The sequence below is a fragment of the Erythrolamprus reginae genome, chromosome 5 (genome assembly GCF_031021105.1).
Source record: "Erythrolamprus reginae isolate rEryReg1 chromosome 5, rEryReg1.hap1, whole genome shotgun sequence".
Taxonomy (NCBI): Eukaryota; Metazoa; Chordata; class Lepidosauria; order Squamata; family Dipsadidae; genus Erythrolamprus; species Erythrolamprus reginae.
Window position 1 is genome coordinate 33260764 of NC_091954.1, and position 121896 is coordinate 33382659.

A 121896-nucleotide genomic window follows, 5' to 3' on the forward strand; every position below is an offset into this window, starting at 1 on the left:
GATTTGTCTTGTATTGCTGTTGCTGTGAGCCGCCCCGAGTCTGCGGAGAGGGGCGGCATACAAATCTGATTAAACTTAAACTTAAACTTAAGACAGTTAGAGGACAAATTCCGGAAGAGTGACATGAGTGACATGATGAATATGGACAATAGGGGTGGAAAGGGTTTTTTGATATATGCTTGTATCATGCCATTTTCTCAGACTTTTCTTTTCTTTAGATGCCTCTAGTTCTGATTTTGATAAATTCACTTTTGAACTTTTATAAAAAGGACTGAGTTTTATTTGTCTGAATTCTGACTGGCCGATCACAGTCGGTGTTAGTGGGGGGTGGGCCAGAGGTCGACCTTGAGGTTTCTCCCTTGTGGGGTACTTTAGGGGTCGGTCCTCTCCCCCCTACTATTTAATATCTACATGAAACTGCTGGGTGAGATCATCCAAGGGCATGGGGTGAGGTGCTATCAGTACGCTGATGACACCTAGTTGTACATCTCCACCCCATGTCCAGTTGGCAAAGCAGTGGAAGTGATGAGCCAGTGCCTGGAGGCTGATAGGGTCTGGATGGGTGTCAACAGGTTCAAACTCAATCCTGACAAGATGGAGTGTCTGTAGGTTTTGCCTCCCAAGGACAATCCCATCTGTCCATCCATTACCCTAGGGGGGGATTATTGACGCCCTCCTCAACCCACAGCTAACATTAGAACATCATCTTTCCGCTGTGGCAAGGAAGGCGTTTGCCCAGGTTCACCTGGATCACCAGTTGCGGCCCTATTTGGACTTGGAATCTCTACTCACAGTTATCATGCGCTCATCACCTCAACGTTTGACTACTGCAACACTCTCTACATGGGGCTACCTCTGAAGAGTGTTTGGAAATTTTAAATCATGCAGAATGCGGCCGCACGAGCAATCATGGACCTTCCTAGATACGCCCATGTCTCATCAATATTCTGCGACTTGCACTTGCTGCCAATCAGTTTCCGGAGACAATTCAAAGTGTTGGTAATGACCTATTAAAGCCCTACATGGCATCGGACAAGAATACCTATGGAACCATCTTCTGCTGCATGAATTCTAGTGGCCGATTAGGTCCCACAGAGGTGGCCTTCTCCCGGTCCCGTCAACTAAAAAATGTCATCTGGCAGGACCCAGGGGAAGAGCCATCTCTGTGGTGGCCCTGGCCCTCTAAAATCAATTCCCCCCCAGAGATTCAAACTGACCCCACCCTCCTCACCTTCCACAAGATGTTGAAGACCCATTCATGTCGCCAGGCATGGGAGGGCTAACCTCCCCTTTTGACTTGTAGCATTTGAGTGTGGTGTGATTGTGTAGTATTGATTGTTTTTAGTAATACAGTGATCCCCCGGTTATTGCGAGGGTTCCGTTCCAGGACCCTCCGCAACGAGCGAATTTTCGCGAAGTAGCGCTGCGGAAGTAAAAACACCGTCTGCGCATGCGCGATCTTTTTTTTATTATTTTAAGGCCGCGCGTGCGCAGACGGTGGGGCGACGGCAGTTCGGAGGCTGGCAATGGTTATTTTTCATGGTTTTTTCCTGCTCTCAAGTTCCTAGCTCTCAGTGAGTAAACTTGCCACTTTTGATTTTAAAGTCCATTTTTAACATGGTTTTTTCTGGTCAAGTTCCTAGCTCTCAGTGAGTAAACTTGCCACTTTTGATTTTAAAGTCCATTTTTAACATGGTTTTTTCTGGTCAAGTTCCTAGCTCTCAGTGAGTAAACCTGCCACTTTTGATTTTAAAGTCCATTTTTAACATGGTTTTTTCTGGTCAAGTTCCTAGCTCTCAGTGAGTAAACCTGCCACTTTTGATTTTAAAGTCCATTTTTAACATGGTTTTTTCTGGTCAAGTTCCTAGCTCTCAGTGAGTAAACCTGCCACTTTTGATTTTAAAGTCCATTTTTAACATGGTTTTTTCTGGTCAAGTTCCTAGCTCTCAGTGAGTAAACCTGCCACTTTTGATTTTAAAGTCCATTTTTAACATGGTTTTTTCTGGTCAAGTTCCTAGCTCTCAGTTAGTAAACTTGCCACTTTTGATTTTAAAGTCCATTTTTAACATGGTTTTTTCTGGTCAAGTTCCTAGCTCTCAGTGAGTAAACCTGCCACTTTTGATTTTAAAGTCCATTTTTAACATGGTTTTTTCTGGTCAAGTTCCTAGCTCTCAGTGAGTAAACTTGCCACTTTTGATTTTAAAGTCCATTTTTAACATGGTTTTTTCTGGTCAAGTTCCTAGCTCTCAGTGAGTAAACCTGCCACTTTTGATTTTAAAGTCCATTTTTAACATGGTTTTTTCTGGTCAAGTTCCTAGCTCTCAGTGAGTAAACCTGCCACTTTTGATTTTAAAGTCCATTTTTAACATGGTTTTTTCTGGTCAAGTTCCTAGCTCTCAGTGAGTAAACCTGCCACTTTTGATTTTAAAGTCCATTTTTAACATGGTTTTTTCTGGTCAAGTTCCTAGCTCTCAGTGAGTAAACCTGCCACTTTTGATTTTAAAGTCCATTTTTAACATGGTTTTTTCTGGTCAAGTTCCTAGCTCTCAGTGAGTAAACTTGCCACTTTTGATTTTAAAGTCCATTTTTAACATGGTTTTTTCTGGTCAAGTTCCTAGCTCTCAGTGAGTAAACCTGCCACTTTTGATTTTAAAGTCCATTTTTAACATGGTTTTTTCTGGTCAAGTTCCTAGCTCTCAGTGAGTAAACCTGCCACTTTTGATTTTAAAGTCCATTTTTAACATGTTTTTTTCTGGTCAAGTTCCTAGCTCTCAGTGAGTAAACCTGCCACTTTTGATTTTAAAGTCCATTTTTAACATGGTTTTTGGCTCTCATGTCCTCCTTCCATCCCTCCCTCCTTCCTTTAGTAAAAAGCACTTAAACAATGACAGAATAAAAAACCCCAGCCCTCACCTGTGTTTGAATTTCATTCACTCAGTCATTCATTCATTCTTCTCTATGCCACTCAGTCCCAACACTTTCAACCCACAAATTACCATTTCCCATCCCCTTACTGTACCTCTACCTGTACCTGTAACCTGTACTGTACACATTGAATAACACTTAGTCATCCTGATAGAAACAATAAAAATATTTTTTTACATTTTTACATTTTTTTGGGGGGGGGTTAGCATAACTAGGATAAATCGGGATCTTCTTCTATCACCATGTCTACAATGGACGCTGCAGGTGATGTTGTGGCAGACCTCTTGGTTTTCGTGAGAAACATAGTTATGGGCAGTTGTTGGCGCGTTTTCTTTTGCTTGGCTAACAAGGCTCTATATGGTGCAATGGTGTTGTCAAGGGAGGCCTTAAAGTGTATAGAGCGAGTCATGTTGGGATCCCAAAGTTCCGCCATGCGTTGCAGATGTGCAGCAGTTCTGTTCATTTCTGCAAGCCGCTCTAGCGTTAGGCCAACATCTTCTTCTTCCTCAGCTTCTACAGCTCCCTCCTCTTCTTCACTCGCTGACCTGGTCAGCTCCTCCAGATCTTTGTCTGTCAGCGGTAGGCCATGCTCATCTATCAAACCATTGACTTCCGCTGGTGTCATGTCAACGAAGCCTTCTCCACCCAGTGCCTGTGCCAGCTTCACAGACTTCTGGACTGCAGCATCTTGAATTTCTTCGGGAGCAAATCCCCTGTGATCATGCACCACTTCTGGCCACAATTTCCTCCAGCAGGCATTCATTGTCTGTGACTTCATATCCACTAAGGCACTCTGAATGTTCTTCAGACAAGATGCAATTGTGTACTGATGCCAGTAGGCCTTCAATGTGAAGTTTTGATCAGCTTCCATTGCTTCCACAATGCTTCCAAGAGAATTGCGCGTGTACAGTGCCTTAAATGCGCAGATAATACCTTGATCCATCGGCTGGATAAGCGATGTGGTGTTTGGTGGCAAGAATTCGACTTGCACCCCATCATGTTCATCTGCCAGATCATCATGGCCTCCGGCATTGTCCATTAGGAGAAGCACTTTGAAATCTAGTCCTTTGGCAGCCGAATAAACCTGCACCTGTGGGATGAAGCAGTGATGAAACCAGTCCCGCGTGAGGGGTTTTGTAATCCATGCTTTAGGATTATGCATCCAGTACACTGGCAATGCATTCTTATTTCTGTTCTTGAGGGCTCTTGGATTTTGTGACTTATAAATTAGCCCTGGCTTCAGCAAAAAGCCTGCTGCATTCCCACACATGACCAAAGTCACTCTATCTTTCATGGCCTTAAAGCCAGGGGCTTTGGCTTCATCTTGCATCAAGAAAGTCCGTGAAGGCATCCTCTTCCAGAACAGGCCTGTTTCATCCATGTTGAACACCTGTTCTGGATGGTAGTCCCCTTCTGCAATTAGATCTTTAAAGGTGCGCCGGACAAAGTTTTCAGCTGCACCTGTATCTGCTGAGGCAGCTTCTCCATGCAATGACACACTCTTCAGGCCATAGCGCCGTTGAAATCTGTCAAACCACCCTTTGCTTGCTGTGAATGTGGCTGGGGCTGAAGAAGCAGAAGATGTTGATGGCTGGGGGTCTTCAGAGTCATCTACAGAGAATGACAGGAAAGGGAGAGAGAAGTGACTTGAATGAAAGCATACAGTCTTTCCATCACTCCCTCCTTCTCTCCCTCCCTCCCTCCTTCCCTTCTCTCCCTCCCTCCTAACATCCCTCCCTCCCTCCCTCCATCCATCCTTCCATCACTCCCTCCTTCTCTCCCTCCCTCCCTCCTTCCCTTCTCTCCCTCCCTCCTAACATCCCTCCCTCCCTCCATCCATCCATCCATCCTTCCATCACTCCCTCCTTCTCTCCCTCCCTCCCTCCTTCCCTTCTCTCCCTCCCTCCCTCCTTCCCTTCTCTCCCTCCCTCCTAACATCCCTCCCTCCCTCCCTCCATCCATCCTTCCATCACTCCCTCCTTCTCTCCCTCCCTCCCTCCTTCCCTTCTCTCCCTCCCTCCTAACATCCCTCACTCTCTCCATCCATCCATCCCTCCTTCCATCACTCCCTCCTTCTCTCCCTCCCTCCCTTCTCTCCCTCCCTCCTAACATCCCTCCCTCCCTCCTTCCATCCATCACTCCCTCCTTCCATCCATCCATCCTTCCACCCTTAACACTTAACACTTAAATACAGCATGTAATGACAGAATAAAAAACCTCAGCCCTTACCTGCGTTTCCCTCATCTGCATCGCCTCCTTCTGTGTCTTCAAGACGGTTGTACAATTGTTGTGCCTTGGTGCTTATGGTGTTGGTATCCAAAGCAATGCTCTTTTTGCGGCAGTCTTGTACCCACACAGACAAAGCAGCTTCCATCTTCATAAGCCGTTTGTTTCTAGGTGTCACTATTCTTTTTGCACCCTTGTTGAATGATATCAGAGAACTTTGCCTTATCTTCTTCTCCTCTTTCCTAATGTATCGCACAGTCGATTCGTTGATCCCATAATGCCGACCAACCTCTACATTAGAATGTCCCACTTTCAGCATGTCCAAAAGTTCAATCTTTTCCTTAATTGTCAGCATCTTCCGGGTCTTTTTAGCATCGCCAGCTCCACTCCGCATGGAACGTTTAGGTGCCATCTTCCACGAAGTCTTCACAAAAGAGCTCCAAGCAAGAGATCGAAGAAACAGATCCAAGAAAGAGCTCCAAGCAAGAGATCGAAGAAACAGATCCAAGAAAGAGCTCCAAGCAAGAGATCGAAGAAACAGATCCAAGACAGAGCTCCAAGCAAGAGATCGAAGAAACAGATCCAAGACAGAGCTCCAAGCAAGAGATCGAAGAAACAGATCCAAGACAGAGCTCCAATGCAAGAAACAGCTCCGACCAACAGCTCACAAAGTTCCAAGACAGAAACGGCTGCATAAGTTGCAAGTTGCAAAGGAAAGCAAAGCAAAGCACTGATTGGCCGAGATTTCTGCCCATCAGCAATGACAATGGTGATTGGCTGAAATTTTGCTGTATCACCATTGCCATTGCAATGGCAAAGCTGATTGGCCGAGATTTCGGCCAACCAGCAATGCCACACGTCAGTTTGGTCAGTTTGGGCGGGAAAAACCGGGCAAGTACTGTATTTTTAACTTTTTTTTTTTTTTTTTGAAAAATCGCGATGTAGCCTGTCAAGCGTTTCGCAACGATCGAGATGGTAGCAATTGCTCAAAAATCGCAAATTACCCTGTAAAGCGTTTCACAACGATCGAGATGGTAGCAATTGCTCAAAAATCGCGAAGTACCCTGTTCGCAATGGTCGGGGACGCAATAAGCGGGGGATCACTGTAATGGGTTTTAACTTGTTATTTTTAATATTACATTTGTATTATATTGCATTGTTATTGTTGTTTTGAGCCGCCCCGAGTTTTCGGATAGGTTTGACATACAAATCTAATAAATTATTATTATTATTATTATTATTATTATTATTATTATTATTGTTGTTGTTGTTGTTGTTGTTGTTATTGTTGTTATTATTATTGTTGTTATTATTATTATTATTATTATTATTATTATTATTATTATTATTATTATGTCAATGCAACACAGCAAACGAGATCACTATGCTGGATTTTGTATTTCATCACCAGTCGGGCGCTTCCCAAGCACCTAGGACAGCATGATGTAGCAGCAAATTATGTTTGCCGATCCCAGTAAAGCGGCCTTTTGCAATTGACAGATGGAGATTTTGTCAATTCCTATAGTTTTCAAATGTCTGCTGAGATCCTTTGGCACTGCGCCCAGCATGCCGAGTACCACTGGGACAACTTTCATTGGCTTATGCCAGAGTCGTTGCAGCTCGATTTTTACATCTTCGTATTTCACTAATTTCTCTAGCTGTTTCTCCTCAATTCTGCTGTCCCCTGGGATTGCGATGTCAATGATCCATACTTTCTTTTTCTCCACAATCAGGATGTCTGGTGTGTTATGCTTCAGAATTCGGTCAGTCTGAAGTTGGAAGTCCCACAGCAGTTTTGCTTGCTCATTTTCGACCACTTTTTCAGGCTCATGATCCCACTAGTTCTTTGCCACTGGTAAATGGTAGTTCCGGCACAAGTTCCAGTGGATCATATGTGCCACAGCATCATGTCTATGCTTGTAGTCAGTCTATGTGATCTTCTTGCAGCAGCTGAGTATGCGATCGATTGTTTCATCTGTTTCTTTACAGAGTCTGCACTTTGGATCGTCTGTTGATTTTTTAATTCTGGCTTTGACAGCATTTGTTCTAAGGGCCTGTTCTTGTGCCGCCAGTATTAGTTCTTCTGTCTCCTTTTTGAGTGTTCCACTTGTAAGCTATGACCAGGTCTTTTCTTTATCCACTTTGCCTTCAATCTTCTCCAAGAACTCGCCATGCAATGCTTTGTTCCATCAACTGTCCATATGACATTGAGTTACAGTTTTTCTGTACTGGTCCTTAGTTTGCTTCACCTTGAGAAGCTTCCTATTGTTGACAACCATCAATGCTGACTCTTTGCTCTCCTTCACATAGTCAGCTAGTGCATGCTTCTCTTCTTCCACTGTCTGCATCACTTGCAAAAGTACTCTGTTGCCTATTTTCCTTGGTAAATACAGCCTGTCAACGTCACTGCGGGGGTGTAGTGCATGATGGATTATTATTATTATTATTATTATTATTATTATTATTATTATTATTATTATTATTATTATTATTATTGTGTGCCCTAAAACAGCGCTAGAGGTAAACAAGTGCTTCCAAGCTTGTAGGAATGAGTACTTAGCCTGGGTGGAGGCCAAATTATATGTCACTGAAAGCCAAGGACTAATGCATGGGTGCATGTGCAGTGCTGAAAAATAATAAAAAATAATAATAATTTAAAAAGCTTTTTTTTTTAAAAAAAATCAAAACATTTCAAAAAAATAATTTTAAAAGATGGTGACACCATGGACTGGCATTAACAGAACTAGTTCTGTGACATCATCATGATGTCACCAGCGAGTCACCACCCATTCGGCTGATCTGGTCCAAACCAGGAGGAACTCCCTTTTGCTAACGGTCCTACAGAAAAGCCATAATTTAAAATGTCATGGAATTTTGGCTTTCTCAAAACCTTGCAGTTGGTTAAATGTCAGTTTTGGTGACCATCAATAAAGAGAGACATAGAAAGCTATAAGAACCATGGTGGTGCAGTGGTTAGAGTGCATTACTGCAGGCAACTACTGCTGACTACTAATTGCCAGCAGTTTGACAGTTTAAGTTCCACCAGCTTAAGATTGACTCAGCCTTCCATTCTTCCAAGGTCAATAAAATGAGGAGCCAGATTTTTTTTTTTCCAAATTGGTTTTATTTATTTTTTTCATCTTTCTACATCTCATATCCTGGAATAATATTTCAGGTGTTATATTAACTATCAACAGGACAATTGAGTAGACCTCCTTCCTTTCGCTGAAGTTGCTTACAATAACTCAATGCACAGTAGCATTGGATTCACTCCTTTTAAGAGCAAGAGGCCCTTAACCAAGAGGCAGGACTTTCTATCTACTCCCTAACTGCCTCAGGCTACCCTACCAACTGCCACCTTAAAAAAGATAGGTCACAAAAATGAAAAAAAAAAAGCTAATTGTCAGGATGAAAGCCATCATAGTGTTAGGGGAATTGGGAGGGGTAGTTGAGTGAGAGTGAGTTACTAGCCACAACAAATTCCTTTCTTAGAGTCCAAGGTTATATTTTGTTCTGCATCAACTGAAGAAAAGAGGAAGTCAGTGGAATCCCTGCACTCGGAGTTGATAAACTTGTGGGTGTGGGAATGTGGGATGGACCTTAACCTGGGTGGTGTATTAGAAGGAAGTTAGTATCAGAATGCCAGTAGCGTGACCAATGTGGCTCTGATAATAAATTGAATCTTATGTGAAAGAATTGGACTGGAATCTGATTTATTTCTCAGATGGTATTTAGTCACTGCTCACAGTCACTCATGCCCTCATCACCTCGAGGTTCGATTGCTGCAATGCTCTCTACATGGGGCTACCTTTGAAAAGTGTTCGGAAACTTCAGATCGTGCAGAACGCAGCCATGGGAGCCATCGTGGGGCTTCCAAGATTCGCCCATGTTTCTTCAACACTCTGTGGCTTGCATTGGCTGCCGATCAGTTTCCGGTCACAATTCAAAGTGTTGGTCATGACCTTTAAAGCCCTACATGGCATTGGACCAGATTACCTCTGGAACCACCTGCTACTGCATGAATCCCAGCGACCGATAAGGTCCCACAGAGTTGGCCTTCTCCGGGTCCCGTCGACTAAACAATGTTGTTTGGCGGGCCTTCTCTGTGGCGGCCCCGGCCCTCTGGAACCAACTCCCCCCCCCAGAGATTAGCATTGCCCTCAACCTCCCTGTCTTTCGTAAACTACTCAAGACTCATTTATACCACCAGGCATGGGGGAGTTGAGATATTCCTTCCCCCAGGCCATTACAAGTTATGCATGGTATGTTTGTTTGTATGTTTGGTTTTATAAATAAGGGTTTCTAGTTGTTATATTATTGGATTGTCACATGTTGTTTTTATCATTGTTGTTAGCCGCCCTAAGTCTATGGAGAGGGACGGCATACAATTTTAATAAATTATTATTATTATTATTATTATTATTATTATTATTATTATTATTATTTAGGGCGTTGACACAAATTCCTTTTAAAATTTAAATTAGACGAAGAAATAGTTAAGGAAACAATTATTTATTGGGCAAGAAATTTTGGATAATATTAAATTGGAGCAATGAGATAAATTAAGGGAAATTAATTACAAACTTACAATTACAATGACCTATAAGGAAAATTTAAATAAAATATTTCACCAATGATATCTGTCACCAGCGAGATTGGCCAAAATGTTTCCAAATCTATCCCCAGAATGTTGGAAATGCAGACACAAATCTGGAACATTTTACCACATTTGGTGGACTTGTTCACATGCAAGAAAATTCTGGGGAAAAAATAGGGAATGGTTGGAGGGAATGATGCAATAAAATTCAAATGAAACCAGAACTGTATTTATTGGGAATATTGGATTCAAGAATGGAAAGTACTTAACTTTTCACATACTAAATGTGGCCAGAATTATTTGCACGATACTGGAAGCAAAAACAAAAAAGAGAGAGGGGGGGGGGGGTTTCCCCTGGATTAAATAGTGATTAGCAAGATTTTAGAATGTGATGAAATGGATAGGATGACGATGGGATGGAATGAAAAGAAAAAGAGGAATCAGACTATTACAGAATTTGGAATAGATTTTACAATTGGCTAAAGTATTCTGTATTTGTTCAATTTGATTTTATTCAATTTGATTATTTTTTAATTTTATTTATTTTTCTTTGGTTTTTTTTCTGTATTTGTATTTTGGATTTTACAATTATAATACATTGTCTAGTATAAGACTTTATAGTTGGGGACGAAAATCTATCTGTCCACCAAATGCCTGAAGTCTAGAAAATTCTCAAAACAATCTGGGCCCAAAGTACATTTCTCCATAAAAAGGGTTATTATTAATGTGAGTGTTGAACTTCAATTACCAAAAACATTTAGGCAGCCCGATCTGGTATTCCAGATTTATGGAATATGCCTAGAAAAAAAACCTTTATGCCTAGAAAAAAACCCTTCCTCCCAATCCCATCATGATCAAAGGTGAGCAATACTTTGAGGTCAAGGATGTATTGGACTGTCACACACATTGAGGCAAAACCCTGTATATCCCTCCCTCTGAAATTGAGTGGGTGGATTCCAAACATATTAAAACCTCAAAACTACTTAAGAAGTTCCAAGAATAATACCCAGATAAACCTCAGTGACTGTCAAATTAATTCTGAATTTGCATCTATCCCTTCCCCATCTCTTTTGTTTCCTTTACAGGATTAACATCTCTGACAAGGTGGGCAGAATGTCAGTCCTGCCATCTTTTGCTTGGTGCTTTGTAAGACATCAAGAGCTGGGGGAGAAGGGACAAGGGGAAAAATGGGCGATGAATATGTATGGGAATGAGATGAGAAAAAGGGAGGGCAGAATAATAGCCTGAGAAAGACCAGGGCAGCACAGAATCAGTTTGTGCCAGCACTCAGACCACACGTCCTGATAATGGAATGTGGATTGCTCCAAACTTCTCAATGATTAGATTAGATTAGATTAGATTAGATTTATTGGATTTATATGCCGCCCCTCTCCGCAAACTCGGGGCGGCTCACAACAAAGTAAAAACAATACATAATAACAAATCCAATACCCACCAATCCAATTACAATGTTAAGCTAAAAAATTCATAAAAAACAACCCCAGAATATTAAAAAAAACAAGCACACAATCAATCTAACACCAAAACAACATGGGCAAGGGGGAGATGTTTCAGTTCCCCCATGCCTGACGGCAGAGGTGGATTTTAAAGAGTTTGCGAAAAGCAAGGAGGGTGGGGGCAATCCTAATCTCAGGGGGGAGCTGGTTCCAGAGGGTCGGAGCTGCCACAGAGAAGGCTCTTCCCCTGGGTCCTGCCAAATGACATTGTTTAGTCGACAGGACCCGGAGAAGGCCAACTCTGTGGGACCGAACCGGTCGCTGGGATTTGTGCGGCAGAAGGCGATCCCGGAGATATTCTGGTCCGGTGCCATGAAGGGCTTTATAGGTCATAACCAACACTTTGAATTGTGACCGGAAACTGATCGGCAACCAATGCAGACTGCGGACTCTTGGAGTGATATGGGCATACTTAGAGAAGCCCATAATTGCTCTCGCAGCTGCATTCTGCACGATCTGAAGTTTCCGAACACTTTTCAAAGGTAGCCCCATGTAGAGAGCGTTACAGTAGTCGAACCTTGAGGTGATAAGGGCATGAGTGACTGTGAGCAATGACTCCCGGTCCAAATAGGGCCGCAACTGTCGCACCAGGCGAACCTGGGCAAACGCCCCCCTCGCCACAGCTGAAAGATGTTTCTCTAATGTGAGCTGTGGATCGAGGAGGACGCCCAAGTTGCGGACCCTCTCTGAGGGGGTCAATAATTACCCCCCCGGGTAATGAATGGACAGATAGAATTGTCCTTGGGAGGCAAGACCCACAGCCACTCCGTCTTGTCTGGATTGAGTTTGAGTTTGTTGACACCCATCCAGGCCCCAACAGCCTCCAGGCACCGGCACATCGCTTCCACTGCTTCGTTGACTGGACATGGGGTGGAGATGTATAACTGGGTATCATCGGCGTATTGATGATACCTCGCCCCATGTCCATGGATGATCTCGCCCATGATTCCCAAAACACCTAGAGGACTTTCTATTGGTTGAAGATGAACTGATCAAAGAGGGAAGGGAATTTCCATTCCCACCCAACTCCAGGGGAAGGGCTGGGAAGAGGGGGAAAATTGACTTCAATAGCAGGGAAGATTTTGGAAAAGATAATCAAGCAACGAGTCAACGAACGCCTAGAAGCAAACAAAGCCAACATGGATTTGTCAAAAACAGATCATGCCAGACTAATCTTATAACATTCTTTGACAAAGTGACAAAATTATTGGACTAGGGGAATGCTGTCAATGTGGTTTATTTGGACTTCAGTAAGGCTTTTGACAAAGTAGACCATAACCTACTATTAAATAAACTAGAAAAATGTGAGGTGGACAGCAACACCTCCGGATGGATTCAACATTGGCTAACTAACCATGTATTGCTCAATGGAACTTAATCTACATGGAGGGATGTATGCAGTGGAGTACCCCAAGGCACTGTTTTAGGCCCAGTCAATGTTCCCTCTAATTTTTTTTTCGGTGTGGGTGGAAAAGTATAGTGTCTGAGCAGCAGTCCCTTTGGGACTGGGTGGCATAGAAGTATAAATAAATAAATAAATAAATAAATAAATAAATAAATAAATAAATAAATAAATAAATAAATAAATAAATAAATAAATAAATAAATAAATAAATAAATAAATAAATAAATAAATAAATAAATAAATAAATAAATAAATAAATAAATAAATAAATAAATAAATAAATAAATAAATAAATAAATAAATAAATAAATAAATAGGAAACAATTCTCTTCCTTTTTATTAAAATAAATTAATAATAAAACAAAACCAAAATCTATTACTATTATTACTATCTTCTCTTTTTCCATCCCTGTCTCCTCCCCCCTTGTGTGTGTGTGTGTGTGTGAACTCTTGAACCATTTCCAATAACAGGTGAGCTATTGGAAATGGTTCAAGAGTTCACACACACACATACACACGCACACACAAACGGCTTGGGTTTTTTCTCTCTGTTATTATTTGGGTGCTTTTTACCATATGCTTTAAATCAAGAGTCATTTCTCTTTCTCTCTCTTTCTCTCTCCCCCTCTTGCTCTCTCTCTCTTTTTCTCACTTTCTCTCTTCCTCTCTTTCTATCTCTCTCTCCCTCTTGCTCTCTCTCGTTTTCTTTCTCTATTTCTATTGCTTTCTTTCTCTCTCACTCTTTCTTTCTATCTCTCTTGCTTTCTTTCTCTTCACTGTCTTGCTATCTCTCTCCCCCCTTTCTCTCTCTCTCTCTTTCTCACTTACTTTCTCTCTCCCTCTCTCTCTGTCAGCAAGGGGGCTGCGAGAACACTTACTCCGAGCGCTTCGGGAACACCTGCCCTGCCTCTACTGCAGCCCCCTTGCTGAAAGTCCGGGACGAAAGCGCTCCCAGCGAAGGGGCTGCGAGAGGGGTGGGGCAGGCATTCCCAAGCGCTCGGAGAAAACGCTCTCGCAGCCCCCTGGCTGGGAGCGCTTTCGTCCCGAGGAGAAGCCGCAGCCACCACCACCACGGCAGAAGTCACACCTCAAGGCAGGAGGTGGCGGAGGAGGAGAGGGGTGGATCGGGTGGGTGGGGGGCAGGGCCGAGAGGCCAGGGGTGCGAGAGGGCCGGAGGCACCGTGGGGAGGCAGCGGTGGCCGTGGCTCCCTTTCCTTCTACTGCCGGCGCCTCCCTGCCCCCCCATGGGCTGGCAGGGGTATGGGGAGCACGCGCTCATGGAAAAGGGTGCGCGGGGGGTATTTTGAGGCACGCACATGCGCACGCATGCAGCTTACGGGGAATGCTGGGCCCAGTACCAGAGAAGATCTACCAAACTTTTTACTACCACACTGTGTGTGTGGCTTACGTAGGATGCCTTGCATTTTCTTTCAACATCTTTCAGTGCAAATTGGGTGCTCTGGGGTGGAGCTCCATTTTTGCTAACCCACTGTGTTCCCCCCATCCAGGCACTAACCCACCCCTGTCCAGTACCCTTCAATATCTTCATCAATGACTTGGATGAGGGAATAGATGGGAAACTTATCAAATTTGCAGATGACACCAACTGGCAGCAATAGCCAACACTCCAAAATACAGAAGGATCTTGACAAACTTGAATAATGGGCACTATCTAACAAAATGAAATTCAATGGTGAAAAAAGTAAGGTTCTACATTTAGGCAAGAAAAACAAAATGCACAAATACCGTATATGTGGTACATTGCTCAACAGTAGTAACTGTGAGAGGGATCTTGGGGTCCTAGTGGACAATCATTTAAATATGAGCCAGCAGTGTGCAGCAGCTGCCAAAAAAGCCAACACAGTTCTAGGCTGCATCAACAGAGGGATAGAATCAAGATCACGTGAAGATCCAGCGATTTTTGGAAAGATTTGGGGCTAGATAGGAAGCTTTTGGGGCACTGATTTTTGGAGGGATTTGGGGCTAGCAAGGAAGCTTTTGGGACAGTGATTTTTTGAGAGATTTGGGGCTAGATAGGAAGCTTTTGGGGCAGTGATTTTTGGAGAGATTTGGGACTAGATAGGAAGCTTTTGGGGCAGCGATTTTTGGAGAGATTTGGGGTTAGATAGGAAGCTTTTGGGGGAGTGATGTTTGGAGAGATTTGGGGCAAGATTTTTGGAGCCCTCCTTGAGCCCCCCGGCATCACACCTGGCACTCTACCAACGTGGGAGCCTCCCCAGAGCCCCCGATGACAGCGGAGGACTCTAACTCAGCCTGGACCCCTCCTTGAGCCCCCGGCATCAAACCCAGTGCCCAGCTGACACGGGAGCTTCCACGGAACCCCTGACAACAGTGGAAGACGCACCAAGCCCTCCTTGTGTCCCAGCATCACACCTGGCAACCAGCTGATGCAGGAGTTTCCCTAGAGCCTTACGCTTAATCAAAGCATAATCAACTAATAAATCAGTAAAAATAAGACCAACCAAAACACAACTAAATACAAAAAGAGCACTCATCAGCAGCACTCATCAACTACTCCACTACCAGCCTCCTACCATGAAGAACAAACCACGCACTCAGAGAGAAGACACTCCTACTACCCACATGGAAGACAAACCCACCACACACAAAGAAGATGACAAAGATGACTTCCTAGTGAGTTGCACACTGTGCTCCATGTATACACTCCTATCCTCAAATTTCCAAAACTTCACTTGCAACAAATGTAAAGTAATCCAATTACTTGAGGAAAAAATAGAAAACCTAGAGAGAAACCTCAAAACCATGCAGCACCATCAAAACAAGAAAGACCAATATACACCCAACACATCCAACACCACAGAAGAGCACATCAGAACCAACCCCCCCCCCCAGGTTGAAAAAGATTGGACACACATCACCCAAAGAAGAAAAAAACAAACCATCCCCAAACTCCCACCAACTCCAACCCACCTCCTTCCAACCCCAGTGCCTACAAGTAACAAATATGCAGTACTCCTGGCACAAGAAGATCAACAAACACCTGACAAGGAGTCACCAAGAACCAAGCACAACAATAGAACACCATCAAACACAGTCATAACAAAGGCTAGCCCCCCCTCTCCCCAACCCAACCAAAAAGAAAAGGAGAGTGGTGGTAATTGGTGACTCAATTCTCAGGGGAACTGAACCTGCCTTCTGCAGACTGGACAATCAATCCAGAGAGGTGAGCTGCCTCCCTGAAGCCAAAATCTCTGACATAGTGCTAAACCTCACAAAAATTCTAAAGTCCACTGACTACTACCCCCTACTGGTGATCCATGCAGGAACAAATGACACAAGGAAAGACATGAATCAAATTATGAAAGACTATGACCACTTGGGCAATACAGTCAAAAGGATAGGGGCACAGGTTGTCTTCTCCTCTATTCTATCCACAAGAGGACAACATCCTGTCAGAGAACGCAAAATCTCACAAATAAACCTCTGGCTAAAGAGATGGTGTCACCAAAATAACTTTGGATTCCTTGACCATGGTCTACAATGCCTTCAAGAAGGGCTCCTAGCAAGAGACGGGCTACACCTTACCAGAGCTGGAAAGAATCTCCTTGGAAATCGACTAGCCCAACTTATCAGGAGGGCTTTAAACTAGAACTGAGAGGGATGGGTGACTAAAGTAAGAGACTGAATAATGAACAAAACAAAAAGGGGTACAAGTTAAGCCCACAAATAAACCAGAGGATAAAAAATGTCCACCCAGAATCGGACACAAACACCTAAAATGCCTGTACACTAATGCACAAAGCCTGGGGAACAAACAAGACGAACTAGAATTACTAATACATGAGGGCCAATACGATCTAATTGGTATTACAGAAACATGGTGGGATGAATCAAATGACTAGAACACACAGATAAAAGGCTACAAAAGAAAAACAGGTCAAACAAGAAAGGAGGTGGAGTTGCACTATACATAAAAGACCACTACACCACCACTGAGCTATATCAATCCAAAGAATCAATCCTAGAAATCATATGGGTTAACATAAAAGAAAAAAAGGGCAATGTTACAATTGGAGTATACTACAGGCCACCAAACCAAACAGATACAATGGATAACCTCTTTACAACCCAACTATCAGCAATATGCAACAAGCACAGCACAACAATAATGGGGGACTTTAACTACCCCGACATTAACTGGAAAACAAACTCAGCACCAAGTGGAAAGTCTGACAGATTTCTCACCAGCCTCGCTGACAACTTTCTAACTCAAAAAATGGAAACAGCAACCAGAGGGACTGCAATACTAGACCTAATTCTAACAAACAGGGAAGAAATGATAGAGGGAATAGAAGGAGAAGGGATGCTAGGAGAGAGTGACCACATCATCCTAAAATTCAACATTGTGCAATCACTAACTACAACACCCAACTCCATTACAGTCCCAGACTTCAGAAAAGCGAACTTTAACAAGTTCAGAGCGAACCTGAAAAATAAACCCTGGAAGGAACTTCTAAAGAGTAAATCCACACAGGAAGCCTGGGAAGCCCTAAAAAACACTATCATTGAGGCCCAAAACAATTCAATCCCCATTAAAAAGAAAAGCAGAAAAACTAAAATGAAACCAGCATAGCTAAACAAGGACCTCATAGACAACGTAAAAGAAAAAAACCCCAAATACAATAAATGGAAAGAAGGACTCATAACCAAGGTGGAATATCAGCAAACAGCCAGAACCTGCAAACAAAAAATAAGAACAGCAAAAGCTCAACACGAACAATACCTCGCAATGAAAGTTAATGACAAAAAAAAAGTTTCTTCCATCACATAAACAACAAGAAGAAAATCAAGGAAACAGTCACTATACTAAAAAATAAAGATGGTAATGAAATCACAGACAACAGAGATAAAGCACAGCTGCTCAATGCCTACTTTACATCAGTCTTCACACATAAAGGAACCAACCAACCAAGCTACAACTTAAGTGTAATAAACAGCCCCAGAATCGAACTCAACACAGGGACTACTTGTGGGAGCTACTTGTTGAACTCAACTATTAGGGACTACTTGTGGGAGCTCAATGAGTACAAATCACCGGGACCTGACGGACTTCACCCCAGAGTCCTAAAAGAACTGGCAGACACCATAGAGGAACCTCTTTGCCTCATCTACCAAAAATCTTGGGCCACTGGAGACCTACCAGATGACTGGAAACGAGCTGATGTAGTTCCCATCCACAAAAAAGGTAAAAAGACTGATCCAGACAACTGCAGACCTATTAGTCTGACTTCAATACCTGGAAAAATACTGGAGAAAATAATAAAAAAACAGCTTTGCCACTACCTGGAAACAAACAGGTTAATATCCAACAGCCAACACAGGTTTGTCAGAAACAAATCGTGCCAAACCAATCTCATATCCTTTTTCAACACCATAACCAAATCAGTAGACCAGCGCAACATAGTGGACCTCATATACTTAGACTTCAGTCAAGCTTTCGATAAAGTTGACCACAATCTCCTAATCAACAAATTAGAAAAAAGCGGGGTAGATTACAACACATGCAGATGGATTAACAGTTGGCTGACCGACCGCACCCAACGAGTTGTCCTCAACGGTTCCAAATCCACATGGAAGAAAGTAGGCAGTGGGGTACCACAGGGTTCTTTCCTGGGCCCTGTGCTCTTCAACATTTTCATCAATGACCTGGACGAGGGAATAGAAGGGCAACTAATCAAATTCGCAGACGACACCAAGCTGGCAGGGGTAGCCAACACCCTTGAAGACAGGCTCAAATTACAGAAAGACCTGGACAGACTAACACAGTGGGCCCACACCAACAAAATGATGTTCAACATCGACAAGAGCAAAGTCCTTCACCTAGGTAAAAAAAAACCTGGACACACATACAGCCTGGGAGAAACCCCTCTCAGCAGTAGCGACAGTGAAAGAGATCTCGGAGTCTTGGTGGATAATCAACTAAACATGAGCCAACAATGTGCAGCAGCAGCCAAAAAAGCCAATACAATCCTAAGCTTCATCAACAGGGGAATACACTCCAAGACCAGGGAAGTCTTAATACCACTGGTCAGACCACACCTGGAGTACTGTGTTCAGTTCTGGTCACCACACTTCAAAAAAGACATTAAAACTCTGGAGAAGGTGCAGAAAAGAGCAACCAAAATGATCAGGGAGTCTAGAAACCAAGACTTACGAAGAGAGACTGTGGGAACTGGGCATGGATAGCCTAGAGAAAAGGAGGGCCACAGCGGACATGATAGCAGTCTACAGGTATACGAGGGGTTGCCACAAAGAGGAGGGGATCACTTTATTCTCCAGGGCACCGGAGGGCCGGACGAGGAACAATGGCTGGAAGCTCACCAAGGAGAGATTCAACCTGGAAATAAGGAAGAACTTACTGACGGTCAGAACGATCAACCAGTGGAACAACCTACCAGCGGACGTTGTGAACTCCAATACTCTGGACATTTTAAAGAGGAAATTGGACTGCCATTTGGCTGGGATGCTATAGGGTTCCTGCTTAGGCAGGGGACTTGATGACCCGGCATGGTCCCTTCCAACTCTAACAATAAGTAAGTAAGTAAGTAAGTAAGTAAGTAAGTAAGTAAGTAAGTAAGTAAGTAAGTAAGTAAATATACAAATATTCACAAAAATTAAAAACCAAAAAGCACAGATAGTAATATTACAAGAAGTTCATATTAAAAGGACAAATCGAAAATTATTATTAAATCCAAAAATTGGAAATATGTATGCTGCATTGGCAGATCAAAGAAAAAGAGGGATAGCGGTATGTGTCGAGAACTCCACAAACTCCAAACAATTATATGCAGACCAAGAAGGTAGAATATTAATTGTGCAGATTAATATAGAGCCTAAACCTCTTGTCATTGTCTCTATTTATGCCCCAAATGAAAATCAAACATTTTATGAACAATTGCATCAGAAAATCAATGAATTAAATATTGAAAATATGATTATAATTGGCAATTTCAATGCAATTTCAAATAGATTATTAGACCATTCAGGGGGGAGAAAAAATAGTAAGAAAAAGAAAAATATATTACCAACTATTTTCCAAAAGATGAAATCAGAATTATTATTAAATGATATTTGGAGAGAAAGACATCCCCAAACTAGACAGTATACTTTTTATTCAAACCCTCACAAAATTTGAACAAGAATAGATATGGTGTGGGCCTCAAAAACAACTGCAGAACATATGAAAGAGGTAGAAATAGATGTAAATAGTTGGGCAAATCATAATCCTGTAGTAGTTTATATGAAAAATAATAAGAAACACTCAAATCGGCAGATGAATACAAATATTTTAAAAGATAAAAAAATATAAGGAATGGATAGAGAATGAATTAAATATTTTTTTTGAAATAAATAAAAATTTAGATACTACCCCTCAAAACCTATGGGATACTGCCAAGGCATACATCAGAGGATTAACGATTTCTTATACAGCAAAGGTAAATAAAGAAAAAAAATACAATATGAACAGTTAATCACTGAATTAAGACAAGTAAAATCTTTATCGCAACAAAATGCCAAGAATAAGGAGCTAAAGGGAAAGATAGAAGTAATTGAACATAGAATTAAACTTATAGAGCAAAATCAAATAGCAGAAAAGATAAAAAGAGCTAAACAACATTATTTTGAATATGCCAGTAAGCCAGGAAGATGGCTTGCGTATAAACTAAGGAAACACAGACAGTCAAAAATAATTAAAAAGTTAGAGGACGAAAATGGAACAATAAAATATAATATAGATGAAAAAGCAAAAATAGTACAAAAATTTTTCAAAGAGTTGCATAAAAAAGAAGATATTAGTGAGGATGAAGTTTTTAATTATTTAGAATCTATAAAGATACCGCAATTAATGGAAGAGCAACAGGAAAGTTTAGATAGTCCAATAACAATTGAGGAACTTCTTACAACTATTAAAAAGCAAAAAAATAATAAAGCCACTGGACCTGATGCTATACCGGCAGAATGGTATAAAATAGATAGTGAAGTAATAATAAACAATATGTTGGAAATTTTTAATGAAAGTAGAATGGATGGTAATATTCCAAAATCATGGTCAGAATCTTTAATAACCTTAATTCATAAACCAGAAACCGCAAAAGAAAATATTAAAAATTATAGACCTATATCATTATTAAATGTAGATTATAAAATATTTACCACAATTTATGCTGATAGATTAAAAAAGATTTTAAATGAGAAAATTCATCATGACCAAAATGGGTTTTTACCAGGTAGGCAGATTAAAAAGAATCTTAGAATGATTATTAATACATTAGAATACTATGAACAACATTCTGAAAAATCAGTATCATTAATGTTCTTAGACGCTAAAAAAGCTTTTGACAATGTTAATTGGACCTTTATAAAAATGCAATTAAACAAAATGAGATTCGGTACTAAATTTGTAAACTTAATAGATGCAATTTATTCAAAACAAACAACAAAAATTATATTAAATAATGAGCAATTGGAAACATTTGAAATAAGTAAAGGAGTTCGACAAGGATGTCCGATATCACCTCTACTATTTATTTTATCTTTAGGAGTTTTATTGATAAAAGTAAGAGCAGATCTAAAAATAAAGGGTTTGACAATTGGAAAAGAAATATACAAAGTTCAAGCATTTGCGGATGATTTAACTTTTATAATAGAAGATCCGATAACAGCAGTTCCAATACTGATACAGACAATAGAACAATATGGAAAAGTTGCAGGGTTAAAAATAAATAAGAGTAAAACACAATTTATAGTGAAAAACATGAATAAAATTCAAGAAAGAAAACTTGAACATATCACAGATATGAAAATAGTTAAGAAAGTTAAATACTTGGGAATATGGATAACATTAAAAACAATATCATTAAAAAATGATAATTACATGAAATTAATCGCAGAAATCAAAAAAGATTTAGAAATATGGAACAATTTAAAAATATCTTTTCTGGGGAGAATTGCCACAATTAAGATGAATATTTTACCTAAGATCTTGTTTTTGTTTCAGGTCATTCCAATAAATCCTGGGGAAATTTTTTTTAGAAATCTAACAACGATAGTTAAAAAATGTTTTTGCGCATGCGTCGTTCCAGATAGACTCACCGAAAGAAAGCTCCCTCATGTGAAGGAGGAAAAGTGAAAGTTAACCTTTGACAACCCTCTCTAGCTTGGTGAAAAGTGGATCGAGAGGAAGCGAATTGAACGGAGCTGTTGAAAACTTTATAAAAAGGAGCTAAAAGAAGAAGCAAGTAACAGTTTTAAACTTGCGTAGGGAGAAAAGTGAGAACAAAGGAAAAGATGGCGACTACTTCGGAGCTGGAAGGAAAGATGGATTCGTTGTTAACGGCATTTGCCAGCATGGGACAGCTGCTCCAAGATATGAAAAAGGAAATATCGGCTATTGGTGCTGGGGTGGCAGACTTGAAAGAACAGTCTAAAACACAAGATCAAAGAATTGGGAAACTGGAGGAGGGAAAGTCTCGCCAGGAACTCCGCATTATTAACTTGGAGGACAGACAACGGAGGCCCAATCTTCGCCTGAGGGGATTTTCTAAAGACTTCGCGGAGAGTAAACATCTTATTCAAGCAATTCACCAGTGGTTCAGTGAAAACAATGTTAAATGTGACCTAGAAGAATTTGAAAGAGCGCACTGGGCTTTTGGATCTCAGAACCGAGGTGATCAAAAAGATATTATTGTAAGGTTTACCTCGGAAAAGAGAGCGGCAGAAATATTCAGAGAGTTGAAGCAGATTCCAAACTTACGTTACAAGGCTATTCCAATATGCGTTTTAAAAGATTTGTCTGCTGAAACCCTCAAGATGAGAAATCAGATGAGAGAAGTGACGAAAATGGAATCAGGTTTTCATGGCGTTATCCAGCTACAGTATTTGTTTTTAAAGACTCCAAAGTTTTCCAGGCGAGATCTCTGGAGGAGGGAAGAAATTTGTTTCATCAGCTGGGGGTAAATCCGGAGGGAACGTCCCAGGCACCGATATCGAAAAGCCAGCCAGAAGCAGGAGAGGATGAGTTGTTTATGCTCCAACCGATCCGTGCAGCAGAACAAAGCAAGGAAGAAAAGATCGCAGCTCTTCAGAAGGAACTGGATTTTCTCCAGGAGAAAGAGAAAGAGAAGGAGAAAAGAGACGAGCCAAGAGTTACGCGCCAGAAGAAGAAATAATGAACTGAACTGAGCTGACTTGCTAATATGGTACCATGGTTTTCAACTAATTAATCTCTTTCTTGTGTATTTTTTTTTGTTTTTTTCGCTAACTAACAAGGGAGAGAAGAGGGAAGGAGGGGGGAATCTTTTGATATGCTATTAAATGGGGAGAGATGGGGGAGATTTCTGGTGGAACGCAAATCCAGGGGTGCCTCTCGATAACGAAAGGTTTTTTCATTGCCTCCCCATGGGGGGAGGGTGTCAGGGAAGAGGCACTAGGGTGGGGATTCATGGTAATTAAAAAGCATTTTTCCGGTAGGCTCTGTTTTGCAGGAGGGGGAAATGTATTTAAAATTATGTAAATGGGTGATATAGGGTTATTGTCGTTGAATGTAAATGGTCTCTCATCACAGAAAAAATGTTATAGAATCATGAAGCTGGCTAGGGATAGTAAACCTGATGTTTTATTCTTATCAGAAACTCATAAAGGAAGGGAAAAAACAGATAAATTAGTTACAAATAGCGAGTGGCAACAGGTTTATGAGTCGAGAGGGACGACCAAATCAAGAGGAGTTGCCATCTTGTTTAACCGAAGAGTGTACTTTCAATTAATTAATATTAAAAGGGACAAAGACGGTAGAATGTTATTTATTAAGGGAAAAATAAAAAATAAGTTAGTAACCTTAGTGGTAATTTATGCCCCTAATGTAAATGCAAAACAATTTATAATGAATGTAAAATGGAAACTAGATAATTTTGCGGAAGGTACAGTGATTTTAGCAGGCGATTTTAACTTGGAATTAACAGCAGGGAGGGGGGGAAAGAAAAAGTTACGTTTAAATAAAATCAATATGACGGATTTACATGAAAACACAGTAAATAGGGACACCTTTTATTCTGCAAGACATAATAAATTTAGTTGTATCGACTATATGTTAATTAATAAGACAGCTGAGGCAAAGCTCAAGAAAGTGGAAGTGAAAAGTATTTGGTTATCAGACCACGCGCCTTTATTAGCAGTGATTGAGTTAGAGGCTGGCAGGAAACAAAGGATTTGGAGATATAACCCCCTGGTTTCAGCTAATGAGGAAAATAGATTTAAATTACAAAAGGAACTGAATGGATTCTTTTGTATTAATGTAACAGGTGAGATTAAGCAAACAATAGTTTGGGATACACATAAGGCTGTTATGAGGGGTAATTGTATCAGTACTGAAGCTTTTATTAGGAAATCCTGGGAAGCTGAAAGGAAAATTTATTAAGAGAAATAGATTTAATCCAAGAAACCTTAAAAATTACAAGAAATAGAGATTGGAATTCACTATTATTACTTAAGAAAAATAAATTACAATTACTTGATGAAGAAAGATGGAATAAAATGAAGATGATTATAAAACATAGAATTAGGGGATGGGGGAACAAATCAATGAAGCAAATGGTACATTATTTGAAAAAAAGAAAAGAGAAATCCCATATCTCTGCTTTAAAGGACAAGGAAGGTGTAATTAAACGTAGTAATGCAGAAATGGAAAAAATAATGAGTGATTTTTATGGGAACTTATACAAAAAAGAACACATTACTTCGCAAACCATAGAGGTCAAAGAGAAATTAACGGAAGAAGATAGACAAATGCTAAATGCAAAAATTACAAATGATGAGATATCTAGAGTTATTAAAGGGTTGAAACCTGCTAAAGCCCCAGGTCCAGACGGTTTTACTGCTGAATATTATAAGACGTATATGAATGAATTATTACCGCATATGGAAAAATTGTTTAATAATGTAATTAAGACTTTTGAAACTCCACAGATGTGGAAAATGTCAGAAATTATAACTATCCCAAAACCAGATCGTGATTTAACCGATCCAAGTTCTTATCGCCCTATCAGCTTATTAAATCAGGATTATAAAATATTTATGAAAATATTGGCAAACAGAGTGGAGAATATTTTACCAAAAGTAATTGGAGAAGACCAATATGGATTTGTTAAAGGAAGGAAGATTTATGAACCAATAAGGAACGTGGTCAATGTTATACACCATGCTACCAATACCAAAAGAAAACTAAGTATTCTAAAATTAGATGTCTACAAAGCCTTTGACAAAGTTAATCATGATTACCTATTTCAACTATGTAAAGATTTAAATATGGGAGATTCATTCTGTAGAATTATACAAACAATATATAAGGATAAAATAGCTCAAATCAGAGTAAATGGTAACAGAACAGAAACGATTAAAATTCAGAATGGAACTAAGCAGGGTTGCCCACTATCCCCAATGTTATTTGCATTAGCAATTGAGACTTTAGCAAACAAAATTAGAAACGATAAGGAATGGAGAGGTTACCAAATAGGGAAATTTGAACTGAAATTAAATTTGTTTGCAGATGACGCTATAGTGATGTCTGAAACCCCAATTGAAATGATGAAAAGAATAATGATATTGCTCCAGGAATTTAAAGATCAATCGGGACTTATGGTTAATATAGAGAAATCAGAGATAATATGTTTAAATACTGACCCTAAAGAGCAAATTGAGATACAAAAAATATCAGGATTGAAGTTAGGTTGTAAAAAAATGAAATACCTGGGAATTTGGTTGTTCAAGAATCCAATAAAAATGGTAATGGCCAACTATAATTTAATATGGAAAAAAAATCCAGAAGCAGATAAAAAACTGGAAGGGTAAAATGTTAGGAAGAATTGCCAAGATTAGGGCCCTTAAAACGATGATAATACCAAAAATGATGTATCTGTTTCAGGTTCTACCGGGTATCTTCCCTGAGGCAAAACTAAGAGAATGGGACAGCAAATTAAATTTTTGGATTGAAGGAAATAAAAAGCTTAGAATAAGAAAACATTGGCAGTTTGCACAAGAGAAAGAGGGGGGTTGGGGCAGCCCGTGCTTAGTACTATATAGAGAAGCATTTCAAATAGAAAGGTTAATGGAATTACAGTTATGGGGGGAAAAGAAATGGGTAGAGTTAGAAAAGGAAATCAATAATATAAATAATAAAGAGTTATTATTTAAAAATTGGAGTAGAACAGAAATTAGCAACTTAAGTGACCCTCTCAAAGCATGTTTAGAAATATGGTCTAAATGGCAGAGGAAAAGTGGAATTAGGATCTCCAGGCTATCATCGTTATACGTATTGAATATAGGGGATGACGTTAACTTAAGTAGAATTATCAAAGTATTAAATAGTAAAGGGATAACGAGAATTGAACAATTATATGAGAAAGATGGAAGAGTCAGTAGAACTCGATTGGAATGGTGGATTGGTAAACAGAAATGGTTGCAGATTAATGCAATAAGCACATATTTAAATAAAAGTGAGAATAAAGAAGCTCTCTTACGAGAAGAAAATTGCTTAGAAAAAATAATAAGAGAAAAGATAAATGAGAGTAAAACGCAAGCCGGTAATATATACAGAATGCTATTGCAGATGGAAGAGGAAGTAACAAAAAGTTTGACAAGATGCTGGCAAAATGATTTACAAATAGATGAAAGGGAAATGAAAGAAATAATAGAAAATATATATAAGATTAAAAACACGAGAGTTAGAGAGATGAGAAGGAAAATTTTACATAAATGGTACTATACACTAGTACAAATTGCACACTTCCAGGGGAAAGAGAAGGGTAATTGTTGGCATGGGTGCCAAGAAAAGGGAATCTTTATGCATATGCTCTGGGAGTGTGCAGAAATTCAGACATTTTGGAATGAAGTACAGAATGAAATTAATAAAATGTTAAACATTAACTGGACAATTACAAAAGAAATGGCAATTTTAATTAAATATAGGGAACTAGGAGAATTCAAGGAAATTAAAGCCGCAGCATTGGGAAGTGCTCAAGCGGTGATGGTATTAGGTTGGAAAGACTCTACAAAATGGACACTACAAAATTGGTACTGGTACATGGTGGACCACATACATTTCGAAATCATGGAAATAAGATTAAATAATTTTGATGAGAACAAACTGGAGAAGCTGATGGTGCAATGGAATAAGGTAAAAGATTATATGTTGAGTAGAATCTGTGATGTAAATATGAAAAATAAACTGCAATCACTCTTTTAGTAATATTCGATGCAAGATAGAGCCAAGGAACAATAGATAAACAAATAAAATTCTTTGAATCCTCTTGTATGGGTGGTGGGGGTGATGGGGGGGTGTTGTTGTTAGGTGATGGGCACATGCACCGTGCACCATTGTATGTTTGTTTTATGTAACTACTTTATAAAATCAATAAAAAAAATTATATGAACGATAGTTAAAAAATTCTTATGGCAAGGAAAAAAAGCAAGAATAAAGATAAATATTTTGGAAGATATTAAAGAAAGAGGAGGATTCGCTTTACCTAATTGGAAATTATATTATCAGGCAGCCACCTTAACATGGATTAGAGACTGGATAGTATTAGAAGATAAAAGAACATTAAAATTAGAAGGACATGACTTTATGCTTGACTGGCATGCCTTTATATGGTATGATAAGGATAAAATACATACATATTTTAAAAGACATACAATAAGAAAGAAGTTGTTGGAAGTCTGGAAAGACATAAAGAAGAATCATTTTTTGACTATTCCCGAATGGATCTCCCCCCTAGAAGCAATAACACACCCTAATTCAATAAGGGAAATGAAAATAATAAGATACAAGGAATTACTAGATGACCAAATGAAATTAAAGTCAAGAAATAAACTACAAGAAGAAGGGATTACAATCAACTGGTGGCAATATGCTCAGATTCAGTCTAGATTTCAAAGAGATATATGACATACATTTTTAATAAAAGTAAAAATTTCTTAGGTAACTTACTAGCTACTAACCAGACTAGATTAATAGGGAAAGCTTATAAATATATGATTGCCCACAAAAATATCGATTTGACCTTAAAGGATAACATGATAAGTTGGTGCAAAAATATTGGAAAAGAAATTGATATAGATACATGGGAAAATGTTTGGACTTTAAATTGGAAAATGACAAAATCAGTTTCCCTAAAAGAAAATCAAATTAAGATATTCTACAGGTGGCACCTCCCACCAAATAGAATAGCAAAAATGTTCCCTAAGACGTCCCCATTATGTTGGAAATGTAAGAAGGAAATAGGGTCCTACTATCACCAATGGTGGACGTGTAGTAAAGTTAAGCTTTATTGGAAAATGATAGAAAGAATAATAAAAGAAATAGTAAAACAGGAGATAGAAATAACCCCGGAATTTTATTTGCTGGGCATAACTAATCAGAAATATAAGAAAGAAATTTTACATCTAGTTATTCATATTTTGACCGTGGCCAGGATAATATACGGGGAAAATTGGAAAGGGGAAAATATCCCCAAAGAAGAGGAAGTTATTAAGAAAATATTAGACTGCGCTGAAATGGATATGATGACAAGACAGTTAAAAGATCAAGAAGAAACAGAATTTTATGAGATATGGAACAAAGTGTATATATGGATAAACAAGAAGAAATATTAAAAGTAAAAAAATAAAATAAGAGAATTGTATTAGTAGAGATATGATTTAAGAGTTATGTTAGAATTAGCAGGGATATGATTTAAGAGTTATGTTAGAATTAGCTTATGTATGAAGATTTATTACATAAGGTAAAACAAATTTCTTCTTTTCGTTTAAAGTAATAAGTTGATCTTAAGTATTTTTTTTTAATGTATTCTTTTTTCTGTATTGAAATTTTACTTCTAGAATAAGCGGGGAAGATACAACCCCATTTCTATGTTAAATGTATGTTTGTCAGTTTTGTGTATTTTAAGAAAATTAATAAAATTAAATAAATAAATAAATAAATAAATAGTGTTGATATTATAAGACCTTGATAAGACCATACTTGGAATATTTGGTCTCCATGGTGCAAAAAGGATATTGAGACAATGAAGAACAACGAAGATGATTAGGGGACTGGAGGCTAAAACATATGAAGAATGGTTACAGCAACGGGGCATGGCTAGTTTTAATAAAAAGAAGGACCAGGGGAGACATGATAGCAGTCTTCCAGTATCTCGGGGGTTGCCACAGAGAAGAAGGAGTCAACCTATTCTCCAAAGCACCTGAGGGTAGAAAAAGAAGCAATGGGTGGAAAATAAACAAGGAGAGAAGTAACTTAGAACTAAGGAGAAATTTCCTGACAGTCAGAATGGTTGGTCAGTGGAACATCTTGCCTCCAGAAGTTGTGAATGCCCCAACACTGGAAGTTTTTAAGCAGTTGTTGGATAACCATCTGTTTGAAGTAGTGTAGGGTTTCCTGCCTAAGCAGGGGGTTGGACTAGAAGACCTCCAAAGTCCCTTCCAATTCTGTTGTTGTTGTTGTTGTTGTTGTTGTTGTTGTTGTTGTAGTTAGTAGTAGTAGTAGTAGTAGTAGTAGTAGTAGTAGTAGTAGCAGCAGCAGCAGCAGCAGCAACAACCTTTTGAATGGGAATCTTTCATTCTGACTTTACTTTACTGCAACCAGAAACCTTTAGTAAAAGAGCCTATCACTTTATCTAAAAGGAGTCAAGGGTCTCTCTTTCCTAAGGGATAGGACTGTGGCAGGTCTGACAAACGAGAGTTGTCACAATGTAATTAATAATAGTGTTATAAATATTCCCATAATATTCCACCAATTAAATACTATCTAAATTGCAATATATTTTACCACTGCAATAGGGCTATCAAGCATGAATGCAATTGTTAGGTCATGGTTCTGATCTGTAAGGGGAAGGCAACCACTTCCAAAAAGGAGATATCTCAAATGGGAGGAATCTGGATAAGGAAATAGGGCAAGGCAGCTATTTAAGAAACAAATATCTATAAAAGTTTTAGTCAGTTTTACCAATCTGGTGTCTGCTAAATGAGTTGGATCAATACATCCTACAACTCCTAACTAATTGTAGGATGTATTGTTTGGCTCCTGGCTAATTGATTTTCCAATAAATTATACCTCTCCTTTGTCTAGGTTTTTAATTTATATACTTGCAACACACTTGGGTTTTACAAAAAAAGTTCTTCAACTGATCTAAAAGAAACTGATCTAATAGACAACACGATTTATTTTGCTATATCTGTCCGACTGAATACATACTCTTCCATCTATCCTCCAATAATAACCAGACTCAATGAGTAGAGAAGGGATCAAAGCACGCAACAGATTCAAACTTAATACGAACCGCTCCAAACTTGACTGTAAAAAATATGATTTCAACAACTGAGTTATCGAAGCGTGGAACTCATTATTGTGTCAACCCCTAACCCCCATCACTTCTCCCTTAGACTCTCCATGATTGACCTCTCCAGGTTCCTAAGAGGCCAGTAAGGGGCGTACATAAGTGCACTGGTGTGCCTTTCATCCCCTGTCCAATTGTCTTTCCTTTCTTTCAACTATCTTATATGTTGAGTATCTATAGAAGCAATGTAAATAGTTGAATTTTGTTAAACGCCTCTGATTGGCTAAGACGCTGACAGTTGGGTTTCGGCGGGAAGTCAAAAAGTATAAAAGGAGCGTCTGGCGCTGTGTAAAAGCCAGATGCGTTCCTTGCTGAAGTCACTTTCCGAATAGAGCTGAATAAAGGAACCGTTTAAACATGAGCTGCCTCAGACTTTTCACTGGCGACGTCGGACGGTCGAACCTGCGATCTCCACCATGGACAACCTGCCTGTCGGAAGAGCTCCTGACTTCTTTGACCCAGAAAAATCTACTTGGGACAACTACATCTCGAAATTCGACATCTTCCTAGAAGCTGCGGGCATGAAGGACGCCGACAGCGACAGGAAGAGAGCAATATTCCTGAATTATTGCAGCTCGTAAGATATACGATATTGCCCAGACTCTGACAGACCCGTTGCCGGTGAACTCCATGACTTGGGACGCCTTGAAAACCAAGCTCACCGCCCACTTCAAACCTACCAAGCCGGCCATCGTTTTCCGGCATCAATTCTCCAGAATGAGCCATCTTGACACCGAATCTATCAACCAATATGCCACCCATCTTCGCACCGTTTTGTCAAAGTGCAAATTTGACAACCCAGAAGCCCGGCTCATTGACGCCTTGATATTCGGCATGAGAACCGCAGCCGTAAGAAATAAGCTCCTAACAGAAGATGAGCCTTCCCTGCAAACCGTAATCAAGATGGCTCAAACAGCTGAAATCTCTGAAGCTGCCGCCAAAGAACTCAAGCAAAATGACAAGAAGGAAGTCATTGCAAAGATCGACACTCAACCTTCCCAATCCGAGTCATCAGACAACCAAGGTCTACCAGCCAACAGCGAAGACAACTGTTTCCTGCTCAAACATGACACTTCGAGGCCACCGAGACAACCTCGTCCCGTCTTTCCCTGCTCCGGCTGCCGAGGGAACCATCCGTGCCTGAAATGCCCTTTCCGGGATTCAATTTGCCGCCGCTGCGACTGACGAGGGCACATCGCAGAAGCCTGCAGAGCCCCCATGCCAGAGGACTCCTTCTCTGCCCAGCGTCCCCCTCGTCCTCAGGGTCAGCCTGGCCAGCCGCGCGACAACCGCAATAATCGTTTTCCTGGACACAGAAACAACGCAAACACCAACCGAGACTACTCACGAGGTAACTCTGATCATTCAATTAATAGCACGGTAACTAAAGACTGGAGGAAAATTGTGATTTCACTGCTCCTTAACAAGAAGCCGTGCCAGATGGAACTAGACACGGGGTCTAGATTTACCATCATGCCTTGGGAAAAACTAAAGTTATATATGCCTCATCTTACCCAGGCTGCCTTAAAGCCAACTGCTTTAGTAATTAAGGATTTTCAAGGGGGAATTATTCCTGTTATGGGGAAAATTGATGTACCTATACTGTTTAAAACTGTTGACTGTATGCTACCTTTGATTGTGGTGTCGGGAGCCAGGCACTCCCTTTTGGGGTTACAGTGGATGGCTCCCCTTGGGATTGTAATTACTGGTATTCACAATCTGGGTGACCAAGGGATTCCTAACTTCCTACACGAATTTCCTGATGTATTTAGCTCCACCTTGGGCTCTTACAATGGCCCACCTATATCTTTTTCCTTAGACCCCAAAGTTCCCCCTGTACGGCTTAAACCTCATAGAGTTCCCCTACCACTACTTCCAAAACTGGACCAACAACTGGATAAACTAATAGGACAGGGCATCTTGGTCCCTGTTGACCAGGCACCTTGGGAAACCCCCATAGTCACTCCTTTAAAACCTGATGGCTCATTAAGGGTTTGCGCTGACTATAAGTCCACTCTGAATAAAGCCCTACAACACCATCCTTACCCTATTCCAGTGGTCCAACAATTGCTTCATTCCCTAGGGGAAGGGAAAGTATTTGCTAAAATCGATTTGGTGCAGGCTTATCAGCAATTGCCAGTCGATGAGCCAACCGCCCTCGCACAAATAATAGTCACACACAGGGGTGCATTTAAATGCACAAGGTTGCAGTTCAGGGTGAGCGTGGCCCCTGGAATCTTCCAGAGTTTAATGGAGAGGCTACTAGCAGGAATAAAAGGCGCAATACCATATTTTGACGACATCTTAATTTCAGGGGAATGTCAACTATAATTAAACCAGAGAATTAGGGAGGTTTTAAAACGACTACAGAAAAAGGGCCTTAGAATCAGGGCAGATAAATTTGTATGGGGTACCCACAGTGTGGAGATTTTAGGTTACAGAATTGATGGAGAAGGCATCCATCCAACACCAGATAAGATAAAGGCCATTAGAGAAGCCCCAGAGCCCCAGAACAAAACTGAATTACAGGCATTTTTGGGCCTTCTAAATTTCTATTCTGTTTTCTTAAAACAGAAAGCAACAGCAGCTGAGCCTCTCCACAAATTGCTACAGAAGGGAACACCTTGGACCTGGGGGGAAACTGAGAGTGAAGCTTTTGCACAAATAAAAAACCTTTTAACATCAAGCAGTGTAGTGGTCCAATATAGCACCTTGCTACCAGTAAGATTAACATGCGATGCCTCACCGTATGGTGTGGGTGCTGTTTTGGCACATGTTTTGCCAAATGACACGGAAGCCCCGATAGCTTATTTCTCTAGAACATTGTCTAGCGCAGAGTGCAACTATAGCCAATTAGACAAGGAAGCTTTAGCCCTAGTAGCTGGGGTTAAGAAATTCCACAATTATATTTTTTGCCGCAAATTTGAGTTAATAACAGGCCATAAACCTTTATTAGGACTTTTAGCACCAAATAAACCCACACCTCCATTTATGTCACCGCGCTTAATTAGATGGGCTATATTTTTAGCAGGTTATAATTATGAACTTAAACATAAGGGAGGAAAAGAAATTAATCACGCAGGTGGGCTGAGTAGATGCCCCATGACCATAGCAGTAGAGGACCCAGCCCCAGCTGCAGATGTATTAATCCTAGAATTAGAAGAGAACCCAATAACGACCACTAGGGAAGTAGCTGATCACACAAAACAAGACCCAGTGTTACAGAAAGTAGTCAACTGTGTATTAAAGGGATGGCCTAACGAAAGCCAGGGGGATTGTTTAAAAGAGTTCAGAAACAAAAGGCTAGAACTGTCTTATCTTAAAGGGTGCCTTTTGTGGGGAGACAGGGTCATAATTCCCTCCAGCTTAAGGAACAAAGTCTTAAAATTATTGCATATGGGGCACCCTGGTATCGTGCGAATGAAAAGCTTGGGCAGAGGACATTTATGGTGGCCAGGGCTTGATGCAGATATTGAAAAATGGGTATCCACTTGTGATCCATGTCAAGAGTCTAGGCCAAACCCCACTAGAACCACACCAATGGAATGGGAACAACCAAAGGGACCATGGTCAAGGATTGATATTGATTTTGCAGGCCCAATTGGGTCACAGTACTTTTTAGTAATTGTGGATGCTTATTCTAATTGGGTAGAAATTATTGCCATGAGCAACATCACCACTAGTGCCACCATTAAGGCCCTGCGCCGTCTTTTTGCCACACATGGCTGCCCTGACATATTGGTGTCAGATAATGGTCCCCAATTAACTGCCAGACAAATGGAATTATTTTTAGATCAATTAGGCATCAGACACGCCCTCATTTCACCTTACTCCCCTTGGGCTAATGGTTTGGCAGAGAGGTACGTGCGCGTGGCCAAAGAAGCCTTACGCAGGTCAGGACCAGGTGAGGTGCAAGAACACCTTGACCAATTCTTATTAACCCAGCACATCACCCCAAATGCTACCATTCAAAAGAGCCCTGCTGAGCTTTTGATGGGGAGAAAACTGAGGTCCCCAATAGATAGACTCCATCCTATGTATTGTGAAAGCAAAAATGATGTTGTAAATCCAGAAAGAAATTTGTATTTAGGTCAAAATGTGTTTGCAAAGAACTTTGATGGTGGACTTAATTGGTTAAAAGGGGCAATATTACAACAAACTGCGCCAAAGACATACTATGTGCGTTTAGACGATGGTCGAGTGTGGAAAAGGCACATCGATCACCTACGAAGGCACCAAGAGTCCACACCTGTACCAAATGCCACCACGGCCCGAAACACTAACTTGGATTATTCACTCTTGCTTTCTACAGAGGACTTCAACGGACGGACTGTACAACAAAATTTAATGGACATGCAAATCTACTCACCAATTCCACGATCTTCCTCCAGCGATGTCGAGCCAGCATCCTCGGGGGTCGGCCTTGTGCTCACGGACTCTACACTGGGGGCCTTTCCGCAACCAAGGCCCTGGACTTCCAGTGGAGACGCTAGCGAGCCGACCTCCTCTTTGGCCGATTGCCAAGACTCAAATGATCTGCGCAGGTCCGAAAGGATTGCATGCAGACCGAGCCGATTGGATGATTTTGTCACCTGGCTTTCTGTGTAAAACTGTTTTTTCTAAACTAAGGAGGGAGGGGTATTGAGTATGTATAGAAGCAATGTAAATAGTTGAATTTTGTTAAACCCCTCTGATTGGCTAAGACACTGACAGTTGGGTTTCGGCGGGAAGTCAAAAAGTATAAAAGGAGCGACTGGCGCTGTGTAAAAGCCAGACGCGTTCCTTGCTGAAGTCACTTTCCGAATAGAGCTGAATAAAGGAATCATTTAAACACGAGCTGCCTCAGACTTTTCACTATATATTCTCTTCCTTTCATATATCCTCTCCTCTAAGTTCACTTTCACCCTCTCTTATATTATCACATATCTATCTTTCTTCCTATGTATTTGTGTATTGGACAAATGAATAAATAAATAAATAATAAATTAATTAATTAAGCTTCTTGCCAAACAAGAATTTATAAATCCCTTTGTTAGGGATAGCTGACTGTACCCTTATTTAAGAAGCAGTTCTGATGCATGCTGCCTTTCCTGGGTCTGGGAAACAATGACTGATTTCTAGCCCTTATATGATACTTGTGTGTGGCTTCTATCTGTGTAAGAAACCTTGGATCTCTGTACTTTCAGCTGGATGACAACCCTGTCTTGGCTCTTGGACCCTGGATTGGATTTAGAGTAGTGGCATCTTCTGCAGATTTCTGTTAAAAACAAGATTTACAGGCAAGCTCCTGTTTGGTTTACATATTTTCTGCACTGTTTATTTCTGAAGTGTTGAAGTAAAGTGTTAAATTCCATTGCAATTATTTTTGTGTGTGATTAGAATCTGAAACAGGACCAATAGTGTATGCTAACAGCTTGGCTATTGGTCTAGTATCCTACAAATGCTTTGAATCACAGTGGTACCAGGTAGCCAACTGCTTTGAAATTCATTATTTGTTTGTTTGTTTACCTATTACACTTCTATGCTGTCATTCTCAAAGCAAATCAGGGTGGCATACAACATAATGAAAAAATATGTATGAAGAAATCTAATTATTGTTTAAAAAGAATTATTAATAAAATTGTAAAATCCATTGTATTTGGTACACAATGCATTTTGACATTAAAAAATATTTGGTACTTATCATTTCTCTGGTACTCATTGTACAACCTAGAATTTGTCTATGTTGTCTGCCTTGTGAATCAGTATATTATTTCTTATGGGGGGAAATTGTTAGGTATTTGTTAAATCACCACTCGAGAGTCCGATTGAATCAGCTCATTTATTGGAGCACCAAGACAGAGAGAACGTTCATCAACTGAGTAATTTCCCAACAAGGGCAACGGCTAATCCGTTGCCCTATTTATACTGTTACAAAACGCGGGCTTTGACTAACTGTCAACTTTTAAACTTTCGCGGCTATTTTTCCAATAGCCGCGTCTTAACCAATCAGCGAATTTCATTCATTTATTTTAAACGAACACAACACCCCTCCCTTTTTAGAAAAAACCATGGACTACGCATTAATCCAAGTGACATAGTCCTGTAACCGGATTGGTGGTTTTACGGTTCATTGGGACCTGCACAGTTCAGTCTCCTGAGAGCTACCTCCCTGGACGGTCGGCGCTGTTTCTGCTCCACTAAGGCCAGTTTCTGACCGGCCTGTCTGCGACATTGCAGCTGGGTCTTCGCTGGCCTCCAGGGGCGACAGGTAGCCATTGCTGGAGTCCTGAACAGGTTCGGGTAAGTTTTCATTTGAGTTTTCTATAGTGGGTAAAATGTTAAGGTTAGTTCTAATTCTTTTGCGCAGTTGATCAATGTGACGACGCCAACTACGGCCGTCTGTTAATAATATTAAATATGTTTTGAAACCTGTTTTTTCTATTACAGTTCCTTCTTTCCATTTATCGTTTGACTCATAATCCTTTGCATAAATTAAATCGCCAATGTTAAAATGTCTTTCTGTTTGTATTTTAAATTCCTTCTGTTCATTTTGATCATTCGGGTGAATACGATCTAATTTTGAGCGAATGTTTCTGCCCATCAGCAGCTCTGCTGGGCTCTTTTGAGTTGACACGGATGGAGTTATATGTTGGATGATTAAGAATTCGTCAATTTGTTGTTGCCAATCTCCTGGTGGTGCCTTGTTTAATGCTTCTTTTGTTGTTCTCACCATTCGTTCTACTTGACCATTAGCTTGTGGAAAATGAGGGGGGATGAGTGCATGTTTAATGCCTTGTTCTGCTAAAAATAGTTCCATTTGTCGGGCTGTTAATTGTGGCCCATTGTCTGAGACTACAATGTCTGGGATGCCGTGAGTGGCAAACATCTTTCTTAAAGCCTTTATAGTAGCACTGGTAGTGGTAGATGTCATCAGTTCAATTTCCAGCCATTTAGAGTAGGCATCTACCACTATTAGAAAGGACTGGCCTCTGATTGGTCCTGCGAAGTCAATATGTATCCTTGACCAGGGCCCTCTTGGTGTTGGCCATTCTGATGGTTTAGTTTTTGGTGGATTGGGTCTTGATTTTTGGCATGGGACACCACCACCCACCCACAATTCTATGTCATTGTCCAATCCTGGCCACCAGAAATGGCTTCTTGCTATACTTTTCATTTTAACTATTCCTGGGTGCCCTTGATGTAACAAATGTAATGCTCGTTTTTGGAGTGATTTTTGGATTACCACTCTGTCTCCCCACAAAATACAATCTTTTAAAACACTGAGTTCAATTTGTCTGCTTTTGAACTGTTGAAATTCTTCTGATGGTTTTTCAATTGGCCATCCCTTTAGTGTCCATTGTTTCACCTGTTTTAAAATTGGGTCTATATTAGTTTGGTTCGCTATTTCTGAGGCTGTTAAAAGTGACTGGTTGTTTATTTCAATGAGAAGGATACTAGAAGCTGGGGCAGGATCAATGACTAATTCTTTTTGTGGACACCTGCTTAACGCGTCAGCATTTCTGATGTCCTTTCCCCCCCTGTGGATAAGAGTATCATTATAGCCGGCTAAAAAAATAGTCCACCGGGTCATTCGTGGAGATAGGAAAGTGGGGGTTTGCTTGTCTCCCGTCAAAATTCCTAAAAGAGGTTTGTGATCTGTAATTAAGAAAAATGGGTGGCCACAAAGGTAATAGTGGAACTTCTTGACACCTGCTACCGCTGCAAGGGCCTCTTTATCAAGTTGGGAATAATTCCTTTCCACGGAAGAAAGCGTTTTGGAATAAAAAGCGATTGGGGCTTCAGTCCTCTCTGGGAAAATATGGCTCAAAACGGCACCTATACCAAACAGAGAGGCGTCACATGTTAATGCTATTGGCATTGCAATCTTATATATTACCAACATGCTGTCTGAAGAAAGCAAATTCTTTACTGCTGTAAAAGCGGCATGCTCTTTTGGTCCCCACGTCCAGGCAATGTCTTTTTTGAGAAGATTATGGAGCGGTTCTGCCACCGTTGCTTTCTGTTTAAGAAAGACGGAATAAAAGTTAAGCAATCCGAGGAAAGCCTGTAATTCTGTCTTGTTAGTGGGGGTTGGAGCATTTTTAATGGCCGCAACTTTGTCGTTGGTGGGGTGAATACCAAATTTATCAATGTTAAATCCCAGAAATTCGACACTGGGAACTGCCCAGGAGCATTTTTCTACTTTCAAGCGGAGACCCATTTCTTTAAATTTTGTCAATGCAGCCCTAATTCTGTCCCAGAGCTCTGCCTTGGAGGTGGCTGAGATTAATACGTCATCAAAGTATGGGACGACCCCTGGAATGTGATTTAAAATGCGCTCCATGAGGCCCTGGAAAACCCCCAGAGCTATGGAAACCCCAAATTGGAGCCTCGAACATTTGAAGGTGCCTCTATGAGTGACAATAGTCTGAGCTTCCGTGGTTTCTGGGTCAACGGAGAGCTGTTGATAAGCCTGCACAAGGTCCAATTTTGCAAAAATGGATCCATTTCCTAAAGTATGCAAAAGTTGTTGGACTACTGGAATAGGGTAAGCATTGTGTTGCAATGGTTTATTAATAGTTGCTTTGTAGTCCGCGCAAATGCATATGGAGCCGTCCGGGTTAATGGGGGTGACTATAGGTGTTTCCCACTTGGCGTGATCAGTTGGAATTAAGATGCCCTGAGCTACTAATTTGTCTATTTGTTCATCTACTTTGGTTAATAAGGGTATTGGGACTCTACGAGGTATTAAGCGGATAGGAGCAACGTTTGGGTCTAAATTAAAAGAGATAGGGCTACCCGTATATTTACCTAGTTCACTTGAAAATACCTCAGGAAATTCACTCAATAGGTTATTTGGATCATAAGCATTTTCACGCACATTATGGACCCCTGAAATTGTAATGCCTAAAGGCTGTAACCATTTAAGCCCTAATAAGGTGTGCTTGGGGCCATCCACCACAATAAGAGGTAAAAACCCTCGGAACCTTTTGAATACGATTGGCACACTTAAACAATCTAATACAGGAATTTTCCGACCTTGAAAGTCACTTAAGCCCGCATCCACGGTTTTAAATCAGATTTTTGTACATGTGGCAAATATAGTCTTAGTTTTTGCCAAGGCATTATAGCAGGGGTCCCCAAACTTTTTACACAGGGGGCCAGTTTACTGTCCCTCAGACTGTTGGAGGGCCGGACTATAAAAAACCCTATGAACAAATCCCTATGCACACTGCACATATCTTATTTAAAGTAAAAAACAAAATGGGAACAAATACAATATTTAAAATAAGAAGTAATTAAGTAATAAAGTAATTTATACATTTTTATTAACAAGTAAATTTAAACTTAAATCAAGAAACTCCCTCCATTTCTCCTTCCTTCCTTCCCTCCCTCCCTCCTTCCTCTCTACTTCTCTCTTCCCTCTCTTTTCTTCCTTCTCTCTCATTTGTTTCGTTTTCCTCTCCCTCGTTTTCTCTCCATAATTTTCTCATTTTTCTCTTTCTCTTTTTCTCTCTCTCACTCTTTCCATCTATCCCCCTTTCTCTCTCCCTCTCTATCTCTCCCTCTTTCTCTCTCTGTCCCTCTCTCTTTCTTCTCTTTCTCTTTCTTTCACTGTCTCTTTCACTCCCTCTTTCTCTCTCCCTCTTTGTATCTCTCCCTCTTTCTCTCTCCCTCTTTGTATCTCTTCCTCTTCCTTTCTCTCTCCCTCTTTCACCCTCTTTCTGTTGCTTGCTTTCTCTCTCACTCTATTTCTATCTCTCCCTCTCTCCCTCTCTCTCTCCCTCTCCCTCTTTCTTTCTCTCCCACTCTATATCTCTCCCTCTTTATCTCTCCCTCTTTCTTTCTCACTCTATTTCTATCCCTCTTTCTCTCTCCCTCTCTATCTCTCCCTCTTTCTCTCTCTTGCTTTCTTTCTCTCTCACTTTCTCTCTATCTTGCTTTCTCTCTCCCCCCTCCTTTTTCTCTCTCTCTCTCATACACCACGCTGGCAACAGAGAGCGAAAGAGAGAGCGGAGGGCGGCTTGCCAGTCCACGGCCCCCTGGATGAGCAGCTCTGCATGGCCCCAGCACTGGACTTCGCCGTCGCCTCTGCCCCCGTCCGGCTCTCCAGCTAACCCCCTGAATTCATCCGAACGGAGGCGGCGGCGGTTTCAAAGGACCAACATACGGTCCTTCTTGGTGCTGCTTTGCTGCAGCCTCCAAACTCCGCTGCTGCCCTTGGGCATTGTTACTTCTAAGCTGCACTGAAAGAGAGAGAGAGAGAGAGAGAGAGAGCGGAGAGTACCGGACTTCCAGCTAAGAGGCAGCAATCACGTCCACCCCTTCGCCCTCCACGATGCCCAGCGCCCAGCCCCACGCCACCTCCGCCTCCGCGTAGTGCGCCTGACCTCTTCCTGCAGGAACGGGTGGTGGGGTGGAAGTGGTTGGACTTATCTACACGTGCGCCTGCTGATTGGGAAGAGGGGAAAAAAATCTGCGCCTCCAAAGAGGGGAGGGGGGGCAAGAAAGAAAAAATGCGGATGAGGGTAAAAGCCTGGCTGCCCGGAAAAGCACATTTGGAAAGTCTCTGTGGAGAGCCAAAATCCCAACGAAGCTTCTTTTTTCTTCAGTAGTCGGTAAGGAGGGGAAGAAGAGGTTGAACTGGTTTTGCTAATTCGCGCTTATGGCTTTCCCCCTCATCCGCACCGCATCCACAACAAGCCCGAGAGAGGGTCACTCCTAAGTGGCAAACAACATTCAGACAGGGGTGGTGGAAGGGGAGAAAGAAGAGGCCCTGAAGGGGGACAGGGCGGTCCCCACTGCCTGTGTCAGCAGCGAGGTGTGCTTGCCTTGTGCCGTGGAGGGGGGGAGGCGATGGAGGTCAGGGGTTTTCAAGCAGCTGCCTTCCCCCCCCCCTCAGTGGACAGTTTTTCAATTGCCATCGCCTTTTCCTGAATTTCGCGTCCACTCACCGTGGAGGTGGAGGGGAGGAGGTGGAGAGGCAAGGAGGCGGGGAGGAAAGCGGGCCTGCAATTGGCTAATTTATTTCTCGCCTTTAGGGAGAGGAACTGTTGCTGCTCTGCCATAGGGCAGTTTCTCTCCCTAAAGGCGAGAAATAAATTGGCCAATTCTCTTTGCTCAGCAGCCGACCGCAGTGAGTGGACAGGAGATTCGGGAGCTTATTATATTGATCAGTAAAATCTCGTGAGCCTCCCTGGGCCGGTTAAAAGACCTCATCGGGCCGCATCCGGCCCGCGGGCCGTAGTTTGGGGACCGCTGCATTATAGAATGTCTCGAGCCCCTGTCCAGTTCCATTTCACAGGGAAGGTTGTTTAACAATAAAGAAACAAACAGTTTGTCCTCAGAGGGGGAAGAGTTTGAGTTAATAGGAGAGGGGCAATTACCTCTGCGGTTGGAAGGGCGCGAATCGTCGGCAGGTCTAGAAGAATTACAGGAAAACAGTGGTCTTCGGTTTCTGGATGACGGAAACGGTCGAGGGTTCTGTGAGGCCGCAGAGATGGGGCAAGTAGCACGGCAAACTTCTGTGATGTGTCCTCGACGCTGGCAGCGGCAGCAAAAGGCTTCTTTACAGTGGCATTGGTAGCGGGGATGGTTGCCGTTGCAACCGGCACACTTGTCCTGGCGAGGTGGGTCTTTGCCGTCTCGGTCGGATGGTCTGCGGATCTGGAGACAGGCATCGTCTGATGTGTTGGGATCCAGGTGTTTGTTGTCGTTCAGATCGCTGGGCCATTCGGAGTCATCTGGAATATGGTGGACGGTAGATGTGGTGCGCTTGATTTCCGCTACAGATGTTTCGGAGATTTCTGAAGTTTTAGCAGCTTTCAAGACGTCTTGGAGTGAGGCTTCTTCGTCCACGAGATATTTCTTCTGAAGAGTTATGTTGTTTAAACCGAAAATGAGGCGGTCAACCAGTTCTTCTTCAGGGTCCTTGAACCTGCATTTAGGAAGGACGGCGCGGAGGTGGGTGACGAAGTAATTGGTGGACTCGCCTTCAGATTGTCGCATTTGAGTGAATTGGTGACGATGTACATGAACGGGAGCCGTGGGTTGGAAATGAGGAGCAAGCTTGGTTTGTAGGGTTGACCATGCGACAGTTTCTAGCGTATCTGGGTCAACGAGAGTTGAGGCTAAGCTGTAAATTGCTGGTCCGCAATAGCTCAAGAAAATAGCCCTTTTTCTGTCGTCTTCTGCGTCCTGCAGATTGCTTGCTTGAAGAAAGATTCTAAATTTGGACATGTATGATGTCCACGATTCCGAGTCCGAATTGAAGAAAAGTGGTGGTGGAGCCATGACCGAGCTCATGGTTGCTTCGTGGGAGTTCGACCTCCTCGTCACCACTGTTAAATCACCACTCGAGAGTCTGATTGAATCAGCTCATTTATTGGAGCACCAAGACAGAGAGAACGTTCATCAACTGAGTAATTTCCCAACAAGGGCAACGGCTAATCCGTTGCCCTATTTATACTGTTACAAAACGCGGGCTTTGACTAACTGTCAACTTTTAAACTTTCGCGGCTATTTTTCCAATAGCCGCGTCTTAACCAATCAGCGAATTTCGTTCATTTATTTTAAACGAACACAACAGTATTCATTTTGTTTTTGTTACTCAATGTACCTCCTGGAACAAATTAGCAATGAGTACCCAGGCACTATTATATAAAACCTGTAGCACCATAGCCTATAGTCAATATTATGAAATACAACTATCTTTAGCAAAATCTGAGCAGATGACTTCCACTACTTTTGATTGGTTGGAAAGTTCATCCTAGAGTCCTTTATCACACGATTTAATTCAAAATGGAGGTACAATAGGTCACATGGGAACATGAGAGAAAGGTATGTATAAAACCTAACCACTAGGTTTTTCTGTTGCTTAGCCTTGATGCTGATCCTTGGCTACCTATTTGTTTAACCCACTGCTAAAGTAAGTTTATTTTTCACCACTCATTCAGATCAAAGCCATTTTCTAATTGGTGTTGACTTGTTCCCATTCTCTTTAGAGGTAAAATTCTGGTTGATGGGCTGTTTCTAGTTAAGGCAACAGAAGATATTTCAGGGCAACTGATGCTTTGTACCTTCATGAAGCTCATGTTTCTAAAACGTTAATCAATGACTAAATTGCTTCATATAGGATGAATATGAAGAGTTTCATCATAATGGCTTATTTATGCCATGGAATGCTCAGCTTGGAAGACCTGGAAATTTCAGCAAGACTTGACACTAAGTATAAAGTGGACCCTGAATGTTTTATGAATATTGTATGTTAAATTCATTTTGACTATTATATTTTGATAGGTGAAGCTAGATACCTAAAGGAAATGTAAAAGAGGCATGGAAAGAAAAACTGGAAAATTATCTACATGGCTCTATATATGCTAATGTACATAGCTAACCCTAACCTTATCCTTTCTAGAAGCCTGGAGAAGGTAAAAATGGCCTCCCCTCCCCTAGGGGCCAGAAATGGCCTTTTTCAGGTTGGGAAATGGGTCATTTCTGGCGTCCGGTGAGCCTCTGGAGCTCTAGGAGAGCAAAAAACGGGCTTACCCCATCCCCTCTGTAGGCTGAAAACAGGCTTGTGTGCCCACTGCTATGGCTCCTCATGTCACTTGCGGCACTTGTGCCATAGGTCTGCCATCACAGGTCTATAGTTTTGGCAATCTCCTTGATGTTGGAGAATATTCCTGAGCTTTCTGCATTATTCGTCATTTTGTTTTCCCATTTATGTCAGAAAATAGAACTTTGGACGAATTTGCTGTATTGTTTTTTTCATTTACAGAGTGAAATTATCCATTTTCATAATTTTCCAAGTGAGGAATATCATGTTGAAACAGAAGATGGATATATACTTACCATTAACAGAATACCACATGGAAGGTACAATGGTGCAAATAAAGGTAGGATCATGGACAAATCAAATGGTATCCAATTGCAGTCTGGTTTAAGAAATGGCAAATGGGTTAGAAGATGAACACTGGTGTTTGTATTCTTTCAATATCTTAGAAAAGGTGATAGTCAAAACATCTTGAAGGACCTGTAAGCTTAAGAGACCAACTGACTGTTTGAGAATTTGAAAATCTTATACGCTTATTTTCAATGAAAAAGTTTTTAAAATGGGAATTGTTATGTTTGCAAGTTGTTAGAATAAAGGTGATCGCTGATTGGAGCAGGGCGACCAATAAGAAGCCTGCTAGCGCAACCAATGGGAAGCCTGGGCGCGACCAATAAGGAGCCTCCGGGCTCAACCAATAGGAAGCTCCAACGCGAAGTCTTGAAACATTGTCACCAATCCCTGTGCTAGTAACAATGTATATAAGATGTGGTTTTGGCCACTTGTTTCTTAAGTCGCTACCTGCCTGCGAGCTGGTCACTTAGATGTTCCTGCTTATTAAATAAAAGAGCTGTTATCCTCTTCATCGGCCTCCAGCCTCTGATTTAACAATGGCGATGAGGGGTTCGAGCCTTTGCATTCCAGAGATGGCTTCAGCAATGCCGCACACATTGCCCTTCTTCAACCCCGACGAGGACACGTGGACAGCATACATGTCCAAATTTCGCATCTTCCTCCAAGCGAGCAACCTAGATGACGCGTCGGAGAACAGAAAACGAGCTATATTCCTCCATTACTGCGGTCTAGCAATCTACAACCTAGCCACTACGCTCACAGATGAAGAATCCATCGAGAGCATCTCCTGAACGGCTCTGCAGGAAAAGCTCGCGAACCATTTCCAGTCAACGACTCCTGCTCGCATCAGCCGAAACAAATTCTCCCAGTTGAAGGAGGCTGAAGGCGAGTTGATCAATGACTTTGTCACCCGACTACGGGCCTTACTGGCAAAATGCAAATACAAAGACCCAGAAGAACAGCTAATCGACCATCTAATCTTTGGTATGAGCAATTTGAATCTCTAGAAAAAATACCTCTTCGACGAGGACGCCTCCTTACAAGACATCATAAAATCTGCTAAAGCCGTGGAAGTCTCCGACGCATCTGCCGCGATCAGAACCAACAGTAAACAAAGTAGCTGAAAACAACCCTACAACCACCGAAGACATCACTGCACAACCTCCCGACCCAGCGACAGAAGAGGACTACTGTCTTCAGATTCACCGCCCACCACAATACAACAGCCCAAGGCGACCTTTTCCTCCATGCTTTGGTTGCAACAGCTCACACGCCCGATCCAGATGCTCATTCAAGGATGCCCTCTGCCGTCATTGCCATAGAAAAGGGCACATTGCCGAGGTTTGCCGAGCGCCTTCGCCAGGGGATTTTGCCCAACCCTGGCAGCGCCAACCAGCCGCAGCCGGAAATTTCAACGCTCCCTATAACTGCGGGAACTTCAAACAGACCACCAGTTTCCACCCAGGATTCCGCAAAGGCAATTCCCCATTCCCCATTAACTATAACTCTTCACCAACACAGGGGAAACTTTTTACCTCACTTTTGATTAACAATCGACCCTGCAAAATGGAAATTGACACGGGATCCCGTCATTCCATAATGCCGTGGCATAAATTTCACCTATACTTGCCACACATTCAAAATGAACAATTAATTCCTTTGACTTACGGACTTTCAGACTTTCAGGGAAATGCTATTCCTGTGTTGGGGTCTATCAATGTACCTGTATGTTGTGAAGGGTTTAAGGGAATGTTGCCGCTAATTGTTGTAGATGGGCCTAGACACACTTTGTTGGGATTAGATTGGTTCCAGCCGCTTGGTATGGGCATTATGGGAATTCACTCCATTGCCAACTCAAACTTACCCCCAGTGGATATAAGGAGGGAATTTGCTGATGTATTTGAACCAGGACTGGGCACATACAAGGGCACCCCAATCTCATTTAACCTTGACCCCACAGTGGCCCCAATTCATCTCAAACCCTGGAGGGTACCCTTACCGCTGCTTCCGAAAGTCGACCAACAATTAGACAAATTAATTGCCCAAGGAATCCTAGTACCGATTGATCACGCTAAATGGGAGACCCCAATCGTCCTTCCTTTAAAACCAGACGGCTCAGTCCAAATATGTGCTGACTACAAAGCGACGATTAACAGAGCTTTGCAGCACAATGCCTACCCAATACCGGTAGTGCAACATCTATTGCACACATTAGGAAATGGCTCCATTTTCGCCAAGATCGATCTAGCCCAGGCATATCAGCAATTACCTGTCTCAGAGGAAACAGCAGAAATTCAAACAATAGTAACTCACCGGGGGGCATTTAAATGTACCCGATTACAATTCGGAGTTGCAATCGCCCCAGGCATCTTTCAAAGCCTAATGGAGCGCCTATTAAATAAAATCTCCGGGGTGGTGCCATATTTCGACGACGTACTTATCTCTGCAACATCAGCTTCCCAATTATGGGAAAGAATCCGACAAGTGCTAACAAAATTCCAGGAAACGGGTCTCCGCATAAAACCAGACAAATGCTCATGGGCAGTCCCCAGTGTTGAATTCCTAGGGTTCTCTATAGACAGGAAAGGCATCCATCCAACAGAAGAGAAAGTCCTAGCAATAAAAAACGCCCCTGTCCCGACAAACAAGGCTGAATTACAATCATTCTTGGGCTTACTAAACTTTTATTCCATATTTCTCAAACAGAAAGCCATGGTAGTGGAGCCTCTCCATCGCCTACTTAAACATAGCACAGTCTGGACATGGGGACCCACCGAACACAATGCCTTCCAAGCAATTAAAAAATTACTATCATCAGACAGTGTTCTTGTACAGTATAATATTACCATGCCTGTAACCTTAACATGCGACGCCTCCCCCTTCGGGATAGGAGCTGTCCTCAGTCATACATTTCCAGACGGCACCGATGCTCCCATTGCATTTTATTCAAAAATCCTGGCTCCGGCAGAAAGGAATTACTCCCAATTAGAGAAAGAGGCACTAGCATTGGTTGCAGGTGTTAAAAAATTTCATGGATATTTGTTCGGTCGCTCATTTACCTTAATCACAGACCATAAACCCCTATTGGGAATTTTAGCGGGAGATAGACAGACCCCCACATTCCTCTCCCCGAGGATGACCCGTTGGACAATATTCTTAGCGGTTTACAATTATGTCCTCAAGCACAGGGTAGGGAAGGAAATTGGCCATCCGGATGCCCTGAACAGATGCCCCCAGGAAATAGAGATATGGGTGGCAACTTGTAATCCGTGCCAACAAAGTCACCCAGATCCACCCAAGACTAAGCCAACGGAGTGGGAAACACCAAAGGGATTGTGGTCTCGCATTCATATAGACTTTGCAGGCCCACTAGCGGGCCAATCATTCCTAATCATAGTGGACGTTTGCTCAAAATGGCTGGAAGTTGTTTTAATGACCTCAACTACAATGGCAGCTACAATAAAGGCACTCTACAAAATCTTCGCAACACATGGACTACCAGACGTCCTGGTTTCCGACAACGGCCAACAACTGACATCCAGGCAAATAGAAGTCTTCCTAGCCGAACGGGGGATCCGCCATGCATTAACATCACCCCATTTCACGGCTACTAACAGCCGGGCTGAACGCATGGTGAGGTTCACTAAAGAAGCCCTTCACCGATCGACACCTGGAGACTGGCAGCAGCAGCTGGACAAGTTCCTGACGGCCCAACACATTACCCCTTCGGCCAGCACCAAGAAAAGCTTCTCATGGGAAGAAAAGCTTCTCATGGGAAGAAAACTCCGGTCCCAGCTGGACAGACTTCACCCGGAATACACCAAAGAAAGAGACAAACCAACAGGGGAGCCTGAAAGGACATTTAAAACGGGCGACCCAGTGTATGCCAAAGACTTTGACTCCAACCTCCACTGGAGGGAAGGGACCATAGAACATAGAACCAGTCCCAAATCCTATACAATCCTCCTTCACAATGGGAGGATTTGACGAAGACACGTCGACCAAATCAGAAAGCGACATCCCAGAGAGTTACCCCAAAATAATAATGACATTCTCCCCACAGATCACACCACAAGAAACCAACAGGAAGAACCGTTCTACTCACCGTAACATCTTCAGGCATCCAACGACGACTGTCCTGGAACCCTGGCGGCTGGCGTTGGTATGGCTGCATTGACGTCCATAGGCCAAGGTAACCCGGACGGAGCTGCACAAGGGCCAGCCAACCAGGAGGACAGCTCCCAACAAAGTGAACTGCGCAGCTCTGGGCGAGCAACCAAGTCACCAATCAGGTTACAGGATTACGTAACCTACCTAAATGACTGACAGTCATTTCGACCTATGGGGGGAGGGGTGTTATGTTTGCAAGTTGTTAGAATAAAGGTGATTGCTGATTGGAGCAGGGCGACCAATAGGAAGCCTGCTAGCGCAATCAATGGGAAGCCCGGGCGTGACCAATAAGGAGCCTCCGGGCTCAACCAATAGGAAGCTCCAGCGCGAAGTCTTGAAACATTGTCACCAATCCCTGCTCTAGTAACAATGTATATAAGGTGCGGTTTTGGCCGCTTGTTTCTTAAGTCGCTACCTGCCTGCGAGCTGGTCACCTAGATGTTCCTGCTTATTAATTAAAAGAGCTGTTATCCTCTTCATCGGCCTCCAGCCTCTGATTTAACAGGAATGGTTTAATAAAATAGCACACTTTTATGACAAATCATGGCACCAGATGTTGCAAAAAATAAACCACCAAGAACAAAATTGCCCAATTACAAACTAACTTTAAAAAAAATGTTCAAAGGTGAATCCCATTCAGGGAAAAAGTTTTAGCAGAGGATTTGCACATGCGCCGGAATAGATAGGCGCATCTACAGAGCGCTCCCTAATGTGAATTAGGAAAAGTGAAAGTTAACCCCTGACAACCCTCTCTAGCTTGGTGAAAAGCGGATTGAGGGGGAGCGGATTGAACGGAGTTTTTGAAAACTTTACAAATAAGAAGCAAAGAAGGAGCAAGCTGCAGTTCTAAACGTGAGTAGGGGAAAAAGTGAGAACAAAGGAAAGATGGCGACTACTACGGATCTGGAGGGAAAAATGGATTCACTGTTAACGGCATTTGCTAATATGGGTCAGTTACTCAAGGAGATGCAGAAGGAAATAGCTGCCGTTGGTGCTGGCGTAACAGATTTAAAAGAGCAGTCGAAAACACAAGATCACAGAATTGTGAAACTGGAGGAGGGGAAAAGTCGCCAGGAACTACGCATAAATAATTTGGAGGACAGACAAAGAAGAGCTAATCTGCACTTGAGAGGATTTAAACAAGATTTTGCTGAGGGTAAACGTCTTATCCAAGCAATTCATCAATGGTTTGGTGAAAATAACATTAAATGTGATCCAGGTGAATATGAAAGAGCACATTGGGCATTTGGTTCTTGGAGTCAAGGAGATCAAAAGGATGTTATCGTAAGATTTACTTCGGAAAGGAGAGCAGCAGAAATTTTCAGAGAACTAAAGCAGATTCCAAACTTACATTATAAAGCCACTCCAATACGCATTTTAAAAGACTTGTCTGCAGAAATACTCAAGATGAGAAACCAAATGAGAGGCATAACGTCCCAGCTATATGAAGGAGGAATCCGTTTCACATGGCGTTTTCCTGCTACAATAATTGTCTTTAAAGATTCCAAAGTTTTCCAGGCAAGATCCCTGGATGAGGGGGAGAAACTGCTCCAACAGCTGGGGATTGATTCGAATGTTAATTTCCAGGCATCAACAGCGAAGAGCAAGCCAACAGTAGGAGATGGAAGAGATGGAAGAGGAGAAGATGATCTGTTTACACTCCAACCAACTCGCGCAGCAGAACAAAGAAAAAATGAAAAAATTGCAGCTCTACAAAAGGAACTTGATTTACTCCAAGAAAAGGAAAAAAAAGAAGAACCAAGAACCACGCGTCAGAAGAAGAAATAATGAACTGAACTGAGCTGATCTGCCAACATGGTATTATTGTTCTCAACTAATTAACTTCTTCTTTGTGTACTCTACGCTAACTAACAAGGGATAAAGAGGGAAGGAGGGGGGGTCTTTCTTTACTGCATTAAAAGGGGAGAGATGGGGGAGGTCTCTAGTGGAACGCAAATTCAGGAGTGCCTCTTGGATAACGAAAATTCTTTTCGTTGCCTCCCCTTAGGGGGGGGGGTGCAAGGGAAGGGGCACCAGGGTGGGGGTTCAAGACAATTAACAAATACTTTCCCAACAGGCTCTGTTTTGCAGGAGGGGGAAACACACTTAAAACTATGTAAAATGGGTGAAACAGTGATATTGTCGTTAAATGTAAATGGTCTTTCATCACAGAAAAAACGTTATAGAATTATGAAGCTGGCTAGGGATAGTAGAGCTGATATCTTATTTTTATCAGAAACTCATAAAGGGAGAAAAAGATCAGATAAATTAGTTACCAATAGCGAGTGGGAACGGGTCTACGAGTCGAGAGGGACGGCAAAAAGCAGAGGAGTCGCCATCTTGATTAACCAAAGAGTATTATTTCAATTAATTAATATTAAAAGAGACAAAGATGGCAGAATGCTATTTATTAAGGGGAAAATAAATAAAAAGGCAGTAACTTTAGCAGTAATCTATGCCCCCAATGCAAATGCAAAACAATTTATAATGAATGTAAAGCATAAATTAGACAATTTTGTGGAAGGCACAGTGATTTTAGCAGGTGATTTCAACTTGGAATTAACAGCAGGGAGGGGAGAAAAGAAAAAGTTACATTTAAATAAAATTAATATGTTGGACCTCCATGAAAACATAGTAAACAGGGATACATTTTATTCGGCAAGACATAACAAATTTAGTTGCATTGATTATATATTAATGAATAAAACAGGGGAGGTACATCTCAAGAAAGCAGAAGTTAAAAGCATTTGGTTATCAGATCATGCTCCACTGTTAGCAGTGATTGAAATGGATGTTAGTAGGCAACAAAGGATTTGGAGATATAACCCTGTGGTTTCGGCTAGTGAGAAAAATAGACTCAAATTACAAAAGGAATTGAGTGAATTCTTTAGTATTAACGAAACAGGAGAAACTAAGCAAACAATAGTTTGGGATACACACAAGGCTGTTATGAGAGGTAATTGTATTAGCACCAAAGCTTTTATTAGGAAATCTTGGGAAGCTGAAAGAGAAAGTCTATTAAAAGAGATAGATTTAATTCAAGAGACTTTGAAAACTACAAGAAATAGAGCTTGGAATATATTATTATTATTTAAGAAAAAGAAATTACAATCTCTTGAGGAAGAGAGATGGAATAAAATGAAGATGATTGTAAAACAGAGAATTATGGGTTGGGGGAACAAATCAATGAAACAAATGGTACATTACAGTATTTGAAAAAAAGAAAGGAGAAATCCCATATCTCTGCTTTAAAGGATAAGGAAGGTGCAATAAAACGTAGTAATACAGAAATGGAAAAAATAATGAGTGATTTTTATGGGAATTTATACAAAAAAGAACATATTACAATGCAAACGATAGAGGTTAATGAGAAATTAACGGAAGAAGATAGACAAATTTTAAATGCAAAAATAACAAATGACGAGATATCTAGAGTTATTAAAGGGTTGAAACCTGCTAAAGCCCCAGGCCCAGACGGTTTTACTGGTGAATATTATAAGACTTATAAGAATGAATTATTACCGCATCTGGAAAAATTGTTTAATAATGTATTTGAGACTTTTGAAACCCCACAGTCATGGAAAATTTCAGAAATTATAACTATCCCAAAGCCGGATCGTGATTTAATGGACCCAAGTTCCTATCGCCCTATCAGCTTACTTAACCAGGATTACAAAATATTTATGAAAATATTGGCAAACAGGATAGAGAATATTTTACCAAAGATAATTGGAGAAGACCAATATGGATTTGTTAAAGGAAGAAAGATCTATGAACCAATTAGAAACGTCGTTAATGTGATACACCATGCTACCACTACCAAAAGAAAATTAGGTATTTTAAAGCTAGATGTGTACAAAGCTTTTGATAAAGTTAACCATGATTACTTGTTTCAATTATGTAAAGATTTAAATATGGGAGATTCATTTTGTAGAATTATAGAAACAATTTATAAGGATAATATAGCTTATATTAGAGTAAATGGCAACAGAACAGAGAAGATTAAAATTCAGAATGGAACTAAGCAGGGTTGTCCACTATCCCCAATGTTATTCGCATTGGCAATTGAGGTTTTAGCAAATAAAATTAGAAATGACAAGGAATGGAGAGGTTATCAAATAGGAAAACTTGAATTAAAATTAAATCTTTTTGCAGATGATGCTATAGTGTTGTCTGAAACCCCAATTGAAATGATGAAAAGAATAATGATCTTGCTCCAGGAATTCAAAGACCAATCGGGACTTATGGTTAATATAGAGAAATCAGAGATAATTTGTTTAAATATAGGCCCTAAAGAGCAAATTGAGATACAAAAAGTATCAGGATTGAAACTAGGATATAAAAAAATGAAATATCTAGGAATCTGGTTGTTTAAAAATCCTATGAAAATTGCGACGGCCAACTATAATTTAATATGGAAGAGAATTCAAAAGCAGATAAAAAATTGGAGGGAAAAAAGGTTGAGAAGAATTGCCAAGATCAGAGCCCTTAAAATGATGATAATACCAAAAATGATGTATTTATTTCAGGTTTTACCAGGTACTTTTCCTGGTGAAAAACTGAGAGAATGGGATAGTAAATTAAATTCTTGGATTGAAGGAAACAAAAGGCCTAGAATAAGAAAAAAATGGCAGTTTGCCCACGAGAAAGAGGGTGGTGGGGGAGCCCGTGCTTAGTATTATATAGAGAAGCGTTTCAAATAGAAAGATTAATGGAATTACAGTTATGGGGGGAAAAGAAGTGGGTGAAATTGGAAAAGGAAATTAATAATATAAATAATAAAGAGCTATTATTTAAAAAATGGAGTAGAATAGAAATTAATAATTTAACCGACCCTCTGAAAGCAAGCTTAGAAATATGGTCCAAATGGCAGGGAAAATGTGGAACTAGAAATTCAAAATTATCAACATTACACGTATTGAATACAGGTAATGATGTTAATTTAAGCAGAATTATAAAAGTATTAAATAGCAAAGGGATTATGAGAATTGAACAATTATATGAGAAGGACGGGAGAGTTAGCAGAACTCGGTTGGAATGGTGGCTTGGTCAACAGAAATGGCTGCAGATTAATGCAATAAGTAAATACTTAAATAAAAATGAGAATAAAGAAGCTTTCTTGCGAGAAGAAAATTGTTTAGAAAAAATAATAAAAGAAAAGATCAATGATAGAAAAGCTCAAGCTAGTAACATATATAGAATGTTATTGCAAGTGGAAGAGGAAGTAATAAAAAGTTTGACAAGATGTTGGCAAAATGATTTACAAATAGATGAAAGTGAAATGAAAGAAATAGTAGAAAATATACATAAGATTAAAAATACAAGAGTTAAAGAGATGAGAAGGAAAATCTTACACAAATGGTACTATACACCGGCACAACTTGAACACTTCCAGGGGAAAGAGAAGGGTAATTGTTGGCATGGTTGCCAAAAGAAGTGAATCTTTATGCATATGTTCTGGGAGTGTGTAGAAATTCAGACATTTTGGAAGGAAGTGCAGAACGAAATTAATAAAATGTTAAATATTAATTGGACAATTACAAAAGAAATAGCGATTTTAATTAAACAAAGAGAATTAGGAGAATTCAAAGAAATAAAAACCGCAGCATTGGAAAGTGCTCAAGCAGTAGTGGTATTGAGTTGGAAAGAGTCTATAAAATGGACATTACAGAATTGGTACTGGTACATGGTGGATCACATACATTTTGAAATTATGGAAATAAGATTAAACAATTTTGATGAAAACAAACTGGAGAAGCTGATGACACGATGGAATAAGGTGAAAGGTTATATGTTGAGTAGAATCTGTGATGTAAATGTGAAAAATAAACTGCAATCACTCTTTTAGTAATATCTAATGCAAGGTAGAGCCAAGGAAATATATATAAACAAACTAGTAAATTTTGAACCCCTTGTAATGGGTGGTGGTGGTGATGGGGGGGGTTTCTTGTCTGTTAGGTGATGGGCACATGCACTGTGCACTGTTTTATGTTTGTTTTTTATATAACCATTTTATAAAAGTCAATAAAAATATATTTAAAAAAAAAAAGGGAAAAAGTTTTAGCTATTAAACCGGCTGAGAAGCCCAATGCATAATTTAAATAGATTGAATCTTGAAAGATTAAGAAAAAAATATATCCTCAATTTGAGGATACACTGAGACATCCGGCAGTATTGTACATCATGATATTGTTTCTAAGACAATTGATAATCATAGAAACATAGAAGACTGACGGCAGAAAAAGACGTCATGGTCCATCTAGTCTGGCCTTATACTATTTCCTGTATTTTATCTTACAATGGATATATGTTTATCCCAGGCATGTTTAAATTCAGTTACTGTGGATTTACCAACCACATCTTCTGGAAGTTTGTTCCAAGTATCTACTACTCTTTCAGTGAAATAATATTTTCTCACGTTGCTTTTGATCTTTCCCCCAACTAACTTCAGATTGTGTCCCCTTGTTCTTGTGTTCACTTTCCTATTAAAAACACTTCCCTCCTGAACCTTATTTAACCCTTTAACATATTTAAATGTTTCGATCATGTCCCCCCTTTTCCTTCTGTCCTCCAGACTATACAGATTGAGTTCATTAAGTCTTTCCTGATACGTTTTATGCTTAAGACCTTCCACCATTCTTGTAGCCCGTCTTTGGACCCGTTCAATTTTGTCAATATCTTTTTGTAGGTGAGGTCTCCAGAACTGAACACAGTATTCCAAATGTGGTCTCACCAGCGCTCTATATAAGGGGATCACAATCTCGCTCTTCCTGCTTGTTGTACCTCTAGCTATGCAGCCAAGCATCCTACTTGCTTTTCCTACTGCCCGACCACACTGCTCACCCATTTTGAGACTGTCAGAAATCACTACCCCTAAATCCTTCTCTTCTGAAGTTTTCGCTAACACAGAACTGCCAATGCAATACTCAGATTGAGGATTCCTTTCCCCCAAGTGCATTATTTTACATTTGGAAACATTAAACTGCAGTTTCCATTGCTTTGACCATTTATCTTGTAAAGCTAAATCATTTACCATATTACAGACCCCTCCAGAAATATCAACCCTATTGTACACTTTAGAGTCATCGGCAAATAGGCAAACCTTCCCCTATGTCACTCACAAACATATTAAAAAGAATAGGACCCAGAACAGACCCTTGTGGCACACCGCTTGTAACCTGTCTCTGCTCAGAATACTCGCCATTAACAATAACTCTCTGATATCTATGCTTCAGCCAGCTTGAAATCCACTGAACTATCCAGGGATTAAATCCAATCTTCACTAATTTATCTATCAGCTCTTTATGTGGAACCGTATCAAAGGCTTTGCTGAAGTCCAGATAGGCAATATCCACGGCACCACCTTGATCCAACACCTTTGTGACATAGTCAAAGAAATCAATGAGATTAGTCTGACATGATTTGCCTTCAGTAAAGCCATGCTGATTTGGGTCCAATAAGTTATTGTTTTTTAGGTGCTGATTTATCCTCTTTTTGAGTAGAGTCTCCATCATTTTAACTGTAACTGATGTCAAGCTAACGTGCCTGTAGTTACCAGCTTCTTCTCTACTGCCCTTCTTGTGGATAGGCACAACACTGGCCATTCTCCAATCCTCAGGAACATCTCCTGTTAACAGGGATTGGTTAAACAAATCAGTCAGGGGGGTAGCAATGACAGATCTGAGTCCTTTAAGAACTCTGGGGTGGATGCCATCTGGACCCATTGCCTTATTTATCTTTAATCGTTCAAGTTCTTCTAAGACATTGGCTTCTAAGATCACTGGAGCTGAATCCGTACAGCTGGAAGCAATGCTATATCCCTCTATAGTATTATTTTGTAAGGTGTCTTTTGAGAAAACTGAACAGAAGTAGCTATTGAAATGGTCAGCGATCTCCTTATTCCCATCAATGCATGTATTATTCCCGGTACTAAGCTTCGTGATGCTGCAGTTTTTCTTCTTCCTATCACTAATATATCTGAAGAAGGTTTTATCCCCCTTCTTTACAGATTTGGCAATTTCTTCCTCTTTTGAGGCTTTAGCAGCATATATTATCTGTTTCGCCTCCTTCTGTCTCATTTTATACACCTCTCTATCAGCTATACTTCCAGACTCTTTATACCTCCTATAGGCATGTTTTTCATTGACTATAGCCCTTACATCATTGCTAAACCATAGCGGTTTCTTCTTCCTTTTACCTTTAGTTATTTGCCTTACATACAGTCCTGTGGCTTTTAAGATGGCCTTTTTTAATACAGTCCATTGGGTGCTCGCTCCTGCCATTTTATCCCTCCCCTTTAATTCATTATTTAAATATTCCCCCATTGCATTAAAATTTGTTTTTCTGAAATCCAATACTTTGGCTGCAGTATAGGATTGCTCACAATCAGTTTTTACATCAAACCACAAACATAGATGGTCACTGCAACCTAAATTTTCTCCCACCTTGACCTCTGTAACCCAATTCCCATTCGTAAAAACTAAATCTAGAATATTCTCCCGTCTAGTTGGTGTCTTAACCAGCTGTGCCAGAGCTGCTCCTGTAAAGGCCTCTACTATATTCTTACTTTTGCATGTAAGGGCACTGGGGATATTCCAGTCAACATCAGGCATGTTGAAATCACCCATAACCACAATATCTCCCTTTCCTGCCATTTGGGTAATTTCATCCACCATCTTGCTGTCATATTCCTCAGATTGCCCTGGAGGCCTATAGATCACCCCAATTCTAATGACAGAACCGTCTTTATTTTGCATGCAAATCCAGAGAGTCTCCAGATCTTTACACATATTTTGAATTAGTGTTGTTTTTAGACTTTCTTTAACATAAATGGCTACTCCACCTCCCCTTCTCTCTATTCTATCCTTCCTATACAGTGTATATCCTGGTATGGATATTTCCCATTCATTAGAATCCTTAAACCATGTCTCAGTTATGGCAACCAGATCCAAATTATCTCTAGATATTATGGCCATTAACTCAAAGAGCTTGTTGCTCAAGCTTCGAGCATTCGTGCACATTACCCGAAGAACATTATTTTCATTATTAGTTTGCCCCTTATCATCAACAACTACATCTATTCTATTTACAGCTCCCTTTTCATAAGCTTCCAGAAACTGATTTATCCTCATTGGTCGGGGACAGAAATCATCCACATCAGTTACATCTCTGTCCCCTTTACCTAGTTTAAATGCCTGTCCAAAAAAGTTCTGAATTCCTCACCGAGCACTTGGGTACCTCTGTATGATGAATGCAAACCATCCATCTTAAACAACTCCCTATTAGTCCACCTACTGACATCATGACTTACATAGCCAAAACCTTCAGCTTTATACCACTGCCTTAACCACACATTAAACTCTCTGATACAAGTTGTTTTATCCTCCTGGCCACAAACTGGTAACACCTCTGAGAAAGTCACTGAATCAGTTATTTTACCCAGCTCCACACTTAGACATTGAAAATCTCTTTTTACTACAGTAACATTTCTCTGGCACAAATCATTTGTACCAAGATGCACCACCACATTAACATTTTTACCTTCACTCACAGCCTTGACAATGCTTGCAATCCACCTCCTGTCCCTGCTGGCAGTGGCCACTGGGCGACACCTCATCAACTTCACCACATTCTTACTCAGTCCCAAATCAACACCTCTAACAGTCGAGTCACCCACAAAAAAATGTATCCTCTTTTTATTTCTACTAACTGCACTTGATGGATTGGTGACACTATGCACCTCATTTACAACAACTTCTCCTTTGAACATCCCCTCATTCTCCGCCTGAGGGGCCTTGCTAATACCTACAATATCCTTACTATTTAAATCTGCAAGAACATTATAGGATCCAACAAAATAAACAGTCTAGGCCAGGTGTAGGCAAAGTTGGCTCTTCTATGACTTGTGGACTTCAACTCCCAGAATTCCTGAGACAATCATGCTAGCTCAGGAATTCTGGGAGTTGAAGTCCACATAGCTTAGAAGAGCCAACTTTGCCTACCCCTGGTCTAGGAAATTCTTTTTAAAAAGAAAAGTTTTACATCCTTTGCATATACGATTTGAAGATTATATCATGATATTGTTGAGAACATACCATTATATTGGAGACAAAGGAATGAATTTGCATATGTTTAGAGTACATCCATTGAATCAATAAAACCTCAGTTCCTAAATTCTATAGATTTAACCACATTCCAGCCAGCGTAACATATGCTATTTCTAATAAGAGATGGTGATAAATTACCAGTATTGATTCTTTGCAAGTTTTATTTGCAACCAATACTTTAATTGTTTTGCAGTCTTCAATGGTCTTACTCATTAAAAAAAATCTTCTTATTTTACAGCTCCACGACCTGTTGTGTTTTTGCTACATAGTGTCCTTGGAGATGCTTCCCACTGGATTTCTAACCAGCCTCACAACAGTTTTGGTTTCATATTAGCAGATAATGGTTATGATGTTTGGCTTGGAAATAGCAGAGGAAATACCTGGTCTTCAAATCATAAGACATTGAAACCGTGGCAGGAGGAATTCTGGAGCTTTAGGTAAAAAAATCTAAAAGGAAGAGCAGATTATAATTAATTATTCTCTTAAAAAGATAGGAGCAGGATGCAGCTTGTTGTAATGGTTAAGGCATCAGGCTAGAGACCAGGGGACTCTGACTTCTAACTCTATCTTTGGAACAAACCTAACCTAACCTTCTGCCAGTCAGCCTCTCTTAGTCCTAGAGTAGAGGCAATGGCAAACCACTTCTGAAATCTTGCCAAGTAAACTTCAGGACCTGTCCAGAACAGTTTCTTGCAATCAAGACTGTCTTGAAGGGGCCAAAAAAATCAAAATAATGAGAAGATTAAAATTAAAGATAAAGAGCTTATTTAATTTTTTTTACTATTTTACATTATCTTGGAAAGATATAATGATGGAAGTCACTTTCAAATGTTATTTATTTTCCATTGAGCGGGAAGAACAGTTGTCTGTTGTTTGTCTTTCCTGCCTTTAAAAGGGACTTTGAAATATTTCCTAATTAAACTTGCTCTGGCTGCATGTTATATATGATCAGTGATACTTAGATAGGTTTTTCCACCTTCTTAGCAAACATTTTAATTACATTCAATCTAGTGATATTCAGTGAACTCGCTAGTTCCAAGTTTAATCTAAATCAGGAACTGGTCTGAGAGCATTAATCTGATAGTATTTGTTGTATCTTGTAATGGCTACCTTGTATCTCCTGTAAATAGTTTGTTCCGTCTTCCAGCGCTGTCTGAGCCAAAGCAGGAAGTCGCTCCTGATTGGCTCAGACGCGGCTGGCTCTTGCTTTGGCGGGAGCCGCAAATGTATAAAAGAAGCGGCTTTTCCAAGCAGAGCCAGTCGGTACTTGCTGAATTGTCACTTGCCTTGCTGAGCTGTCACTTGTTCTCTGAGCTGAATAAAAAGTACCGATTTGTTTGAACCCTGTCTCTGGGTCTACTTCACTGGCGACGAACGGACAGAAGAAAACATCGCGTGCAACATGAGCAAAGTCCAGATCGGCCAGGCTCCGGAACTCTTCGACCCCGAGAAAACATCCTGGGACGAATACATGGCCACCTTCGAGATCTTCCTCGAGGCGGCAGGGATACAGGACGCCGAAGCCGATCGCAGACGGGCTATCTTTCTGAATTACTGCGGCCCAGAAATCCGTGGCCTTGCCCAGACTCTCACCGACCCGCAGCCAGCAAGAACCGTAGCTTGGGACGTCCTACAAGACAAGCTAGCGAGCCATTTCAAACCGACCAAACCAGCCATGGTTTTTCGGCATCAGTTTTCCATGATGGCTCAGAAGGAAACTGAATCAATCAACCAGTTTACAACGCAACTTCGAACGGTACTTGCTCAATGCAAGTTTAAAGACCCGGAAGCTCGCCTCACCGATGCCTTGGTTTTCGGCATGAGAAGCGCCACGGTGAGAAACAAACTCCTCACCGAAGAAGAGCCGACTCTACAAACCGTGATTAAACTAGCGCAAACCGCAGAAGCCGCCGACGCAGCAGCTAGAGAATTAAAAGAACACGGAAGGCGAGAACTCATCGCCAAGATTGACTCCGCGTCTCCCCGCGCCGTGGAATCAGACGACCTCAGCCAACCAGCTCACAACGGGGACAACTGTTTCCTGGTACAAGACCAGCCGAGACACCACAGAGCTACTCACCCAGCCCCCTGCGCGGGCTGCCGGGGGAACCACCAGCGCCATCGATGCCCCTTCAGAGACGCCACATGCCACCGCTGCAACCGTCGAGGCCACATCGCCATCGCATGCAGAGCAACGGCACCAGAGGAGACATTTGCCACACCGCAGCACCAACGACCACAAAACCAGACGCCCCAACCGCGAGAAAATCGACCGTTCCGCTATTCGGGTCAAAGGAACTACTCAACCGCTAACCGCGACTACTCTAGAGGTAACACTCAATTTTCCGTGAATAACACGGCAACAAAAAAAGGGGCCAAAATTGTTATCTCACTGTTACTAAATAACCAACCATGCTCGATGGAGCTTGATACTGGGTCTAGGTATACCATTATGCCTTGGGAGAAGTTTAAACTGTATATGCCTAATATGTCTAAATCTGATCTAAAACAAACCTCTTTAGTGATCAGAGATTTTCAAGGGGGGGTAATCTCGGTCCTGGGAACAGCATATGTACCTATTGTATTCAAGAATGTCAAATGTACCCTACCCATGCTTATTGTAACGGGGGCTAAGCACTCTCTCTTGGGGTTGGCTTGGATGGAACCTTTGGGGATTGAAATTTCGGGTGTGTGTAATGTAAACTGTGATAATATGCCTAACTTTGTGCAAGAGTTCCCCGAAGTGTTCAGCCCCACCTTAGGATCCTATAAGGGGCCCCCTATATCGTTTTCTATTGACCCCAAGGTCCCACCAGTCAGGCTAAAACCTCGCAGGGTCCCCCTTCCGCTTCTCCCCAAACTAGACCTGCAGCTGGATAAACTTATAAGCCAAGGTATTTTGGTCCCTGTGGAACAAGGGCCATGGGAAACTCCCATAGTTACACCTCTGAAGCCAGATGGTTCTTTAAGGGTTTGCGCTGACTATAAATCTACCCTTAATAAGGCCCTCCAACATCACCCCTACCCCATCCCGGTGGTACAACAACTCCTACACTCCCTGGGGGAAGGGAAAAGGTTTGCAAAGATCGACCTCGCGCAGGCTTACCAGCAGCTTCCGGTCGATGAACAAACAGCAAACGCACAAACAATCGTAACGCACAGGGGGGCTTTCAAATGCACGAGATTACAGTTTGGGGTGAGCATAGCCCCAGGGATATTTCAGAGCATTATGGAACGCCTATTGTCAGGGGTTAATGGGGCCATCCCATATTTTGATGACATCTTAATTGCAGGGGAAAACCAGGAACAAGTAAACAAAAGAATAAGGGAAGTACTTAGGAGGTTACAAGACAAAGGCTTAAGAATCAAGCCTGACAAATGTGTCTGGGGAACCAACAGTATAGAATTCCTAGGATATAAAGTAGACAAAGAAGGTATCCACCCCACAACAGAGAAGCTGAGAGCCATTAGGGAAGCCCCAGAGCCACGAGATAAGAATGAGCTGCAGGCATTTTTAGGCCTCCTTAATTTTTATTCCATTTTTTTAAAGCAGAAGGCAACAGTAGCAGAGCCTCTACATCGTTTACTCCAGAAGGAAACCCGCTGGACCTGGGGGGAAACTGAACGTGAAGCTTTTTTCCAAATAAAGCAATTACTAACTTCTAAAAGTGTGGTAGTCCAATATAGTGCTTCACTACCTATTAGGCTTACGTGCGACGCTTCACCGTACGGCATAGGAGGAGTCCTAGCTCATGTTCTGCCTAATAAGACAGAGGCCCCAATAGCATTTTTTTCAAGAACCATGACCAGCACAGAGAGGAATTATAGCCAGTTAGACAAAGAGGCTCTAGGTTTAGTGGCAGGGGTAAAGAAATTTCACAATTACATTTTTGGGAGAAGTTTTGAATTAGTCACTGACCACAAGCCTTTGCTAGGTCTGCTAGCCCCCAACAAGCCCACTCCACCTTTTATGTCTCCAAGACTGATCAGATGGGCTCTTTTCCTCTCAGGGTACCAGTATGATCTCACCCACAAGGGGGGGAAGGAAATCAATCACGCAGACGGCCTCAGCAGGTGCCCCATAACAGACTTAGTGGAGGACCCTGCTCCTTCCACAGATGTACTAATGATAGAACTCGAGGATAACCCACTAACCACGGCCAAAGAGGTAGCTGCACACACGCAGCAAGATCAAATCCTTAAACAAGTGGTAAACTGTGTACTTAAGGGATGGCAAAATGATTCTGTGAAACCTGAATTGTGTGACTTCAAAACCAAAAGACTTGAATTATCTTATGTAAAGGGTTGTCTGCTGTGGGGAGATAGAGTGATCATCCCCAAAAGCCTAAGGGAAAAGGTACTCAAAATGTTACATGTGGGCCATCCTGGGATTGTCAGGATGAAGAGCCTAGCAAGAGGGCATTTATGGTGGCCAGGTCTGGATGCTGATATTGAGAGCTGGGTATCAAAGTGTGACCCATGCCAAGAGTCACGGCCTAATCCCCCCAAAACAACTCCGGCTGAGTGGGAGCAGCCTGCTGGTCCTTGGTCAAGAATCCACATTGACTTTGCTGGTCCAGTGGGGTCCCAGTATTTCTTAATAGTGGTTGATGCGTTCTCCAAATGGGTGGAAATAATAGCAATGAACAACATAACCACAAGTGCCACCATCAAGGTATTGAGTAGACTGTTCGCCACCCATGGTTGCCCAGATATTTTAGTGTCTGACAATGGGCCACAGCTAACAGCCAGGCAATTCGAATTGTTCCTAGATGGCCTAGGGGTCAGGCATGCCCTCATCTCGCCTTACTCGCCTTGGGCTAATGGATTGGCAGAACGTTACGTTCGTGTGGCAAAGGAGGCATTGCACAGGTCAGGCCCTGGGGATGTACAACAAAACTTGGACCAATTCTTACTCACCCAACACATCACCCCTAACTCGCACACACATGTAAGCCCTGCAGAGTTATTAATGGGAAGGAAACTAAGGTCACCACTAGATAGGTTGAACCCAAGATTCTGTATTAATAATAATCAAATGTGTGTAAAACCTGAAAGAGAAATGTATTTGGGACAAAATGTATATGTAAAAAGTTTTGATGGAAATGTAAATTGGATGAAAGGAATTGTTATTAAGCAAAATGCACCAAAGACTTATATAGTAAAACTAGAGGATGGTTGTTTGTGGAAACGACACATAGACCACATTCGTAAGCGAACAGAAAATCAATTGCCACAACCCGCTGACATGGACTCTCCCCCGTCAACAGACTTTTACACATTGCCCGAATTAAGAGACACGCAAAGGAACTTATCAGGCCAGGGAGAGCCATCCAGCGACGCCGAGCCATCCTCATCCTCCGAAGCCTTCGTTGGGCCCGCCAGGCCAAGTCCGCCGCACCGGGAGAACAGCGGCGAGCCATCCTCCACAGTCAGTGTCGAAGGAGAAATTGAACTGCGCAGGTCAGAGCGAGCTTCAAGGAGACCCCACCGATTGGACGACTTTGTCACGTGGCTTTCGTGATGGATGTGTCCAACTATGAGGGGAGGGGTGTTGTATCTTGTAATGGCTACCTTGTATCTCCTGTAAATAGTTTGTTCCGTCTTCCAGCGCTGTCTGAGCCGAAGCAGGAAGTCGCTCCTGATTGGCTCAGACGCGGCTGGCTCTTGCTTTGGCGGGAGCCGCAAATGTATAAAAGAAGCGGCTTTTCCAAGCAGAGCCAGTCGGTACTTGCTGAATTGTCACTTGCCTTGCTGAGCTGTCACTTGTTCTCTGAGCTGAATAAAAAGTACCGATTTGTTTGAACCCTGTCTCTGGGTCTACTTCAGTATTAGTTCAACAAGGTCTGTAGTCTTGCATCCTGTTATTTTTTACTAAGATTTAGCAACAAAATGATCTTGATTTCCCTCTTCTAAAACCCTTCATCAGCTGAGCTGTTTTCTGAACAAGATGACCGAGGTTGGCATTTATAAAGCAATGTGCTTTCTTTGTTTCCTCCTAGTTTTCATGAGATGGGATACTATGACATTCCAGCAGTCATAAACTTTATCTTAAACAAAACCAAACAGCAGCAGCTTTATTACGTGGGCCATTCAGAAGGCACAACAGCTGGTAAGTTATAGAGGCAAATCTATGAGCAGGAATGAATGGGGAAAACTAATACAGTCTACCATTTAAATTGAGCAACTTGCAATGAACAATTAAGGAATGCATCTCACCGGTCAGTTCCTTCTTTCACACCCAAATCTAAATCTTGTCTGAAGAGTATGGAATGTCTAATTGCAGAAAATTATTAGAGATGAAAGGCTGGGTTAGATGAGCCAAGCATTACAAAGTGCTCTTGATTAATAGGAATTTAGAAGGTGATTTGTTCAATCGTTCCTGCCTTAGCTTTCTCCATAAACTACTTGAGTTTATGGAGGAAGCCAATCAGTGGCAGCTATGCAAATCCGTGCTACGTATGTACGTAACGTGCTACATATATACTTAGCATAAACAATGTGTTCTGGCATGAAGTGATAGCCTTGTGTTTCAGCAATTTTCTTCTGGCTGATCAGTGAAGGCACCTGGATTATATAACGCATCTTCCCATTGTCAATGTGAGAAGAGAAACAGATATTTCTCCCTCCTCTGCATCTCACACTCATGATGCTGTCCATTTCTTTGACTGCCAACCAAAGATGCATTCTCCTCCTCCATGCATTGTGTACTGAATGATCAATTACTGTTTACCCTGCAGAAATGCAGGAGCAAGAATAAAAATGATACAATAGTTGTTTAGAGTAAAACTGGCTTTTCTTTAGGTTTCATCTCATTCTCTTCTTGGCCAGAACTGGCTAAAAGAATCAAGGTCTTTTTTGGTATGGGACCTATAGCCACACTAACATATGCTACAACTCCAATATTAAAAATCAGGCTGTATCGTCCACTGTTTCGGGTAAGTGCTTCGGGTAAAGTTACACTAAAATAATTAAAGCTACTAGTAGTATAGCTTGAAAAGGAGGTCAATTATCCTACCCTCATCTGATTTTTTTTTTCATTTTTTCATTTTTTCTCCACATTCACATACAAATTTGTCAAATTTAACATGTATATATCTTCGAATTACATACACTGGCTCAAGGTTGACTTAACCTTCCAGTCTTCCAAGATGGGTAAAATGAGGACCCAGATTGTTGGGGGTGATATTCTGACTCTGTAAACCACTTAGAGAGGGTTGTAAAGCACCACAAAGCAGTATATATGTCTAAGTGCTAAGTACTATTATTATGTAAAAGTAAAAAGTTGACGTTTGATACTCTTGAACTAAGGATATTTTCTTAAATTTACAGTGGGACAAAGCTATCTAGGCTCTAGGGTTTACAGCAGATGTGGAGTTGGGATTATATTTGATTTGGCTTAATTACATCAGTTCTAATTAATTAATTAATTAATTAATTAATATATTTCAGACACTTTTTGGATACAAAGGAATTTTTCAGTATTCTAGTACTCGGAGAAAGCTAAAAGTTGCGATTTGTAATTATCAACCAAAAATCTGTGAACTTGCTATGTCCTTTATAACTGGTTCTAACACTCCCAATTTCAACATGGTAAGTATAAAAAAAGCACATAGATTGCATTCTGGGCTGCCCCTTTATCTCTCTGGCTAGTTACAGGATAACAAACGGCTCTAATCATCCAAAACTATTGATATACATATGTGTGTGTGTGTGTGTGTGTGCATTCAACTTCAAAATACAACGTAACTATATAGCATATGAATAGGTTAACTCCAGCTGAATTATGAAAATTAAATCTATTACACTGCACATTACTTAGAGAGAATCCTGGATTGGGGGTTCATGTAATGCATTAGGTCCATTTGTGTATGTAAATAGACCCACAAATTTATAATAAGATATAATTTACAGTAAGATCTAATTTACAATAAGATCTAATTACAATAAGATCTAATTCGGCTGACAACGAGTCAGTTGAGGTGACAGGGGCCCATCTTAGTCCACCTGTTTGGAGTGAGTTTGACCTGGTGACACCTGATGAAGTGGACAAGGCCATTGGAGCTGTGAGTTCTGCAACCTGTTTGCTGGACCCGTGTCCCTCCTGGCTGGTCTTGGCCAGCAGGGAGGTGACAAGAGATGGGTCCAGGAGATTACCAACACTTCTTTGAGGGAGGGGTCCTTTCCGGCTCCGTACAAGAAGGCACTTGTACGCCCCCTCCTCAAGAAACCTTCCGTGGACCCTGCCATATTTAACAACTATCATCCTGTCTCCAACTTCCCCTTTATGGGGAAGGTTGTTGAGAAGGTGGTGTCGCTCCAGCTTCAGCAGTCCTTGGAAGAAGCCAATTATCTAGGCCCTCGGCAGTCAGGATTCAGACCTGGCTATGGCACCATTTTACGGTGGTTCTCCTCCTGTGGCACTGTTTTACGGTGGTTCTCCTCCTACCTCTCCGGTCAGTCACAGTCGGTGTTAACGGGTGGGTTTCCTCAGGGGTCGGTCCTCTCCCCTGTTAATATCTACATGAAACCGCTGTTTAATATCTACATGAAACCGCTGGGTGAGATCATCCAAGGGCATGGGGTGAGTTACCATCAGTATGCTGATGACATTCAGCTATACATCTCCACCCCATGCCCACTCAGTGAAGCAGTGGAGTAAGGGAAGTCTGGAGGCTGTCTGAGTCTGGATGGGTGCCAACAGGCTCAGACTCAATCCAGACAAGACGGAGTGGCTGGGGGTACTGCCTCCCAAGGACACGTCCATCTGTCCATCCATCACCCTGGGCGGGGAGGAAGAATTATTGACCCCCTCAGAGAGGGTTCGCAACTTGGGCATCTTCCTTGATCCACAGCTAACATCAGAATACCATCTTTCGGCTATGGCGAGGGGGGCGTTTGCCCAGGTCCACCTGGTGCACCAGTTGCAGCCCTATTTGGACAAGGGAGTCTTTGCTCACGGTCACTCATGCCCTTATCACCTCGAGGTTCTATTACTGCAATGCTCTCTACATGGGGCTACCTTTGAAGAGTGTTCGGGTAAGTGGAGAAGGCCTGAATGGGATTTTAGACCTTTGTTTCTCGCTTGGTTGCTGGACGGAGCTAAAATTCCTGAGATTGAAGAAGGCAGCTAACTGTGCAATGTGGCATTTCAGCGAAAGCTTTTAAAATAGAGAAATTGCCCATCATTTGGATTATTTTCAACTACCTTTTCTCTTTGAAATTCGCCTTTTGGAATTTGAAATGTTTAACTTTTGTTTTGGAATCCTTATCTTTCCTTTCCTCTATAAACAAAGAACATCGTAAGACAGGAAGTACGAAACAGAAAGCTACAGTAAACGAGTCAGTAAAAGAGTCATTTAGTCATTCAGAGAAAAGCTACATAAAGACTTGGAGAATTGATCACCTAGCGACATTGTGTGGCCAGAGAAAATATAGCAGTTTGCTACTGGTTTTAAATACAGTATGCTACAGAAGAATGACCAGCCAATGCATTAAGGAAGTCAACGTTCAAGATGAAATTATTTGAACTGATTTAACTGATTTGAATTGATTCAATTTAAGTGGACTGATTGATTTGACCGTCTGATCTGACTGAAATTACATTGAATAATATAAATTGAAATTAAATACTTTTAAGAATTAAATGTTTTTTTAAAAATTAATATATGTATAAGAATATTTAAAAGTTACTAGAAGATATTAGCACCTTTTTTCTCTCTTCTCTGTTCTTACAAAGTTATAAATTACAAAAAGAATTGAGTATACTTAATGAATTATACAAGCAAGTAATATAAAGTTTAAAATGGAAGAAGTATATAAGAGGAGAAAATTTAATAGCTTATAAATGAAAAAATTAAAAATAGCTTTGATTATTGTGCATAATATAGATGAGATATTTGGTAATTATTATGATGATTATGTTTATCTTTGGATGACCTTTTTTCTATTTTCTTCTTTGCTTTTCTTTCTCTCTTTTTCTTTTTCTCCTTTTTATTTTATTATTCTGATTGATTGAATTATAAATTGCCTATTTGATTTATGATGATAAATAAAGTGGGAGGAAGGGGAAAAATAAGGGAGGAGAGTTACAATAACAGGAGTAGGATTAATATGGGATAATAACTAGCACTAATTATTCTTGTTAGGTACTATATAGGAAAGACAGCTGAAACAACAAAGAGTTAAAATCAATAGATTAGGGAAGATTATCACTGAGTTTGATAGTGGAAGATATTTAGAATTAGGGATAATACCTGGCCGGTGCTTCATCCCCGGCCCGTTTTGCCGCAGGGCCAGGGAGACACGGCCATTGGCATAGCCACCATTTTGAATGGCCGAGATCTCGCGAGATTTCGCGAGATCTCAGCCAGCTTCGGGAGGCTTCGGCCTACCTGATGATGTCATCCAGGGGCGGAGCCTGTCAGCCCTATAAAAGGACTGGACAGGTTTCAAGGCCTCCTTTTCGCCCTGGATGACAAGGAAGTGAACATCCGGCTGGGTTTCGCTTCATTCGGTGGCCATTTTAGGCGACCTTGTGGCGTCGGCCATTTCGGATTCCCAGGCCTCATCGGAGGCCTTCTGGTTTGATGTCGGGGGGCGGCGAGCTTTTTTGGGTTCCCCTTGGAGTCAAAGGGGAATCTCCCTGGGCAGGCTTTTCCTCCGGGGGGGGGTTGACACCATACCTCGGGGGTGGCTTGGTGTCCAGGGGGATGAGGCCTAGGAGGCCTGGTGAGGCCTTCTAGCCTTCAGGCTTTGTGGCCAGGGGTGAACCCCTTTTACTTCCCATTTAGTTTACTGGGATACCAAGGATCATCCCCTTTTTGGGTAATTCTTTTTCTGCCTTATTCTCCATTTGAATCTGATGGCTCCTAAGAGGCAGAAGCCTATTGCACCACCGGTGGAATCTGGGGCTCGGCCCAGGAGGGCCTTGAGGCCTTCAGCCCGGGCCCATTGGGTTCAAGAGGACACCCAAGCAGGGGTCAGGAGGGGAGGCAGAATGAGGGGTCCCACTGTTAATGAATCTAACATGCCTGCTCATTCTTGGTCCAGGATCATCGAGAGGTTGGATGATCTGGATGCTCGCTGGAGGTCGGTGTACGGGCCAGGTGGCACCATTCCCTCAGCTCCAGCAGCCCTTGGCGGACCATCAGGTGATCCAGCAGCCCAGACTGGGCAGATGACAGCGTCACCTGGCTCAGTAGGAGCTGGGCCTTCATGGATGGCTTCTACCCCTTTGGGGGCAGGTGAGACCGCACCACACCCAACACTTCAAACGCTCCTCCCTCTGACCGGGCAGGCCATTGTGCCACCGGGTTTTGGGAGTGGGGTCAACTCCTTGGGTAGTTCAGCCATCACCTGTAGTCAGGTATGGGCTTCCCCCACTGCTACTGCGGTGGCCCAGGCCCCTTCGACGGCTTTGGCGCCCTCGTCAGGGTCAGGAGGGGCAACAGTTGGGATTCCCATGGTCTTAGACCCTTTGGCTACTATTAGGGCAGCCGCCATTCTGTGGGGGTTACCCTCCATGCCCTTGGATTTTCACCTTCATCCCACAGTCAGGGAATGTATTTGGAAAGGGGAATATGTAGACCTTTTCTCCCTCCTTAATAGGGAAGTCCCTAAGAAGGAGAAAGAGGGTGAGGCTAAGGTGGATAAGCCCAAAAAGGTTAAGGTCAGCAGGTGCTTCAGCTCATGGCTGTATGCATACCTGACATACGCCACAGTAGTGATACAGAGGGAACCCGCTCAGGTACCTCTATACTCAAATACATTGACTTGATTGCCCATGCTCACTTTGAGTACAAGGGCACGGTTTGGTGCAACTACGATGAGGCCTTTAGGATGCGGGTGGCATTTGATCCCACACTCCCTTGGGACGTAGTGGTCCCCGACTTGTGGTTTGCCGCAACCCACATGTCTGGGACCGGGGGTGGTGACCGCACGGACAGCGGTCACTACATGGAGGGCGAACCGGCGGCATCGCCTCTGGCTCTGACGGCTGGGGGAGGTGCGGCAACAGCTGCCCCTCTGTGTCATGAATTTGCAGCAAAGGGGGCGTGTTTTCATCCCCTATGCAGATTCAGACATGCGTGTGGCAACTGTGGGGGTTCCCACGCCACAAGCGTTTGTACTAAGCCCAAAGGGGGTAAGGATAGGAAGGATGGGGGGGACAGGTCAAGCACCCCCCGCCTGCTGGGGAAAATGGGTCCCAGCCCAATTAGGCTGGGAGTGCTGGAAGAGTTGTTTAGGAGTATCACCCTTGTGGGAGAGCGGTTGCTCTCTTACAGGGTTTTACAAAGGGTTCAGTTTCCATACGTTGGGCCTGGGAAGCCCTTCATGTCTGACAACCTTAGACCGGTTGTGGGTCGTGAAGATATTGTTAGGGCTAATATCCAGGAGGAGGTGGCCGAGGGCAGGGTACTGGGACCTTTCCCGTGCCCGCCCTCGCCAGCTCTTCGGGTACCCCCCCTTTGGGTGGTTCCAAAGGCCAGTGGTGAATTTAGGTTGATTCACCACCTGTCCTTCCCGAAGGGAAAGGCCATGGTTAGGAAGTATGGGGTAGGAGCCCTTATGGGTAAATGCAACGTTAAGTCGGCATTCCGGCTCCTCCCCATACACCCAGATTGCCCTGTGGCAGCTCTTTCTAACTGCTGCAGTATTAGGGGTGCGGGGCAGGGGTACCTTTTAAACACCAGGACGGTACCCCGCTTACCCACTACCAATTTTGGGCTGTAGTGACTAGGGCTCTAGTCAGGTTGGCATTGACCCCGCCGGATATGGAATGCATTCGTTCCATAGCGGCGCTGATACCAGCGCAGCAGTGTCTGATTTCCCTGGTCATTGGACCCGGGAGTTTGGCCGCTGGCGGTCAGTAGCCTATTTTAGATTATAAATGGCCAGTTGCAGTAATAGGATAGGGTGTCAGGCTAGGGTGCCTTTCTCTGCCTTCTTCTAGATAGTCCCACCAGGGAGAGACCGACGGCATTGCTGTGTGGCCACAGTGGTCTTTTGAGCTAGCCGCTCTGCAGCAAGAACCGCCGTGGGAACCCGTCTGTCTTTGGGTCCGGGGGGTCAGCATCGTCTGGCAGGGAGGAAGAGGCCTGTGAAGAGAGGGGTTTCTCCTGCTACTCCTGGGAGGGCGGCACAAGAGGTGTCCGCCCAGGTGGTCAGTCTTGCACTTCGGTGGCAATGACCTGTGTTGCTTGGGGGTTTGGCACTGCCTTGCCACGCCCGCGAAGACTTGCGTATTCTTCGCAAAGCTTGGCCAACCACGCAAATGGTCTGGTCTGGGATCCTCCAGAGGATCGTTTGGGGAAGCCATTTCCCTTAGGGCCACTCACACAAAAAAGGTGACTAAGGCTATGGGTAGGCTGGTTAGAGAGTTGGGTGGGGTAGTGGTTTCCCATCCCAACATCACCATAGATCAGCCGTGGCTTTACCGGGCTGACAGTGTTCACCTGTCAGATCGGGGGAACACCATCTTCCTACAGGACCTGCAGCGGTCACTGCGCGAGCTGCTGCAGTTAGAGGGGGGAGTCGGGGGGCCAAGATAGAGATCTGACCCCCACTCCGTGGTAGGTTAGAGGCGGAAAACTGGGTGGTGTTTAGCAACTGCGTGTTCTCCGTTGGGCATCTTTGGGGATGATTGACAGGTTCTCTCCAAACGCTCATGGTGGAAATGACCTGAGCAATTGGGGGTAACCTGTCTTTGGGTCCTGCCCATTTCCTTCCCCTTGTAGGGGTTAGACGGTGGGACCTCCCACATGCAGGTGCATGGCAGTGAGTCAGGTGAGGGCGGGGCCCCTCACCTGGATCAGCATGGAGCTACGCCCATAAGTTGCCCCAGAAGTTTTTTTGACGTCATTTTCCGCCCCGGAAGCAATTGTTTGACCCTGCGGGTCCTTGTTTAGGGTTATAGTTATTTTATGCTAATTTATTTGAATAAATTATGCAAATTTAATTAATAAAAATGACCCATTTTAAATCCAGCTCTTTGTGTCCGTGTTGTTAGTCCGCCTCTGCTGCAATATATAGATTAGGGAAATATATAGATTAGGGAAGATTATGACATTGCATTTAGCAGTGAAAATAATTAGACAGTGACACATAGTTTAGGGAAGTTTATTATGCTGGGATTGGCAGTGGGTCTTATAGATTTGGGAAGATTATTACACTAAGAACGGCAGTGGAAAATATCTAGATTAGGGAAGAATGATTATGATTATTTTGGTTTTTTCCCCTTTTTTTAATGGAGTATACTTTTGCATAAAAAGTGGAGTGATAATGTTTTATATTTATTTTGATTTGTTAAAGTAGAAATGATTTTTTAAAATTTATTTTTATTTTTACAAAAAAGGACGCTGCAGCGGTGCGGCAAGCAAACGAAGGTCCTTTCATGTAAAAATAAAAAAAATATTTTTACGTGAAATTACCTCCCTTTGCTTGTAGTGCCGCTGCGGCAGCCTTTTTCATTAAAAAAAAAATTACATGAAAAGACTTCCCTTTGAAGGAGCTGGAGAATCCCACAAAGAGATTCTGGGGGCAGAGCCATGGAATCCAGGAAGTGATCACCTTGCCGTCCTTAGCAACCTGTCGGTGTACGTGACATTAAAGCTCCACCCCCGGAATCTCTTTGTGGGATTCCCTAGTTCCTTTTGTGCCTCCCTCCCAGCCTCCCGACCCGCCGACAGCTCCCCGGTGTTCGCCTTCCTCCGCCGCCACCGGCGCCCGGCTCCTCCTCCTCTTCTCAGCAGATAACAGCCAGGCAGTGGCTTTCGTGGTGTTCGGCATGAACGCCGAACCGAAGCACAATTTTTTTTAAAAATTCAGGTTCGGCATGCCGAACACCACAAAATTCAATACGGACCTGAATTGTGCGGGTTCAGTTTGCCCAACACTAGCCCCAAGTCCCTGGAGAGGGGATAAATCTAAATCTAAATTGAATTTTTTTGTTGCATGGCAGATGAAATTAATTAGAGAATTATGATTAATAAATGTTTTATTTCAGAGTCGCATGGACATGTATGTAGCACACTCTCCTGCTGGAACATCTATACAAAATCTTCTTCACTGGAAACAGGTATTATTATTATTTTTTACCATAGATTGAATCCAGTTCTAACCATACATAGAAGAGATCTGTTAATCATTGTATATATGGGTTTCTTCTGACTAACTGTCAATGCAGTGGAGCAATGTGTGAATTTATTAAACTTGCACCAATGACAATTTATTAATTATGAATGTATTAAACAAACATCAGTGACAATTGCAAATAATAAATCACATGCATACATATAAACCTCATTATACTAGCAGTACAAGGCACAGATAGAACAAGTTAAGGAGTGGAGTGGAGTGGAGTGGAGTGGAGTGGAGTGGAATGGAATGGAAGGGACTGGACTGGACTGGACTGGACTGGACTGGAATAGAATAGAATAGAATAGAATAGAATAGAATAGGTAAAAGAAACCTACCAATAAAATATACACTGCTCAAAAGTGGCACAAGGAACCCTATCTGCTGGCATGCAAGCCATTGCCTTAGCTAGTTCCAACATGCATGTGTGTGCCAGCCAGCTGATTTTTTCGCTTGCACAGAGGCCCTGGGAGGATGTTTTTGGTTTCCAGAGAGCCTCTGGGGGGATGGGGGGCATTTTGGGCAAGCGGGCAACATGGGCTACAGCAGAGCGTCGGCTCCCCAATAAGCTACTCTCCTTCCTGGAGGATTTCTTCCTGCTGGTTGCTCCTGAGTAGGACTAATTGGGCGTTTCTGACATTGCTGCTGCAGCCGGCTGCCAGTGGCAGCAGTCAATCCCAGCCAGGAGCCACCAGCAGGAAGAAATCCTCCAGGAAGGAGAGCAGTTCATCGGGGAGACTCTGGCAAGCGGAGCAACGTCGTCTCCCCAATGAGCAATGTGGAAGTTCTGCAACAAGACAGACACAGACTTCAGAAGATAATCAGGATTGCAGAAAAAACAATTGCTACCAACCTGCTTTCCACTGAGGACCTGCACAAGTCAAAAAGAGGGCTGTGAAAATATTTACAGACATCTCCCATCCTGGACACAACCTGCTTCAACCCCTACCATCTAAATGACACTATAGAGCACTGCACATCAGAACAACTAAACACAAGAACAGTTTCCCCCCTGAATGCCATCACTTTCTTAAACAAAAAAATCCCCCAACACTGTCAACCAATTCACCAAGTCTGTATTACTATTACTATTAATTTTCTCATCGTTCCAATCACCCATCTCCTCCTACTTATGATTGCATGACAGTAACTTTCTTGCTTGTATTCTTATGATTTATATTGATTGTTTCCTAGCATGATTTGTTTGCTTATTTGTACCCTAGATCAGCGTTTCCCAACCGGTGTGCCGCGGCACACTAGTGTGCCGCGAGACACCGCCAGGTGTGCCGCCTGGGCGGGGCGCTGCGGTGCCTCTGACCTCTCCGCTCCTGCCCGATGCCGCGGTTTCTGGCGCTCTCCTGCTGGGCCCCAAAGAAGGAAGGCAGGAAGGAGAGCTCCATTCTTCGCGCCTTTTTCTCGCCTTCCTTCTTTGGGGCCCAGCAGGAGAGCGCCAGAAACTGCAGCATCGAGCAGGAACCGGGAGGTCGGAGGCACCGGCACGGCAGCGCCCGCCCAGCTGAAGCTTCCCTGTCGTCATCGGCAAGTGTCCTTTGGGGCCCGGCGGGAGGGCACTGGCAGTGGGAGTGGGGGGGGGGGCGCGGCTGCAGCGGCGCAGGCAGTCGCGGGGAGATGGCGGGGGGAGCGGGGGGCGGCTAAAGCGGCCCCGGGCACCGTTCCCTGTAGGCTTTTCCAGGGGCGCGCAGGGAGCCGCGGCCACCCGCCCACCTACTGGATTTCCCTCCGCGTGGCTGGGGAGCTGGATTCGCCGCCCCTGCCAGCCCGATCTCCCTCCAGTGGCTGGTGACGTAGATCTACCGCCCTCGCCAGCCTGATCTCCCTCCGTGGGGGGGTGGGGGGCGACGAACCGACGACCGGGGGCTGTCCGTCCGTGTTGGGTGGTGCAGGGCAGGCACAGGCAGCCCCAGGGGAGAACAAAGGAGGGAGAGAAAGGAAAGAGAGAGTAAGGGAGGGAGAGAAAATTGAATGAAGGAGGGAGAGAAAGAAAGAGTAAGAAGTAGAAAGGATAGAGATAAAGGAAGAGAAAGAGGGGGAGAAAGGAAAGAGGGAGGAAGGTGGGAGAGAAAATTGAATGAAGGAGGGAGAGAAAGAAAGAGTAAGAAGTAGAAAGGATAGAGAAAAAGGAAGAGAAAGGGAAGGAGAGAAAGGAAAGAGGGAGGAAGGGGGGGAGAGAAAATTGAATGAAGGAGGGAGAGAAAGAAAGAGTAAGAAGCAGAAAGGATAGAGAAAAAGGAAGAGAAAGGGAGGGGGAGAAAGGAAAGAGGGAGGAAGGGGGGAGAGAAAATTGAATGAAGGAGGGAGAGAAAGAAAGAGTAAGAAGTAGAAAGGATAGAGAAAAAGGAAGAGAGGGAGAGAAAGGAAAGAGAGAGAAAGGGAGGGAGAGAAAATTGAATGAAGGAGGGAGAGAAAGAAAGAGTAAGAAGTAGAAAGGATAGAGAAAAAGGAAGAAAAAGGGAGGGAGATAAAGGAAAGAGAGAGAAAGGGAGGGAGAGAAAATTGAATGAAGGAGGGAGAGAAAGAAAGAGTAAGAAGTAGAAAGGATAGAGAAAAAGGAAGAGAAAGGGAGGGGGGAAAGGGAAAGAGGGAGGAAGGGGGAGAGAAAGAAGATATGAAGGAGGGAGAAAAAGAAAGAGAGATAGGAAGGAAAGAGGGAGAGAAAGGAATGAGAGAGAAAGGGAGGGAGAGAAAGGGAATGAAAGAGGGAGAAGGGGTGAGAGATAGAAAGGATAGACAGAAAGGGAGAGAAAGGAAAGAGAGAAAGGGAGGGAGAGGAAGGAAAGAGATGAGAGAGGAAGGAGGAGACAGAAAGAGAGGAAGGAAGGAAGAGAGAAAGAAAGAAGGATGGAGAGAGAAAAGAAGGAAGAGAGAGAAAGAGGGAGGGAGAGAGAAATAGAGCGAAAGGGAGGAAGAGAGATTTTTTTTGTCCAAACTTTTTTTAGCGCCCCCCCCTCCATGTTCCCCAGGATTTTGAAAATATGAAAAATGTGCCGCGGCTCCAAAAAGGTTGGGAAACACTGCCCTAGATTGTACCTTACGATTCTTAATGAATGAATCTTGTCTTTTTAGGCACACTGAGAGCAAATGTACCACAGATACACATGGTCACACTTGGTAAATAAAGAAGTCTAGTCTAATCTAGTCTAATCTAGTCTAGTCATCTATCAATTGATCGATCAATTGATCTATCAATCTATCTCATAATATTAGCATTATCCAAACATTTATCACCACAGTCAGAAGTATGCCACTAACCCAGCACTTCAGTCTTGGGCACCAAACTACAGCGGGTGGACAAAACAATGGAAACACTTGACTTTTTGGCATCACAATGTTTGAACATATTCAAATGAATCAAGACTTGATATATTTTAATGGGTTTTTTGTTTTGTTTTTTTAATTCTGTTATTTGGTATGTTTTTATAAACTACATTTTTTTCCCACAGAAATTTAATAATTGGTTATACCTTCTAGAAATGGCAGACCTCTCAGACTTTCAAAGAAGCTAAATTGTTGGTGCTTGAATGGCAGGCACTATTGTAACAGAAAGTGCCCGAATGTTTGGTGTTTCAAGAGGTAATGTCTCAAAAGTAATGACTGCTTTTGAAAGAGAAGGGAAAATGTCCTCTGCCAAGCACACGTCTGATCAAAAGTCGAAGTTGTCTGAGAGAGACCGTCAGACTCTAAAGCAAATTGTTAGAGCGTATCACAAGACCACAGCTCCTAAAATCACTGCAGAGCTCAATAGACACGTACAGAACCCAGTTTCCCCAGAACTGTTTGAAGGGAGCTTCACAAATCTGGATTCCATGGAAGAGCTGCAATTAGAAAACCTCTGCTCTCAAAGACAAATGTTTCAAAGTGTTTAGAGTGGTGTAGAAACCACCAGAAATGATCCCTCAAGCAGTGACAAAATGTGATTTTCTCTGACGAATCATTGTTTACCATTTTTCTGACTTCCAGCCGTGTTTACGTTTGGAGACAGCCAAAAGAATCATTTCATCCAGACTGCCTTCTCCAAACTGTCAAACATGGCGGGGGTTCAGTGATTATCTGGGATGCTATTTTTTTGGAAATCTGCCAGGCCAATGATTTCCCTTCATGGAAGAATTAACAGCCATCACTATTTAGGACTTTTGGCCGACCAAATTCACCCTATGGTTCAAGAATTGTTTCCAGAGGGGGATGCCATCTTTCAAGATGATAATGCACCAATCCATAGAGCAAGAATTGCTAAAGAATGGCACGAGGAATATTCTAATGAAGTTCAGCATCTCATCTGGCCACCACAATCACCAGACCTTATTGAGCATTTATGGTCGATTTTAGAGATTCAAGTAAGAAGTCGATTTCCACCACCATTGTCTCTAAAAGAACTGGAGGGTGCTTTGAAGAATAGGCTAAAATTCCTTCGGAAACAATTCACAATTTGTATGAATCAATACCTCGGAGAATTGAGGCTGTATTTGCCGCAAAAGGTGGACCAACACCATATTAAAAGATATTTTGATGATTTTTCAAGGTGTATCTGTTTTTTTTGTAGACCCCCCCTGTAAGTTTTCAAGGTCTTGCAGAAAACCAACATGGATAGGCCCATCCATTAGGTATCCAGAGCAGGCCCTTCTGCTGGATGGGACAGATAGAGACCTCTGAATAGAGATGGTCCCATATGTAACTCAGTCCCAAGCCATGAAGATTTGTGACAACCAGCACTTTGAATTGCTTCTGGATGCCAATGTAGCTTGTGTAGTAGTGGTATCATATAAACCAAATGACTGGTAATACTTTTAGTCAGTTCTGTAATTCCATACTATTCATTATACTGTAGATCTATAATGAAAAGGAGTTTCAAGCATATGACTATGGCACCAAGGAAGATAATATGGAGAAGTATAATCAGGTATGAGAATAAATCAGTTTTCCTGTGAAATATGCTGTTTCTCATTTGCAGTTTCTAGCTGGGTAGAATTTCATTTTATACCTTGTTTCAAATTTGCAGGCTGTCTGGGAGGTTTATAACTTAGAAGTCTATTTGCACATTGTCCCCAACAATGTAGGTCTTTTATGGCAAACCTATGGCATACGGAGCCCTATCTGCTGGCACGCAAGCCATTGCCTTAGCTCAGTTCCAATGTGCATGTGTGTGCCAGCCAGCTGATTTTTTTGGCTTCCAGAGAGCCTCCAGGAGGATGGTGGAGGGCATTTTTACCCACCCCTGGCTCCAGGGAAGCCTTTGGAGTCTGGGGAAGGCAAAACACGAACCTACCGGGCCCACCAGAAGTTGGGAAACAGACAGTGATGGGCTCCTATGGGTACAGTCAGGTACGCAGTACTGGTAGCAAAATTTTGGTCAGGTACAAAGTACCAGTAGCAAAAGTTTGATTTTTTTTTTCTTTGTTTCCCTCCTGGGCTCTGGGTATGTTTTTCCTATCATAGTAAATGAGGTTGAATGTGTATAATTTTAGAAGAGCTGTGTGTGCGTGTGTGTACATACACTTTATATAGTAGATAATCAGGAGTGGGCTACTGCCCAGACAGGAGGGGGGATGCGAAAATGGAGCTCTACCCTCAATTATTTATTTATTTGTTTATTTGTTTGTTTGTTTGTTTGTTTGTTTGTTTGTTTGTTTGTTTGTTTGTTTATCTATCTATCTATCTATCTATCTATTTATTTATTTATTTATTATTTAGATTTGTACGCCGCCCCTCTCCGCAGACTCGGGGCGGCTCACAGCATAATAGTAAAAATTTTGGTAGCCCATCACTAGAAACAGGCCATTCCAGAGGGCCTCCCAGGGGCAAGGGAAGCTGCTTTTGCCTTCCACAGGCATTGAATTATGGCTGTGGGCACTTACGCATGCGCATGCGTGATAGCATGTGTGCAAGCTCTTTCAGCAACTGAGGGAAAAAAGGTTCGCCATCACTGATCTAGGTCTTGGCCCTTCTGAGGCTCTGAGCTGATCAGCTATGTATTGAAGGCAAAAATCAGAGTTAAAAAACACTTGTAATGTATGCACACACACACAGAAAGAAAGTTTCATCAAAGGTTTTGTGTTGCACTGAGTTCCAGGAAGTCCTATTAGTGTGCTTGCTTACCAATTTTTTTAAAGTGGTAATTTACAATGTTTTATATGTTGTATCTCTTCCTGTCAGTTTTTGACTAATTATTCAGGTTTGTTGCTTTTCTTCCCAGGCAACACCTCCCGTATACAAGATAGAAGATATAAAAATACCCTTTGCACTCTGGTCTGGTGGAAATGACTTATTTGTGAACATAAAAGACATCCAGGCATTAATAGCACGGCTTAGAAACGTCATATATCACCAACATGTTCCTGAATGGCAACATCTAGATTACATTTGGGGACTTGATGCAACTGAGGTTATGTACATGCCTATCATTGAGATCATGAAACAATATCAGCGATTCCTCAGCAGGGATGTTCAGAGAAAGCATGTCGTATGATGACAATTTAAAAGCATATATTGAAATCTTAATGCAGCTGAACGGATGGATTAATTGAATAAATATTTGCAATCTGACTTCACACTATTTGTTTGTTTGTTTGTTTGTTTGTTTGTTCGTTCGTTCGTTCGTTCGTTCATTCATTCATTCATTCATTTATTTATTTATTCATTCATTCATTCATTCATTCATTCATCAAATTTGTATGCCCCCCCCCGTAGACTCGGGCCGGCTAACAACAGTAATAAAACAATATGAACAAATCTACTATTTAAGTTAATTTAAAAAGAAATCCCAATTTAAGAAACCAATCATACATACAGACATACCATGCATAACTTTTTTATAAGCCTAGGGGGAAGGGAATACTGTATCTCAATTCTCCCATGCCTGATGACAGAGGTGGGTTTTATGGAGCTTACGAAAGACAAGGAGGGTGGGGGCAACTCTAATCTCTGGGGGGAGTTGGTTCCAGAGGGCCGGGGCCGCCAGAGAGAAGACTATTCTCCTGGGTCCCGCCAGACGACATTGTTTAGTCGACGGGACCTGGAGAAGGCCAACTCTGTGGGACCTAACTGGTCGCTGAGATTCGTGTGGCAGAAGGCGGTCCCGGAGGTATTCTGGTCCGATGCCATGAAGGGCTTTATAGGTCATAACCAACACTGGAAACCGATCGGCAACCAATGTAGACTCTGAGTGTTGGTGTGACATGGGCATATTTAGGAAAGCCCATGATAGCTCTCGCAGCTGCATTTTGTACGATCTGGAGTTTCCAAAAACTTTTCAAAGGTAGCCCCATGTAGAAAGCATTACAGAAGTCGAGTCTCGAGGTGATGAGGGCATGAGGGACTGTGAGCAGTGACTCCCGGTCCAAATAGGACCACAACTGGTGCACCAGTCAGACCTGGGCAAACACCCCCCTCGCCACAGCTGAAAGATATTTCTCTAATGTGAGCTTTGGATCGAGGAGGATGCCCAAGTTGCAGACCCTCTATGAGGGGGTCAGTGATTTCCCCCCCCAGGGTAATGGACGGACAGATGGAATTGTCCTTGGGAGGCAAAACCCACAGCCACTCCGTCTTATCAGGGTTGAGTTTGAGTCTGTTGACACCCATCCAGACCCCAGCAGCCTCAAGACACTGGCACATCACTTCCACTGCTTCACTGACTGGACAAGGGGTGGAGATGTAAAGCTGGGTATCATTTGCATACTGATGATACCTCACCCCATGTCCTTGGATGATCTCACCCAGCAGTTTCATGTCGATATTAAATAGTAGGGGGGAGAGGACTGACCCCTGAGGTACCCCACAAGGGCACAACCTAGAGGTCAACCTCTGACCCCCCCACTAACACTGACTGCGACCAACCGGAGAGGTAGGAGGAGAACCACTGAAGAACAGTGCCTTCCACTCCCAACCTCTCCAGCCAGCGCAGAAGGATACCATGGTCAATGATATCGAAAGCCGCTGAGAGGTCAAGAAGCACCAGGACAGAGGATAAACCCCTGTCCCAGGCCTGCCAGAGATCATCCATCAATGCAACCAAAGCAGTTTCCGTGCTGTAGCCGGGCCTGAATCCTGACTGCTGAGGGCCTAGATAAACAGCTTCTTCCAAGGACCGCTGGAGTTGGAGCGCCACCACCTTCTCATCAACCCTCCCCATAAAGGGAAGGTTGGAGACTGGATGATAGTTATTGAGAATGGGTGGATCCAGGGAAGGCTTCTTGATGAGAGGGAGCACAAGTGCCTCCTTGTAGGGAGTCGGGAAGGACCCCCTTCCCAAAGAAGCATTGACAATCTCCGTGTTACCTCCTTGCTGGCCAAAACCAGCCAGGAGGGACACAGATCCAGTAAATAGGTGGCGGAACTCACAGCTCCAATTGCTTTGTCCACTTCATCAGGTGTCACCAGATCAAACTCTTCCCAGATAGGTGGACAAGTATGGGCCCCAGTCACCTCAACTGACTCGTCAGTCGACTCTGTTCTCCAATCGGAGTCGAGGTCCGCCCAGATCCGAGCAATTTTTTCAGTGAAAATTGTGTTAAAGTCCTCGGCACTACTCTGCAAGGGCTCCCCAACTCCCCCCTGGTTTTCCTGTGTAATGTAAAGCCTTCAGAGTCTTTGTGGAGGGGCGGCATACAACTCTAATAAAGTATAAACTATGAAGATGCCATGGGTGATGACAAGGTGCCAGATCACTACTAGTGGACCAAAAACCCTCAGTGTTCAGTTTGCTGTAACTACTGCCCACAGTGGCCAGTGACCCAGCGTGCCACAGAGCGCACACCCTCCAATCACACAGGATTGCTGTGCAAAATCTGGTGGGTGGCTGCTGTTGCGTCCTCCTGCTACTCTGCGTTCCCCTGTTCACCCTCTTGCAAATGTAATTTTGGGTCAACAACAGGACCACCTTCTTTCTCTGCCTTTCCTTTTCCTATACAAGACACAGCCACTAGTGCTCTCTCTAAATATAATTTGGGGTCAACTGCAGGACCACCTTCTTTCTCTGCCTTTTCTTTTCCTGTGTAATCTAAAGCCACTAGCGCTCTCTCTAAATATAATTTTGGGTCAACCGCAGGACCACCTTCTTTCTCTGCCTTTCCTTTTTCCTGTGTAATGTAAAGCCTTTGGAGTCTTCATGGAGGGGCAGCATAAAACTCTAATAAAGTATAAACTATGAAGATGCCATGGGTGATGACGAGGTGCCAGATCACTACTAGTGGACCGAAAACCCTCAGTGTCCAGTCTGCTGTTACTACTGCCCACAGTGGCCAGTGACCCAGCGCGCCATAGAGCGCTTGCCCTCCAATCACACAGGATTGCTGTGCAAAATCTGGGGGTGGCTGCTGTTGCATCCTCCTGCTACTCTGCGTCCCCCTGTTCACTCTCTTGCAAATGTAATTTTGGGTCAACCGCAGGACCACCTTCTTTCTCTGCCTTTCCTTTTCCTATACAAGGCAAAGCCACTAGCGCTCTCGCTAAATGTAATTTTGGGTCAACCACAGGGACCCCTTCTTTCTCTGCCTTTCCTTATCTATGCAAGACAAAGCCACTAGCGCTGACTCTCAATTTAATTTGTGGGCAACTGCAGGACCCCTTCTTTCTCTGCCTTTCCTTTTCCTATGCAAGACAAAGCCACTAGCGCTCTCTCTAAACGTAATTTTCGGTCAATCGCAGGGACACCTTCTTTCTCTGATTACTGTGAGAAAGGTGATGCCTGCAGCATATCAAATTGCTGGGTAAAATCTGGCGAGTGGCTGCTGTTGCCTCCTCCTGCTATTCTGCATCCCCATTCACCCTCCTGCAAATTTAATTTGTGTGGGCAAGCACAGGGCTGCGCTGCCTTCCGTGGCTCTATTTATTTAAAATTCGGAGTTTGGTTTGGGTTTGGTGTTCTGTGACATCACCCAAATTTTTTGCAAAGTTCGCCCAAATCCTCCAAACCTGAACTTTGTTGGGTTCGCCCATCACTAATTACAACCTGAAATGGGGCAATTTGTCGATGTTGGCTGCCATTATTCCTTATGGGATAAAATTGTTTGGTATTCATTGTTTTTGGTACTCATTGCACCTCCAGAAACAAATAAAAAATGAATACCCAGGCACCACTGTAAAAAGAACCCCCATAGAACCATTCAACATAGCCTATGGATAAGATTACAAAGTGTAACTATCTTTGGTAAAAATCTGCATTATTAAAATTCAACAGTTGGAAATCAAAAGGCCTTTAACTGTTTTTGACTGGTTGGAAAATTCATCCTAGGGTCCTTTTTCAGATTGTTTAATTTAAACTGGTGGTTCAATAGGTGAAACAGGTAATGTGGGAATGTGAGAGAAAGATATAGTATATAAATCTGTTCTGTCGAGCTCTCTGGTAGAATCTTCCCAAAAATGCACAGATACAATTTCAGACACACACACATTTGAAAATTCAAAACAATGTTCTTTATAATGAAAATTCACTTAAACCAAGTCCTCTTTTGAGATAGCAAAGAGCACTGGTCTCCAAACAAACTGGTAATTTGTACAAGTCCCTTATCAGTTCTGTGATACTTAGCTTGCAGCTGTGAGGTAATTCACAGTCCTTCTTTTTTCACAAAGTGAAATACACTTTGCCCTGGTTTAGTTTCAAAGCGGGGAAAAATCAGCACACAAAAGGTCCAAGTCAGTAAAGCAGTCATGAAACACAACGATCAGATAATCCTCCACAATGGCCAAACCCACAGGCTGCTCTTTATAGCAGGCTCACTAATTACCACAGCCCCACCTAACCACAGGTGGCCTCATTTTCTTTGATAATAATTTCTCAGTTGTTGTTGCCTATGCATCGCTCTCTGCATGCGTGGCTATATCATTAACTCTTGTTCTGAATCCAAGGAGGAGCTAGATAATTGATCTCCTTCTGAGCTGTCTGCCACACTCTCCTCCTCCCTGTCACTCATGTCTTCTTGGTCAGAGGAGCCTTCATCAGCAGATTCCACCGGGGGCAAAACAGGCCTGCAGCATGTGGATGTCTCCCCCACATCCAAAGTCCTTGGAGCAGGAGCTGGGCCAGAGCTAACCACAACAAAATCCAAGCCAGGAGGTTTCTCTGTTGGCTAACCTTGATACAGATCTTTGGTTACCTATTTGCTTAATCCACTGCTGAAGTGAGTTTAATTATTTTTTAGCACTCATTCAGATTGGAACTATATTCTAATTGGTGTTGACTTGATCCCATTCTCTTTAGAAGTAAAATTCTGCTCAATGGGCTGTTTCTGGCTAAGGCAACAGATAGCAGAAAATATTTCAGTGCAACTGGTGTTTTTTATCTTCAGGAAGCTTGCGTTCTAAAAGGTTAATCAATGACTAAATTGCTTCATATAGGATGAAGATTAGGAGTTTTGTTGTAATTGCTGATTTATGTCATGGAATGCTCAGCTTGAAAGAACTGGAAACTTCAGAAAGACTCGACACTAAGTATAATGTGGACCCTGAGTGTTTTATGAATATCATATGTTAAATTCATTTTGACTGTTATATGTTGATAGGTGAAACTAGATACATAAAGGAAATGTAAAGAAAAACTAGAAAATTATCTACAGGGTTCTATGCATGCTACTCTAAATTGCTAACCCTAACCCTAGCTTTTATTTTTTATTACTCTGTGAAATGAGTTGGGATGAGAGAATAACTGAGACTGATGTCACCCAACTGGCTTTCATCATGCTGTTGTCTCAAGTATATGTAATTAGTAGAGAAGAATTGCAAAAGAAGCTGGGCTGGGTAGAATGGGACCTGCTGTGGGGAGGAACTACAGTGTTCCTTCGATTTTCGCGGGTTCAAACTTTGCGAAAAGTCTATACCACGGTTTTTCAAAAATATTCATTAAAAAATACTTTGCGGTTTTCCCCTATACCATGTTTTTTCCCACCTGATGACGTCATATGTCATCGCCAAACTTTCGTCCACCTTTAATAAATATTTTTTTAAATAAACTTTAATAAATAAACATGGTGAGTAATAATCGAAATGGTTGCTACGGGAATGGAAAATTATAATTTATGGGTTTAAAGTGTTAAGGGAAGGCTTGTGATACTGTTCATAGCCAAAAATAGTGTATTTACTTCCGCATCTCTATTTTGCGGAAATTCGACTTTCGCGGGTGGTCTCGGAACACATCCCCCGTGAAAATTGAGGGAACACTGTAGCTGTCTTTTACTCTGTAAACATGAATTTAAGATACAGAGGAACATTAGCCACATCAATTCTTTTCATCCCTGCTTAGTTTGCTTTGCTCATTTATAGTAAGCCTAAAAAGGCTCCCAAATTTATGAAAATTGTGGGAAGCCCCCCCCCCTTCTAGAAGAATAAAAAAAATTATTCTTGGCATTAGAAGTACATATTTAAATATTAATAGTACAATATTTTATATACAACCAAGCAATGTATGCAATAATAGACAGTTTTTACGGGAAGTTTCCATACACAATATTTTTTACAGAAATCTCAGGAGTAAGATAGAGGTGGCATCTAAATATACTTTATTTTATCTGAGAAAAAAATTATCAATTCCATTACCACCTTAATTCAGTTCTAGACACCTAATGAGGAGCCCTACACATTAAATTGCTTGCCAGTCTTATCACAGGCCAACTACGTAATTTCTATTCCATATTTTAAATTTTTAGAGACATGGTTCTGACAGCCTTTGCACTAAGCATAGACATGTTAAACAATTCCATCTATACTGAAAGGAAAACTTGATAATTATCTGCAGGGTCAGTGCAAGACTCTGTGCTCTACAAAGAAGTCACATATTAAAGGCATTTGAGATCCTCAATTTTCCTAATGAAGAAAAAAAATCCCAGTGCTTATTTTTTTTACTGTGTCATTCAAAGTACTTAAAAAATTATCAATGGTCTTAATACTTTTCATTCCACTGACTTTGGGGATGGATCCTCCACAAACAAATCTGATCTTATTTATGCTTCACCTTTTGAAGATCTATAGTTTTGGCAACCTCCTTGTTGTAAAAATATTCTGAGAAGCAATTCCAGATGTTTCAATATGCAACGGAGAAAGGGAGGAATCTTTCAGGTTCAGTGGTTCCCAACCTGTGGTCTGTGGAACCCTGGGAGGCCACAGTGTCATCACAGGTATCCATGAAGACTTGAAGAAATGTGATGATTTAAATCTTGAGTTATGTCTTGGGGGTTCGTGGCCCGGCTCCATGGCCACAAATGGGTCCATAATGAAGAAAAGGGTGTGGAGAAATTTGAACAGTAAACAATATAGATGGTATAAAATGTTCTTTTGTAATGCCCCAAAAATCTAATTAAAAATGCAATCAGGGTTTAACACAGTCCTGGCATTAGAAATACTGTTTTTTAAATATTAATAGTTCAATATTTAAATACAACCAAGGAAAGTATGCAATAAAAGACACTTTTTCCATTGTGAAACTTCACTATACAAATTTTTTTACAGAAATCTGTGGGCTTAGAGATGATGTTTAAATGTACTTTATTTTTTTCTGAGAAAAAAGTAATCAATCCCAGCACCACCCTGATCCAGATACTGACACACATATTAAAGGCATTTGGAGTCTTTAATTCTAATGAAAAAAAAATCCTAGTGTTTATTTTTGTCTGCATCATTCAAAGTAGTTCAAAAGTTTTTCAATGTTCCTAAAATACCAGTTTTCCATTCCCCTGACTTTTCTGGGGGTGGATCCCCAACAAATAAATCTGATCTTGCTTATGCTTCACCTTTTGAAGGTTTATATTTCTGCAGTATTCGTTATCTTGTTTGCCCATTCAGAAAATATAAGTTCAGAGATGTTTTCTCTGTTATTATTATCATTATTATTTATTAGATTTGTATGCCACCCCTCTCCGAAGACTCGGTGCAGCTTACAACAGCAATAAAAACAATATAATAGTGGAACAAATCTAATATTAAGAAACATATAAAACCCTATCATTATTTAAAAAACCAAACAGCACATTCATACCAAACATAAAATAAAGTATAAAAAAGCCTGGGGGAAAGGTGTCTCAACTACAAACTACAAACCAAAAAAAGATCCCTCTGGCGTAGAAACAAAAAAAGCCCAGTAACCAACTTTAAAGTCCGCTACAAAAGCATATGCCAATAAATAAAAGCAGAATGCCTCAACTGTCACAGCAAACAAGAGGAAAGCCTCCTTCGCACCAAGTCTAACCGAGTTTTCTATAACTTCGTCAACAACAAACTCAATGACCTATTCCACCACTCGTAGGACCCAATAACAAAGAATACCATGATGACCCATCCAAAGCCAACCTCTTCAGCTCTTTTTTTGGCTCTGTTTTTATTAACAGCAATGGCTCTTCCCCCATCTTCGCAAATCGCACCTCAAACCCACTAAAAAACCTAACCCAAATCGTCTTCACTGTAGACCACGTAGAAACAGCAATCCGTGACTTCAAACCTTCCCTATCTGCCTGACCAGATGGTCTCTGTGCATACTTCCTAAGGAAACTTTCTTCTGCTCTTGCTGAACCCCTAAGCATTATCTTCCAAAAATCCTTCAGGACCAGCACACTCCCCAAGCTGTGGTCAAAAGCAGTAGTCATCCCCATTTTCAAAAAAGAGACCCTTCACTAGTGGACAACTACAGACCAATATCTTTCTATTGCGTCCCTTGTAAAATCATGGAATCAATTATAAATCGATCAATCACCCTCTACTTAGAATCTAATAACCTACTCTCAAACAAACAATTTGGATTCAGAAAGAAATTATCCTGCAACCTACAACTACTTCACTGCAAAAACATTTGGACTACCCACCTCGACCAAGGAAAATCCATTGATGCAATTTATATAGACTTTTGCAAAGCCTTTGACTCAGTGGTCCACGACAAACTACTCCTAAAACTCAAATCCTATGGCATCTCAGGACTCCTCCACAACTGGATTACCACATTCCTGTCAAACAGGCAACAAATTGTCAAAATTGGTAGCGCCATCTCCACCCCCGCCCCTGTCATAAGTGGCATTCCCCAGGGAAGCGTACTAGGTCCTACTCTCTTCATTCTCTACATTAATGACATCTGTGACCATATCGAAAGCAACTGTGTTCTTTTTGCTGACGATGTGAAACTTTTCAACACCACTGATAACACACTCACTCCAAAAAGACCTGGACTTTGTCTCAGACTGGTCTAACACCTGGCAACTTCAAATATCAACCAACAAATGCTCTACCCTCCACATTGGCAAAAAGAATCCAAACCGCACATATGAACTGAATAAACAATCATTCACTGCTAACCCACACTCAGTAAAAGACCTTGGAATACTAATATCGAATGACCTAAATGCTAAAGCCCACTGCAACTATATAGCCAAAAAAGCTTCTAGAGTTGTTAACCTGATCCTATGCAGCTTCTGCTCAGGCAATCTCACACTACTCACAAGAGCCTACAAAATTTTTGCCAGACCCATCCTAGACTACTGCTCATCTGTCTGGAACCCATACCACATCTCAGACATCAACACCCTTGAAAATGTCCAAAGATATTTCACCAGAAGAGCCCTTCACTACTCTACTTGAAACAGAATATCCTACGAAAATAGACTAACAATCCTGGGCCTAGAAAGCCTAGAACTACGGCGACTAAAACACGATCTGAATATTGCCCACAAGATCATATGCTGCAACATCCTACCGGTCAATGACTACTTCAGCTTCAACCGCAACAACACAAGAGCACGCAACAGATTCAAACTTAATACGAACCGCTCAAAACGTGACTGTAAAAAATATGATTTCAATAATCGAGTTATTGAAGCGTGGAACTCATTACCAGACTCAATTGTGTCAACCCCTAACCCCCAACATTTCTCCCTTAGACTCTCCACGATTGACCTCTCCAGGTTCCTAAGAGGCCAGTGTCTTTTTTTCTTCCTATGTATTTGTGCATTGGATAAATAAATAAATGAATGAATGAATGAATGAATGAATGAATGAACGAACGAAGGAAGGAAGGAAGGAAGGAAGGAAGGAAGGAAGGAAGGAAGGAACGAACAAACAAACAAACAAACAAACAAACAAACAAACAAACAAAGAAACTCCCCCATGCCTGGCAGTATAAGTGAGTTATCCTTTCCCCCCATATTTACAGAGTGAAATTATCCATTTTCATAACTATCCAAGTGAGGAATATCATGTTGAAACAGAAGATGGATATATACTTACTATTAACAGAATACCACATGGAAAGTATAATGGCACAAATGAAGGTAAGACATGGACAAATCAAATGGCATCCAATTGCAGTCTGGTTTAAGAAATGACAGACAGGCTACTTTTGTGCTCTATACCTGTGGAAGCACCTATTTCTCTTCAGATCTGAAATACTGCACTCTTCTATTTTTGATGAACCTATATTACATCATTCAAGATTTTTTTAGAACATGGCTGAGAATACTTTTCAATAATTGAGGTGGAATGATCTATCTGTTCAAAGTGAAATGTGATAATTTCAGAATGAACACGAACATTTGTATTTATAACAGGAAAAGGCCACGTATTCAGGAAAGTAGTCTCACAAGAAGACATCTGTAGAATTATCTGTTAAAAATGTTTTAGGATCCAATGGAAATTTCTCGTAAAATATTTCAAAATAAATAATGAGGATTTATTTTTACAACTTTCAAAGGTGAATCCCCTTCAATTATTGGGAAAATATATTAACGACTAAATCTGCTTATAGAATTCTCTATTGGCCAAGCGCGTTTGGACACACAAGGAATTTGTCCTTGGTGCAAAAGATATCAGTGTAATATTTATTTATTACTTAGATTTGTATGCCGCCCCTCTCATCATGAATCATAAATTACAAGACTTATTGATAGTCATAGGATACTATATAAGCAATCAAAAATATTACTAGGAAAATAAATAAAACAATATAAATCATAAAGATACAAGCAACAAGGTTATAGTCATAAGTAAAAAAGGAAATCAGCAATAGGAAGGATTAGAAGAATAATAGTAATACAGTCTTAGTAAATAGTTTGACAATGTTGTGGGAATTAGTTATTTAGCAGAGTGATGGCATGCAGGGAAAACTGTTTTTTTTAATAGTCCAATGCATAATTTAAATAGGTTGAGTTTTGAAAGATTAATATATCCTCAGTTTGCAGGTAAATTGAAAGCATTGAAGGCACTAAGTATAATTTTTGAAAAATCCTTCAGAACCAGTACACTCCCTAAGCTATGGTCGAAAGCAATGGTCATCCCCATCTTCAAAAAAGGAGACCCCTCTCTTCACTATGTTGCATCACATGCAAAGTCATGGAATCAATTATAAACAAATCAATTACTCTCCATCTAGAAACTAATAATTTGCTCTCTAACAAACAATTTGGTTTCAGAAAAAAACTATCCTGCAACCTGCAGCTCCTCCACTGCAAAAATATATAGACAACTCATCTAGATCAAGGGATCTTCTGTCCCCTGTCCTATTGCTCTCCTATATCTCCTATACCTTTCTTCTATTCCTATATCTCTTCTTCTATTCTTTCATTGATATATTCTATTACCTACCTATACCTTCTTTTCTATTATTTCTTAGATATATTTTACTATGAGTATCTCCTCTATAACCTTCATCAAGTATTTTACTATGTGTATATAGCTATATACCCACTAACCTCTGGGCTGGCACAGGAGTTCATGGCCACCATGACAGCCATGGACCTGACTCAAGTAGTTTTGGGTCCGACTCACGAGGGAGGGCACGCACCTGACATGGTATTCCTTTCCGAGCAATTGAATAATGGTCTGAGACTAAGGGGCTTAGAAGCATTGCCTTTGTCATGGTCAGACCATTTTCTACTATGGCTTGACTTCCTGGCTCCAATCCTTCCCCGCAGGGAGGTGGAACCAATTGAGATGTTCCGCCCCAGACGCCTGATGGACCCAGAGGGCTTTCAGACGGCGCTTGGGGTTATACCAGAGGCACTTGTCCACAGTTCGGCAGAGTCTCTTGCGGAAGCCTGGAACAAGGCTGCAGCGGAGGCTCTTGACCGGATTGCGCCTTTGCGACCTCTCCGTGGCGCTAGACCCCGTAGAGCTCCATGGTTCAACGAGGAGCTCCGGGAGTTGAAATGCCAGAAGAGACGTCTAGAGAAGCGATGGAGGAGGAGTAGGTCTGAGTCTGATCGAACACTTGTAAGAGCTTTTATTAAGACTTACAAAGTGGCGCTCAAGGCGGCAAGATGCATGTACCATGCCGCCTTGATTGCATCAGCGGAATTCCGCCCGGCCGTTCTGTTTAGGGTGACCCGCTCCCTTCTTAATCAGGGGGGAGTTGGGGAGCCCTTGCAGAGCAGTGCCAAAGATTTTAACACATTTTTCGCTGATAAAATCGCTCAGATCCGGGCCGATCTCGACTCCAATTGGGAAAGAGAGTCGACTGACAATGAGTCAGTCGAGGTGACTGGGACACGTACTTGTCCACCTCTCTGGGAAGAGTTTGATCTGGTGACACCTGATGAAGTGGACAAGGCCATTGGATCTGTGAGTTCCGCCACCTGCTTACTGGATCCGTGTCCCTCCTGGTTGGTCTCGGCCAGCAGGGAGGTGACACAGAGCTGGGTCCAGGAGATTACCAACGCTTCCTTGAGGAGGGGAGTTTTTTCAACCCTCTATAAAGAGGCGCTCGTGCGCCCCCTCCTCAAGAAGCCTTCCCTGGACCGAGCCGTACTTAATAACTATCGCCCTGTCTCCAACCTTCCCTTTATGAGGAAGGTTGTTGAGAAGGTGGTGGCACTCCAGCTCCAACGGTCCTTGGAAGAAGCCGATTATCTAGGTCCCCAGCAGTCGGGTTTCAGACCCGGTTACAGCACGGAAACTGCTTTGGTCGCGTTGATGGATGATCTCTGACGGGCCCGGGACAGCGGTTTATCCTCTGTCCTGGTGTTCCTTGACCTCTCAGCGGCTTTCGATACCATTGACCATGGTATCCTTCTGCACCGGCTGGAGGGGTTGGGAGTGGGGGGCACTGTTCTTCAGTGGTTCTCCTCCTACCTCTCCGGCCGGTCACAGTCGGTGTTAGTGGGGGGTCAGAGGTCGACTCCGAGGTCTCTCCCTTGTGGGGTGCCTCAGGGGTCGGTCCTCTCCCCCCTGCTATTTAATATCTACATGAAACCACTGGGTGAGATCATCCGAGGGCATGGGGTGAGGTATCATCAGTACGCTGATGATACCCAGCTTTACATCTCCACCCCATGTCCAGTCAACAAAGCAGCGGAAGTGATGTGCCGGTGTCTGGAGGCTGTTGGGGCCTGGATGGGTGTCAACAGACTCAAACTCAACCCTGATAAGACGGAGTGGCTGTGGGTTCTGCCTCCCAAGGACAATTCCATCTGTACGTCCATTACCCTGGGGGGGGGGAATTATTGACCCCCTCAGAGAGGGTCCGCAACTTGGGCGTCCTCCTCGATCCACAGCTCACATTAGAGAACCATCTTTCAGCTGTGGCGAGGGGGGCGTTTGCCCAGGTTCGCCTGGTGTACCAGTTGCGGCCCTATCTGGACCGGGACTCATTGCTCACAGTCACTCATGCCCTCATCACCTCATGGTTCGACTACTGTAACACTCTCTACATGGGGCTACCTTTGAAAAATGTTCGGAAACTTCAGATCGTGCAGAATGCAGCTGCGAGAGCAGTCATGGGCCTACCTAGGTATGCCCATGTTTTGCCATCACTCCGCAGTCTGCATTGGTTGCCAATCAATTTCCGGTCACAATTCAAATTGTTGGTTATGACCTTTAAAGCCCTTCATGGCATTGGACCAGAATACCTCTGAGACCGCCTCCTGCCGCACGAATCCCAGCGACCGATTAGGTCCCACAGAGTGGGCCTTCTCCGGGTCCCGTCAACTAAACAATGTCGGTTGGCGGGCCCCAGGGGAAGAGCCTTCTCTGTGGCAGCCCCGACTCTCTGGAACCAACTCCCCCCGGAGATTAGAACTGCCCCTACTCTCCCTGCCTTCCGTAAAGTTCTTAAAACCCATCTTTGCCGTCAGGCATGGGGGAACTGAAACATTTCCCCCGGGCATGTATAATTTATGTATGGTATGCTTGTGTGTGTGTTTGTTAGTATACTGGGGTTCTCTTTTAAACTTTTTTAAATATTTAAATTTATTTGGATTTGTTACAATTTGTTTATACCTTGTTGTGAGCCGCCCCGAGTCCGCGGAGATTTGCACTGCCCCCACCCTCCTTGCCTTCCATAAAAGTTTAAAGACCTATTTATGTCACCAGGCATAGGGCCATTAGATCCTAGCTCCCTGGCCGATGAATGTAGTATGATTTACTGTGTGAATGGCAATGAATGATTTTAAATCTTATTATTAAAGTTTTGTAATTATATTATTATTATTTTTAGATATGTATATGATATATTGTTTTTGATATGTTGTGAGCCACCCCAAGTCCTCGGAGAAGGGTGGCATAAAAATCCAATAGATAGATAGATAGATAGATAGATAGATAGATAGATAGATAGATAGATAGATAGATAGATAGATAAATGTTGGAGATAAAGGAATGGGTTTGGGTAATTTTAGAGTAGATCCATTGAATCAATAAAATCTCAGTTCCTAAATTCTATGGATTTTACCACATAATGATCATAATTTCATTTCAGCCAGCATAATGTATATTATTTTTAATCAGGAATTGTGACAATGAACCACAAATGTTGATTCATTCCAAGATTTATTTGCAATTAATACATCAATTGTTCTGAAATTTTCAATGATTTGCTACATTAAAAAAATCTCTCTACTTATTTTACAGTTGCACGATCTGTTGTATTTTTGCTACATTGGATTTCTAACCAGCCTCACAACAGATAATGGTTATGATGTTTGGCTTGGAAATAGCAGAGGAAACACCTGGTTTTCAAATCATAAGACACTGAAGCCATGGCAGAAGGAATTCTGGAGCTTTAGATAAGAAAATCTAAAAAGGATATCAGTCTAGATTAGATTCTCAGTTGAGGGTATTGATCTGGTAGTACTAGTTCCACAAGGTCTGTAGTCTTGCATCCTATTTTCTCCTAAAATTTCACAAGGGCCGTCGGCTACTTACCGGGCTGGCGGTGTTTGCGGTGTGGGCGGGGGAAGGAGGCCGCCATTTTGGGGGCGGAGTCTGTGGCCCCACATCAGCACCGGGGGCCGCAGTGACGTCAGAGCGGTGCACGGGGCACCGATTGGACGAGGGGCGGCAAGGGAGGCACCCTATATAAGGGGCCTCCTCGTGGTGCCGTTCCTCTTTGACTCTGCCAAACGGAGACGGCAGGCAGCAATGTTGCGCAAGATCGGAGCCCCGAGGCTGAAGAGGACAACGGATGGTGCCATCGGACTGAGGACTTCAGCGAAAGAACATAAAAGGAGTCAGGCTTGTCTGGTGGGGGGGCAGTCTGCACGTAGGGGAGAGCCGAGTGGACGTGGGGCTGCTGCTGCTATGACACAGGGAGGCAAAGGGCGGGCAGAGGCCCAGGAGGCTGAAGGGGAGGGGGTAGAGGCTGCAAGGATCTCGCCCCCCAGTGAGCCCTGCCGTACGGGGTGGAAGAGGGCCCCCACGAGGGCCTGGCTGGAGGCCTCCATGGCCACGAGGGTGAAGAAGTCGAGGAGGCCTGGGGAGGATGTTGGCTCCAGGGCTGGATGGGGTCTTAGGGGCCGGGCCCCGGGCGGTAGGGGCTGGCTGGGAAGGTGAGAGACAGGGGTCCGGGTCGGGCCAACCCATGGGGGCTGCATGGAGGGGTTGCCGGGGCGTCGGGGCCTGATGAGGGAGGGCTCAGCGGCTTGGAGCTCAGTGCTTTGGAAGATGGGGCCCCTACAGGGAGGGCCCCCAGGCAGGAGGGAAGCAGGGATAACAGTCTTTTGGTGCCTACCCGGTTGTTATCTGCTTTGCTTCAGAAGCTGGACAAGAGGCCTGTGAAGAGGAGCAGGGCCCCACACGATGGGGCCACGGGCACCATGAGCACAGAGGATGTGCAGAGCTCTTCTGAATCGGCTGACCGGTCACAGAGGGAGAGCATGGAGTGATGCACTAAGAGGAGGTGCAAGAGACAACGTGAGAGCAGGCCAGCTTCGTGCTTTGAGGATGCTGACGACGACTCCTCTCATTGGGGTGATTGCCCTGTGCCTAAACACCGTTGGTCCCATCCAAGAGGACTGCACGGCAGGCAACAGGCCAGTAAAATTAGAGCACACAGGGTACACAGGGCCTTGCGCACACACACAGCATCACAGGTGTGGGGGAGAGGGCGCAGACGGGTGTTGGCAAAATGGGGCAGCAAGAGAAGGGACACGTCAAGGGACAGTTATGAGGCATCCGGGACGGAGTCCACTGATCCATACGAGGGTGATAGTGATAACCCCTTCGCACCCGGTCTCCCAGACACTCCTTTGAGTATGCACATGTCACAGGCCCTCAAGAGGAAGATTTGGCGTTGATATTTTCAGTATATTGCTACCAGAGAAGTCCAAAAAGGACAACGATAAGGATGATAAGAAGGGGTCTGGAGAATCAAAGGACACCAAGATGGACAAGGGTATATTGGCATGAGCATATGCCTTTTTGGCTTATCATTCGGTGGTGGTAGAGGATGATGTACATAAGACGCATGAGCTCATCCTTTACATGAACATGATTCTGAGGGCCTACCAGGAGTTTGGGGGAGAGGCATGGAAGCAGTATGACGAGACATTCTGTAGATTCGCTGCACATAATAGGTCATGGCCGTGGGACATGAAACACAATGACCTATGGCTTCAGGCCACACAAAAAGCGATGACCCTGGCGAGCGGGCGTACGCCCACTGGTCACTTACTGCTTACTCAGGGGAAGGAGGCTACCCTCCCTCACTCGTTTGTGGGTTCGATGACCCAGAGTCAGGGCCAGTGCAATGGGACAGGTCTGGCATTTCGGAACTCAGCATACTGTTATGAGTATGGAGCAAGGGGGGCCTGCACATGGGCGGTTTGTCAACTTTTTCACGCCTGCACGTTGTGCAGTAGAAAGCACCCCACCTCCTCATGTTACAGGGCCGGGTGTGTGTGCCCACAAGGAGGCTGGTAGCCTCCCTAAGCCCCAGCTGGGAGGAGCTCAGAGTAAGGGGCCCAACCCCATTAGGTTGGATAGGTTACAGGATAGACTTACTGGTTATCGACCCAGGAAAGGTGCAGAGTTTTTGTATAAAGGTTTTTCTGAAGGCTTTAGGATTTCATATGTCAGGCCTAGGAAAGCCAGCTTGGCGGACAATTTGAAGTCTGTGTCGGGCATGGGGCCCATGGTACACGAAAAAATTATGAAGGAAGTGCGGGAAGGCCGGGCGGTGGGTCCCTTTGCCGAGCCCCCTCTAACCTCCTTGCGAGTGTCCCCCTTGGGGGGGGTGCCCAAGAGAACAGCCAGGGAGTTTAGGCTCATACATCATCTGTCCTTCCCCCTGGGGGAGTCAATAAATGACCACATCCCGGAAGAGTTGTGCTCAGTGCGCTACACACCTTTCGAGGCAGCGGTATCAATGGTTCGGGATTGTGGAGTAGGGGCGCTGATGGGAAAATGTGATATTAAGTTGGCTTTTTGCCTCTTGCCGGTTCACCCCGACAATTTTGACCTCTTAGGTTTCCGGTTCGAGGGTGGCTTTTTCATAGACAGGGCCCTACCGATGGGTTGTTCAGTATCATACTCGTTGTTTGAGAAATTTAGCTCATTTCTGGAATGGGCCCATGTAACGGGCATGGGGAGTAGGTCAGTGGTGCACTATCTCGATGATTTCCTGTTTGCGGGGCCAGAGGGCACCGGTGAATGTGAATGGGGCATGCTAGGATTTCAAGAGTTATGTATAGATTTAGGCGTGCCGCTGGCCCATGAGAAGACCGAAGGGCCCATCACCAGGCTTACCTTCTTGGGTGTTGAAGTCGATTCGGTAGCACAAACATGTAGGCTACCTGAGGAAAAGTTGGCAAGGCTTAAGGAGGCGGTGGTGGGGGTGCTGGCTGCCAGGAGGGTGACCCTCAAGCAGGTGCAGGAGCTAGCTGGCTTGTTGAACTTTACATGCCGCGTGATAGCGCCAGGAAGGGCATTTATGCACAGGCTTTATGGGGCTACGGTCAGCCTGACCAAGCCGCACCACCGGATTCGCTTGACAGATAGCGTTAGGAAGGATCTGGGAGTGTGGCAGCGATTTTTGGCTACATACAATGGGGTGTCGTTTTGGAGACAGGATATGCTCTTGAAGGGAGACATGTAGATGAAGTCTGATGCGGCTGGGGCGGCAGGTTTCAGCGTCATATGGAAGAATAGGTGGTGTCGAGCTGACTGGCCACAAGAGTGGCGGGTGACAGCAGTGTGCCGGGATCTTACATTCTTGGAGTTGTTCCCAATCATAGTGGCCATCGAGCTGTGGGCCCCTAGCTTTGTGGGTAAGACGGTGCATTTTTGGTGTGATAACATGGCCGTGGTGCATGTAGTGAACACACTGTCATCAAGGAATGAGCGGGTGATGGGGCTGGTGCAGCATATGGTGATGAAATGCCTGGCGAGCAATATGCTTTTTCGCGTGCATCACATCCCAGGGATTAGGAATGGGGTGGCTGATGCACTATCACAGGGGCAGTTGGCTAGGTTCCGGCTGCTTGCCCCACAGGCCGAGGAGCACCCGGAGGCAGTCCCACAACATCTGTGGCAGATTGGAGGGCCGACATAAGCAAGGCACTGGATATGTCCATAGCGGCAAGCACCAGGAGGTCCTACCAGCAGGCATGTAGGGAATTTTGGGCTTTCTGACAACAAAGGGGATATGAACAGCATTGGCCGGTGGAACATCTGCTGGAGTTTTGTGTGCTTAACAAGCAGCAGGGGCTGGCAGCCTGCACCATTCGGGGCAAACTGGCAGGATTAGCTTTTATAGCTAAGTCAAGGGGGTTCCCCGACTCAACGGGCGATTTCAGGGTTAGGAAGGCACTGGAGGGTTGGCTCAGGGAGAAGGGTCAGGTCCAGAGTGACAGCAGGCGCCCCCTCAAGCTAGCCCATCTCATAGGTCTGTGGGGCCTGTAGGACAGGCTTTGCCAGTCAGATTATGAGGCAGCACTTTATCATGCGGCTGCGGTGACTATGTTTTTAGGGGCTTTCCGTGTCAGCGAGGTGCTGGCGGCATCTAGGTCAGACAGCTCTGGCTGGGCCCTGATGAATAAGGATATTAGGTTCGGGCAGGGTACAGTGTACCTGCGGTTGAGACGCTCCAAGACTGACCAAAGAGGTTGGGGTGTGACAGTTAGGCTTTCACAGACTAACAAGAAAGTGTGCCCCATGGGCACACTCTCAGCGTACTAGGCCCTTAGGGGCAGAGAGCAGGGCTCACTGTTTTGTCATTGCTCTGGGTGGCCGCTCACCAGATACCAGTTTTGGGCAGTGGCTTCTAGGGCCTTGTCACAGCTGGGCTTGGACCCCAGGCTGTATGGAACTCACTCCTTCAGGATTGGCGCAGCTTCCCTTGCAGCAGAGGAAGGCTTCAGCCCACAGGACATATGAGCTGTGGGCAGGTGGAGATCAGCGGACTTCCGGACATATATCCACCCCTACGTGAGTAGGGCAGGAAGGGGTGCAGCCTGCGCCATTTCTTCTGATGCTGCTTTGTTTCCTCCCTTTCTTTAGATGGCAAACTTGATGCACGGTGTGAGATACTGATCTGCGGTCACAGCATGGTGTTCTGGGTGGAAAGGAGGGCCCAGAAGATGTCACCCAGCACTCAGCTGGAATTGCGCCGGCAGGCGAAGGTCCAGTGGCTGGGCCGTAGGGGCCTACGATGGTTTGAGTTGCTCCCACTGTTATTTGACAGTGGGAGAGTACACGGAGTGCCAGGATTGTTGGTCTTACATGTGGGAGGGAATGATCTGGGAACAATGACAGGTGTTGAATTGCTGTGGCAAATTTGGGATGGCTTACAGGTGAATTTGGGATGGCTTACCGAGGCGGTGCTGGAGGCAGGTCAAAGACCCAAAAGTGGTGGATAGAGCCAGGAAGAGAGTCAACAGAGCAGTGAGGAAATGGGTGCTTCAGGCGGGGGGTGGAGTGGTAGATCACCCCGATATTAGAGCATCCCATTTAAAATTATATAGAGGGGACGGGGTACACTTGACAGATGAGGGGAATGACAAAGTTATAGCAGACCTGCAGAGTGCCTGCACATATATGTGCAGGTGGGGGAGCAGGGGGAATAAATTTATAATTTCACCCCCTCTTTTGGCTGAAAGGGGGCAGAAATGGGCATAAGCAGCAACTGTGTGATCTCCTTTAGGGGCACCTCTAGTGAGGGGAGGGGCGATCTTCTCGTATTACAGAGCTCAACCGGCTTGGATATAGGAAGGGGGTCGCACCTGGGGCTCACTGGCTGGGGCTTACCAGAGACCAGGGGCAAGCCATCCCACATGCCATGGGGGCGTGGCATGGGGTAGGGGGCAGGGGTAAGGTTACCACTTCCCTACGCCCAGGCAAGGAGCTTTCGCCCGACAGTTGCTCAGAAGAGGTTGGTGACAGTTGACTCTGCCCCCATTTTGACTTATGCACCCCTGCAGGTCACGTGATTTAATTGGTTAATTAATTAATTGATATTAATTTAATAAAGTGACCCCATTATACCCAAACCTGCTGTGTCCGAGTGTTACTCCACCTTCGCCGCAACAACTTGATCTTGATTTCCCTCTTCTAAAATCCTTCTTATAGTTGCACGAATACCTTTGTGGCTTTTACCCTGTGATCCTTTCCATGTGATCAACTGAGATAATTTCTGAGCAAGATGACCTAGGTTGGCATTTATAAAGCAATGTGTGTGCTTTCTTCTTTCCTAGTTTTCATGAGGTGGGATACTATGACATTCCAGCAGTCATAAATTTTATGCTGAACAAAACCAAACAGCAGCAGCTTTATTATGTGGGCCATTCAGAAGGCACAACTGCTGGTAAGTTATAGAGGCAAATCTATGAGCAGGGATGAATAGGAAAAACGAATGCAGTCTATGCGTTGCAGTTGTGCAACTTGTAGTGAACAATTTGAGAATTCATCTCTCTTGTCAGGTAGTTTATGGAGATTAAGTCAGGAAGAATTGAACAAATCAACTTCTGGATTCCTATTATTCATGAGGCACTAATATAATAATAATAATAATAATAATAATAATAATAATAATAATAATAATAATTTATTGGATTTGTATGCCGCCCCTCTCCGTAGACTCAAAATATTCAGTTCATCTAACCCAGTCCTTCCCCTCTAAGAATTTTCTGCAATTAGCCATTCTACACTCTACACAAATGGTTCCCAACCTTTTTTGGCCATGCTCCACCTAAGCATCTCTAAATCCTGATGACATATAATTATTACTATTCAAAAAAGTGAACTCGTACTTATGTGGTTAATGAGTCTGTCATCTACGCCTTTATAACAGTCTCATTTGGTCTGCAACCCAACAAGACAGACACTGATTTTAGAGGATAATTGGAACTGTAGAAAAAACAATTGCTACCAACCTCCCATCCATGGACAATCTATATACTACACCAGTCAAAAAGAGAGCTGTGAAAATATTTAAAACATCCTTCGCTTAATTTACGAATAATAAAATTGTCATGAGCAAAAGGGGATTTGTAGTCTATGACACATACACACACCCTATTCGCACACTCGGTTTGAACTTGCAGCTAAATGGGGAGATGTTTTGGTAGTTCAGAAGGTGGAGGTGAATCACATAGGCCTGGCAAGGTCTATGCATGCATGGCCCAGCCCAGTGGTGGGTTCCTACCGGAATGGTCCAGAACACTGCAACAGTAGAAACCTACTGATGACACAATTTTTGGTGACCCCCCCCCCTGGCATCTCTGTGTCAGAAGAAGTCCTCCTGCCTGCCCTCATCTTAATGCCGACCTTTATTCTTCGTCCAAAGCAGAGCTGAGAAGCTGCTTCTCAGGAGACGCCAGAAATTTTTTTCCAAAAATTGCATCATCAGTGGATTCCTACCATTGTGGCACTCTGGACTGCACCAGTAGGAACCGACCACTCGCCCAGCCCCAGATACTTCTGAGATGAAAAGTCTTGTAAAACATGGCCTGTGTTGTGTCCAGAGGACAGTTAGGCATTGTACCCGCCCCATAGTCCTTGGGCGGGAAAATGCTATGATGTGATTGGTTGGCAGCCCGGCATATATATAGCTGCTGGGCACGGCCATGTTGTCTTTGATTGGAGTTCTGTAACCGTTATCCATTGTTAATAAAAGAACCGTTACTCACCCTAAGAGTGCAGTCCTTCTTCCAGCAAGGATCTAACATTTGGCGACAAGGAAACGGGCACCAGAGACGAGGTAACCAGGGAATTCCCTCAGCAGCTTTCCAGGGCACCACACCTAGCCAGGCAGAACCGAGGGAAACCCCCGATCTTTCCCAATGCCCACGTGTTGCCGCACTGCCCCCGAGCTCATCAACTGCTTGGTAGCCTAGGGAATCCCCCTTGTCTTCACCCCCGAGCCTCCCAGCTGCTCGGTGGCCACCGGAGTTGAGCCACCCACATTGCCACTCCGCCGCCAGACTCCTCATTGCTCCACCGAGGAAAGCCCCTCACGTTTTGCCACCCATGCTGCTGCCCCGCTGCCGCCTAACTCAGCTGCTGGGCAGCCAAAGAACTCTGTTGGGCCGCCCACGTTGCCGCCGCGCTGCCAGGCTCCTTGGGCCGAAGGCAGCCTCACTTGCCGCCCGTACTGCTGCCACACTGCTGCCGAGCTCAGCTGTTCGGTGGCCAAAGAACTCCTCTGTGGGACCGCCCGTCAGGCCGCCCACGTTGCCGTCGCGCCGCCGGGCTCCTTGGCGGCCGAAGGAAGTTTTCGTTTAACTGCCGGTGTTGCTGCCATGCTGCCGCTGAGCTCAGCTGCTCGGCGGCCGAAGAAGCCCTCTGCCGGGCGGGCCACCCACGTTGCCGCCTGCCGCCACGCCGGGCTTCGCAGTGCCTCTTGCCGCCCGTGCTGCTGGCGGCCGAAGATATCCCTTGGGCCGCTCACGTTGCCGCCAAGGGAAGTCCCCTCACTCTACTGCTGCCGCCAGGCTCAGCTGTTTAGCGGCCACCGAAGCCAGCCGCCCATGCTGCCACAGCGCCGCCAAGTGGCGGCCCAGTAAAAAAAAATAACACCACCACCACCACCTCCGAGTTTCCACCTGCTGGGCAGCCACAGGAACCTCTGGCAGCCAAACAACCACCAGGCCTTAAGTGTACCAACCAAAGACCTTCATCACCAGTATGGCGAGCCACGGGGCATTTCCTGCTTCCTTCGATCTATTTGACCCCGGTAACGACACCTGGGAAAGTTTCCTCGACCGTTTTGAATGCTACCTCAAAGCGCAAGATCTTACCGAACTGTCAGAAGCTCGCCGTACGGCATGCTTTTTGAATGCCTGTGGCAAACCCATGTTCCGCATGGTACGCGCACTTGTAGCACCACAGGTGGTCTATGAGGTTCCTTGGGATGAGTTGATGGACAAACTTAAAAAACATTATGCTCCTGCTCCATCTTTCATTTCATGCCGTTTTCATTTCCGTCGTCGCATCCAGGCAGAGGGGGAGTCAATCACTCAATACGTGGCTGCCCTCCGGGATGCAGTGCGGGACTGTGGTTTCAAAAATCTGGAATGTTCCCTGTTGGAACAGCTGGTTTGCGGGGTGCGAGACCTTCAACTTCAGCACCGCCTCCTAGCCCACTCCAAGCTCACCCTAACCATAGCCATTGATGACGCCTGTGCTGCGGAGACGTCCTTTCACCCGTCCGCTGACATCCAACGCCGTATTCCAGAAACAGTGAAATCTCCTCCACAACCAAGCATTCACGCGACAACCTGCTCTCCTACGGACAACACCAACCAAGGTGAAACAGTCGCTCGACTTCGTACCACCAGCAACCGCCGTCGCACACCAACCCATGGAACCAACCAGAGGACCACACCGACACCACGGCCGTCTTACCTACCGTGCCCCAGCTGCGGAGATCCACACCCTCGCTCATCCTGCCAATTTTGCACGGCAACCTGTTACAGCTGCGGAAGAGCGGGTCACCAAGCAAGAGTCTGCCGTTCGACTCCCAACCAACCCGCCAACCGTGCCACACCGTCACGCAACACAAACCAACGCCTGCCAGAACGCCGTGGCGACTGCTTCGCCACAAAACATGATCGAGAGCTATTTGATGGAGAAGAAGAAGTATTTTTAGCAGCTGGAGGTGGGACCAAAAAAATCTCTTTGGTTGTAACTATTGAGGGGTCACCCCTAGAAATGGAGGTAGACACCGGGTCTGCCAGAAGTTTAGTTTCCTGGGACACATTTTCGCACCTTGTTGCAGACCCGTCCCAAGCCAAATTGGGCCCAACAAGTGTAAAACTGAGGGACTATCAGGGAAACCTAATTCCAACCAAGGGGGAGGGGAAATTTCATGTTAAAAAAGGGGCATATTCTGGAATCCTCCCATTAATAATTGTAGCTAATCCCCTACCATCTCTTTTGGGGCGGGACTGGTTTACCAAACTAGGGTTGTCTCTCTCGGGAATTCACTCAGTGACCCCTGATGTATATTCTTGTATATTTGATGAGTTTTCTTATGTATTTAGCAACACTTTGGGTTGTTATGTGGGAACACCAATATCCCTTAACCTAGACCCCAAAGTGGTCCCCATTAGACTAAAACCCAGACGAGTTCCTTTTGCACTCAGAAAAAAAGTAGACACAGAGTTGGACAAACTCATCCAGCAGGGGGTTCTAGAGGCCACTGATTATTCCAAATGGGAAACACTGCTGGTAATTCCTGTCAAACCCGATGGGCCTCTCCGCCTATGTGGAGACTATAAGGCGACACTCAATCACGCCCTAAGTTCCAACCCCTATCCGGTACCGGTGGTACAGCACTTGCTTCATTCCCTCGGCCAAGGGTCAATTTTTGCAAAGTTGGATATGGCGCAAGCGTACCAACAACTCCCGGTGGATGATGCCACTGCGGAGGCTCAAACTCTGGTCATCCACCGAGGCGCTTTCCATTGTCGCTGCCTCCAGTTTGGCGTAAGTGTGGCTCCTGGCCTGTTTCAGAACATCATTGAGAGGCTATTATACAGACTACCTGGCATAATGCCATACTTTGATGGCATTTTTATATCAGCCACCTCACAACAACAATTACTCACATGTGTCAGGGGTGTCCTATCCCGTTTTCAAAAGGCAGGCCTTCGCTTAAAACATAGCAAGTGCCACATAGGAGTTCCCCGTGTTGATTTTCTAGGTTACACCATAGACGCTGCCGGCATTCACCCAACACAGGCTAAGATATCAGCTATCAAACAGGCACCTGCACCTGTAAACAAGTCTGAATTACAGGCTTTCTTAGGCCTCCTCAATTTTTACAACACCTTTTTACCACACAAAGCAACCATAGCTGAACCCCTGCATAGACTACAGTAGAACCTCGACATACGAGCTGCTCTATATACGAGCATTTCGAGATGCGAGCTAGGAGGGGAGAGATATTTTGATTCTACTTACGAGCCCAAATTCGGGGTATGAGTGTTCTTTCCGCCGCCGCCAGGCTCCGCCCGGCTGTCATTCTGTAGAGAAGCAAGAAGCGGAGGAAGAGCTGGATGCTGGCGGCGGCGGAGGAAGGCGAATGCGGCTTGGAAGCTGGGAGGGGGGCGGAACGTCTTTGGCCACTTAGCTCTTCCTCCGAAAGGAAAGCGTGGAGGCTGCCTCTCTCCTCCCATATTCCGCCCCCCTCCCAGCTTCCAAGCCGCATTTGCCTTCCTCCACCACCACCAGCCTCCGCCCGGCTGTCATTTTGTAGAGAAGCGAGAAGCGGAGGAAGAGCTGGATGCTGGCGGCAGCGGAGGAAGGCGAATGCGGCTTGGAAGCTGGGAGGGGGGCGGAATATGGGAGGAGAGAGGCAGCCTCCATGCTTTCCTTTCGGAGGAAGAGCTAAGTGGCCAAAGACGTTCCGCCCCCCTCCCAGCTTCCAAGCCGCATTCGCCTTCCTCCGCCACCGCCAGCCGGAGCGAGCTGCTGGGCTGCGCGTGGCGGGAGAAGCCTGGACAACGCCGGAGCGCTGGGCAGCACTACCGCCGCCGCCTCCGCAGGGAGAGGCGGGCATGTGGGCTGGCGGCATTGGGCTTGGTGGAAAGTCCGGGGGCAGCTCCAGCGACTCCCCTCCCTTGGCTGCTGTTGAGGCGGCAGCGGCGTCCGACTCCGGCGCGCGGCTCTTTCTCCATTCTTCTCTTTCCCCCTCTTGGGCTCCGAATGCGGTGGCGGGAAGAGGAAACGAGGTGCAAGGCAGCGTGTCTGCAGGAACGGGTGGTGGGGTGCCGTTGTTGTCCTCACGGCGCAAAGCCACACAGTCCCGGATCGCTTGCTTCCCCGGCCAGCAAGCCGGCTGCCTGGGAAAGCAGCGCATTTGAAAAACGCTTTCCCAGGCAGCCGGCTTGCTGGCCAGGGAAGCAAGCGATCCGGGACTGTGTGGCTTTGCGCCGTGAGGACAACAACGGCGCCCCACCACCCATTCCTGCAGACGCGCTGTCTTGCGCCTTGTTTCCTCTTCCCGCCACCGCATTCGGAGCCCGAGAGGGGGAAAGAGAAGAATGGAGAGCTGCGCGCCAGAGGCGGACGCCGCTGCCGCCTCAACAGCAGCCATGGGAGGGGAGTCGTTGGAGCTGCCCCCGGACTTTCCACCAAGCCCAATGCCGCCAGCCCACATGCCCGCCTCTCCCCGCGGTGGCGGCGGCGGCGGCGGTAGTGCTGCCCATTTTTTTGAGGGGAAAAGACGTCGGCTGAGGGGTGCCCGGTGCTTCCCGGCGAGGAGGAGGAGGAGCTGGGCTCCGGAGGGGCGCACGGGGAAGGGCTTGAGCCGCCGCCTTCTCCTTTCCTGCTGCGTCGGTGGCTTCCCTCGCAAAAGGCTGCGCCCGGTGCCGGCTGTTTGCCCCGCGGCTCTCTCGCCTCAGCGAGGGATAAGCAGCACACGAGGCTGCGGCGAGAAACAACAGCAGCAGGAAAGGAGAAGGCGGCGGCTCAAGCCCTTCCCCGTGTGCCCCTCCGGAGCCCAGCTCCTCCTCCTCCTTACCGGGAAGCACCAGGCACCCCTCAGCCGACGTCTTTTCCCCTCAAAAAAATGAGGCTTTCCGCCTTACGCCCTGCCTGATCCCACACTTTCCACCTGCAAAGATCAGCCTAGAGGCTTCGCCCTTCCCGCCCGCTCCCCCGGGAAAGAAAAAGCAGCCTGGCTTCCTTTTCCCTGGCCCTTACCTTCACAGCTCAGGCTGGACTCCCCGCAGCCGCCGCCGCCGCTACCGCCGCCTCCGCCCTCGGGCTTGCACGCATTAATCGCTTTTCCATTGTTTCCTATGGGAAACAATGTTTCATCATACGAGCTTTTCGACGTACGAGCCTCCTTCCGGCACCAATTAATCTCGTAAGTCGGGGTTCTACTGTACTGGGAAATGACAGACCATGGGTTTGGGGAGACGTAGAACAGGCTTCATTTAAGGCAGTCAAGGACTTGCTGTCATCTGATGCAGTCCTTATCCAATATAATGATCAATGGCCATTGGTACTGCCTGCAGACGCTTCTCCTTATGGCATAGGTGCCATTCTCAGCCACCAATTACCTAATGGTTCCCAAGCCCCCATAGCATATTTCTCACGAACATTGTCCAACACCGAGAGAAATTATAGTCAGACGGACAAGGAGGCCTTAGCCCTTGTCGCATCAGTAAAGAAGTTTCATGACTATTTGTATGGCAGACCCTTTGTTCTGCAAACTGACCACAAACCCCTATTGGGTATAATAGCGGGCACTAAAGAGTCCCCTCAATTCACATCCCCCAGAATGACCAGGTGGTCAGAATTTTTAGCGGCCTATACATACCAGTTGCAATATCGTCCGGGAAAAGACATGGCACACGCAGATGCCCTTAGCCGCTGTCCCCTACCAGTACCAGTTATAGACCCCTCACCTACATCACAGGTCCTCCTTGTAGAGGAACTTCATAACTCATTGTCTGCATCTGACATAGCTGCCCACTCCTCCTCCGATAACACCATTTCTCAAGTCATAGACTGGGTTAAACGCGGATGGCCCACAGGAGTTTTGCCCAGCGGGTTTGCTCCATTTAAAACCCGTCAAAGTGAGTTATCTACGCATAGAGGGTGTTTGCTGTGGGGATCACGAGTCATCATTCCTCCTTCTCTACAGGATGTAGTGTTGCGCCTCCTCCATGAATGCCACCCAGGGATTGTTCGAATGAAGGCCTTGGCTCGCAGCTATGTCTAGTGGCCGGGTTTAGACCAAGCCATCCAGACCTGGGTAGATCGCTGCCCGGAGTGTCAGAAATGACACCTGATGAAGTGGACAAGGCCATTGGAGCTGTGAGTTCTGCCACCTGCTTACTGGATCCGTGTCCCTCTTGGTTGGTTTCGGCCAGTCGAGAGGTGACACGGAGCTGGGTCCAGGAGATTGTCACCGCCTCCTTGGGGAGGGGGTCCTTCCCGGCTCCTTATAAGGAGGCACTTGTGCGCCCCCTCCTCAAGAAGCCTTCCCTGGACCCAGCCGTGCTTAATAACTACCGTCCAGTCTTCAACCTTCCCTTTATGGGGAAGGTTGTTGAGAAGGTGGTGGCGCTCCAACTCCGGCGGTCCTTGGAAGAAGCCGATTATCTAGGTCCCCAGCAATCGGGTTTCAGGCCCGGCTACAGCACGGAAACTGCTTTGGTCGCGTTGATGGATGATCTCTGGCGGGCCCGGGACAGGGGCTTGTCCTCTGTCCTGGTGCTTCTTGACCTCTCAGCGGCTTTCGATACCATCGACCATGGTATCCTTCTGTGCCGACTGGAGGGGTTGGGAGTGGGAGGCACTGTTCTCCAGTGGTTCTCCTCCTACCTCTCCGGTCGGTCACAGTCGGTGTTAGTGGGGGGTCAGAGGTCGACCTCTAGGTTTCTCCCTTGTGGGGTACCTCAGGGGTCGGTCCTCTCCCCCCTGCTATTTAATATCTACATGAAACCGCTGGGTGAGATCATCCAAGGGCATGGGGTGAGGTATCATCAATATGCGGATGATACCCAGTTGTACATCTCCACCCCATGTCCAGTCAGCGAAGCAGTGGAAGTGATGTGCCGGTGCCTGGAGGCTGTTGGGGCCTGGATGGGTGTCAACAAACTCAAACTCAATCCAGACAAGACGGAGTGGCTGTGGGTGTTGCCTCCCAAGGACAATTCCATCTGTCCGTCCATTACCCTGGGGGGGGAACTACTGACCCCCTCAGAGAGGGTGCGCAACTTGGGCGTCCTCCTCGACCCACAGCTGACATTGGAACATCATCTTTCGGCTGTGGTGAGGAGGGCGTTTGCCCAGGTTCGCCTGGTGCACCAGTTGCGGCCCTATTTGGACAGGGAGTCATTGCTCACAGTCACTCATGCCCTTATCACCTCGAGGTTCGATTACTGCAACGCTCTCTACATGGGGCTACCTTTGAAAAGTGTTCGGAAACTTCAGATCGTACAGAACGCAGCCGCGAGAGCTATCGTGGGGCTTCCTAGATTCGCCCACGTTTCTACAACACTCCGTGGCTTGCATTGGCTGCCGATCAGTTTCCGGTCACAATTCAAAGTGTTGGTCATGACCTTTAAAGCCCTACATGGCATTGGACCAGAATACCTCCGGAACCGCCTACTACCGCACGAATCCCAGCGGCCGATAAGGTCCCACAGAGTTGGCCTTCTCCAGGTCCCGTCGACTAAACAATGTCATCTGGCGGGCCCCAGGGGAAGAGCCTTCTCTGTGGCAGCCCCGGCCCTCTGGAATCAACTCCCCCCGGAGATTAGAACTGCTCCCACCCTCCTCGTCTTCCGTAAACTACTTAAGACCCATCTATACCGCCAGGCATGGGGGATTTGAGACACCTTTCCCCCAAGCTTATTATAATTTATGTTTGGTATGTATGTGCTGTTTGGTTTTTTAATTGATAGGGTTTTTTAGTTTTTTCTTAATATTAGATTTGTGCCTGTACAATATTGTTTTATCGCCTGTTGTGAGCCGCCCCGAGTCTTCGGAGAGGGGCGGCATACAAATCTAATAAATTATTATTATTATTATTATTATTATTATTATTATTATTATTATTAACTCCAGGCCCATGCCACCAGAAGCTCCTCCAAGACAGTGGGAAATACCTAGAGGGCCATGGTCCAGAATCCACCTCGACCTGGCCGGCCCTTTCCATGGTCATCAGTTTATGGTACTAGTAGACGCTTATTCAGGCTGGGTAGAAGTAGACATATTACAATCCACGACATCAGAGAGTGTAATTAATGTGTTATCTCATCATTTTTTTACGCATGGGTTACCCGACCAGTTGGTAATCGACAATGGACCCCAGTTCACATCCTCACAATCAGTGTTCTCTCTAAAAATTTTTTGGGGTGGGCGGAAAAGTATAGTGTCTGAGCGGCAGTCCCTTCGGGACTGGGCGACACAGAAATAATAATAAAATTTCCCTCTCGGCTTCTGGGCAGGTTTGGAAAACTCTGAGTTGATGATGATTTTTAAGTGAGCGATTGCTCACCTGCTCAGCTTAGAGGGAACTATGCTCACAATTCCAGGTATTTTTAGCCACATTAGGAATCAGACAAACATTAACAGCCCCTGGCACCCTAGTAGCAACGGCAGGGTAGAACGGGCTGTGAGATCTACTAAAGAGGTCCTCAGCCATCTTAAAGGTTTGGACTGGAGGAACAAAGTAAATCTTTATTTAATAACTCAGCATTCAACTTCCTGCCCCACCACAGGCAGTAGCCCAGCAGAGGCACTTATGGGTCGACGCCTGCGTACTAGGCTGGATAGGATTCACCCCACATATACTCCTAATACAGACAGGGAGACACCAATTGTCACTAGAGCATTTGTCCAGGGAGATCTGGTGTATGCGTGAAATTATGGGGGAGGAGAACGCCGTTGGGAGCCAGGTTGGGTTTCTGAAGTAACAGGCCCTTGCTCTTATAGGGTCCACCTAAGTGACGGAAGGACCTGGCGTCAGCACATAGACCAACTACGCCGCTGAACTTTAGAAGCTGCCACGCCGGTGTCACAAGCACCATCCATTCCGCCAACCTGTACCACACCATCCGATTATACAGAGATCACTTCCTCCCCGGACAATCAATATCAAAGACCAATACTGCAACCTTTACACCAGGAAATACACACAGAAGATCAACCACAACCATTGCCTATAGAAACAGAATCATCCTTGCCCCCATCAGGGGCCGAACCCCGCCGCTCAGCAAGGACACACAAGCGTCCCGCTTATTTAGAGGATTTTGTGTGCACCAACCAGGTGGGAAGGGGTGTTGTGTCCAGAGGACAGTTAGGCATTGTACCCACCCCATAGTCCTTGGGTGGAAAAATGCTATGATGTGATTGGTTGGCAGCCTGGCATATATATAGCTGCCGGGCACGGCCATGTTGTCTTTGATTGGAGTTCTGTAACCGTTATCCATTGTTAATAAAAGAACCGTTACTCACCCTAAGAGTGCAGTCCTTCTTCCAGCAAGGATCTAACAGCCTGGGAAAACACAGGCTAAAAATAATTGTAAATCTAACAATTTCTTACTTAAACTTGGGTACTGGTTCTTTATCCTCACTGTTGGGCTTCTCCCAGCAGCCACCCACTCTGTTTACCATAGAGCAGCTCTCAATGCCACCACTCAGCAGCAAAGCCCACAGTAAAGAGAGACCCATGAGCCTTAGTGGGAACACATCTGCTTAGCTGGCAATTGCTCCCTCTTGCCCCCCAGTTGGGACATCCTTTTCAGAACAGGCCCTAGGAAATGCCCTTCAACAAAGATAACAATAGGTAAATGAAACACAGCTGTTTCTTTAGAAATATATAATAAGAATTAGCAGGCCTTCAAAATTCAGTTAATAGCTTATTTTCAAATTGCCCCATTAAAAAATAAAATTGTCCTCAACATGAGGGGGCCTCATGTTGGAAACTACTGCTCTACACCAGTGGTTCCCAATCTTTTTTTGGCCATGCACTACCTAAGCATATCTAAAATCCTGATGTCCGCTCCCCCACTGAAACATACAATTCTTACTATCCAAAAAGTGAATTCCTACTGATGTGGAAGAAGCGTAAAAGACCATTAACTTAGTTTAAACAATTGCTCTAATTAAACATCAAATTGTCCCCCAGTGGTGCGAGGGCCCCACGTTTGGAACCACTTCTCAATTAGTTTCTTTAATTTCCCCTCCAGGTAGAAGTAAACATTTTGTTGTCCTCCCATCTCTCCATTGGGACAATTGTTTGCAATATTTGGCACATTTTCTCTGAAAAAACTCAAGCAACTTATCAGTGTGATTGGGATGTAATGTGTTTAAGTGACACCTTAATTTATTTGCCTTTATACTGTCCACTGCCAACACTTTTAGACACATACTGGTCTTTCCTCATCTTCCACCATAGTCACAGTAAAGTCAGGCTCTATATACACTTCATCATATTTTCTCATCTTAGCTTTTGGGAGACTTAAGTTTGTCTCATTATCTCCGTCTCTCTCCTCTTTATTTTATTTATTTATTTATTAGATTTGTATACCACCCTTTTCCGAAAATCCATTAAATATTTTTCCATGATGTCTCTAAAGGGTTTGTTCTATGAACTTCATATCTCCTGCTATGTGCTGTGTGCTATTGTATGGTGCAAAAAACTCCTACAAAAAAAAGCACGTTCCCTGGAGTCAGACCTCCCCCCGGCATTGGTCATGACCCCTCAGCTCTACCCCACTATTTCAGAAGTATTGCTCTTTACAAAGATAAACTTAGGACTTTTGCGTGTAAAAAAATGTTTTTGAACAGTTTAAAAGGCCCAGTTTCTTTGCGAAATCTTTTATTTCTTCAGGTTTCATCTCATTCCCTTTTTGGCCAGAACTGGCTGAAAGAATCAAGGTATTTTTTGGAATGGGGCCTTTAATCATATTAACATGTGCTACATCTCCCTTATTAAAAATCAAGCTCCCTCTTCTGTTGTTTTGGGTAAGTCTTTTCGGTTCTGGGCATAGCTTGAAAAGATAAGCAATCAGTTTACTTGTTTATCTATAAGATAGGGAGGCACAAAAAGTACTTCCCTCCCAAAAGCTGTCTGGGAGGGCTTTCAACAGATTAGTCTGATGTTCCAATTGTGCCCTTTCCTGGTTCAGAAGGTAAGACATATGAGAAATGGTTGCAGGAATTAGGTATGGTCAGTGTATAAAAAAGGACTTGTGGTGATATAATAGTAGGACTCCAGAGGTGGGTTCCTACCAGTTTTAACTTGTTCTTTAGAATCATTAGTAACTCAGTGAGGATGTCACAGAGCCAGTTCTGTCGGAGTCTTTGTAGGCCATCTTGGATTTTGCTTCTGTGTATGCGCAGATGCTATTTTTTGCTTCTGCACATGCACATCAGCTATTTTTTATTGCTGTGGGTGCATGCTTGCACAGCGCGACCCTGAGTGAACCAGCAGCAAAAGGATCCAGAATCCACATCTGATTTGAGGAGCTGCTATAAAGAAATGGGCTCAACTTACTTTCAAAAGCACCAAAAGGCAAGATTAGAAGCAATGAATGAAAACTAACTAAGGAGAGAAGCAATCTGGAATTAAGGAGATACTTTCTAACTGGGCACAATTAACTGGTGGAACAGCTTGCCTTCAGAAGTTGTAGGTGCTTTATCACTGGAAGTTTTTAAGTAAAGATTGAACATCAACCTGTCTGAAATGGTACAGGGCCGTGATGGCAAACTTGTGGCACGCATGCCACAGGTGGCATGCATAGCCATATCAGAGAGCACACAATACACTGCCCTATATCAGCTTCAGGGTGCATTTGTGCACATTGGCCAGCTGATTTTCGGCCTTGGGAAAGGCCATTTCACCCTTCAGATGGCAAAAAAAAATGGGTGGTAGGAGCTATCTCCATTTCCCCCTTCCTCAGCAATCTGAGATGCTCCGATCAAGCTTTTCAGAGTGACAGGTCACGTGGAGTGGAGCAGGGGCTGGGCAGGGGCTCTGTGGCCTCAAGATGGGCATCCTACCGAACACTTGTAGTTCTATCGCATTCCTTGGCATTGTGTCCAGAGAAGCCCATTATAAAAGGGGACATTTTTCTTTTAGAACGGGTTCTCTGGACACAAGAGATCTGCCACTGCTGACTCCTTCACTCGCCTCCTTTGCTATACCACTGCCCCTTTAGCTGTGCCTGTCATGGCAGTCTCCCTCCCTCCCTTACTGGGCAAGACTGAGAGCAAATGAGAGGCAGGTGCACACACACACACAAGACTAGCTCAGCTCCTTTGGGCTTGCCTATGGCAATTTAAAATGCACTTCTGCCCACAAGGAAGAGGAACTGAGCATCGATCCCTCCCTCTGCACAGGCAGGAGTAAGTTTTAAAATGCCACTCCTTAGCAACAGATTGTTTTTAGGGAAAAAATAATAAAAAATCATGATATGGTAGCTGAAGTTTATCATATTACATATGTTTTATTAATAATAATTAATTTTGCATGGGCTATATTAAATCAACATTTGTTTTTTATTGTCCATCTTTGGGAATTTCAATCCACATGTAGCATGCAAAGATCCAATTTGTGTATTTCTGAAACTTCTTAGAGTTTCTTCTTACGTTTATGGTAGGAGTAAAGGCTAGGGTTTTCAACAGAGGTGGGGTTGGTGATGATATTTGATTTGTCTTAATTATGTCAGTTCCAATTTATAACAAGTGAGGCCTTAATTAATCATCATGTTTAATACAGAACTCGTGCCAGGCTGGCAGGTACAGGCTTAAAAGCAATAGCAACATACACGGTCTAATATACTACACACAGGCTGAGGCAGGAACCAATCAATACACAGTAACTTTCCTGCTTACAATGTAACTGGGGATACGCGACCTATCAGTACCTTGGATAGGGACGCCAATCGCACGGCTCTAACCGGCCGGCTGTTACTAAGCAAACACAGCACTCTTATCCCCTTGAATAATACATACATAATCCCTCAAATATGCTGGTTTGTGGCGAATTCTCTCCGAGCGCCGAGGCTCGATTGGAGGATCAACTTTAGGCTCGGGGTTAGGTTCCCTTAATTCCATTTCAGGAGCTGGAACGTTCTCTGCCCGTGGAAATGCCGCTAGGGCTGGCTCCTCGGGATTCCTTACTGGGAGACAATGCTCCTGATCATTATTTCCGTAGCTGTCACCCCCTCTGTCCAGACGGATCTGGTCCAGGTGTCTTTTCCAAATCCTGCCATCGGTTAAATCTATTTCGAAAGACCGAGGCCCCAGCTCTCGGCTTACCCTTCCTCTTTCCCAAATCCATCCACCCCCGGAGTACGCGCGCACAAACACGGCATCTCCTACCTTCACCTCTCTTGCTGGGGTTTCTGGCCATGGAACAGTCTGGGAATACCATGGGTGCAACCTGTCTAAAATAATCCGAAGCTTGCGACCCATTAGCAACTCCGCTGGGGTCTTACCCGTAGCCACGCAGGGGGTGGCATGTTGTGCTAACAGTAAATCAGCCAGCCTTGCCTGCCAGGAACCTTGTGGCATCTTTTTGAGGGCATCCTTTACTGACCGAACTGACCGTTCCGCCTGACCATTACTGGCCGGATGCCACGGCGAAGTTAATGCATGTCTGATGCCAGCTGACGCCAAGAATGATTCAAACAGTAGCGCAGTAAACTGCGGGCCGTTGTCCGAGACCAGGAGGTCGGGGAACCCATGCGTGGCAAATAATGTCATTAAGGCATCTATGATGGCCTGGGACTGAGTTGACATCAGGTGCATGACCTCCACCCATTTGGAATGGGCATGTACTATGATTAGGAATGTCTGTCCCATGAAGGGACCAGCTAAATCTATATGTATGCGAGCCCATGGCCCAGCAGGCGGTTCCCATGCTAACGGCTCAGATCGGGGGGGTAATGGACGACTCTCCTGGCATGCAGCACACCCCACCACCCGTTGTTCCACTTCTTTGTCCATACCTGGCCACTAAACGTAATCTTGAGCCAGACTTTTCATGCGTACAATGCCGGGGTGGCCTCTGTGCAGAAGTGCCAACACCTGGCTGCGAAGCCTTCCAGGAATAACCACCCTGCTCCCCCTCAGCAGGATCCCTTTCTCAACGGAGAGTTCTGTCCTACATCTGGAAAACGGGTCAAAATCTTCAGCAGGGGTAGCTGACGGCCATCCCCTTAGTACCCATTGCCTTACCTGGGCCAACATGGAATCCCGCCCTGTCTCCCAAGCCACTTCGGGCGCCGACAAAGTAATAGTCCCTTTAGAGAGAGCGAAGAGAGAGCATGCTGGAGTGGGGTCAACCAAAACATCGGTCAAGGGACACCTACTGAGGGCATCTGCGTGCGCTATGTGGCGCCCAGGTTTGTAAATCAGGGTATAACAATAGTTAGCTAAAAAGACAATCCAACGTGACATTCTGGGGGACAAGACAGTCGGGCTTTGGCGGGTGCCGGACAATAACCCCAATAATGGCTGGTGATCGGTTACCAGTTCAAAATGCCGGCCATATAGGTAGTTGTGGAACCTTCGGACCCCTGCTATCAATGCGAGCGCTTCCTTGTCTATGTGCCCGTAGTTTCTTTCCGCCTTTGCCAAGGTGCGGGAAAAGAACGCCAGGGGGGCTTCTGCTCCGTTGGGCAGTCTGTGGCTCAAGACTGCCCCTACCCCGTACTGTAAAGCGTCACAGGTGAGCACTAAAGGCAACCCAGGTGAGTATTGGGCCAGAACATTGTTAGAGGTGAGTATTGCCTTAACTCCTTTGAATGCGACCTCCTCCCTTTCACCCCAATGCCAATTTGAGTGTTTGTCCAATAACCAGTGTAATGGCTCGGCCACCGACGCCTTATGCGGAATAAAAACCGCGTAGACGTTCAGCAGACCTAAAAAGGCCTGAAGTTCAGCCTTGGATTTTGGCCTAGGGGCGTCCCTAATCGCCCATGTCTTCTCAGGGGTGGGATGGATTCCCTCCCCATCTACAGTGAACCCCAAGAACTCCACTTTAGGGACCCCAAACACACATTTCTTGGCTTTCAACTTAAGCCCCGCGTCCCTGAATTTGGATAATACCTTCCTTACCCTTGTCATCAATTCGTCTATGGAACTCCCCGACACCAGGACGTCGTCAAAATATGGGACCGTTCCCTCCAGCCCATATAATAATCTTTCCATCAACCCCTGGAAAATTCCCGGGGCAATGGAGACCCCAAACTGCAAGTGATGGCATTTGAAAACCCCCCTGTGGGTGATGATAGACAGGGCCTCCGCGGTCAGGGGGTCGACGGGGAGCTGCTGATAAGCTTGAGAGAGATCAAGCTTTGCGAATACTCGACCCTTACCCAGGGTATGCAGTAATTGCTGCACCACTGGCAGCGGGTATGAATGGTGGGCCAACGCTTTGTTAACGGAACACTTATAGTCCCCACACAACCTGATACCTCCATCCCCCTTGAATGCAATCACCACAGGGGTCTCCCACGTAGCCTGGTCTACTGGTTCTAAAACCCCTTGGGCAATTAATCTGTCCAGCTCATCGTCCACCTTTGGGCGGAGAGGAATGGGAACCCGGCGGGCTTTTAAACGAACTGTCAGAACTTGGGGATTTAAACTAAATGAAATAGGGGTCTCCATGTAACATCCCAAGTTGCCATCAAAGACTGAAGGGAATTCCTTAGCCAAAGTCTCAAAAACCCCAGTCTCGTTAACAGCATTTACCCCCGTAACAGAGAGTCCTAACGACTTGAACCAGTCTAATCCTAAAAGGTTAGAGAATGGCCCATTTACCACAATCAGTGGCAATCTGCCTGCAAAAGTCTTGAAGCGGACCGCAAAACGACCCTCTCCCAGAACCAGAATCGGTGCTCCTTGGTAGTCTTTTAAATGTAAAGTACATGGCTGTAAACGACCCTTGTTCATAGTGGGGAAACAACGTTTTAGTGTAGCCCAAGAAACTAGTGAATGGGCAGAGCCAGTGTCCACCTGCAACTGGCACCACGAACCCCCCAGTTGAACCTCTACCGAAATTTTCTCTGTGGAGTCAGACGTCTCCCTGACATACGTGGTAGCCAAACGTGGCTGGCTGTAGACGGCGTTGCAATCCTCGCGTCGACTTGAGGAAAATTTCCGCTGCCAACGGGGGTTGAAACCTTGGGGCTCCCTCTGCTCCCTGGCGGTGGCTGGAGAAGATCTGCGAGAGCGGCAGACCCTGGCAATGTGGCCCGGCAACACGCCGAGTCTCGAGAAGGGCAGTTGGACCTAAAATGATTACCCCCGCACCCCCGACAAGGTGACAGAGGGGGCCGGGGCCGTGCAGGAGGCTGGTCTCGGCTTCGGCTTGCCGCCAGCTTGCAAACATCTTCCTCCTCCGTTCCCAAACTGCCTTCCTCTTCTGGGGAGACTTTGGCTTTATCCGCTTTTCCCGATACCTTTTGAGTGACATTTACAACGCTGTCCATGGCAGCCAACGATTGCGTGGACAGCTCGAAAGCACGAGCCTCCGCTAGCGCTGCCTGAAATGTCAGATCGCAGATGGCCAGGAGTCGCCGCTTAAGGCAACCATCCCTCACCCCAAAAACTAGCCTGTCGAGCAGATAGTCATTAAGATCAATAAACTCACAGTATAAAGCCGCTCGGCGAAGAGCGGCCACATAGTTATTAATCGACTCTCCCTCGGCTTGGTTCCTCTGATAAAATTTGTAACGCCGCGCACACCGCAAGGGCGCGGGGGCATAATGGTCCTGTAAAGTCTTTAAGAAATCTTCCCAAGAAACATCGTGGATGGAGATTGGGGCAAACAGTGCTCGGGCTGTCTCGAACATCTCTGGGCCACAAAACCCGAGGAAATATGAACGTTTCCTATCCCCAGAAATCTCCATGTAGCCATTGGAGATCAGGAAGCAATCGAAGCGGGCGACATAGGAGTCCCACATCTCCCCTTGTGGGTCAAAGGGGGCAAAAGTGAGTTGCACGGACATCTTCACTTACTGTCAGTATCTACGTATAACAATTCCGCAATGGATGGCTCGAATCCTCGTCGCCAGTATAACAAGTGAGGCCTTAATTAATCATCATGTTTAATACAGAACTCGTGCCAGGCTGGCAGGTACAGGCTTAAAAGCAATAGCAACATACACGGTCTAATATACTACACACAGGCTGAGGCAGGAACCAATCAATACACAGTAACTTTCCCGCTTACAATGTAACTGGGGATACGCGACCTATCAGTACCTTGGATAGGGACGCCAATCGCACGGCTCTAACTGGCCGGCTGTTACTAAGCAAACACAGCACAATTAATTAATTAATTAATTAATTAATTAATCAATTAATATATTTCAGACACTATATGGCTACAAAGGAATTTGGCATTATCCTACTGCTCTGAGAAAGCTAATTGTTAACACTCAACCTCAGTTCTGCGAATCTGTTATGTCCTTTACAGCTGGTTCTAACACTCCCAATTTCAACATGGTATGTATAGATTAGAATAGAATTCTTTATTGGCCAAGTGTGACCAGACAGATAAGGAATTTGTCTTTGGTGCATATGCTCTCAGTGTACATTAAAAAAAGATACATTTGTTAAGAATCATGAGGTACAACACTTAATGATTGTCATAGGGGTCAAATACACAACGCATTCCTTGGCAAGAGCCTTAGATTAAGGTAAAGTTTGGCCCACAAGAGGAAACAATCAGTATTAATAAAAAATCTTAATACAAGCAACAAATTACAGTGATAAGTCATAAATGGAAGGAAATGGGTGATAGGAATGATGAAAAAAACTACTAGTAATAATAGTATTTAAAAATATATACAAGTCAGGCTTGGTTTCTATTAAATATGTTTGTAAAGCCAATAGCAAAATAACATTTTTTCTTAGATTAAGGTAAAGTTTGGCCCACAAGCCAAATCCCACCTGACACCTGTTTTTATATGGCCTCCTAGCTAAAATTGTATGGTTGAGCGGGCAGTAGATCACAAAGCCCAAGGTTCAGCTGAGCTATCTAAGGTTTGGAAAAGAGTCATAGGACAAGAGTAGCAATTTCGGGGAAGCAGTGGCCTATCTGTTGAGCCCTTGCAGGGCCAGCATTGTCCAAAGTCTGATGTGTTCCTTAGCTTGCAGATCTGCCAATCACTCACATGGTGTGAGGGGAAAGGGAACAAAATCTGGCCTTTTATAGAAAAAGTTTGCCAACTTCTACCTTAAGACTCTTTTTTAAATTTAAAATAATAAAAAGTTGAGCTTTACTATTAAGATTGGGATTTCAAGATTGGAGGAAAGAACTAATTTTAATATTAGAATACGAGGTGTAACTGTGTTCTTTATATTGGAACTGAGAACTTTCAAAGTTGTTTTTTCTGCTAATGCCATCCCAATGGAACTAAAGAATCAAGCAACATGATGGTTCCAAAAACTAATGGTTTGTATCCAGAATCAACACACTAGAATGAAAATAGTTTGAAACCTAAAAATACAAAGTACTTAGATTACATTCTGAGCTGCCCCTTTATCTTTCTGGCTAGTTGCAGGATAAAAAATGGCTCTAATTATCCAAAACTATTGATGTTATGTGCATTCAACTTCAAAATAAGAAGTAACAATATGACAAGTGAATAGGGTAATTCCAGTTGAATTATGAAGATTAAATCTATTACACTACACATTATTGGAGAGTATCCTGGATTGAGGGCCTTCATCTATTGTACTAGGTCTATTCATGAATATAAATCACAATAAGTCCTTATTGAATTTTTGCTACACAGCAGATGCAATTAATTAAAGACTTATGATGAATAGTTGTCTTATTTCAGAGCTGTATGGACATGTATGCAGCACATTCTCCTGCTGGAACATCTGCACAAAATGCTCTTCATTGGCTATAGGTATTATTGTATTACTGATCAGGGTTAGGTGCATGTGTGTGTGTGCACACCCAACCCATGGCTCATGCAAGTTGAGCTGTGTGTGTGTGCATACCGGCTCAGTTCCCCTTTCCCCCTCCCTAATCAGCCAGGCCACCAAGACACAAAAGTTGGGGATTTTATTTATTTTTTATTTATTAATAGAGTTGAAAGGGACCGTTAGGTCATCGAGTCCAACCCCCTGCCTGAGCAGGAAACCCTACAGCACCCGAGCCAAATGGAAGTCCAATCTCCTCTTGAAGGTGTCCAGAGTTGGGGAGTTCACCACCTCCCCTGGCAGGCAGTTCCATTGGTTGATCGCTCTGACCGTCAGGAAGTCCTTCCTTATTTCCAGGTTGAATCTCTCCTTGGTCAGCTTCCAACCATTGTTCCTCGTCCGGCCCTCTGGTGCCCTGGGGAATAAAGAGACCCCCTCCTCACCGTGGCAACCCCTCAAGTATCTGTAAACTGCTATCATGTCCCCTCTAGACCTTCTTTTTTCTAGGCTGTCCATGCCCAGTTCTCTCAATCTCTCTTCGTAAGTCTTGGTTTCGAGTCCCCTAATTATTTTGGTTGCTCTTTTTTGCACCTTCTCCAGAGTTTCGATGTCTTTTTTGTAGTGAGGTGACCAGAATTGGATGCAGTACTCCAGGTGGGGTCTGACCAGGGCATAGTAGAGTGGTATTAGTACTTCCCTGGTCTTGGAGCATATTCCTCTGTTGATGCATCTTAGGATTGAGTTGGCTTTTTTGGCTACTGCTGCACATTGCTGACTCATGTTTAGTTGATTGTCCACCAAGACTCCAAGATCTCTTTCGCTGTCACTACTGCTGAGTGGGGTATCTCCCAGGCTGTATGTATGTCTAGGGTTCTTTTTGCCGAGGTGGAGGACTCTGCATTTGTCGGTGTTGAACCTCATTTTGTTGGTATGGGCTCACTGTGATAGTCTGTCTAGGTCTTCTTGTACTCTGAGCCTGTCCTCAAGGGTGTTGGCTACCCCCGCCAGCTTGGTGTCATCTGCAAATTTTATTAGTTCCCCTTTTATTCCCTCATCCAGGTCGTTGATGAAGATGTTAAAGAGTACAGGACCCAGGACAGAGCCCTGTGGTACTCCACTGTTGTTGTGATTCCGTCTGAGGCCCCTCAGGGAATGGCTGATCCTCTGCCGGCTTCCTGCTCAGAGGGGGAGGATGAAGAACAGGAGGTTCAGGCAGACGGGGAGGAGGAATCTCAGGCTGAGGGAGAGGGAGGACAGCCAGAGTCCCCCGAGGGGGAGCTCTCCCCAGCAAGCAGCCTGGATTCCTTAGATGAAAATGCACAAGCAATCATTGATCTCCGGCAGAGAAGAGCAACACAACGAAGGGGACAATTAGTCATGTACTTTCAGCACTAAAGAGGCAACAGCTGGGTTTGGGTGTGGTGCTCTCTGGAAAGGCTGAAAAGGCAGACC

The 121896-nt window shown here is 44.0% G+C and overlaps 1 protein-coding gene and 1 pseudogene across 1 annotated transcript; both read left to right on the forward strand.

The window, feature by feature from the left end:
- Positions 1 to 43220: 43220 nt before the first annotated feature.
- Positions 43221 to 79879, forward strand: LOC139168579 (lysosomal acid lipase/cholesteryl ester hydrolase-like). The gene is made up of 9 exons (XM_070754204.1): positions 43221 to 43340; positions 43859 to 43976; positions 58499 to 58697; positions 64263 to 64372; positions 65065 to 65198; positions 65713 to 65853; positions 73268 to 73339; positions 78242 to 78313; positions 79607 to 79879. The coding sequence occupies exons 1-9, from the start codon at positions 43221 to 43223 to the stop codon at positions 79877 to 79879; spliced, it is 1239 nt and encodes a 412-aa protein (XP_070610305.1).
- A 4869-nt stretch (positions 79880 to 84748) lies between these two features.
- On the forward strand, positions 84749 to 120428 carry LOC139168580 (lysosomal acid lipase/cholesteryl ester hydrolase-like; annotated as a pseudogene).
- The last annotated feature ends 1468 nt before the right edge of the window (positions 120429 to 121896 follow it).

What these genes read in the sequence shown, in the direction of transcription:
- LOC139168579 (XM_070754204.1), top strand. Translation starts at nt 43,221, where the DNA reads ATGAAGAGTTTCATCATAATGGCTTATTTATGCCATGGAATGCTCAGC. An exon ending in TTCAGAAGGCACAACAGCTG is followed by an intron (nt 64,373 to 65,064) that starts GTAAGTTATAGA and finishes GCTTTTCTTTAG; the next exon opens with GTTTCATCTCATTCTCTTCT. An exon ending in ATCTTCTTCACTGGAAACAG is followed by an intron (nt 73,340 to 78,241) that starts GTATTATTATTA and finishes ATTATACTGTAG; the next exon opens with ATCTATAATGAAAAGGAGTT.